We start from the raw sequence: 144,179 nt of genomic DNA on the forward strand, positions 1-144,179 counted from the left end.
TATATCCCTCTCCTACCTTTTGGTTTCAGATCTGGTTCGGTTTAGGTTCAAGATTGATCCTTGAAAATGCAGATTTTCTGGGTAAAATGCAGTTTTAACTCCTTAAAACAATCCTTGAAAATGCAGGTTCATCCCTTCGGTGGTATTAGAGCCATGGTGCAAATCTTGAACCGAAATAGACTAGATCTGAACCTGCGCAAATGGGCAGAAGGCGTTCTACCCGATTTGCGCAGATAATTGATTTTCTGGGAAATCGGTTCCCAGTTGAAGGGCGATTGATCTAAAATTAAATCCTTTTGAATCCGATATTTATTTAGAACTGCTCTTTATAATTATCTTGATTTTTGGGCTTTTCGTACAATGGAGATCAAATTCTTTAATGGCGCAGGAAATCTACGATTTTGCTATTTTATTAAATTTTGGTATGTAATTATTTTTTTTAATTTCTAGACTGAATGTATAGGAATTCGATCTGATGTAATATTAATAGAAAATTAGATTTTTTCTATTTTATTTTATTTCAAGATCGAAGCTGGATGCGCAGGAGAAGGAGATTTCGTAGATGGAGAAATCGTTATTTGCGATTTGTAGTTTGTGAAACTGCAAACTGTGATCGAACTTCTGTTTTGCAGGGTAGCTGATGTTCGAACAACCCTAGTACTGATTTTTGAATGTTTTTAATCAGTAATCTAAATTTTAGATCAATTATTAAATTAAATCTTAAATTAAAAATCAAACCCTAGACCCATTCAAACCAGATTGGACCAAACTGGTTTGACCAAATCTGTGGCTCGATGGAGGCTGATCTCAGGCCTAATTTCCCACTATTGGGTCAAGAGATTGATGTTTAATTATAAGACTTAATTTGGCCCACACCTGTAAGGCCCAATTTTAAGGAGTTAAAACTGCTAAAGCCCACTAATTGCAAAAAAACTATATGGGCTGAACTGCTTAAGCCTATTCAGCCCATATACCTAGATAATATTAATCAGTAATATTATGGATTAAAATGGGCTTTAATAATGGGCTTTACAGATATTAATTGATTGGATCAATTCTATCCTTACATGTGATGTATGGATGTGTGATGTGCAACGTTCATGGGCTATAAGCACTTGGCCCATGCTGATACGATAGTGGCTCTTGCGCACACCGTGGCTGAATGCACATCATTGCCATGGTGTCCCTAAAGATCATTAGATGGTTTCCCTTTGTGGTGGGCCCCACACCTCCTAAAGAGAAACCGTGCGGAACCCTAGCCGTTTAGGGCCCACAAAAATCTGGCTTTATGAAAGTCAGTGGGAGCCACTCTGGTTTGACCTAAATTAAACTAGGGCATAATAATTTTGTTCTCTCCTGAAATACGAGTGCATGTGATAGGGAGATTCATATGATGAACTCTCTAAAGGCCTTCCATTATTAGAATGAAGATGGGTCTTTCAGTAATGAGGAAACACACCATAAAATCGGGTTATCCATTTGCTGTTGTATCTGTTGGAATGTTTCATAAGATGATAGGGGTGTCATAGACCGATGTGGGAGGGTCTATTCTAAAATGGAAGACTCTCTCACGGTACCTTGGCGTTCACGAATATGATGGGTGAGCACTCACTGGACAGAAAGGTTTAACATAAAATGGCAATGAACCTTGTCTAATAGAGGCCAAAGGAAAAGCTCATACGATGAGTGGATATGATCCTTCATAGAAAGGTGGTGGGTTTATGCAACTGAAACAGTTGGCTCCATGCACCCTATGTGATGTCCCACATTTTCAGAGACATAAGTCACTGTCTCCGTCACTGAGATAGCAGGAAAATCTCAGAGATGAATAAATGGGAATGGAACATAGATTAAAAGCCATATCTATGTAGTTAACATGAATCAAATTAGGTTGTGGACTAATGTTTTCTTTTTATTAGAAATGGAAAACGAACAATTTGCAAAGTTGTTGCACGACAACAAACTTAAAGGACCAAACTATGCTAACTGGTATCGTAACCTTATGCTGGTCCTAACTTCTAAAAAGTTGGACAAGGTGGCTAAAAACCCTGCCCCGGAGCGTCCAGGAGATAAGGCTTCTGAGGCCCGAAGGAGGGACTACTAAGAATGGGAAGAGAAGAATTCCCTAGCCCGATGATACATCATTGCCCCCTTGGACAATCCAATACAAAGGCAGTTTGATCAGATTGAACTAGCCAAGGACATATTGGACAGTCTAAAGACAATGCATGAAGAGCAGAACCGCTCTACTCGCTAGAAGGTCTTGAAGCAGTTCATGACCGCACAAATGTCCAAGGGCCAGCCAGTTCATGACCATTGTCTTCGGATGATGGGTTACATCAATGAACTTGAGGCTCTTGGATCCGGGCTTGACCATGTCATGATGGTAGACGCCATCCTGAATTCTCTACCTCCGTCCTCCAATCCTTTCATCATGAATTACAACATGAACAAGCTGAATGTCAACATTCAGGAACTCAACAATATGTTGCAGAGGGCTGAAGAACTAATAAAGATGGATGAGCCTCTTGCTATGCTTGTTGAAGCTAGCAAGTCGGGCAAGAAAAAGAGGAAGGCTAAGAGAAAGCCCCAGAACAAAGCCGCCAAGCCCAAGAAGCAGAAGAAGGACAGAGCATCAGATGCTTGTCACTTTTGCAAATAGACCGACCGTTGGAAGAGGAACTGTCCTCAGTACCTGGTATCCAAGAAAGGTAATTTCGAATCTTGTGTCATAAAAACTCTTCCTCAGTACCTGGAAGAGGAACTGTCCTCAGTACCACTTTTGCAAATAGACCGACCGCTGGATAAGTAGAAGACTGAGTGACGGAGAAGTAATTCTTTACTTGGGGACTTCTGCAAGTGTTGCAGCTGTGGCAATAGGAACCATAGTGTTATTTTTCAGAGAATGATCAATTATACTGAAAGATAGTCTTTATGTACAAAATATGAGAAGAATTTTGATTTCTGTTTCAAAATTGTGTGTGGATGGATATTCTATTCTTTTTGGTAATGCGATTACTATTAAAAGAAATAATAAATTCATCGCATACATAGAACTTGAGAATGGTCTCTATGTTCTCCATCATTCTCTGGAAACTAACATAGCCGAAACTACGTCAGATAATATCCCCAAGAAAAGAACCTGTGATACAGTTAATCCCACGTGCCTGTGGCATTACCGACTTGGCCATATCAGCATTGATCGTATAACAAGGTTGGTAAAGGATGGTCCTTTGGATTTTCTAACTGTAAAAGATCGTCATACTTGTGAACCTTGCCTTCAGGGTAAGATGACGAAACGGCCATTTAACGGTAAGCCTGAAAGATCTACATGTTAGACAGTGTATGCCCTTAGCTCCAATCAGAATGATGTACATTATGACATTTATTGTAAATGAATAAAGTACATATTTGATTATCATGTTATTGTGGTGTCTTTCTCTGTAATACCCTTAAACTCGACACATATGAGACTCGTGTTAGTTTAGAATGTTCATAGCTGTTGGGTAGATATGGGGAGATTTATCCTACCAAGGCTGACACTAATGTACCGCCAAGTTGGTTGGGGTAGCTTGTCTCAGCCGGTAGGGTGAGACCCAAGATACATGTAGTGTAGGTTTACTTGAAACCCTAAACCGGACTAGATTTCCAGTATTGCCCTGGACCTTGGAAATTGATGGGCAAAACTATAATTTTACACCTGACCCCTAGACTCGATTATGATATTGCACTAGGTATCGGATTGGGTTGTCTTTGATATGCCAATCAGTGAGTTCCTTAGAGGGGATCAAAACCTGGGTATGTTGGGACAGTCTGAGAATTCATCTAAGTGGGTGATTATAGTGACAGGATCAGCCCCTTTGTCGGACAAAGGTAATGATTGGTGATGCACTCTCTCTAATGGAAACCAAAGTTGCTAGCAGCCAATTTCAATTGTTGAAATTTGTTTTGCAATAATATATATATATATATATATATATATTACGATTTCAAAATATTTGCAAAAGGTTTTAATTCCCGGGATCCATGTGAGTAGAAAGTGTAGTACTGTTCCTTGCAGCCGAAGGAGAGGTCCTCTCTTGTCGGACAGTGTTTGATCATTATGGGCTGAGAGGTTAAGTGTCAGACCGTTGAGGATAATACCTGATGGGCTAATCTTGCATCTGCCCATAGTCCCTGGGTTTTTAAAAGGTGGCTTGGCCTAGGGACTAGTGTAAGTGTTGGGCCCATTAAGAGCCCATGGTGATGGGCTCAGGGGTTCATTGTCCATAACAGTGTATACGGCTAGGGCTTATAACAGAGGTTAGGCTAAACCCATGTGGCTGATGTGTAGATCAATGTTTGGGTCCCACACCATACAAGGAAGCCCAACTGGGCAGCTGTTTGGAGGTCGAATGAGCACATGGGCTTATTGGGCCTAAACCCTAATTCAAACTGGTATGATTAGATTATTTAAAGAGGGGTGATTCTGGGATTTGGATCAGCAGATATGATAGGGAGTTTTCCCTATCCACTCAGAGAGTCTAGATCCAAATAGAGATTTGGATCTAGAAAGCTCCTAATAAGATTAGGAGGGCTGATCTAATCTACAAATATGATAAGGGCTTTCCTTATCTCTTAAAGAGAGTCTAGATCCAAATAAGGATTTGGATTAGGAAACTCCTAATGAGATTAGGATCTCTCTTTAAGCCTATAAAAGGAGGAGGAGGGTGAACCTCCAAACACATCAAAAATCAATCTAATCTCAAATCACAGAAAGAGAGAAGACAACAACAGTAAGACTACACCATCTTCTGCTCTTGCGCCCTCCTCCTCTTGCCGCCATTGCCAGTTTGGTCTCCACTATAGGAGCGATCAAGAAGGGTTCTTGATATCAATCTTTGGAGAAATACTGATCTAAAGTCGTGCTCACATAGCCTCCATCGAATTCTTGATGAAGGATTCGTTTCTTTAGAAGAACCACCTGTTGATTCTGCTCCACCCTACACTGTGTCATCTTTAGTGGGAGTAGTCTTTGGAGTTTTCCTTGGGCGTGAACACCTTCATTGGGAGTTACTACTACTCCATATTAGGTATATCCCTCTCCTACCTTTTGGTTTCAGATCTGGCTCGGTTTAGGTTCAAGATTGATCCTTGAAAATGCAAATTTTCTAAAACGGAGAATGTGATTCTCACATGGGAGAGAGAGAAATTTTTGAAATTTCGCCCAACCTACCTGTAGGGTTCGGCCATCCATATGATGGATCTCTCATACCTTCAAAAATAGTGAAGCCCTTCCCATTGATGAAAACCTTTGGCGACAAGGCATGCCTTGTACCGTTCAACTGAGCCATCGGGTCTATACTTGGTGTGAAAGGCCCATTTGTAACCAATAACATTCATGTCTGATCATTGCGGAGTTAAAACCCAGGTGACATTTCTAATAAGAGCATTGTACTCATAACACATGGCAGTCTGCCATTCAGGATAGTGTTTGGGCTTAAGAGAAACATGTGGGCTCTAGTGGACTAGCTAATCGATGCCTTGAGGTAGAAAATAATCATGGTTTTAGGGACCCTGTCTTGGAATTGGTTAGCATAGGATGGCGAGACTCAGGGGATGGTAAGTGTGGTAGAGCAGCATGTAAAACTATGGGTCCGGGTTCAATAGCTGGGTTAGGAGAGCTTGTTAGTAGACAAGGAGAAGAGTGGGTTGAGTTCTAGTCCAATTATAATGAGTCAGTGGAGTTGACTGGAAGTGTAATATGATCTGAAGCAATAGGTTCAGGTGAGGGAAGTGTTGGAGGTCCAATGATGAGAGGTTGTGAAATGGGCCTAGTAGAGCTTGTGGGAGGAGTCTAAAATGTGGACTTTGCAAAAGGATACACAGCTTTATCGAAGACTACATGTCGGGAAATGAAAAACCTCATAGTGGGTAGATGTAGACACTTGTACCCTTTATGGGATGGGTTGTAGCCCAAAAAATGCAAGATAGTGAGCGAATTCAATTTTTTAGAAGTGAAAGGTCAAAGAAAAGGGAAGCATTCACAACCAAAACATTTGAGAAATTTGTATTCAAGTTACTTGCCAGTGGCAACTTCCAATGGGATCTTGTTGTAGTGTTGGTGTTGGAAACCTATTCACCAAATAAGCCATAGTTTCAAAATGCATGGAACCAATATTCTTGTGGAACTGAATCATGTGCCATGAGACTAAGACTAGTGCTACAATGAGATGTTGACACCTCTCAGTTGAACCATTTTGTTCAGGTGTAGATGGACATGAATAACGATGAAGGATACCATGAGATTCCAAATAATTTAAGAAGGCCTGATATTCTCCTTCCATGTCAAACTGTAGAATCTTGATTTTCTTCTCAAAGAAATTCTCAGCATGTTTTTGAAATTTTAGAAATGAAACCAAAGCTTCAGATTTATGACACATTGGATAAAACCAGATAAATTTAGTAAATGCATCCACAAATATAATATAATAACAGAATCCTTCATTTGAAATAACGGGGGCTGGTCCCCATACACCTGAGAAAATAAGTTCCGACGATGAAGAAACAATAGAGCTACTAGAGCTAAAGGGGCAATCTGTGACTTTTGCCTAGTTGACAAGCTGAATAAGAAAAGATGTTTTCTTAGAAGCAATAGGTAAACAAGAAGAAGAAAGAATATGTATCATGACTTTAAGACTTGGATGGCCAAGCTTCGCATGCCAAGTGTCTAAGGATGCATTTTCCCCAATGTCATCAAAGAGAGGTGCTTTATATTAGATAGTTTTGTATGCCCTTATCTCCAATCAGTTTTGATGTACTTTTGACATTTAGTGTAAATGAATAAAGTGCATGTTTGATTCATGTTGTGTGGTATGTTTCTACGTAAGACCCTTAAACTGGACACTAAATGAGACTTGTGTTAGTTTAGAATGTTCACAGCCGTTGGATAAATCTGTGGAGATTTATCCTGCCAAGGCTGACATTGGTGTGCTTCCAAGTGTTGGGATGGCCTGTCTCAGTTGCTAGGTGAGACCCAAAGCACATGTAGTGTAAGATTAATTGAATCTTTGAACCGGACCAAATTTCCAGTATTGCACTAGACCTTGGTGATTAATAGGCAAGACTGGAAAATTACACCCGACCCCAAGACTCGATTATGATACTACACTAGGTGTCAAATTGGGCTGTCTTTGATATGCCAATTAGTGAGATCCTTAGCGGGGGTCAAAACCTAGGTATGTTGGGACAATCTGAGAATTCATCTGAGTGGGTGATCATAGTGACAGGATCAGCCCCTTTGTCGGACAATGGTAATGATCGGGAATGCACTCTCTTTGATGGAAACCAAACTGCCGGTAGTTGATTTCAATCGTTGGAATTTTGTTTTGCAAAATTAAGATATATATGTATATGTACGGTTTCAAAAGATTTATAAAAGGTTTTAATTCCCGGGATCCATGTGAGTAGAGAGTGCAGCACTGTTCCTTGCAGCCGAGAGAGAGGTCTTCTCTTGTCGGGCAGTGCTTAATCATTAAGGGCTGAGAGATTAAGTGTAAGTGTTGGGCCCATAGAGTCCATACGATGGGCTCAAGTGGTTCACTGGGCTCTCTAGTGAATTCGACTAGGCCTTGTAACAAAGGCTGGGCCGAACCCATGTAGCTGATGTGTAGATCAATGCTTGGGTCCCACGCCATACAAAGAAGCCCAACTGGGCAGCAGTTTGGAAGCCTACTGAGCACTTAATACTTATTGGGTCTAAAGCCCATTTCGAACGGGCAGATTTAATTACCCACTTAAAGGGGCGGATCTAAAATTCAAATAAAGATTTGAATCTGGTAATCTCCTGATATGATCAGGAGTGAGCTAACCTTATCTACAGATAGGATTAAGATAATTCCCTATCCAAATATAGATTTGGATTAGGATAACTCCTAATGGGATTAGGAGGTTTCTTAATCACTAAGAAAGATGAAGAAACCCTAAGGTTGAATTACTAGAATTCGAACCAAGGGTTTTAACACTCTCTCCTTCTGCAGTCTGAGATAGGATCTCAGAAACCCTAGAGAGAAGAAAAGCAAATACGCCAACTTCAGCTCTATAGTTCTCCTTCGGCCACCGCTGCAATTAACTGCCTAGTTCGATCTCTCTGAGAGGGAAAGATCAAGAAGGTGTTCTTGGTATCAGTCTTTCCTGAAAGGCTGATTGTGTATGGTGCTCTTCATTTCCATCGAACAGGGCTGTTCTCAGCCCTGATTACTCCCACTTTCAGGTCTGAAATTAATGTTTAATTGGAAGAACCAATTCGGCCCAAGTTGTAAAGCCCAGTTTTAAAGGGTTAAAACTGCAAAAGCCCACTTTTGCGCAAAAGCTATATGAGCCGAACTGCTAACTTCTATTCAGCCCATATACCTAGATAATGTTAATTGTTAATATTATGGATTGTAAATGGGCTTATTACTGGGCTTTACAACAAGTAATTGATTGGATCAATTCTTCCATTACATGCGATGTGTGGTTGTTTGATGTGCTGCGACCATGGGCCATAAGCACTTGGCCCATGATGATACGTTAGTGGCTCTTACGCACACCATGGCTGAATGCATATCATTGCCATGGTGTCTCTTATGGTCATTAGATGACCCCTTCCTTTCGTGGCGGGCCCCACAACCCTAAAAAGGGACATGTGAGGAAACCCTAGCTGAATTAGGCCACCAAAAATCTGACTTTATGAAAGTCAATGGGAACCACTTTGGTTTGACCTAAATTAACTAGGGTGTAATCTCTTGTTCCCTCCGATAATATGAGTGCATGTGATAGGGAGATCCATATGATGGACTCTCTAAAGGCCTTTCATCATTAACACGATGATGGGTCCTTCAGTAATGAGGAAATTCACCACAAAATTGGGTTATCCATTTGTTGTTGGGTTTGTCAGAGTGTTTCATAAGATAATAAGGGCATCATAGACCGATGTGGGAGGGGCTTCACCAGAAAATGGGAACTCTCTCACGGTACCTTGGCATAACCTGAATATGATGAGTGAACACTCACTGGATAGAAATGTTTACCCTAAAATGGCTATGAACCTTGTCTGACAGAGGCCAAAGGGAAACTTATACGATGAGTGGATATGATCTGTCACAGAAAGGTGATGGGGTTATGCATGTGAAACAGTTGGCTCCACGCAACCTATGTGATTTCCCACATTTCTAGAGACATCTCACCATCTCCGTCACAGAGATAGGAGGAAAATCTCAGAGATGAATAAATGGAAATGGAACATAGATTAAAAGCCATATCTATGTAGGTAACATGAATTAAACTAAGGTTGTGGACTAACGTTTTGCTGTTTTACCAAAAAATGGTAAATGGACAATTTGCTAAGTTGCTTGACGACAACAAACTTAAGGGCCCAAACTATGCCGACTAGTACAAAAACCTTATGCTGGTCCTAACTTCAGATAAATTAGATAGTGGCAAAGAATCCTGCATTGGATCGTCCGGGAGACTGGGCTTCAGAAGTTCGCAGGAGGGAATACCAAGAATGGGAGGAGAAAAACTCCCTAACCCACTGCTATTTCATAGCCTCTTTAGATAATTCGATATAGAGGCAGTTTGATCAAATCGAACTAGCCAAAGACATATTGGATAGTTTGAAAACTATGTATGAAGAGCAGAACCGTTCTACTCGCCAAAAGGTCCTGAAGCAGTTCATAACCACACAGATGACCAAGGGGCAGCAAGTTCATGACCATTGTCCCCGGATGATGGGTTACATAAATGAGCTGGAGGCCCTTGGATCTAGGCTAGATCTGGTTACATAGATAGACGCCATTCTTAACTCCTTGCCTCCATCATTCAATCCGTTCATAATTAATTACAATATGAACAAGTTGAACGTCAGCGTTCAAGAGCTCAACAATATGTTGCAACAAGTCGAGGAACTGATTAGAAAGGATGAGCCGATAGCCATGCTTGTTGAACATGGCAAATCTGGCAAGAAGAGGAGAGCAAAGAGGAAACCCCAGAAAAAGGCCACTAAATCTAAGAAACAAAAGAAAGACAAGGCATCCGATTCCTGTCACTTCCGCAAGTAGGCCGGCCACTAGAAGAGGAACTGTCCTACCTACCTGGAATCTAAGAAAGGTACTTTTGAAACTTGTGTCATGGAAACTAATCTGTTAGTTGCTTCTGTGTCCTAGTATATTGACTTTGGGGCTTCAACTCATGCGTGTAATTTACTGTAGGGGTTCAAAGTAAGCAGAAAGCTGAGTGAAGGAGAAGTGACACTTTACTTGGGGACTTCTGCAAGTGTTACAGCTACGGTGATAGGAACCTATAATTAGTATTTAGAGAAGGAATACTTATACTTAAGGATTGTCTTTATGTACAAAACTTAAGAAGAAATTTGATTTCTGTTTCTAAACTGTGTGTTGATGTATATACTATCTGTTTTAGTAATATGATTACTATTAAAAGGAACAATAAAATAATCACATGCGGGGAACTGGAGAACGGTCTCTATGTTCTACATCCTTCTCTAGAAACTAACTTAATCGAAACTACGTCAGTCGAAATCCCCAAGAAAAGGACCCATGATATAGTTAGTCCCACGTGCCTATGGAATTACCGACTTGGCCATATCGGTATTGACCGAATCACGACTGGTAAAGGATGGTCCTTTGGATTTTCTAATCATAGAAGATCTTCCCACTTGTGAGCCTTGCCTCTGAGGTAAGATGACAAAACGGCCATTTAACGGTAAGCCTGAAAGATGTACAGGCATGCTTGACCTTATACATACTGATGTATGCGGTCCCCTGAGTGTTAGGACTCGTAACCAACACGTGTATTTCATCACCTTCACCGATTGTTACTCACAATATGGTTACGTGTACCTAATGAGACAGAAGTCCGAATCCTTTGAAAAGTTCAAAGAGTGACAAGAAGTCGAGAAACTGTTATGGAGAGAAATTAAGGCCCTTCGATCAGATCGAGGTGGCGAGTATCTCTCTGACGAATTCGGGGACTACTTGAAGGCCAACGGGATAATATCACAGTTAGCTCCTCCTGCAACACCACAGCTTAACGGTGTTTCAAAGAGGAGGAATAGGACATTGTTAGACATGGTCCAATCACTTCTCACACGCTCAGAATTACTCACATCCTTTTGGGGATATGCATTAGAGATTGCAATCTACGTGCTGACTCGGATTCCAACCAAACCAGTTCCGAAAACTCCATACAAACTTTGGACCGAAAAGAAACCAAGAGTCAGACACTTGAGGATTTGGGGTTGTGCTGCTTATGTTAAAAGAATAAGTACGGACAAGTTGGAATCCAAGACCAGCCATTGCCTATTTGTAGGCTACCCAAAGGATTCAGTGGATTATCTATTCTATAACCCAAGTGAGCAGAAAGTGTTCTGTAGTCGAAACGCCTAGTTCTTAGAGACCAATTATATCTTGGACACCCATCGTTAGGAAATAGTTCTTAATGAGAAGAGCTCAGGAGCAGTGGGAGATGTCCCACAAGTTCTAGGTAGTGACCAACCTAGAAGATCCACCTGGGTATCCAGGCCACTAGTCTGTTATGGTTATGACCAGGATAGTTACTTAGTGGAAGCCTTGACTAGTGAGAAGGATCCCGTGACTTACGTGGAAGATATGTTGGACATAGATTCCCAGAAGTGGGTGGAGGCCATGAGAGCCGAGATGGACTCAATGGAGGCCAATGGAGTTTGGAATCTAGTAGATCCGCCGTTCGGGGTAAAAGCAATCCATTGCAAATGGATCTATAAGAGGAAGAAGGGCTCGATGGCAAGGTTGAGACCTTCAAAGCTCGTTTGGTGGCGAAAGGGTATATTCAGAAAGAAGGCATCGACTATGAGGAAATCCTTTCGCTCGTGGCCAAGCTTAAATCCATTAGGATCCTGCTAGCTGTAGCAGCATACCATGACTACGAGATTTGGCAAATGCATGTCAAAACCGTGTTCCTGAATGGAGATCTTAGTGAAGATATCTACATGTAGCAGCCGCAAGGCTTCATTGCTACTGGTCAGGAACACGTGGTATGTAAACTTAATAGATCCATATATGGACTTAAACAAGCTTCTAGGAGTTGGATCATCCGTTTTGACTCTGCAGTCAAATCATTTGACTTTGAGCAGAATCCTGATGAGCCCTGTGTTTATAGGAAGTCCAGTGGGGATAAGGTCACCTTCTTGGTGTTGTATGTGGACAATATCCTACTCATTGGGAATGATGTAGGAATGTTGACTTCGGCCAAAGTGTGGCTTTCACAGCAATTCTCCATGAAAGATCTTGGAGAAGCCTCCTATATACTAGGTCTTTGACTCTATAGAGATAGATCAAAGCGGATAATTGGATTATCTCAGGCTACTTACATTGACAAAATTGTCAAATGGTATAGCATGGAGAACTCCAAGAAAGAAAACGTTCCTTTCAGGCACAAAGTCACTCTCTCCAAGAAGATGTCTCCCAAGACTTCTGAGGAGATTGAGGGCTTGAAAGACATTCCCTATGCTTCAGCCATAAGGAGCATCATGTATGCCATGCTGTGCACTCGCCCTGACATCGCCCAGGCGATGAGTGTGGTAAGCAGGTTCCAGGCCAACCCAGGGCAGGAGCATTGGACTACTGTGAAGAACATACTCAAATTTCTTCAAAGGACAAAAGAGTTTTGTCTGGTATTCGATGGTAGTTCACTACAAATTCAGGGGTATACTGATGCCGATTTCCAGTTGGATCTAGATGATAGAAAGTCTACATCTGGGTATGTTTTCCCGATAGGATCGTGTGCTATTTGCTGGAAAAGCAACAAACAAGGGGTCCACGACATGCTCCACCACCGAAGCTGAGTACATTACCGCAAGTGAAGCTACCAAGGAAGCCGTGTGGATGAAAAAGTTTGTTCATGAATTAGGAGTGGTTCCGTCCAGCACATCGAGAGGAAGTACCATGTACTACGGGAGACTGTTGGTAGAAGGGACGTCCTCATTCAAAGGGTAGCATTAGCGGATAATGTGGCAGACCCATTGACTAAGCCACTTACACAGAAAGAGTTTGAGAAACACGTTGAAAGCATGGGACTCCGGCTTGTACCGGATTGGCCTTAAGTGCAAGTTGGAGCCGTTAGACAGTTTTGTATGCCCTTAGCTCCAATTAGTTTTGATGTACTTTTAACATTTACTGTAAATGAATAAAGTGCATGTTTGATTCATGTTGGGTGGTATGTTTCTGTGTAAGACCCTTAAACTGGACACTTAATGTGACTTGTGTTAGTTTAGAATATTCACAGCCATTGGATAAGTCTAGGGAGATTTATCCTGCTAAGGCTGACACTGGTGTGCTGCCAAGTGTTGGGATGGCCTGTCTCAGCTGCCAGGGTGAGACCCAAAGCACATGCAGTGTAAGATTAATTGAATCTTTAAACCAGACCAGATTTCCAATATTGCACTAGACCTTGGTGATTGATGGGCAAGACTGGAAAATTACACCCAACCCCTAGACTCGATTATGATACTACACTAGGTGTTAGATTGGACTGTCTTTGATATGCCAATCAGTGAGATCTTTAGCGGGGGTCAAAACCTAGGTATGTTGGGACAGTCTAAGAATTCATCTGAGTGGGTGATCATAGTGACAGGATCAGCCCCTTTGTCGAACAAAGGTAATGGTCGGGGATGCATTCTCTCTGATGGAAACAAAACTCCCGGCAGTTGATTTCAATCGTTGGAATTTTGTTTCGCAAAATTTATATATAAGATATATAAATATATACGGTATCAAAATGTTTGCAAATGGTTTTAATTCCCAGGATCTATATGAGCAAAGAGTGCAACACTGTTCCTTGCAGCCGAGAGAGAGGTCCTCTCTTGTCGGGTAGTGTTTGATCATTACGGGTTGAGAGGTTAAGTGTAAGGCCATTTAGGGTTACACCTGATGGGCTAATCTTGCATCTGCCCATAGTCCCTGGGTTTTTATAAGATGGCTTGGGTTAGGGACCACTTAGTGTAAGTGTTGGGCCCATAGAGTCCATGTGATGGGCTCAAGTGATTCACTCGGCTCTCTAGTGAATTCGACTAGGCCTTGTAACAAAGGCTGTGCCAAACCCATGTGGCTGATGTGTAGATCAATGTTTGGGTCCCATGCCATACAAAGAAGCCCAACTGGGCAGCAGTTTGAAAGCCTACTGAGCACTTAATACTTATTGGGCCTAAAGCCCGTTTCGAACGGGCAGATTTAATTACCCACTTAAAGGAGCAGATTTGAGATTCAAATAAAGATTTGAATCTGGTAATCTCCTAATAAGATCAGGAGTGGGCTGACCTTATGTACAGATAGGATTAAGATAATTCCCTATTCAAATACAGATTTGGATTAGGATAACTCCTAATGGGATTAGGAGGTTTCTTAATCACTAAGAAAGACGAATAAACCCTAAGCTTGAATTATTAGAATTCGAACCAAGGGTTTTAACACTCTCTCCTTCTGCAGTCTGAGATAGAATCTCAGAAACCCTAGAGAGAAGAAAAGCAAATATACCGACTTCAGCTCTAGAGTTCTCCTTCAGCCACTGCCGCAATTCACTACCTAGTTCGATCTCTCTAAGAGGGAAAGATCAAGAAGGTGTTCTTGATATCAGTCCTTGCTGAAAGGATGATTGTGAACGGTGCTCTTCGCTTCCATCAAATTCTTGTGAAGAATTTGGTTTGTAGGACGAACACTGCTGGTTCTGTTCCAATATCACTACGTCATCTTCAGTGGGAGCAGATCTTTGGAGTATTCTTTGGGCATGAACACTGATGTTGGGAGATATTGATTCTCCGTATCAGGTATAACCCTTCCCTTTCCCTTTGGTTCAGATCTGGTTCGGTTTTGGTTCGATTAGATCCTTAAATATTGTATTCAAAAATCAAGGAATATGATTCCCAGTTGGAAGGGAGGAGAGAAATTTTTGAAATTCGCCCACTCTATTCCACTACATTCTTAGCGTCCATACGATGGATATCTCCCTCCTTTCACTTTATTGCTGCTACTAGAGTGTTTATTCAATGAACCTGCCTCCAACTCATATAATCCATCTTTATTCACCCCTTGAAGTAGAACGGTCCCTGTACGCCGATCCTTGACAACAAAACGTGAAGCATGGAATTTGAAATAGACATTATTGTCAGTTGCAAATTGACTCATAGATAATAAGTTCTTAGTAATATTAGGAACATGTAAGACATTTTGGAGAACAAGAGGACAATGAGGAGCTTCTATAATAGAAGAACCAATATGGGAGATGGGCAAACCTTCTCCCATTTCCAACTCGAATTTGTTACAGGATCTTGTAACTCCTTCAAGAGACATTTTGGGAGATGGGCAGACATTTTGGAGAACAAGAGGACAATGAGGTTTAGTATATCTTGTAACTTCTTCAAGAGACAAATTCCATGAAGGTTCAACTTATTCCAACATTAGAGTTGTGGAGAGATAGTTTCAAGAGGAGATGTCTGTATAAGGGAGAGAGAGAGAGAGAGAGAGAGAGAGAGAGAGAGAGAATAAGGAAGAAGGAGAGGGCACATCCAGTGGACCCTTTAATCCATGACATTCATGTACTCTCCAATTAAACTCCACTTCATCTCAGCACTAACTTTCAAACTCAACAGGAGTCCGATAAATCTAAGTTGAGTGGACTCTAAAACAAAAATTCATTTTTATCTAAACTTTCAAGTCATCTCTCTCTCTCTCCTTCTTCTTCCTTATTCTCACTCTCCTCTCTTATTGAAACTATCCATCCGCAACTTCTATAATTGGCTGAAACTTCATGGATTTTGGCTCTTAAAGGAGTTCTAATGAAGAAAGAAGAATAGAGACAAGAATAATTAGGGAGAAACTTCTAGGATTCAATGACTTTTGACTGATTCTAGGTATCTATTTATAGAGATAGTAGTAGAAGTTGATTACATTTATGAGAGTACAAGATAATGAAACAATAGTAATTATCAGGATAAGATAGGACTCTAGATAGAGTGATTATCCTAGAGACTTATCCTGATATGATGAGAATTACATTAAGATAATCTAGGATCTATCCTAATCCAGATCTACTACTGTTAACATGCCCCTTCAAGCTAAATGTGGCAACGTGAAGCTTGGACTAAAGTAGATCAAAATGACTGGAGGCCAAGGGCTTCGTGAGGATGCCAACAATCTGATCAGATATAGAGATGTATCAAATGACAAGTTGCTACTTTGCTACTACATCCCACAGAAAATGATAGTCAACTTCTACATGTTTGGTTCTAGCATGAAATATCGGGTTGGAAGCTAGGTAAGTAGCTCCAATGTTGTCACACCAAGCAATAGGAATTGGTATAGAGTACCCCAAATCAATAAGAAGAGACCGGATCCATAGGACTTCAATAATGGAATTGGCTAAAGAACAAAATTCAAATTCTATCTGGAGTGAGCAATAGTGTATTGCTTCTTGGAGCTCCATGAAATAAGATTATTTTCAAGGTAGACTGAGTATCCACCGGTAAAGCGCCAATCATTAGGGAAGCTCGCCCAATCAGCATCAGAATAACTGGTGAGAACAATATCAAAGGATGACCAAAGTTGGATACCATAGTCAACTAAACCTTTCAGATACCAAAGTATCTGTTTCACTGCACTCTAGTGTTCATCAGTTGGGCAATGTAAGAACTGGCATACCTTGTTTATAGCAAAGGAAATATCCAGTCTTGTCAATATGGCATATTGCAAAGCTGCAATGACACTGTGATATTCTGTAGGATCTGAGAGGGGTGTGCTAGAAGACTTGGATAACTTAACTGAGGCTGCCACAGGAGTGATGGGCTTAATGTCATCTAGATGTGTTTGTTGAAGCAATTCAGAAATATACTTTTGTTGAGATAAATGCAATCTAGAAGAGTTGTATTGAGCTTCTATGCCAAGAAAATAGTGCAGGGTACCCAAGTCTTTTAGTGGAAAGATGTTGGAGAGAGAGCATAGGAAATCATCAATTGCAGTGGTGGAGTTCTTAGTGAGAATAATATCATCCACATAAATGAGAATAAATAAAGAGGGGCCAGTAGTTGATAGCTATAAATATATAACTCTAGCAAGTGTACTAGTTATCAAGTAGTATAATAATATCGTTCCCACGGGGATTTAACAAAATAAGTATTAGAATCATAGTTTTCCATAATTATTTGGAGAATCGAAATTTAGGATTTGAGCAAGAACTACTAAAATTAAAAACTGGAACAAAGAAAATAAAAACAAGGGTGATCACTAATCGAATATGCAAATGATGGAACCGCTAGGACTTTAGGTCCACCTAACCAATGTAATGAATATTGATGGGTCCAATTATCCAAGACTAATTGTTATTCCCATAATCTGAGATTTTCACAAATTTATTTAATATTCTCTCTCGAGATATACTAAACCTACGCCCATCAGGTAACCCTTCGATCTCTCGAGTAGAGCTCTCAAGATGGAAGTGCATTAAGTCCAAGAAAACCATTAAATTTAGATGAATCATGTTATATATATATATATATATATATATATATATATATACCATTCAATTCACACTATGAATTATTCTGTCAATTATGTGAATTCCTCTCTCAATTCATTCACATAACCCAAATCAATTAAGAGGTCGCCAAGCTCTTAATTGCATTAAGCACAATAATTCATAGACTATATGAAAATCACAATCTTGGATAAATCAAGAAGATAAAAATATATTCATTAACATGGTTAGGCTTTCCATAGCCCTAGCAAGAAACAAATCAGTTCATGATGGAAGAATTAAAACAAACAAAGGGGAAGAAAGAACTCTTGAATTCGCCCATGGTGTTGAGATCTCCTCTTCTTGAAGTTTCTTGAATTCTTGAACCTTTCTTGAACCCTTCTTGACTGATTGCTCCTTACTTCTTGATTCAGATCAGAAGTTGAATGATTGAATGACTCAGTGATCAAGTGATACCTCAAGCTGGTCCGCCCCCTCCTTATAGATTAAAGGGGAGAGGATGGTCTCCTACTTTCTCTTGAAGTTGATCTTTACAAGAAATAGAAAGTCCTATCCTAATTCTAATCCTATCTCTTTATCTCTTGAACTCAATCCCTTTTTCACTTTAAGATTACATCAAGAATTTAGATCTAGAAGGATTCTTCTTAGTTTCCTGTTCTTGGATTCGTAATAGACCTCCTCTGTGAATTGGGCTTCAGTTGCGGATTGGGCCTTCCTACAAAATTTCCCCGAATTCAAGCCCAGATTTGACTTTGATTCAAGCCGAATCTGTAAAAGCCCAAAACATGAAAGTTGTGGATTTTTCTCTTATCTTTCCAGTGGATCTTGAATCAGTTCATTCGGAGTTTGGAGACATGATTTAGGCCTAGATCACTGAACGATGTCGAAACTATGAAAAATCATCCGATTTGTCTTTCTTTGCTCTTGATGCCTTCTTTCATACCCTGTACCAAAATACAAGGGATATGAGTCCAATTAGATGCTAATTTAGTATAAAATACAGAATAATTGGGAATAAAAATATGATAAATTCTACTCTCATCAGTAGTAGAGTTCCGAAAACCCATATGCAGAAGGGTATGACTTAGTCATGAATACCATGCCCTCGGGGCCTGTTTGAGACCATACAAAGCCTTGCAAAGTTTGTATACATGAGTTGGGTGAGAAGGGTCTTCAAACCCTTTAGGCTGTCATACATAGATGTCTTCATCCAAAAGTCCATATAGGAAGGCATTGTTGACGTCTAGTTGATGCACTGGCCATTTGTGAGACACAACAAGAGCTAGTATGGTGCGAATAGTCATAGGTTTGAGAACTGGACTAAATGTGTCAAAATAGTCAAGACTCGAGATTTGATTGAATCCTTATTCTACAAATTGAGCTTTGTAGCAGTTGAGTGTGCCATCTAAATTTTGCTTCCTTTTAAACACCCACTTAGTGCCAATGACATTCATGGCTGAAGTGTATGGAACTACTCCCCATGTCCCATTACTAATCAGAGCATTGTACTCTTTTTGCATGGCATCACTCCAATGTGGTGATCGCATGGCTTTAGTATGAGATTGAGGTTCTCTCTCTCTCTTGAGAGGTGAGAAAAGAAATAATGGAGTTGGGGAGAGGATATCTCGATACCTGGTTAGAACGAACTGGTAATGTGCCATCCAAAGAATGAGTAACCATAGCATGTGTGCAAGCTAGAACTGGAATAGCTAGCACAGTATCCAGAATCTCCTGAATATTGTGATAGAAAACCAGAGGAGAAGAAGGTGTTGCAAATTGCTAAACTGTGAGCAAAGCAGAAGATGTAACAGGTTTAGGACTTGGGAGATCTACATCTGTTGAAGGAGAAGAAACCTCTATAGAAGGAGCCGAAACAATCATTCCAGTGGAAGGGACATCTAGAGTTGATGGCAATGGTGAACAACCCAGAAATAAAGATTCATAAAAAACAACATGCCTTGCAATAAATAATTTACCAGAAATAGGGTGAAGGCAACAGTACCCTTTGTGAGCATGATTGTACCCAAGAAAAATGCACTGATGTGATTGAAACATAAACTTGTGATTTTTATATGGCTGGAGAAATGGGTAGCAAGCACATCCAAAACATATGAGCATAGAATAATCCGATGGTTGCTAAAAGTGTACCTCATAAGGAGATCAACCACGAAGAGTAATAGAGGGAAGCTTGTTAATCAAGTAAACTATAGTTTCAATTCAATGATGTGCCGGTGTTTCCGTTCAACCATTCCATTTTGTTTATGAGTGTGAGGACAAGTGATACAATGGGTGGTACCCCCCTATGAGTCCAAGTACTTAGATAATTTTTTATACTCTACACCCCAGTTGAGTTGAAAGGATTGTATCTTCACATTAAACAATACTTCCACATGTCTCTTAAATTTTAGAAAAATGTCAAATACTTCTGACTTTTGAGTGATGGGATAAATCCAAGAAAATTTTGAGTAATCATCAAAAAGTAAAACACAATAATAATAACCATTATTCGACTTAACTAGGGCTGGTCCCCATACATCTAAAAAAATCAAATCTAAAGGACTCCTAAATTGAAAAGAAGAAGATTTTAATGGTAACCTATGGCTTTTACCCATCTGACATGATTCACAAGCTGTACTAAAAAGCTTGTCCGAACTATAAGGAAGACCAAACTGAGAGATAACTTGTCGTACAATTCGAAGAGCTGCATGTCTCAATCATAGGTGCCATCCTTGAATTGATGTTTGATCTCCAATGAAAGCCTGTGGACTAGACGACAAAATGGTAACAGTTGATGAAAAACAATATAGACCATCTCTATTGACCCCTCAAAGAAGAATTATCCACGTATAATCCTTCACAAAACAACAATCACAGTGAAACATAGAAAACACATCATTATCTCTGGTAAAATTACTGGTAGATAATAGACTTTTGCAAATAGCAAGAACATGACATATATCATTTAATCTAAAAGCAAACTAATTGAATTGAAGAAAAGAATTCACAGTATGAAGAATACGCAAACCTTGCCCATTACCAACTTTAGCTTGATCAGAACTGAATTCCCAATATGAAGAATACGCAAACCTTGCACATTACCAACTTTAGATTGACCAGAACCCATGTATCCCCACTTGTGGTAAATTTGCACAAAGTGAATTGGTGTTTGTATTTGAATACTCTATTTTAGAATTTAAACTACTAGGATTCAATTAGTACTATTGTAGGAGAAGTTGAGAATCCTTCTTAAGGCCCTTTTTTATGTTGTCATCTTGGTTGTTCTTGGCCATTTCTCATCTTTTGATTGGAACTAGAGCTATTCCACTTAGTCATGATTTGTGGAGCAATGGTTATTTCTCAAATATTGCAAAAATCCTAAATGGAGTTTGGCTGAGAACCTAGATCCAATGGGCTTATGCATTATCAAATATGGGAACGTTTGTGGTTGAGATAAGTAGTGATTCCTTCCAACTCCTAGGGATTGCTGAGCGTGGGATGCTTCTTGAGTTCTTTAGCAAGAGATTACATTATGGAACCCTTCTAGTTGGAATCTTGTTCATTGCCTTATAGGTGTGTTTTTACTATCATGCCTGAGTTTTGAAGATATTGTAGCTGTAGAGAACTTCCTATATTGTTTTGGAATGATTTTGGAGTTTACAAGAAGATGGAAAAGAACAACAAGGTTTATTCAAACATTTCGTTTTGAAACTTTAAAGAAGAATGATGACTAAACATTTTGTTTAGTCAATTGTCAGAAAATTTAGGGGTACTTTAAGACAATATGTAAACAGTAAGGGTAGAGTTAATCAATTTCCTAAAACTTAAGGGTACTTTAGGATATTTTCCCCATCAAAAACTGGTTAGTGAGTCTTTTGGCTGTGGTTGTTGGAACTCACATTCATTTATTTTCCTTTCATATCTATATATTCTCTCTCCATCAGTGATTGTTGTGAGAGAATAGAACCTTATTGCGGGTTATAGTTAACACCATTGGTCTGTTCTTCTTGCTGCTACTCGTTCTAGTTGTTGGAGCTCATGTTACTGCTTTGAAAACCAGACTAAACCGGATGGTTAGACCATTCCAATAGGAAACCAGTCATGGTTTTGGGTCTAATTATGCCTTAAACCATTATTTGCTAAAAAATGTTGAAAAAAAATAAAAAACCACTAACCTGAATGGTTGAACTCAATCAAGTTAGCAATTCATGGGTTAGATTTAAATTTAAAAGAAAAGTAATACACACACATTATATATATACTACTCAAAAAAGCATCCTCGAAATATTTTTGGAATTTTCTAAGGACAGTTTACCCTTGCATGCATAAATTTATTGATATAAAATTGAGCGAAAAAAGGTCATGTATGATTTCTTTAATTGAGAATAGAACCTTACTACGTGTTATAGTTAACACCATCAGTGTGTTCTTCTTGCTACTACTCGTTCTGGTTGTTGGAGCTCAAATTACTGTTTTGAAAACCAGACCAGACTGAATGGTCAAACCATTTGAACAAGAAACCAGCCATTGTTCTGTGTCTAATTATGCCTTAAACCGTTATTTGCTAAAAAAACGTTGAAAAAAAATAAAAAAAAAACACTAACCTGAATGGTTGAACCATTGAACCATTCAATCAGGTTAGCAGTTCATGGGTTACATTTAAATTTAAAAGAAACACACATACACACACACAACAATATATATATATATATATATATATATATATAAAGAAGGGAAGAAAACACATCCCAATAGAGCAAAAACAAAGTAGGGAGAGATAAGGTCTCCTTGTCTAAGGCCTTTCCCAGGCCACACCCTCCCACTTCGACAACCATTTACAAGAAACTAGTAGGAGATACTGGACACACAATTCATGATCCACGTAATCCATCTCTGGCCACAACCCAATTTTTCCTAACCTATTGGAGGAAACCCCATTCCACTCTATCATAAGCCTTCCTTATGTCTAGCTTAATAGCCATTACCCCTTTTCTTGCTTTAGTCCCTATAAGAGATTAGATAATCAACTCTTGATAACTGGTAACGTATTAATACAAATGAAGATGGTAATCTTGGACAAAATATGTAGTGATGATATCAAACAAAAAAAGACCTTGTTCCTCCAAAAAATATATTGTTAAATAAAGTGATGTACAAAATATGCCAGGGATATGTAAACCATTATGTTGGCCTCCTAGGATTAGTCAATTAATCCCAACTATCCAAATTATGTATAGAGATTTTAGATAATTTAGCCCATCCAAATGAGGTACAAAGTTAATGGTTCTAAATTAAGGATGGTAGTTCTCCCCATTTCCATGGTCCTTGTAGGGACCTGCCCCGATGATTTCCCCCATTGGAACAAGGTTGGGGAAATTTTCATTCCCATGGGGTAGGGAGTACTCCCCCCGTCCCTACTAACAGGAATGAAAATTTCTCCAACCTTGTTCTTGTGGGGGAAAATCATCTCCCTCCCTGCCCTAAATGGGGTGGGCCCCTGCAAGGACTATGGAAATGGGAAAAACTATCATCCCTAATTTAGAACAATTAACTTTATACCTCATTTGGATGGGTGAAATTATCTAAAACCTCTCTCTCTTTCTCACTCTCTATCTATCTATCTATCTATCTATCTATATGTGTGTGTGTGTATGTGTGCATGTGTGTGTGTGTGTGAATGTGTGTGTGTATCTTATATGTAAATAACTAAGTATCTATATTAATATTTTTAAAAATATGGTTTGAATATGTTTAAATATATTTGAATCTTTTTTTATAGGACTGCAAATTTTAATTATTTTATTTTTAATTTTTTAAATGAAATAAAAAACAAAAACTAAATGATTGACATCATAAAAAGTCACGGGGAGTGGTTCCCTGTCCCTGCCCCACCCCATCGTCATTCCTATTCTAAACCTTTAAAACAATCTCCGAACATCAATTTCTTGAACAAAAACAATGATACATCATTTGGATGGTTGGAATTAGCTGATTGGTCTTGAAATGCTATTTTGATGATCAAATTTCAAGTGTGATTTGATATATCACTTTATTTAGCTTAGATTATTTTTTAGAAAATTTGATGCTTGACTTAAACAACCAAGATGAGTTGAATACTTGGTACACTTTTTCGATTATCATTTTGATAGCCTAATTAAATTTTATAGTTTTATTCACTATATTGTTTGGATAGCTCAAATTAGTTTAAATTTGATACATCACTTGGATGGTTGAGATTATGGCCATTATTTGGTATATTGGTAAAATCCAAGATAGGCATGCATGAAAATGCATGTATGAGTTTGAGGGTGAACACTATGTGGAAAAGAAGCCCCAAATAGTTGTGACCAACATTAGGCCTGTAATGGTCCTTTTACTTGGATAGTTGAGATTAGATGGTTGGTGTTACTTGACTAATACTAGAATGCCAGTTTGATTGCCTAGATTTTAGGTGTTGTTTGCTTAGAATTCTTTATTTGGGCTTAGCTTAAAAAATAAATAAATGGTGATTTACTTGAACCAACTATTTTGAAAACCGAATTAGGCTGGATTGTCAGACCGTTTAAACTAGGAACTGGTCATGGTTCCTTGTCCAATTATGCCTTGAACCGCTATTTGCTAAAAAATGTTGAAAAAGTCAAAAAACTGTTGACCTAGACAACTAAACCATTCAATCATTCAACCATTCTTGAGTCACATTTAAATTTAAAAGAAAAGTAAAAAATATATATATAAAGGTGTTTATTCATTACACTTAATTGAGAGAGACATACTCACTTTTCAAAAAAAAAAAAAGGTAAAATACAAAAACCTGCCCTAAAGATTCTGACAATCATAAAAACCTCCCTTGGATTTTTAAATAAATTAACAAAAACCTCCCTTCCGCCAATAACCAAGACCAAAAACGTTACACCAAAGAACCAAATTTTTCCAAATTCCTATGTTACCCTTTAGAAAATTAGTTTGCATCTATTTTTACTAAAATACCCTATAAACCTCTTTACCCTCTTTTCCTATCCCATTTTATCCGGTTTGAAGAGGAGAAACCCTGGAGGAATGCAACAACAAGGGTTTTGGAAGAATGCAACACAAGCCTCTTTATCCTCCTTTCCATTTCCATTTTTTTCTTCGTTGAACGCAGGAGGAACGAAACACACACCTCTTTATCCTTCTTTGAATTTCCATTTTTTTTCTTTGCCAATTTCTTCTTCCGAAAAGTGTGTTTCAGCACAGTGATGAGGTCATTCAGAACATCCCATTGATAGCACAATGATGGATGGCAATGATTTAGACATAGAATTCAATCTCCCTTTCAATGACACTTACAATAAACCATTGGAAATACTTACTATATGACCAGATCTCCCAAGTAGCTAGTGATAAATTGCAGCTAGAACTCTTAATTTCTTTCAAATACTATTCATATGTTTTTGTTGGGATATGCTTGTATCATCTCCCAGTTGAATGTAATTTGGATTTCCAAGGTGATTGTTTATCTCTGTTCTACTTGAGGGAGGAAGCTACTATTCTTTGTTGTACTTAAACTTCGCAAGTTTCCAATAATGTGCATCAAGAAGGTGGTTTAGGATTGACCTAGTCCCTGCACCTTTCGCAATGGTAAACACTAAGCCCATGTTTGGTTCACTGCTCTAGGCCTCATTCTCTTAATTCTTGCTCATTCTAGGAAAGAATGAATAACATTAGTGTTTGGTTACAAAATTCTTTCCAAGGGCCACATTCTTTTTAGAATGAAAAATCAGCCCCATAGCACAAAAATTGATTAGCTTGTAGCATGAAAAATAATCATGTCCCATCTTGCTCATTTCATTCTTTGAGGAAATTATACCTATAAAACTGTTTCCATAGATGTTTACTTTTGCGAAAGAAATTTTACAAAAATACTTTTGCGAAAGTACTTTTATACGAATCAAGCCATGTTTGGTTCACTACTCTAGGCCTCATTCTCTTAATTCTTGCTCATTCTAGGCAAAAATGGGCAAAATGAATAACATTAGAGTGTTTGGTTACAAAATTCTTACCAAGGGCCACGTTCTTTTTAGAATGAAAAATCAGCCCCATAGCACAAAAATTGACTACCTTGCAACATGAAAAATAATCATGCCCCATCTTGCTCATTTCATTCTTTGAAGAAACTCTACCTATAAAACTGTTGCCATAGATGTTTACTTTTGCGAAAGTACTTTTATGAAAACACCTTTACAAAATTACTTTTACGAAAGAACTTTTATTAAAGTACTTTTATGAAAGCACTTTTACGAAAGTACTTTTATGGAAGTACTTTTATGAAAGTACCTTTACAAAAGTACTTTTATGAAAGCACTTTTACGAAAGTACAAAAAAACACTTATAAAAGAAGTTTTACCAAATTACTTTTATAAAAGCATTTTTGTGAAAGTACTATTATAAAAGCACTTTTACAAAACATCTATGCCAATAGGTAAACATTGTGAAGGAACGAAAAGATCCATCGTATGGACGCCCGGATAATGCGAAATAGAATGGGTGAATTTCAAAAATTTCTTTCCTTCCTACAACTGGGAATCACATTCCCTATTTTAGAAAACTAATTTTCAATGATCAATCTTGAATCAAGAACCGAACCAGATATGAATCAAAACAGTAGGAGAGGGAAATACCTGATATGGAGAATTAGTATCCCCCAACAAAGGTGTTCACGCCCAGAAAAGTCACCAAAGACTGCTCCCACTAAAGATGGCGCAGTGTAGGATGGAGCAGAATCAGTAACGTTCTTCACAAGAACTAGATCCTTCGTAAGAACCAACTGGACGGCAGGTGAGCACAACTTCTTTTCAATTCTTTCACAAAGAACTGAAATCAAGAACGCTTCTTGATGACTCCCATGTGAGTGGAGACGAATTGCTAATGGCGGTGGCAGCAGAGAGAAATTGGCACAATCTCACTTATGCTGACTTTTCTCTTCTGAGTTGTATATATATCTTGGATGAATGTGTTTTGAGGCTGCCGCCCCCTCCTCCTTTTATAATCCTAAAGGGATCAATCAGCTCCTAATCCCATTAAGTGATAAGGTAGAGTCCTTATCTAATCTATAGATCATGACCAGCCCTCCTAATCTGATTAGGAGTTTCCAGTTTTGAATCATATTCAAATCTGGACTCTTACTGAGTGGATAGGGACTTTCCCTTATCCTTTAAGGTTGGTTCACATCTCAGATCCGCCCCATTCAAGCTAATTTAATTAGACCAGCTCGTATTGGGCTTTCTCTGTATGGCGTGGGACCTAAACGTTGATCTACACATCAGCCACAAGGGTTTGGCCCAGTCTCTGTCACAAGACCTAGCCGAATTCACTAGAAAGCCTAGTTAACCCCTTGAGCATATGGACTCTATGGGCCCAACACTTGCACTAAGTGGTCCTTGGGCCAAGCCACCTTGTAACACCCAAGGACTGTGGGCAGATATAAGATTAGCCCATCAGGTTTAACCCTCAATGGACTTACACTTAACCTCTCAGCCCATAATAATCAAACACTGCCCGACATGGGAGGACCTCTCCCCCGACGGCAAGGTACAGTGCTGCACTCTCCTCTTATATGAACCCCGGGGATTAAAACCTTTTGCAAACAGTTTTGGAAACATATATATATATATATATATATATATATATATATATATATATATATATATATGTATCGTATATATATATTTTTCAAAACAAAATTTCAATGATTGAAATCAACTTCCGTCAGTTTTGGTTTCCATCAGAGAGAGTGCATTTCCCCGATCATTACCTTTGTTCGACAAAGGGGTTGATCCTGTCACTATGATTACCCACTCAGATGGGTTCATGAACCATCTCAACATACCCAGGTTTTGACCCCCTCTAAGGGTCTCACTGATTAGCATATCAAAGATGGCCCAATCCGCTACCTAGTGTGGTACCATAATCGAGTCTAGGGGTCAGGTGGAACATTCCAGTTTTGCCCACTAATCACCAAGGTCCAGAGCAATACTGGAATTCTGGTCCGGTTCATGGTCTCAAGCTGATCCCACACTGCATGTACCTCGGGTCTCACCCTGGTGGTAGAGACAAGTCACCCCAACCAACCTGGCGGCACATCAGTGTTAGCCTTATCAGGATAGGTCTCTCTAGACCAACCCATTGGCTGTGAACGTTCTAAACCAACACAAGTCACATAAGTGTCTGATTTTAAGGGTATTACACAGAAACACACCACATGACATGAATCAAATATGCACTTTATTCATTTACAATAAATGTCATAAGTACATCAAACTGATTGGAGATAAGGGCATACAAAACTGTCTAACAGCTCCCACATGCACTTAGGTCCAATCTGTAATAAGCCAGAGTCCCATACTTTCCACGTGTTTCTCAAACACTTTCTATGTCAGTGGCTTAGTTAATGGGTCTGCAACATTCTCCGCTGAAGCTACCTTCTAAATCAGGACGTCCCCTCTACCAACAATCTCCCGTAGTACGTGGTACTTTCTCTCGATGTGCTTGGACTTCGAGTGGGCTCGTGGCTCCTTAGCCTGAGCAATGGCCCCATTGTTGTCGCACAACAACAGGATGGGTGATGTGTTGGATGGAACTACTCCCAACTCTTGGATGAACTTCTTCATCCACACGGCTTCCTTGGCAGCCTCACTTGCAGCAATGTATTCGGCTTCGGTCGTGGAATCCGCCATGGACCCCTATTTGCCGCTTTTCCAGCAAACAACACACGATCCTATCATGAATACGTAACCAGATGTAGACTTTCTATCATCTAGGTCTGATTAGAAATTGGCATCAGTATACCCTTGGATCTGTAGTGATGTACCATCGAATACTAGACAAAACTCTTTTGTCCTTCGAAAGTACTTGAGTATGCATTTCGCAGCGGTCCAATGCCCCTGCCTTGGGTTGGCCTGAAATCTGCTGACTACACTCACCACTTGAGCAATATCGGGGTGAGTGCCTAGCATGGCATACATGATGCTCCCCACGGCTGAGGCATAGGGAACATTCTTCATGTCCTTGATCTCCTCGTTTGTCTTGGGAGACATCTTCTTGGAGAGTGTAATTTCGTGCCTGAAAGGAACATTTCCCTTCTTGGAGTTCTTCATGTTGTACCTTTTGATGATTTTGTTAATGTAAGCAGATTGGGATAATCCTATTATCCGCTTCGATCTATCTCTATAGAGTCGAAAACCCAGTATATAAGACGCTTCTCCAAGATCTTTCATGGAGAATTACTGTGAAAGCCATACTTTGACCGAGGTCAACATTCTCACTTCATTCCCAATGAATAGGATATCATCCACATACAAAACCAAGAATGTAACCTTATCCCCACTAGATTTCCTGTATACACAGGGCTCATCTTGGTTCTGCTCAAAATCAAACGTTTTGACGGTAGAGTCAAACTAGATGTTCCAACACCTAGAAGCTTGCTTAAGTCCATATATAGATCTATTAAGTTTACATACCATGTGTTCCTAACCAGCAACAATGAAGCCTTGCGGCTGCTGCATGTAGATATCTTCAATAAGATCTCCATTCAGGAACGCGATTTTGACATGCATTTGCCAAATCTCGTAGTCATGGTATGCTACTACATCTAGCAGGATCCTAATGGATTTAAGCATGGCCACAGGCGAAAAAGTTTCCTCATAATCGATGCCCTCTTTTTGAGTATACCCTTTTGCCACCAAGCGAGCCTTGTAGGTCTCAATATTGCCATTGGGGCCCTTCTTCCTCTTGTAGATCCATTTGCAACCAATTGCTTTTACCCCAGTGGGCGGATCTACTAGAGTCCAGACTCCATTAGCCTCCATTGAGTCCATCTCAGCTCTCATGGAATCTACCCACTTCTGGGAATCTATGTATAACATAGCTTCCTAAGTCACGGGATCCTCCTCACTAGTCAAGGCTTCCACCAGGTAACTATCCTGGTCATAACCATAACGGACTGGTGGACTAGATACCCAGGTAGATCTTCTAGGTTGGTCACTACCTGGAACATGTGGGACATCTCCCACTACTCCTAAGCTCTCCTCATCAAGAACAACTTCCTGACGATGATTGTTCAGGATGTAATCCTCCTCCAAGAAATGGGCATTCCGACTACAGAACACCTTCTGTTCTCCTGGGTCATAGAATAGATAGCCCATAGAGTTTTTGGGGTAGCCAACAAAAAGGCAACGGCTAGTTCAGGATTCCAATTTGTCCGAGCTCATTCTTTTAACGTGTGTCGGATAACCCCAAATCTTCAAGTGTCTGACACTTGATTTCTTTTCGCTCCAAAGTTCATATGGAGTGCTCGGAACCGATTTGGTCGGAACCCTATTCAGCACGTAAATCACTATCTCTAATGCATATCCCCAAAAGGATGTGGGTAACTTCGAGTGTGCGAGAAGTGACCGGACCATATCAAGTAAGGTCCTATTCCTCCTCTCTGAAACACTGTTAAGTTGTGGTATAGCAGGAGAATCTAACTGTGATACTATCCCATTGACCTTCAGGTAGTCCCTAAATTCGTCAAAGAGATACTCGCCACCTCGATCGAATTGAAGGGTTTTAATTTCTCTCCCTAACTGTTTCTCGACCTCTTGTCTAAACTCCTTGAACTTTTCAAAGGATTCAGACTTGTGTCTCATTAGGTACACGTAACCATACCGCGTATAATCATTGGTGAAGGTGATGAAGTATACGTGTTGGTTACGACTCCTAACATTCAGGGGCCCGCATACATCACTATGTATGAGGTCAAGCGTGCCGATACATCTTTCAGGCTTGCCGCCGAATCGCCATTTTGTCATCTTACCACGAAGGCAAGGCTCACAGGTGGGAAGATCTTCTACAGTTAGAAAATCCAAAAGACCATCCGTTACCAACCTTGCGATTCGGTCAATACCGATATGACCATGACGGTAATGCCATAGGCACGTGGGACTAACGTTATCACGAGTTCTCTTGGGAACGTTAACCGACGTAGTTACGACTATGTTGGTTTCTAGAGAAGGATGTAGAACATAGACCATTCTCCAATTCCCAATATGCGATGAATTTGTTATTTCTTTTAATAGTAATCATATTACTAAAGAAAATGGAATATCCATCAACACACAATTTTGAGACAGAAATCAAATTTCTCCTTAAATTTTGTACATAAAGACAATCTTTAAGTACAAGTGATCCTTCTCTAAAAAACAATTCTACGGTTCCGATGGCTGCAAGTGCAATGCTTGTAGGAAGTTCCCAAGAAGAGCGTCACCTCTCCCTCACTCAGTCTTCTACTTATTCTGAAACCCTGCAATGTGTTACATGCATGACTTGAAGCCCCAAAGTCAATACACCAGGAAGCAGAAGTAATCAACAAATTGGTTTCTATGACACAAGATTCGGGATTACCTTTCTTGGATTCCAAGTAGGCAGGACAGTTCCTTCTCCAGTGGCCGGTCTGGTGACAATGGTGACAGGCATCGGATGCCCTGTCCTTCTTATGTTTCTTGAATTTGTTGCCCTTTTATGGGTTTCTTCTTTGACCTCCTCTTCTTGCCACACTTGCCTGCTTCCATAAGCATGGCGACGGACTCATCCTTATGAATCAGTTCCTCAGCTCGTTGCAACATATTGCTGAGCTCTTGTAAGCTGATGTTTAGCTTATTCATGTTATAATTCATGATAAAGTGATTGTAGGATGGAGGTAAAGAATTCAGAATGGCATCTACCTTGGTGACGTGGTCTAGCCTGGATCCTAGGGCTTTCAGCTCGTTTATGTATCCCATCATCCAAAGACAATAGTCATGTACTTGCTGTCCCTTGGTCATTTGAGCGGTCATGAACTGCTTCAAGATCTTCTACCAAGTAGAACGATTTTGCTCTTCACACATAGTTTTTAGACTGTCCAATATGTCCTTGGCCAGTTCGATCTGATCGAACTGCCTCTATATTGGGTTGTCCAGAGAAGCTATGATATAGCAGCGGGCCAGGGAGTTCTTTTCCTCCCACTCACGGTAGTCCCTTCTACGGACCTCAAAACCCCGATCACCCAGACACTCCGTGACAGGGTTTTTGGCAACTTTATCCAATTTTTCAGAAGTTAGTACTAGCATTAGGTTACAGTACCAGTCAACGTAATTAGGTCCTTTAAGTTTGTTGTCATCGAGAAGCTTGGCGAATTGTCCGTTAGTCATTTTCTGGTAAAATAGCAAGACGTTAGTCCACAACCTAATTTGATTCATGCCATCTACATAGATAAGGCTTTTAATCTATGTCCCATTTCCATTTGTTCATCACTGGGATTTCCCTCCTTTCTCAGTGATGGAGACGGCAGCAATTATGTCTCTTGGAAATGTGGGAAACCACATAGGGTGCATGGAGCCAACTATTTCAGTTGCATAACCCCACCACCTTTCTGTGAATGATTGTATCCACTCATCACATGAGCTTTCCCTTTGGCCTCTATCAGACAAGGTTCATAGTCATTTACGGGTAAATCTTTCCGTCCAGTGAGTGCTCACCCATCATATTCGACCACGCCAAGGTACCGTGAGAGAGTTCCCATTTTCTGGTATAACCCCTCCCACATCAGTCTATGATGTCCCTATCATCATATGAAACAATCCAACAGATCCAACAGTAAATCGGTTGGCCCATTTTCTGGTGCTTCCCCTCATCACTTAAAGGACCCATCTTCATGCTAATGACGGAAGGCCTTTAGAGAGTCCATCATATGGATCTCCCTATCACATGCACTCATATTTCAGGAGCGAACAAGTTACACCCTAGATTTAGGTCAAACCTAAGTGGCTCCCACTGGCTTTCATAAAGCCAGATTTTTGGTGGCCCAATTCGGCTAGGGTTTCCGCATGTGTCCTTTTTAGGGGTGTGGGGCCCACCACAAAGGAAAGGTCTTCCAATGACCATAAGGGACACCATGGCAATGATGTGCATTCAGCCATGGTGTGCGCAAGAGCCACTATCGTATCTGCATGGGCCAAGTGCTTATGGCCCATGAACGCAGCACATCACACATCCATACATCACATGCAGGAAGAATTGATCCAATCAATTAAATATCTGTAAAGCCCATCTTAAAGCCCATTTAAAGTCCATAATATTAACATTTAATATTACCTAGGTATATGAGCTGAATAGCAGTTCGGCCCATATAGTTTTCATGCGAATGGTGGGATTTTGCAGTTTTAACAATTTAAAATTGGGCCTTACAGGTTGGGCCGAATTAATACTTGCAAATAAACATCACTCCCTGACCCAAAAGTGGGAGAAATCAGGACTGAATTCAGCCCCCATCGAACCCTAGGGTCCAACTGATTTGGTCCAAATCTGGTTCGAATTGGTCTAGGTTTGATTTTTAATTCAAGAATTAATTCAAGATTAATGATCTTAAATTAAATACTGATAAAGAAGAACATAAATCAATCAAGTAGGTTGTTCGTACACTCCTCCCTGCAAAACAGAGGTTAGTTCATAGTTTGCAGTTTCACAAACTACAAATCGCATATAGCAATTTCTCCTTCCAGTGCCACCAACTTCAATCCAAAAATAATACAGAAATAGAAAAACCTAATTTTCTATTAATTATTACATCAGATCGAATCCTATACATCCAATCTAAAAATAAAAAAAAATATTTACAGACCAAATGTAAAGAATAAACAAGAATCTGCAAATCGCAGATATCCACGTGCCAAGAATAAAAGATTTCGATCTCCATTGTATGAACAGCCCATAAATCAAGAAAATTATAAAGAACCATTCCAAATAAAAATTAGATTTATATAAAATTTAATTCCAGATCATTCACCCAAAATTATGGGAACAATTTCCCAAAAAACAAAATCTGCGCAAATAGGGTAGAACACCTTCTGCCCATTTGCGTAGGTTCAGATATAAATAATTTTGATTCAAGATTCGAACATTGGCTCTAATACCACTGAAGGAACGGAAAGATCCACCGTATGGACGCCTGGATAATGCAGTATAAAATGGGCGAATTTCAAAAATTTCTTTCCTTCCTACAATTGGGAATCGCATTCCCTATTTTAGAAAACTAATTTTCAATGACCAATCTTGAATCAAGAACCGAATCAGATCTGAATCAAAACAGTATGAGAGGGAAATACCTGATACGATGAATTAGTATCCCCCAACGAAGGTGTTCACGCCCAGAAAAGTCACCAAAGACTGCTCCCACTGAAGATGGCGCAGTGTAGGATGAAGCAGAATCAGCAACGTTCTTCACAAGAACTAGATCCTTCGCAAGAACAAACTGGATGGAAGGTGACACAGTTTCTTTTCAATTCTTTCACAAAGAACTGAAATCAAGAACGCTTCTTGATGACTCCCACGTGAGTGGAGACGAACTGCTAATGGCGGCGGCGGTAGGAAGGAAGCGGCAGAGAGAAATTGGCACAGTCTCACTTATGCTGACATCTCTCTTTTGAGTTGTATCTATATCTTGGATGAATGTGTTTTGAGGCTGCTGCCCCCTCCTCCTTTTATAATCCTAAAGGGATCAATCAGCTCCTAATCCCATTATGAGATGTTGATCCCCTTAAGTGATAAGGTAGAGTCCTTATCTAATCTGCAGATCATGATCAGCCCTTCTAATCTGATTAGGAGTTTCTAGTTATGAATCATATTCAAATCTGGACTCTTACTGAGTGGATAGGGACTTTCCCTTATCCTTTAAGGCTGGTTCACATCTCAGATCCGCCCCATTCAAGCTAATTTAATTAGTCCAACTCGTATTGGGCTTTTGGTCCATTAAATGTATGTGCTCACTGAAGCCTTCCAAATTGTTGCCTAGTTGGGCTTTCTCTGTATGGCGTGGGACCCAAACGTTGATCTACACATCAGCCACAAGGGTTCGGCCCAGTCTCTGTCAGAAGACCTAGCTGAATTCACTGGAAAGCCCAGTGAACCCCTTGAGCACATCATATGGATTCTATGGGCCCAACACTTACACTAAGTGGTCCTTGGGCCAAGCCTCCTTGTAACACCCAAGGATTGTGGGCAGATGCAAGATTATCCCAGTAGGTTTAACCCTCAATGGCCTTACACATAACCTCTCAGTCCATAATGATCAAATACTGCCCAACAAGGGAGGACCTCTCCCCCGACTATAAGGTATAGTGTTGCACTCTCCTCTTACATTGACCCTAGGGATTAAAACCTTTTGCAAACAGTTTTGAAAACCTATATATATATGTATGTATGTATCGTATAAATATATTTTGCAAAACAAAATTTCAACGATTGAAATCAACTGTCGGCAGTTTTGGTTTTCATCAGAGAGAGTGCATTTCCCCGATCATTACCTTTGTCTGACAAAAGGGTTGATCCTGTCTCTATGATTACCCACTCAGATAGGTTCATGAAACATCTCAACATACCCAGGTTTTGACCCCCTCTAAGGGTCTCACTGATTGGCATATCAAAGATGGCCTAATCCGCCACCTAGTGTGGTACCATAAGCGAGTCTAGGGGTCAGGTGTAACATTCTAGTTTTGCCCACCAATCGCCAAGGTGCAGGACAATACTGGAATTCTGGTCTGGTTCAAGGTCTCAAGCTGATCCCACATTGCATGTACCTCGGGTCTCACCCTAGTGGTAGAGACAACCCACCCCAACCGACTTGGCAGCACATCAGTGTCAGCCTTATCAGGATAGATCTCCCAAGACCGACCCACTGGCTGTGAACTTTCTAAGCCAACACAAGTCTCTTAAGTGTCCGGTTTTAAGGGTATTACACAGAAACACACCACATGACATGAATCACATATGCACTTTATTCATTTACAATAAATGCCATAAGTACATCAAACTGATTGGAGCTAAGGGCATACAAAACTGTCTAACACATTGACTATAAGAAACCTAGGCTGGCGGTTTTTGAATACCAGCACTTCTTTTTTTTTTTTGAAGAATGAAAATGAGCAACATAGGACACTTGTGAGTCTGAAAAGAATTCATTTTTAGGAAAAAAGTGTTTGGTTCATAGCAATATTTTCTCATTCTGCCTATTTTTACCCATTTTTTTCCATTTTAGAATTTCATCTTGGGCAAGAATGAGAAAGAATGAGAGCTTGGTCCTTTAAACAACTCGAATTTGCATTGCTTGTAAAAAAAAATGAAAACACAGTAAGAGAAACTATAAGAGTCAATTAATCAAATGATACAATCAACATAACAGGCATTGGGCATGAGTCATCACCACTTGCTTTATTTAGTTAGTATGCTCTTTTATACACATCCTATTTAGAGAGGTCAGTACTTTCAAGAGGGGCTGAACTCAGAAGTTTCTAAATCCCCTTCCCCCCAAAGTGTCTTTGGCCTGCTAACACATTTCCATTTAATGAAAATGAACTTAATTCCACTTGTATCATTCCAAAGTAATGTCCTTTAAATTTGATTTAGACAATTGGAAATGGATGCAAACATTGATAGAAGAAGCTATGGCAAAGTGGAATGCTTGTAATCACACTTTTTTTTTTTAATTAATGCTGATAATCACACTTCCGATCGACTAAGGAAGACTATTCTCTTTATGCTTTGATCCACGTCATGCATATATTGTTAAAACTGATGTTTAGAGCAGCAACTTCTATTAGGAGTTATGGTCATAACGTTTTGTTCTTTATTTTTTTATTGTTAATTGATGGTTTTGTTCACCACCTAGAAGGCCAGAATTTTAGAAGTTACTTGTTAAAGCCACCAATACTACAAACCCCCCGTCAAAGGGAGAACAAAAAAAGTAATGGTTCAAGGCCAAGCGTTGAAAAGTTGGAATTGCCTCTTCTCAAGTAATGACACGCTACAGGTTGAAATGAATTAATACAATAAACAAAAATATATCAAGTTCTTACAGTCTCACAAGAATTGAACAACTAGGTGAATTAAGGATAAAAAAGGAGCCTCATACTCATATAGAATCAACAAAAAACTCTACACACATAGCAGATAAAGTGGAAAGGAGTTCAAGAAAGAAGCATTCCAAGGTCCACAAGCACATTAGAAATGTGATTATCAGCATGACGGTTTGTGTTCCTGAGTGTCGATGGAGTTTCACAGATGGGAGGTTAAAAGAGGAAGAAGAAATTGGCAAAGAAAATATAGAAATGGATAAGAGGATAAAAAGGTGCGTGTTGCATTCCTCCTGGGTTCTGTAAAGAAAAAACAAAAATGGAAAGGAGGATAAAGAGGCTTGTGCTGTGTTGTTGCGTTCCTCGTGTTTTTTCTCTTCAGACTGGATAAAGTAGGAAAGGAAATAAGAAAAGAGGGTAAAGAGGTCAACAGGGGTATTTTAATAAAAAATAGATGCAAAATAATATGCAAAAGGGTAAAATAGGCATTTGAAAATTTTGATTCTTTGGTTTAGCATTCTTAGTCTTGGTGATTGACAGAAGGGAGATTTTTGTTAATTTATTTAAAAATTCACGGGAGGATTTTGTATTTTACCCAAAAAATTATTAGCAAAAGACACGTGGGTCACATCTAATCCTCATCTCAAGGATACAAGTATAGATTTCCCTATCTTTTCTTTCTTTTCCCTACCTTATCCTTCGAACCAAACATAGCGTATAAATTTGTCTTCCAAAGACAGACGAGGGTATTTCAGTAATATTACTATCAGTATTTGCGCGCATTTTGAATTGCTATTTATGACCCATCGATCTCACGGTTGGAATCCTCCATTTCAGCTCTCTACAGTTCTCTCTTCTTCCCGTTCTATCTGTCCAGTGCCCACGATTCTATATTTCAAAGCGATTTCGTTTCAGGTGAGTACGCATCGGCATCGACGACCTTATTGTCTCTCTCTCTCTCCCTCCCACTAAGCTTCCCTAATCTTTTAATTTCTTTTCTCTTTCTTTTGGTTTTTCGTGTTTCAGATTGGAGTGATCCTAGTTGTAAGTAAAACGTTGGAGCCTTGTTCCGTTTCTACGATCTGTTGTGATGTTTGTTCGCTCTAAGATGATCGTTTAGACTTGTTTCTTTGCATCGACATCCCTTCTTTTCTGTAGAGAGATCCATTTCGAAAGTTTTGCCTAGAAGTTGGTTCATCATTTCGTCAAAATTTCTTTCTTCATAACAAATTAACGTTAGTTTTGTTTATTTTGTTTCATTTTTTTTTCAGAACCTTAAGAATCAGGAATAGCAGTCTTATGGAGAAAAGCGAAGAGATCGAAGCTGCGAGGAAGCGCATGAAACCGGTCTCTCTCTCTCTCTCTCTCTCCCTCTCCTAGGTTTTCATTCATCGTCGTCGTCGTATCATAATTTTTCAGGAAGTTTCGTCAGTCGTTATTTTCATTGTTTTAGGTGGAGGAAAAAGACGGAGATGCAGCTGCAATAGAAGAAGAGACAACCACGAATTTGACGGGATCTGAAGAAATGGAGCTCAATATTGCTCGTCTTCTCGAAAGGATTGAACGCTTCACTGAACAGGTATAGCCGGATAGGTACGCGTAAGAAAATTCTGCTACGGCCGTTGGCGTAGCCTTGGGCTAAAGCTGTGAATGAATCACGGCCTTCGATGTATTGCTGTCGCTCCAATACATCCCTGTGGCCTGTCCATGATGTACGAGCCCGATCGGCTTTGGTTAAGCTTTGGGATCGTATTGTCCGCCTCTCAGTATCGATAACCACCAAATGGAGGCCGCATCGGGTCAGAGGGATTAGGGTGCTAAGCTAATCCGAATTCCATGAGCAAATTAAAAAGCATCACGCTACTCAACAGTCAACAATGTTTTAAAGACCGAGCCGGAACCGGAATAGCTTTGGCCACCGGTTTCCGGGTCAGCGGTTTAACAATGGGTGGCCCATTTTAATTTAAAAAAATAAAATATTAAAATAAAAAAAATGATAAAAAACCGTTGTCCATATTGAACGGGTTGATGATCTGATTGACCAGGTCAGTGAGTTGCTGAGCAAGTAAATGATTTTTTGCCAAAGAACGGTCAATTTATTTTTACTTAATTAATAATTAATAATTTGTGTAGGTTTCAGAGTTGCTGGAAGCGGGAAAGACGATGTTTAAGGAACTCAGTAATGAATTTGAAGAGCGGATGATCGCGTAAGTTTAAGGGTCACTTACAATTTCAACTGTTTCAGGAGTGAAGCGAGTAATAACATTTGGTTGCCGCCTTTGCTTCTCATCCTTTTTTTTCGGGAAATATATTTATAGAATTCACAGAGAACAAATTGAGAAATGGCAAGAGGAGATTAAGGATCTGAGGTTGGTGGATGCCTCAAACGAGGAGGTCATCACTCTTCTGAATAATGCTCGCTTTCTGCTTCAGAATTTCCATGCTGACCAATGAAGGTAAAATAAGATCCCAAGGAAAATTCGTCTTTGTAGCGGTGAACCAAATATTCAAGTTTACCTTGGTGCCCATCTCGTACATGTTAGATCAGTATCCGGGTGTACTGAACATTTGGATCAGCCAAATTTAATTCGTTAGTCACCATCTAAAACATGGGTTTAATCACGGAGTGATTCAGCATAATTTCTAAATTTGATCTTGACAAGCTTTCGTTTTTTCTTTGGAATGTGGGTGCAGCAGTGCAGGTTAATATTGTCAGTAATATAGAATATAGGCTGCGTTTGATGCAAATGGAGTCTAAATCCTGATTCAGAATAAATTTACACCCTGTTTCACTTTTTCATAGCAACATTACATTATGATTTCCTACAAAATCCATGATGGTCTGAAAGATGTATAAGTTTGATTCTTGTACGAACTGTTAGGTACGAATAAACCTCTGCTTTTATGCGTACCCTTCACGTCAACAGAATGCCCCTTTCCACTACGTTGGATTATTAGCTGAAACTGAAATGAAACATGATATGGAAATGTGACTAACATTTCATCTTTACAGCAAAGGATTTCAATTGTCAAAAGTTGATACAGATCTTTGATAATCCCAAAAATTGGTATCAGTGCTGATGGGCGGATTTAGACACCCCCACTCCTGGTGTATGGCAGATTCAACTTCTGTTTTTTCTTTTAAAACCAAGTAGGAAGAACAAGGCATTTGGGTATGCAACTTCTAGCTCATCAATTCATATGCTGATGGAACATCATGTAATGGATGACCCTTTCTATTTCTTTCTATTATCCTTCGTGCAAGGGATACCTGTTTCCCAACCACAAAAACAAATGCCTTTCCCTTCCCCCCAGCACCCCTAGCAGTTCTTCCGACACGACGTACATACTCACTTGGATCACGAGGGAAGTCAAAGAGCACAACATGATCCACACCAGAAAAGTCAATCCCCCTTGATGCTCTGCATATAAGTTACAAGATCTTCAACTTCCCATGGATAACTAATGCAAAATGAAAAAAATAACCACCCTGATTTTTTTCGGCAAGCTAGGAGCCCGTTTGGGAGGGCTTCTGCATTTGAGGTGCATCGTGTAAATTGAGCTGTGGTGGTTGAGCACCGATGTTCCAGAGAAGCTACTCAGGATAGCTTCATATTTAAGCAGTGATTCAGGTGTTCGGAAAGCCCATGTTAGCTTTCCAAATATTTACCGAACACAGCTTCTGGTGTTCCCATGTGACGTCCAGCTCGGAACTCCAGAAGCTGTGTCTCGAAAGCCCTCCCAATAGGTTCCAAAAATAATAATAGTGGGAAGTTGGGAACTCCACTGTATTACCTATCAGTGCAAATCAGGAACAGAGAATCTACTTCTGAAAAAGGATTGGAAAACTCTTTAATATTTGCAAGGCGTGCTTCTTGTGCCAAGGCTGCATGGAATGGCAATACTCTGATGCGAACTCCTTTCCTATCGAACCGTCTTAATACATTCTCAATTTTTCTGCACGTCTCAATCTACAAACAAAGGTCAAAAATTGAAAAAGAAAACCTTGGCAAGGAGAGATTGTGATACATAATAGAAAAACCAACCTTGTTACAGAAGACAATGGTTTTAGGAACTGGACTTTCCTCTGCAAGCTGCAGTAGAGCAGATTTCTTGTTGAGGAATGCTGTCTCTGGTGTTTTTTCTGTTCCATCATCTCCGCTGCAATCTACAAGAACCTGTACGTGTAGCAAGGCTCAATCAAAATTAGATATAGAAGGCTATAACGCTGCCAAGTTCTGTAAATCCTACAACTACAAGATGATTGTTGATTAGCCTTGCAAGATGAAAAGAAAAAAAAATCTGGTATAGGTCTATATTGCAATAAACACCGCATGATATTGGTATATATTTAATAATTAATAGAGGTCTGAAATGACACAAGTTCATATCTTGGTAGGGCATTGCAGTGCACAAGGCTCCTGCCAATGCAGGTTCTTGGAGGAACTGATATATGCAGCCTTACCTCTGGATAAACCCAGAGAAGCTGTTTCTAAGATTTGAATCCTGGTACACAGGTCACAGTGGAGCAACCCAACCATTGCACCAAGGCCCACCCTCTTCATGGTAGTTTGGCTAAAAGGTTTTTATAGCAGATTCAAAGTGTCAATCTGACATAAACCTCCTGTTTTATGTGGGCTTAGAACTGATTGTCCAAGACAAGCGTGCTTAGCTTGTCGTGCACTATCAGCATAAAAGTGATCAACAAAGCACTTACATAAACTAAATAGAAAATTCATGATCAATTGGACAATGCCTTTATTAGCACTCTTTGAAGAGACACTATTGTTCATTAGTGATAGTTGCCATATTTCTGCAAAAAATGATTAGATAACTAGGACTCTAACCTATTCTTTACCCAAATTACATTAGAGACATGATGCCTTGGTTGATAACATAAGTTATACATGAGGCTAAGCAAGGAGAGGCCACATACTAAAATAAGCTCCATTGTTAAAGAAGCAGTTTTCTACACCAGTAAGAAACCATGAGAAGTGATACATTTCAACCAACAAACCTCTTCAAGGCCAGAGCTTGTACGGTGCATGCCAGGTCCCATAATCACTTCACAATCAGGAAAAACTTCCACTAGCTTGTTATATATGTCCACTGGTAAAGTTGCAGTCACAAAAAGATATTGTGTTGTCAAAGGTGCAGAGTTGATTAAGCTTTGCTGTGCTTGTTCAAATTCTTCATCACTGAAGAGTATATCTACTTCATCTAGAATAGCACTAACAGTACAGAAAGGAGAGATGTCAGTAAAAAATTTATATGGCTGTGCCTAAATCTAGAAAAACAAGATCATGGTGTCAAGCAATGTAAGATGCCTGGGAACATTATAAAACTGAATTTTGATGGTAGTAGCTTAAGGAATCCAGGGTCTTCTAAGATTGTGGGAGTATTCAGGAATGAGGAAGGGATTATTACTGCTATGTTCTCAGGCCCAATTGGAGAAGGAGACTCTCTTAGGGCTGCGATCCTTGCAGTTCTGGAAGGAATTTAAAGATCAGGAGAACTGAATACAAGACATTTGGTCCTGGAAGGTGACTCGAAGGTGGTGATTAGTTGGCTAAAGGAAGAAGACAGTGGTTTGTGGAGCTATAACAATGAAAAGAAAAAATTCAAGTGGCTGTGTAGGGACATTGAGATGCAATACAGCTGGGTGAAGTGGACTGCTAACTCATTTGCAGATGGGCTGGCCAAGGGGTGAAATGGGAGTCTCTGTTTTGGGCTAATTTTTAACTTTCTTCCATTGTATCCTTTTGGTGGGGAGTTAAGACATTTTACTTCCCCCCTATTGTAACTAAAGTTTCACAAAACTTCACATCATTAATAAAGTTTTTGTTACTAATCAAAAAAAAAAAAAAGCAATGTAAGATGCCTGACCACTTAAGGTTTGTCAAATGCAAGAACCCTTCTTGAAGGAGGAAAATAAAACGGCCAGGTGTTGCTATAAGAACATCTAAATCTTGCTCTAGATTTTCCAACTGGGTTTTCTGTCGAAAACCACCAGTTGCAACCATGGACCGAAAGGGTACTCCACATTTTGACATTGATCGACAATTTCTCAACACCTGAAAAAGTTACAACTATGTTAGAAACTGACTGCATAAAACCATTAGCCATGATGCAGAACTCAGAAGTACACCAATGAGATGAAAATATCCATATGCATGAAAATGATTGAAGTTGTTATTTATGCATGCAGTTGGAATTTTGTAAAAAGAAAGTGTTCTTGTTTTAGGGGACTAAAGGGTTGGCTGACTGTTCATTATAAGTTGTTTATAGCCTATTTTGTTTAAGGGTATTCAACTAATGATAAAGTAAGCTTATGATGTTCATTATAATTTTTATTATAGCTTATTTTATTCAGAGTAGCATTTTTTTTGGCATTCGGTGCCATGCACCATTAATAACATCCCCTTGACCCCCTTCTTCCCCAAAATGCTGGTTACGGGATTCGATTCCGCGTCAACGCTGGAACAAACCAGCTAACACACCAATGAGCCAGCCCTTGGTTGGTGTGGAAGGAGGAATTATAGAGTAAGCTTATGATATTAGTCTATTTTTACCACTTGTGTCAAACTCTCTTTCAGTTGGTCTTATACAAGGATTAAAATGTCAATGTTTGTGGAAATGTCGGTTATCCACATATAGGAAAATAGGAAACATGTCAAAAATGTTGCGAACATCATACGGAAATATTTTAAAAATTACAGACATGGTGGAAACATTGTAAAATATGCAAAAATATAGAATGATATTTTATGAGATGATATTTTATGAGATGAATCAATAACAAAAGAAGCATAAGCTGGCCTTTTTTAAATTATAACCTTGTTCCAAATCATTAAACAAGGCTAAAAAACTAAGGTTAAAGACAAAATAATACATCGTGAAGTTGTCTTGTAAACCTTAAGATTAAAAACTACATTACAGAATGTGTTAAAGCAGAATTTAAACTCATAGAAAGTGCAAATGATTCTGTTAGATCAACTAAATAATCTATTACACAAACAAAACTAATATTTAAGTTCATGTTACATGAATATCAAGCTGGCTCAAAGTGGTAATCATGTACATTAGGCAGGAATAACATTGCTACTTCACATATCTACAATATTATCACCAACTTATGTTATAATACTATCTCTTGCATTCCACATAGTGCTGGTAGTGTTTTCTGGGGAATATTCAATTCTAATAAAATTTTCTGTCACTACCCATGGGAATGGAAATTTGTTGTGGAAATATTAGGAATTTTATGGACATTTTAAACCATGGTCTTATATTTCAACACCTCCAATGGGTCTTAACAACCTTTCATCCTACAAATTTCATCCCGAAAGTCCATTAAAAACCTAGTTTCTGCAATTTTGACAATTATTCTCACAATAAAAAATGTAGGCCTTTTGTGGAAAACTTGTGCTGCTGTAAAATTAAGGTTATGTTTGGATAGGCTTCATGCTTTGCACTTTCAAAAGTATGAAAGTGCAAAGCACACATTCTGCTTCAACTTTTGTACTTTTACTGTGAAATGCATTTTGCAAAATATTTTTTTCAAAAACATACTTCTCAAAGTACAAGTAGAACATGGCATTTGGGTTATTGGATATAATGTTAAGGGCCCACGAATAGGATCTCGTCACAGGTCGGTCAATGGGGAGAACCTCCTATTCCCCCTTGTTCCTTCCTTTTCTTGAGGTACCTATCTTGGCGCCTTAATGGTGATTGTCCAAGAGATCACCCACTCTCCTCTACTCTGTCTTGACTGAGAAATTCGATGCTTTATTGAATATGATTAGCTCCTTTAAATAGAAGATTACAAGAAGATAAGAATCCTGCTTTTTGGAGGACTCCTACTGATCTATACTACTGAATTTAGATAAGAACACATAACAGATGAGACTCCCTACTAATCCATAGACTCCTTACTGATCTATACTTTGAAAACAGATAAGATAGACACTGAATTAGATAAGAGCTAAAGTGGTACCATGTAACCGAAACAATTCCCTCCAGAAGGTACTAGTAAAAACGAGTCCCTGTCGCAAACAATCGATTCCGGTAACTCGTGTAAACGGAAAATGTGGGTGAAAAAGATGTGGGCGACAGAAATAGCACTTGAAAGAATGGTAGGATCCATCTAATGGACGCCATAAAGGTTGCGGAATGGGTGGGCGAATTTCAAAAATTTCCTACCTTCTCCCAACTGGGAATCATATTCCCTAAATTTAGAATACAATATTCAAGGATCCTACTTGAACCATAATCAAACCAGATCTATACCAAAAGACAAATGGGAGGAATATACCTGATCCGGAGAAGCACTATCTCCTAAAGTTGGTGTTCACGCCCAAAGAATGCTCCAAGATCAGTTCCTGCTGATGATGACACAGCTGTGGATGGAACAGAACCAGCAGAGTGCGTCCTACACACTGGATCCTTCACAAGAATCCTCTGGAAGTACTAAACACTGAATCTTTTTCAGTCTTTCTTGCAAGACTGATGTCAAGAACAGATTTCTTGACATTCTTTTTCTGCAAAGATCTAATCTTGCAAAAACAGATGGCGGCGGCAGGAGGAGAACTCCAAAAGTGAAAAAGTTGAACTGCTTCTTCTTTATTTTTTTGGAGTATGAGATCTGATCTCAATTCGCAGGAACCTTTCTTGCGATTTCTCTTGATTCGAAATCTGTTGTATTTCTCTCTTTCTTGGTTAGGGTTTCTCCTCCTTTCTTCTTGATTAAGAAACCTCCTAATTAGGAGTTATCCCAATCCAAATCAGTATTTGGATAGGGGATAATCTTAATCCTATCTGCAGATAAAGTTAGCTTACTCCTGATCTTATCAGGAGGTTACCAAATTCAAATCTAATTTGAATTTGGTCTCCAAGAGTGGATAAGGCTAAAGGCCCAATCCTTTTACTAACATTAATCTCAGATTCACCCCAAGGATGGGTGATCATATCAGCCCACCTCGAAATGGGCTTCTGGCCCATTAAGTGTTCAGTGTCTAATTACTTTCCAATCTGCTGCCCAGTTGGGCTTCTTTGTATGGCGTGGGACCCAAGCATTGATCTACACACCAGCCACATGGGTTCGGCCCAGCCTTTAATACAAGGCCCAGCCGAATTCACTGAAAAAACTCAATGAACCCCTTGAGTCCATCATATGGACCCTATGGGCCCAACACTTACATTAAGTGGTCCCTGGGCCAAGCCATCTTATAAAAACCCAGGGACTGTGGGCAGGTGCAAGATTAGCCCATCAGGTATTATCCTCAATGGTCTTACACTTAACCTCTCAGCCCTTAATGATCAAGCACTGCCCGACAAGAGAGGACCTCTCCCTCGGCTGCAAGGAACAGTGACGCACTCTCCTCTCACATGGATCCCGGGAATTAAAACCATTTGCAAACAATTTGAAACCGTACATATATATATAAATATATTAATTTTGCAAAACAAAATTCCAACGATTGAAATCAACTGTCGGCAGTTAGGTTTCCATCAGAGAGAGTGCATTCCCGATCATTACCCTTTGTCCGACAAGGTGGCTGATTCTGTCACTATGATCACCCACTCAGATGAATTCTCAAACTGCCCCAACATACCCAGGTTTTGATCCCCGCTAAGGATCTCACTGATTGGCATATCAAAGGCAGCCTAATCCAACACCTAGTGAAGTGTCATAATCGAGTCTAGGGGTCAGGTGTAACTTTCCAGTTTTGCCCATATCTCCAAGGTCCAGGGCAATACTGGAAATCTGGTCAAGGTTTCCACCAGGTAACTATCCTGGTCATAACCATATCGGACTGGTGGTCTGGATACCCGGGTGGTTCTTCTAGGTTGGTCATTACCTAGAATTTGTGGGACATCTCCCACTGTTCCTGAGCTCTCCTCATCAAGAACTATTTCCTGACGATGGGTGTCCAGGATGTAATCGGATTTTAAGAATTGGGCGTTTCGACTGCAGAACACTTTCTACTCACTCGGGTCATAGAATAGATAACCCACCGAATCCTTTGGGTAGCCTATAAACAGGCAACGACTGGTTTTAGATTCCAACTTGTCCACACTTGTTCTTTTAACGTGTGCAGGACAACCCCAAATCTTCAAGTGTCTTACACTTGGCTTCCTTCCGGTCCAAAGTTCATATGGAGTTTTCGGAACTGATTTGGTTGGAACCCGATTCAACACGTAGATAGCAGTCTCTAATGCGTATCCCCAAAAGGATGTGGGTAATTGTGAGCGTACGAAAAGCGACCGGACCATGTCCAACAAGGTCCTATTCCTCCTCTCTGAAACACCGTTGAGTTGAAGTGTAGCAGGAGGAGCTAGTTGTGACACTATCCCATTGTCCCTTAAGTAGTCCCTGAATTCGTCAGAGAGATACTCGCCACCTCGATCTGATCGAAGGGCCTTAATTTCTCTCCCTAACTGTTTCTCGACTTCCTGTCTGAACTCTTTGAACTTTTCAAATGATTCAAACTTATGTCTCATTAGGTACACGTAACCATATCATGAAAAATCATCTGTAAAGGTGATGAAGTACACATGTTGATTCCGTGTCCTAACACTCAGGGGACCGCATACATCAATATGTATCAGGTCAAGTGTGCCTTCAGATCTTTCAGGCTTACTGTCAAATGGCCGCTTAGACATCTTACCTTGAAAGCAAGGTTCACAAGTGGGAAGATTTTCTACGGTTAGAAAATCCAAAGGACCATCCTTTACCAGCCTTGTGATTCGGTCAATACCGATAATGGCCAAGTCGGTAATGCCAGAGGCACGTGGAACTTACTATATCACAATTCCTTTTCTTGGGATTTTCGACCGACGTAGTTTCGGTTAAGTTAGTTTCCAGAGAATGATGTAGAACATAGAGACCGTTCTCTAGTTCCCCGCATGCGATGAATTTATTATTCCGTTTAACAGTAATCATATTACTAAAATAAACAATATATCCATCAGCACACAGTTTTGAAACAGAAATTAAATTTCTTCTCAAGTTCTGTACATAAAGACAATCTTTAAGTACAAGTATTCCTTCTTTAAAAACTAATTCTACGGATCCTATTGCCGCCGATGCAACACTTGCAGTTGTTCCCAAGAATGGTGTCACTTCACCTTCACTCAACCTTCTGCTAACTTTGAACCCCTGCAGTGAGTTACACGCATGAGTTGAAGCCCCGGAGTCAACACACCAGGACACAGAAGTAACTAACATGTTAATTTCTATGACACAAGTTTCGATGTTACCTTTCTTAGATTCCAGGTAGGCAGGACAATTCCTCTTCCAGTGGCCGGTCTGCTTGCAGAAGTGACAGACATCAGATGCCTTGTTCTTCTTCTGCTTCATAGGTTTGGCACCCTTCTTCTGAGGCTTCTTTGCCTTTCTCTTTTTTTTTGCCCGATTTGTTAGCTTCAGCAAGCATAACCACAGGCTCATCCTTCATGAGTAGATCCTCGGCTCTCTGCAACATATTGCTGAGTTCCTGGACGCTGACATTCAGCTTATTCATATTGTAGTTCATTGTGAACGCATTGAAGGAAGAGGGCAAAGAATTGAGGATGGCATCCACTTGCGTGCCAAGATCTAGCCCGGATCCAAGAGCTTCAAGTTTGTTAATGTATCCCATCATCCGAAGACAATGGTCATGAACTTTCTGCCCTTTGGTCATCTGCGCGGTCATGAACAATTTCAGGACCTTCTGTTGAGTAGAACGGTTCTGCTTTTCATACATTGTTCTTAGACTGTCCAATATGTCCTTGGCTAGTTCGATCTGATCGAACTGCCTCTGTATTGAGTTGTCTAATGAGGCAATGACAAAGCAGCGGGCTAGGGAGTTCTTATCCTCCCACTCTTGGTAGTCCCTCCTACGGGCTTCAGAAGCCCTATCACCCGGACGTTCTGGGGAAGGATTTTTCACCACCTTGTCTAACTTTTCGGAAGTTAGGACCAGCATAAGATTTCTGTACCAGTCAGCATAGTTTGGGCCCTTAAGCTTGTTATCGTCTAGAAGCTTTGCAAATTGACCGTTTATCATTAGTCCACAACCTTAGTTTGATTCATGTTACTTACATAGATATGGCTTTTAATCTATGTTCCATTCCCATTTGTTCATCTCTGAGATTTCCCTCCTTTCTCAGTGACGGAGACGACGAAATGTCTCTGGAAATGTGGGAAATCACATGGGGTGCGTGAAGCCAACTGTTTCAGCTGCATAACCTCACCACCTTTCTGTGACGGATCATATCCACTCATCAAATGAGTTTCCCTTTGGCCTCTGTCAAACAAGGTTCAGAGCCGTTTTCAGGTAAACCTTTCTGTCCAGTGAGTGCTTACCCATCATATTCAGGTTACGCCAAGGTACCGTGAGAGAGTTCCCATTTTCTGGTGAAGCGCCTCCCACATCGGTCTATGACGCTCCTATCATCTTATGAAACACTCTAATAGATCCAACAGCAAATGGATAGCCCAATTTTATGGTGCGTTTCCTCATTACTGAAGGACCCATCATTGTGCTAATGACGGAAGGCCTTTAGAGAGTCCATCATATGGGTCTCCCTATCACATGCATTCATATTTGCTGGAGGGAACAAAATTACGCCCTAGTTTTAATTTAGGTCAAACTAGAGTGACTCCCACTGACTTTCATAAAGTCAGATTTCTGGTGGGCCTTAATCAGCTAGGGGTTCCGTACGCATCCCTTTTCAAGGTTGTGGGGCCCACCAAGCAAAGAGGGGTCATCCAATGACCTTGAAGGACACCATGGCAATGATGTGCATTCAGCCATGGTGTGCGCAAGAGCCACTAACGAGTCTTCATGGGCCAAGTACTTATGGCCCATGGTCGCAGCACATCAAACATCCAAACATCACATGTAAAGGAGGAATTGATCCAATCAATTAACTGCTGTAAAGCCCATTGAATAGCCCATTGAAATCTAAGTCATTAACAATTAATGACTACTAGGTGTATGGGCTGAATCGCAGATAGCAGTTCGGCCCATACAGCTTATCTCACAGTAATGGGCCTTTTGCAGTTTTAACCCTTTAAAACTGGGCTTTACAGGTGGGCCGAATTAGTCCCTGTAATTGAAAATCAGATTTGGAACAGCAAGTCTGAGAAATACAGACTGAAAAACAGTCCCTATCGAACCCCAGATTCGGTCCAAACAGTTTTGGTCCAATCCAGTCCGAGAGGATCCAAAACTGATTTTCAATTCAAGAATTAATTCATGAAAGATCTGAAATTAATAATTTTGATTTCAAACAATCACAAATCACACTATGGACTGTTCGCACCACCTGCAAAACAGAGGTTAATCACAAGGGTTGCAGTTTCACAAACTGCAAATTGCAGAAAGCGATTTCTCCAACTGCAAATCTCCAGCGCCGCCTTCTTCTTCCTTCTTCTTTAATCAAGAAAAATAACAGAAATCCTATTTCTATTAATTACATTCTTGATCAAATCTTATACATTCAGTCTAAAATTAAAAAAATTTACAAACCGAATTAAATGAAATAAATAAATAGAAAGAAAAAGGGTGCGCAGACTATCTGCGCCAAATCTGCACTGCGATCTTCAGGTTCGAACAGTCCATTAAATCAAAATAAATAAAGAACAATTCTAAATAAATTTTGGATTTAATAAAAATTAATTTCAGATCAATCGCCCTTAACAAGAAACAGTTTCTTGAAATAAAGAAAACAATCTGCGCAAATCTTGAAAGAACACCTTCTATCCATCTGTGCAGGGTCAGATCTGATTTTCTTTTGGTTCAAGATTCGAACCTGTGGCTCTGATACCACCGAAAGAATGGTAGGATCCATCTAATGGACGTCATAAATGTTGCGGAATGGGTGGGCGAATTTCAAAAATTTCCTACCTTCTCCCAACTGGGAATCATATTCCCTAAATTTAGAATACAATATTCAAGGATCCTACTTGAACCATAATCAAACCAGATCTGTACCAAAAGACAAATGGGAGGAATATACCTGATCCGGAGAAGCACTATCTCCTAAAGTTGGTGTTCACGCCCAAAGAATGCTCCAAGATCCGTTCCTGCTGATGATGACACAGCTGTGGATGGAACAGAACCAGCAGAGTGCGTCCTACACATTGGATCCTTCACAAGAATCCTCTGGAAGTACTAAACACTGAATCTTTTTCATACTTTCTTGCAAGACTGATGTCAAGAACAGATTTCTTGACTTTCTTTTTCTGCAAAGATCTAATCTTGCAAAAACAGATGGCGGCGGCAGGAGGAGAACTCCAAAAGCGAAAAAGTTGAACTGCTTCTTCTTTCCTTTTTTGGAGTATGAGATCTGATCTCAATTCGCAGGAACCTTTCTTGCGATTTCTCTTGATTTGAAATCTGTTGTATTTCTCTCTTTCTTGGTTAGGGTTTCTCCTCCTTTCTTCTTGATTAAGAAACCTCCTAATTAGGAGTTATCCCAATCCAAATCAGTATTTGGATAGGGGATAATCTTAATCCTATCTGCAGATAAAGTTAGCTTACTCCTGATCTTATCAGGAGGTTACCAGATTCAAATCTAATTTGAATTTGGTCTCCAAGAGTGGATAAGGCTAAAGGCCCAATCTTTTTACTAACATTAGTCTCAGATTCGCCCCAAGGATGGGTGATCATATCAGCCCACCTCGAAATGGGCTTCTGGCCCATTAAGTGTTCAGTGTCTAATTACTTTCCAATCTGCTGCCCAGTTGGGCTTCTTTGTATGGCGTGGGACCCAAGCATTGATCTACACACCAGCCACATGGGTTCGGCCCAGCCTTTAATACAAGGCCCAGCCGAATTCACTGAAAAAACTCAATGAACCCCTTGAGTCCATCATATGGACCCTATGGGCCCAACACTTACATTAAGTGGTCCCTGGGCCAAGCCATCTTATAAAAACCCAGGGACTGTGGGCAGGAGCAAGATTAGCCCATCAGGTATTATCCTCAATGGTCTTACACTTAACCTCTCAGCCCTTAATGATCAAGCACTGCCCGACAAGAGAGGACCTCTCCCTCGGCTGCAAGGAACAGTGACGCACTCTCCTCTCACATGGATCCTGGGAATTAAAACCATTTGCAAACAATTTGAAACCGTACATATATATATAAATATATTAATTTTGCAAAACAAAATTCCAACGATTGAAATCAATTGCCGGCAGTTTGGTTTCCATCAGAGAGAGTGCATTCCCGATCATTACCCTTTGTCCGACAAAGTGGCTGATTCTGTCACTATGATCACCCACTCAGATGAATTCTCAAACTGCCCCAACATACCCAGGTTTTGATCCCCGCTAAGGATCTCACTGATTGGCATATCAAAGGCAGTCTGATCCAACACCTAGTGAAGTGTCATAATCGAGTCTAGGGGTCAGGTGTAACTTTCCAGTTTTGCCCATCTATCTCCAAGGTCCAGGGCAATACTGGAAATCTGGTCCGGTTCAAGGATTCAAGTAATCCCATACTGCATGTGCCTCGGGTCTTACCCTGGTGGCTGAGACAGGCCATCCCAACACTTGGTTGCACACCAGTATCAGCCTTGGCAGGATAAATCTCCCCAGACTTATCCAACGGCTGTGAACATTTAAAATTAACACGAGTCTCTATAAATGTCCAGTTTTAGGGTTTTACACAAAATTAAACCAAACAACATGAATCAAACATGCACTTTATTTATTTCCACTAAATAACAAAAGTACATCAAATCAGATTGAAGCTAAGGGCATACAAAAACTGTCTAACAGCATTGTACAGATGTGATAGAGGAATGAAATGGGCATACTTAGAGAAGCGGTCCACCACCACGTAAAGAACCGATTTTCCCCTAACCTTGGGTAGTCCCTCTATGAAATCCATGGAGATATCGGCCCATATTGACAAGTAGAGCAGTTTTGGATAAAGTCCCTAATAGAAGCCTTCATACCTTGCCAATGGAAATCTGCTTGGACGCGATACAGTGTCTTCTGAATGTCTTCATGGGTGGAGTTATGAATACCGGAGATGATGGAGGGAATTGGAGGGGAATCAGCTAGAAGATGCACCCAACCTTTATACATCACAAGCCCGTCTTGAAGGGACCAATTGGGGTCGACAGTTCCATTCTGAATTTGCTGAACAAGGGTCGTCCACTCCGTTGATTGTGGTGCCCGCCTTCTTGATGTCGTCTAATAAGGTGACTCAGGGTCGCGAAATCCCACAAAGAAGCATAGTGTCCTCGTCATGCCTAGACAATGCATCTGCGGTGCGATTTAAGGATCCCGCCTTGTAATCGACCCAAAAATCAAACCCAAGCAGCTTGCTAATCCAATGTTGTTGGGGAGAAGTGCTAAGACACTGCTCCAACAAGTGCTTGAGGCTATAGTGATCAGTTTTGATGACGAATGGCCTTCCCCATAAGTACGGACGCTAGTGTTGGACTGCTCTAGCTAACCCGATCAATTTGCGCTCATAGGCTGGCAATTTTAAATGACGGTCAGCAAGTTAAAGGCTGAAAAAGGCAATCGGGTGCCCTTGTTGCTGTAGTACGGCACCAATTCCTATGCCGGATGCATCGCACTCCACTGTAAACTCGAGATCAAAGTTTGGTAATTGCAGAACTGGAGTGGTGGAGAGGGCATCCCTTAAACTTGCAAAAGCCGCAACGGCTGCGTCGTTCCAATGAAAGGCATTCTTCTTCAGTAGGTTAGTTAATGAGTCAGCCAACAAGCCATAATTCTGTATGAATTTGCGGTAATATCCCATAAAACTGAGGAAACTGCGGAGGGCCTTGGCAGATTTGAGCCTGGGCCATTCCTTGATTGCTTGAATTTTGGAATTGTCCACCGTTACACCTTGTTCATTAATGACATGACCCAAGTAAAGAACTTGGCGCTCCCCAAAGGAGCACTTGGACCGTTTAAGGAAGAGCTTGTGTTGGCACAGGAGCTCAAAAACAAGCCTTAGATGATGCACATGTTCTATCCAAGTTTTACTGTAAACTAAAATGTCGTCAAAGAACACTGAAACAAACTTGCTAAGGGGGCACTGAAATACCTCATTCATCAAGGATTGGAATGTGGATGGGGCGTTTGTGAGACCAAACGGCATAACTAAAAAACTCAAACTGGCCATGATGAGTTCTGAAGGCAATCTTCTCAATGTCTTCGGAAGCCATTTGGACCTGAAAGTATCCCGACCTTAGGTCTAGTTTGGAGAAATACCAGGCACCATGAAGTTCATCCAACAACTCGTCCACAATGGGAATAGGGAATTTATCCTTGACAGACTGGTTATTGAGTTCTCTGTAGTCAACACAAAATCTCCAAGTGCCATCCCGCTTTGCCACCAACAAGACTAGCGAGGAGAAAGGAGAACGGCTAAGGCGGATGATCCCTTGCTTCATCATTTCAGCACAATGCTTCTCAATCTCATCTTTCTGCAGATGTGGGTAGCGATAAGGTTGGAAGACAACTAGTTCAGAGCCCGTCACCAGAGAGATCCGATGATCGCAAGCTCAGGAAGGAGGAAGTCCCTTGGGTTCTTGGAACACATTTGAAAAATCGGTGAGGAGCCTTTCCATGGTTGCTACCTGCGTCATCTCACCTTGGAGCACATGTACCTAGGATTGGGCCCAGGGTGCTGAAATCCCATAGGATTGGGCCCAGGGTGATCAACCACTTTACTCCAAGAACTATATCAAATCCATCCAAGGATAGCACAAGCAAATCAGCAAAGAAAGGTTCAGAATTGACCTGTATTTGGATGTCCTTACAGATACCCGGGCTGTGTACTCTTTCATCGTTTGCTACGACTACCTGCAGTCGTGGTTTGACTTCTGTTGAGCAAGAGCAAGTGAAGAGAGGAGAGGAGAAGATAGAAGAGAGGTGAGTTGAGTGACTAAAAGCCCTCCAGAACATAGGGGGTGAAAGAATGATTTTATTATTTATACTAGTACAGCCGAACAATATAAACAGAGAAAAAATTACAACAGTACCCAGAGAAGAAATTACAACAGTATCCTTATGGTACTAAACCTGAATACATAAACAACTATCAACACTCCCCCTCAAGTTTGAGCATAGATATCAATCATGCCCAACTTGTCACAAAGATCATGATGTCTGGAAAGGTTTAAACCCTTTGTAAAGATGTCTGCAAGCTGGTTCTCAGAAGTGACATAGGGGGTACACACTTCGTCTGTGATAACTTTCTCTCTGATAAAATGCTTGTCAACTTCGATGTGCTTTGTTCTATCATGTACCACCAGATTGGCAGCAATGCTTATAGCTACTTTGTTATCACAAAATAGAGTTATAGGTTTGGTCACTGGGAAACCCAACTCCCCCAACAAATTCTTTATCCACATGCCTTCAGCAACCCCGGGGGCCATAGCACGATATTTAGCTTCAGCACTGGATCTAGCTACCACATTTTGCTTTTTACTCCATGTAACAAGGTTCCCTCCTATAAAGGTGCAGTAGCCACTGGTAGACTTTCTATCACTTTGGGATCCAGCCCAATCTGCATCTGTATAAACTTCAACTTTCAAATGTCCGTGCTTTTAAAATAACAAACCAGTACCCGGATACTTCTTTAGATTTCGGAGGATTCTCTCTGCTGCTTCAAGATGAGAAGACCTAGGAGCATGCATGAACTGACTGAGGACACCAACAGCATATGCAATGTTTGGGCGATTCATAGAAAGGTATAACAATCAACCTACAAGCCTCTGAAACTGTTTCACATCCTTGAGCGATTCACCACAGTTGTCACCTAATTTAAGGTTGGGGTCAATGGGAGAATCAACTGGCTTCACCCCCCATCTTTCCAGTGTCCTAAAGTAAATCTAGGGCATTTCCTTTGAGAAATGAAGATATCCTTCTTGAAGGGTTGAGAGATCCATCACATGGACGCCCAAAGATTGCGGAATAAGGGGCGAATTTCAAAAATTTTTCTCTCCCTTCAACTGGGAATCACATTCCCTATTTAGAAAATCATATTTTCAAGGATAAATCTTGAACCTTAAACTGAACCAGATCTGAACCAACGAAGGTGTTCACGCCCAAGGAAGGATCCAAAGACTGCTCCCACTGAAGATGGCGCAGTGCAGGATGGAGCAGAATCAGCAGTGTTCTTCCCCAAGAACTCTGTCCTTCGCAAGAAACAGCAGGATGGATCGTGAGCACAGCTCCCTTTTCAATCATTTCTCAAAGAATTGATGTCAAGATCCAATCTTGACTTCTCCCACAGCTGGAGATCGAACTGGAAAACAGGGCGGCAAAAGAGTATTCGCAGGGTGCAGAATTCTCTCTTCTTGATTTCAGCACTAAAGAGGATCTGATGTGTTTCTTGGTCTCTCTCAAAGCTGCTGCCCCCTCCTTCCTTTTGTTAACTTGAAAAGATCAGCACCTAATCCCATTAGGAGGTGCTTATCCAAATCATATTTGGATCAGCTTTCTCTTCTAATGATAAGGTTAAACCCTTATCTTATCTGCAGATTAGATTAGCTTTATCCTAATCTTATTAGGAGGTTTCTAGATCTGAATTTATCTTATCTGCAGATTAGATTAGCTTTATCCTAATCTTATTAGGAGGTTTCTAGATCTGAATCACATTCAGATCTGGACTCTCTGAGTGGATAGGATTAAGACCCTATCCTAACTGCTAATCCATCTCAGAATTCGTCCCTTTAATTAACTAAATTAATAGCCCAGTTCGAAATGGGCTTTAGGCCCATTAAGCTTATGTGCTCACTTAACCTTCCTAACTGCTGCCCAGTTGGGCTTCCTTGTATGGCATGGGACCCAAGCATTGATCTACACATCAGCCACATGGGTTCGGCCCAGCCTTTGTTACAAGGCCTGGTCGAATACACTGTTAAAGACAGTGCACCCCCTGAAACCCATCAAATGGGCTCTATGGGCCCAACACTTACCCTAAGTGGTCCCTGGGCCAAACCACCTTGTAACACCCGGGGACTGGGCATATGCAAGATTAGCCCATCAGGCATTATCCTCAATGGTCTTACACTTAACCTCTCAGCCCATAATGATCATACACTGCCCGACAAGAGAGGACCTCTCCCTCGGCTACAAGGAACAGTGTTGCACTCTCCACTTATATGGATCCCGGGAATTAAAACCCTTTTGCAAACATTTTAGAAACCATAATATATATACTTTTATATCTCATATAAAATATATTTTGCAAAACAAATTTCAACGGTTGAAATCGGCTGCCGGCAGTCTTGGTTTCCAATAGTGAGAGTGCATCCCCGATCATTACCTTTGTCCGACAAAGGGGCTGATCCTGTCACTATGATCACCCACTCAGATGAATTCTCGGATTGTCCCAACATACCCAGGTTTTGACCCCCGCTAAGGATCTCACTAATTGGTACATCAAAGACAGCCCGATCCGACACCTAGTGCAGTATCATAATCGAGTCTAGGGGTCGGGTGTAACTTTCCAGTTTTGCCCATCAATCTCCAAGGTCCAGGGCAATACTGGAAATCTGGTCCAGTTCAAAGATTCAATTAATCCCACACTGTATGTGCCTAGAGTCTCACCCCGGTAGCTGAGACAAGCCACCCCAACCGACTTGGTGGCACCACAGTGTCAGCCTTGTCAGGATAGGTATCCCAGACCGACCCACTGGCTGTGAACATTCAAAACTAACACGAGTCTCAATAAGTGTCCAATTTAAGGGTAATACACAGAAACATACCAAGGGAACATGAATCAAATATGTACTTTTAATCATTTACAATAAACTCATAAAGTACATCAATTTTGATTGAAGCTAAGGGCATACAAAACTGTCTAACACTTCTTTGATCGGGCAACTTCAATTCCAAGGAAGTATCTGGCAGGTCCTAGATCCTTCACTTCAAACTGAGTGGCAAGAAAAAGTTTCAATTTCTGAATTTCATCCTCCCAATCACCAGTAACAATTATGTCATCCACATATACAATTAGAGCAGCAATTTTACCTTCTCCTTTTTTCACAAATAGTGTGTATAAGGACTTCTTCAACTTGCACACTTTCTGTTCATTGCCTTGGGCTAGAAAACCAAGAGGTTGAATCATGTACACTTCCTCTTCAAGGTCACCATTCAAGAATGCATTCTTGATGTCTAGCTTGTGTAAAACCCAATCCAGATTAGCCGCAAGAAAGAAAAGGACTCTAATGGAATTCATCATGGCAATGGGGGCAAAAGTTTCTGCATAATCAACTACATACACTTGAGTAAATCCCTTTGCCACTAAGCGAGCTTTATACCTTTCCACTGTTCCATCAGCCTTATGCTTAACTGTGAACACCCATTTACATCCAACTGGAACCTTTCCCTTAGGAAGATCAACAAGTTCCCATGTGCCATTTCTATGAAGGCATTAATTTCTTCCCTCATGGCATTTGTCCATTTAGGAACTGAAAGAGCTTCTGCCACATTCTTAGGGATAGGGACACTGTCAATAGAGGTAAGGAAGGCACAGAATGAGGATGAAATGTTCTCATAGGAGACAAAATTGGAAATGGGATGTTTAGTGGTAAACAATCTAACACCCTTCCTGTGAGCAATAGGACGATCAAGGTCATTAGCAGTAGAGGAATCATTTTCAATAGATTCAAGGACATCATTGGGAGCCAAAATACCTGAGTGAGTATGATCCTCCCCCGAGGAGTCTGGTGGCACTGGAGGTACAGCTTCCGGATTCTCTACATCTCTTGAATTTGGTTGGCCTTTGCGACAACGAGAAAAAACACAAGTGGAGGGTCAGGGAGAGAGGGAAGATGAACCAGTTTCTCCTCATGCCTATACTCCCCGTGAGGAGAAACATGATAGAAAGGCTCATCTTCAACTAAAGAAACATCCATAGAGACATAGAATTTACGAAACCCAGGATCAAAACAACGGTATCCCTTTTGAGTGAAGGAGTAACCAAGAAATATGCAAGGGATAGCACAAGAATCCAGTTTCCCACGAGTGGGAGACAGATTTTGGACAAAACACCAGCAACCAAAGACACGAGAAGGAATAGAAAGAAGAGGAGCCTTAGGAAAGAGAAGTTGATGTGGGGCTTTGTACTCTAACCGACGAAAGGGCATAAGTTTATGAGGTAAGTGGAACAAAGAACAGCTTCAAGCCAAAACCATTTGGGAACATTCATATGAAGTAGTAAACCTCGAGCCACTTCAAGGAGATATCGGTTCTTCCATTCGGCCACACCATTTTGTTGTGGTGTGCGGGCACAAGAGCTACGGTGAAGGGAAACCATGCGAAGCAAAAAATTCCGTGAGGTCACTATGAAAAAATTCTTTTGCATTGTCTGATTGGAAAATTTGGATTTCAGTTTGAAATTGAGTGAAGACCATCCGCTGGAAATCTTGAATGATTTTTGGTACTTCTTCCTTGGTTCGCATCGGGTATACCCAAGTATATCTAGAATAATCATCAATGAGGGTAATGAAATACTTGTAGCCACTCTCAGATGGTAAAGTAATAAGGCCCCACACGTCATTTTCTTTGAAGAAAATGAGTTCTACAATGCTTACTCAACTGACACGTTTGACAAGAAAAATAAAAAACAGACATTGACTTAAACAGTTCTGGGAATACAACTTTCAAAGACTCAAAAGACAAATGACCAAGACGACAATGCCATAAATAGACTTTTTTCTTACAAGACTCTCATAGACTGACTCATAGACTCTACAACATGAAGACCAGCCTTATTCTCCAGCATGTAAAGTCCATCAGCCAGACGACCCCTACCAATCGTCCTCCCCGAGGCCAAATCCTAAATCACACAATGAGAAGGGAAAAAATTCACTGAGCAATTCAAGGAATTAGTAACACTACTAACAGAGAACAAATTAATGGGAAAATTTGGAACATGAAGAACATCAGAAAGGGTAAGGCCAAGAGGAAGAGAGAGAGAGTTCCTTGACTAGCTATGGAAGAGTATGATCCATCGACTAGTCTCACCTTGTCTCTTCCAGAAAGAGGGTGATAGGTTTGAAAGTAAGAGGACGTACCAGTCATATGTTTTGATGCTCCAGAATCAATGATCCATGGAGAGTCAGGGGTGTGAGAAGCGACATGGAAAGTAGTGGCAGGGTTACCTGACGTATATGCAAATGAGGTTGAGGGAGGAGTATCCATTTGACGAATTGCTCTACCATAGAGCTCTAAATGATCACGGAAGGAATTCATAATGTCCTCCCTCGGGTCAGGTCCAATGAGATGTGTTTGAGCCACAGTAGAAATGGGGGGCTGATTCTCCCGAGTAGCCATGTTGGCCATGTGATGTTTCTTTGTACTTTGCTGCCTGTACTTCTTATTCACCTTTGAACCTTGCTTCTTAGTCAGATCTTGAGCCCATTTTGGTTTCCCATGAAGATCCCAACAAGTATCTTTGGTGTGTCAGGGTTTCTGGCAATGAGTGCACCACAATTTTTCCTTATCTTCAGTTTTTTTCAGGAGATCTCCTTTCCGGGAAGAAGATCCCACACCAGTAGATACACCCCCTTTTGCAACTAACACAACAGCATCCCCATCAAGGCTGTTCATCAAATTTCTCTTGCTTTCTTCAGATTGTACAAGAGCATAGACTTCTGAACAGAAGGGAGATCCTTAGAGCTGAGAATCTGAACCCTGATAGATTCACACATAGGATTCAGACCATGTAAGAATGCAAACACCCTTTGCTGGGAGACAATCTGTTTGTACTTCTTAGCATCCTCATCACACTTCCAATCCACACTCTAGTAGTGATCCAACTCCTTCCAAACAGATGTTAAGTCAGAGTAATAGACCGATAAACACCTCTCCCCCTGTCTACAAGTAGAAGATGCTACCTGCAGTTGATAAATTTTGGCATAGTGTCACAATTCTGAATATGTAGACTTTGCTTGTTCCCAGATATCATTCGTAGTTTCAGCCCACATGAAATTCTTCCTGATTTGAGGTTGCATGGAAACCAAGAGCCAGGACATAACAATACTGTTCTCCTGATTCCATCTATCATATTCAGCACTCCCGGAGGATGGTTCTTTTATCCTCCCATTAATATAGCCCATCTTCCCCCTTGTAGTGATGTATAATTTGATCCCTCTTGACCACTCCAGGTAATTTAAACCATCAAGAGGGACAACAGCCATAGGAAAGGATAGGTCACCCCCACCCATTCCATTCAGCATTGAGGAAACTCCAAATGTGGCTGAATCTTCACTGCCCATGATATCTGAATAAAAAGTTGAAACAGCAACCAAAAAGGTACAGCCGTACAAGACTATTTCAGAGATAGGTCCTTCTGACCACCGGTTTCACTGAGAACAAAAGAAAGAGCACTGCTGTTGCAGTACAAGAATAGGTCCTTCTGACCTACAGTTTCACTAAGAACAAATAACAAATTGAGCACTGCTGTTGCAGTACAAGAACAGGTCCTTCTGACCTACAGTTTCACTAAGAACAAACAACAAACTGAACACTGCTGTTGCAGTACTGAAGCAGGTCCTTCTGACCTATGGTTTCACTGAAACAAGTCTGCACACTGCTGTTGCAGTACAAGAACAGGTCTTAATGACCTACTTAGTAGGGCTGATAGCTAACCAGTCATGGAGATCAATAGGGTAGCCGAACAGTCAATTAACAAGATTAATGTTGAGCAAACAATTAGTCGGCTAAAACAGACCATCAACAGTCCACAATACCAACAAAAAAGGTTTGAATACAGTTACTGTGTTAAGGAATACAGTCGCTTAACAGTAGGGCAGCCGAACAGTTCATCAGTCGAACAGACAACAGTAGGGTAGCCGAACAGTCATCAAACAGTTCAGCAAACAATAGGCATCCGAACAGACAAGGATGATAGTACCTCTTTTAGTTTCAGATGATAGTCTCCCTTATGGTAAATCAGAACTCCTTGACTGTAAACCAGAGCTCCTTCTACGAATCCTCAAACAATAAGCAGTCGAACAAAAGATGAGCAATACTTCTTTTAGTTTCAGATGCTAGCCTTTCTGAAGACAGAACACCCTCTACGAACTGCAAACAATAGTTTCTCTACAGTCGAGCAGACAGGAGGAGCAATTTCTAGGCTGGAAGATGAAAAGACTCTATAACTTCTGGGTCGAACTGACTTCACCAGATTAGGAGCTCGATTGGAGACAGCACTGGATGCAACAGTAGTTAGCTTGACACCACCCTTCAGGCCTGGACGACTTGCTCTCATACCATGTTGAGCAAGAGCAAGTGAAGAGAGGAGAGGAGAAGAGAGAAGAGAGGTGAGTCGAGTGACTAAAAGCCCTCCAAAACATAGGGGGCGAAAGAATGATTTTATTATTTATACTAGTACAATCGAACAATATAAACAGAGAAGAAATTACAACAGTACCGTTATGGTACTAAACTTGAATACATAAACAACTGTCAACAACTTCCATTGGCAGCTTCAGCTGGAGGGCAGCTTGCTTGCTTACAAAATTGTGTGTGCTTCCTGAATCAACGAGGATCAGTACTAGTTTTCCCACTACCCGTGCTTGCAACTACATAGTTAGAGAGGTTTTTATTCCTGTGATCGCGTGGAGAGAAATCTCGGGTTCTAACAAAGAGGGTACATCCTCATCCTCCTCTTGCTCATCCACCAGGAGGCAGAAGAGTCTCTTGCACCTGTGTCCCACCGAATAGAGATCGTCACAGTTGAAAAACTATCCCCTTGCCCGGCGTTCTACCATCTCAGCCCTAGACAAGCGCTTAATGAGGGGTGCCACCACGCTGCTTCCCACACTGGCCGATCTGAAAACGTTGCTCGTATGTGACTTCTGTTCTCGGCTGGCTGCAGAAGATGGGGTTGTACCAAGTGTTTTTGGGGATACCCATGTTGTCGGAGGCCGCCCCATACTAAAGGTTCCGCGGCTGAGTTGCAACTTGCGCTCAAAAGCATGAGCCAGATTCATAGTCATAACCAGGTTGGGGGGATTTTGCATCTCCACATCCACCCTCAAGGTTTTGGCTAACCCTACGGTGAACATGTCAACCTGTTGGTCTGGTCGTACCGATGATGCTCTTGCAAGGAGGGTCTGAAACTGGCACTGGTATTCAGCCATCGTTCCCGTCTGTTTGAGGTTGATTAATTCGCCTAATGGGTTGCTTGTTAAAGGGGCCCAAATCTGAGTAGGCAATAGGATTTGAATTGGGTCCAACTGAGCTCGGGTTCCTCCTACTCTAATCTATAAAACCAGAGCTGCGATGCGGCCAAGCTTACCTTGTCTCTGTCCTCTGTCCATTGGTTGCGGAAGAACTACTCACATCTGTACAGCCATCCCAACGGATCTCTAGCACCGTTATAGGAAGGGAACTCCAGCCTGCTGTATTTGGGAACGATCGCGCCTCCCTGGGCCGTGTTTGGTCGGCGGCCGTGTGTGGTTGCAACACCTTCTGGATTCCTCTCCTTGCTAGAAAAATAGAGCTCCATCATGGGCCTTAATTCTCGGACGTCTTCCTTGTTCTCGCACACCTCCGTGCTGTTTCCCACGAGCTTGTGCTCCAGTTCATGAACCCTAGTTGTCAACTGCTCAAGGTCACCCATGACGCCTTGCTCTGATACCAAATTGTTAAGGGCCCACGAATAGGATCTCGTCACAGGTCGGTCAACGGGGAGAAACTCCTATTCCCCTTGTTCCTCCCTTTTCTTGAGGTACCTATCTTGGCGCCTTAATGGTGATTGTCCAAGAGATCACCCACTCTCCTCTACTCTGTCTTGACTGAGAAATTCGATGCTTTATTGAATATCATTAGCTCCTTTAAATAGGAGATTACAAGAAGATAAGAATCCTACTTTTTGGAGGACTCCTACTGATCTATACTACTGAATTTAGATAAGAACACATAACAGATAAGACTCCCTACTAATCCATAGACTCCCTACTGATCTATACTACTGAAAACAGATAAGATAGACACTGAATTAGATAAGATGAGAACATTGAGATAAGATGAGACTGAATTAGATAAGATGAGAACACCCTTTACTGCTGCTGTCGGCGGTGATACTACTTCCCAATAAAGGCGTCCATAACAATATATGGATGTCATGTGGCAGTTTTGTTATATCCAAATGCAATGTGGCATTTATAAACTGCCACAACACCCATATATGCTGCCATGTGGGACAAACACATCGCTAAATACATTCAAATGCCATGTGTCATCTTATATATGTTGCCACATGGCACAAATGTGTCATTGAATACATTTAAATGCCATGTGTCATCTATATATACTGCATAATTGCACGTGTCATTGATGCCATGTGGCGTCCACGTATGTTGCCACTTGGCATAGGCATGTTATTGAATACGTTTAAATGCCACATATCATCCATATATACCACCAACATGCCACACACACCATTGATGTCATGTGGTACACAATGTCACTAAATACATTCAAAATTATCTTGAACAATAGGAGGTGAGCAAGAGGAAACAACTATAGCACTCCAACCTCTAACAAAGTCAACATAAGAGAAGTCCTTGAAAAGATTCAAAGCTTTCAACCAATGACTGATCTTGATGGTTATGCCCTCAACATGTGCTTCCTTGGATTTTTCTTGCCCTTGAAAGATCTTGTGGTTTCTTTCTTCCCAAATCGACCACAAGATAGATGCTCTTGTTCTCCACATCACCCTACCTCTTCTTTGGTTGTTGGAAGAAGCTAGAGTCAAAAAGGTTCACCACACTCAAGGGAGGAGGAACCCACCTACAACCATAGATTTCAAGGTGCCAAGGCGAGGCTAGGCGACAGGGGGGCACCTGGTCGCCTAGGCGATGGATTTTTTTATGTAGAAAGCATAGATCCTAGGGTAGTTCTCTAGGTACCATAACCATATTTCCTTAATAATTTTCATAAGAAATACCAATCCGTGAGTATTTTACTAACACCTTTTGCCACAAGTTGTCCTGCTATAAGGGAAATCTCCATAACCACTTTCCTAACAAGTCTAAGTTTCTTAACCTAATATTGCCAATGCCTAAGCCCCCATGTTCCCTTCTTCTAGAAACTACTTCCCACTTTACTAAGTGATCCTTTTATGAGTCTCTTGGTTCCCAAAGAAAATCTCTCAAACTTTTTAATCCAATTTAAAACCTTAACAGGTAATTTGAAGGTGGGTAAGAAATACTTCCCACTTTACTAAGTGATCCTTAATAGGTAGTTTGAAGGTGGGTAAGAAATACACTAGTACATTGGCCAAAGTAGACTATATTGAAGTAATTCTACCCCCTAGTGAGATGTAATTTCTCTTCCACCCAGCAAACCTCTTTGTGAATCTTTCCAAAACTGGGTACCAGAAGCTTTCTGACCTAGGATTTCTCCCCAAAGGAGGCAAACCCAAGTAAACCAAAGGCCAACCACTTACCTCACGGCCTAAAGATCTAGCCATAGAAAGCACCTCTTCTTCCTACCTATTTACTCCCACGACATAGCACTTCAAATTGATTTTCAAATTCAAGGCCCTCTCAAAGTGTGTCACTAAATATCCAATTATCCATTTCCTTTAGATCCCTTTCATAAAAAAGTACTAAATCTAATCACCTGCAAATTGTGAGTAACAATTATTTCTTGCCTCCCAACTCTCCAACCTCTAATTAAAATCCTTGAATCAACCCTGGAAATTAAGACACTTAAAGACAACCCAAAATTAATTGTAAGTAACAATTACTTCAGCAAATTGTGAGTAACAATTACTTCTTGTCTCCTTGTCTAAGGCCCCTCTTAGTAGGAAACAAATCCCTAACTACACCACTTACCAAGATGGTGTGTAGTGACACATAGTGATACATTCCTTAATCCATATACACCATCTCTCTCCAAAACCTCTATTCCTCAAGACTTCTAGCAATAAATCTCATTCCACCAAATCATAAGCCTTTTATAGATCAAGTTTACAAATCAGACCCATCTCTTCTTTTCTTTTCCTGTATCACACACACTCATTGTTGGTCGCAATGATTCAGCATCATCTATATGGATTTATAAACCAAGAAGCAAGATGGATACCCCAAATACCTTTCAGTTTTTCCTTTGTAATGACTATTTATTTCACTTGTTTATTTCTTCCTGATACCTCTCTAAAGGTTTTTTTTTTTTTATTTGGGAGTAAACAAACTATCACTTCTCATTAGGGGGTCATATTGGTCAGGCTTAACACCTATAGTAAGTGCTAATGCTTGGGCCTAGGGCATCCAGGCCTATAATTTTAACCATATATGTTGCAAAGATATGATACCAAAACAACTTTGACCAATCAAAACACCCCCAGTTAATTTTGATGAATACCAGCTGATTGGTTACCGGTTGATTGGTTATAAGTTTTTTAGTTATCATGCCTTTCCGGTATCATAGTCGGACTACATACATACATATAAAATGTATATGTATTATATATGTGTCATATCATAATATTTATATAATATAAAATATAGTTCTAAATAACACACATATGATCACCCCTACTTCTCATATGCAAAAGGTTAACAAAAAGAAAATAAAAATGCACAAGAAATGATAGATAGAATTGGGACAAGAAGGAAAGAAAATAGGTTATAGGTGGCACAAGAACTGACCTGAGAAGCCAACTCAGCGGTTGGTACCAATATTACTACTCGAGGACTTCTTGATGAGGGATTACCAAGTCCTTGTAGCTCTTCCTGCCTAAGACGCTGTACCACTGGTGCAAGATATGCTAATGTCTTTCCTGATCCACTTTGATCAGCAATAATGCAACTCTTTCCTTCAATAACAGGAGCAAATGCCATGCCCTGCAGTATGTCAACATGCAATCAGTAAGTCCCAACTCCCAAGAAAGGGAAAATAAGTCTTAACAAAAGAGTGGATATGTGCTTTTGATCAATGGAAAACTGCTGCAGTCCTCCAAGCATGAATTGTAACACTCTGGTACATTAATCCTGTAGAGGATATGGTTGCATGAAGTTCCCCTTCAGTGATGATGGAGGATATAATGGTGTTTCTGTAAAACAGGTTAGACATTTAGGGTTATTTTTTCACTCTAGGTTTATATGGGGCCATTCTTTAATTTTAGGTTGTTATGTATTAGAGGCTTATTAGTTATTATATAAGTCAGTGTATTCTTTCATTCTTTGATAGTGGCTTCATCTATCCCTTTCCATGGATGTAGGCTTTCAAGAGAAACCATATAAATCTTATGTGTATTTGCTCCCTTGCTTTCTATCAGAGTTTGATTTGGTCAAAGGATTAAAGTGGGAGTTGAACTCTTTCTTATATCTAAAGTTTCCTGACTCAAACTTTGCTCATCTGAACTATTAGGATCTTATGTACTTTGAGAAGAGTGGTGGACGGTAGAAATTGGAAACCTTCCCCTTTTGGTGTGTTCACTTGCTCTTCCTTTTTTGATATCCTCATTCAATCATCAAACCCTGTAAGGAGCTTTCCTTCAAAGGAGATTTGGTGTCAGCCTGTACCCCCAAAAGTTCAGACTTTTTGTTGGGAGGTGGTTATCCAAAAAATCAATACTCTAGATTTGTTGCAAAGAAAAAGGCCAAATGTTTGCCTATCACCCCATGTTTGTAGCCTCTACTTGCGATCTGGTGAGACGATTACACACCTATTGATTTCTTGTCCATTTGTGTGCTTTATTTGGACTTGGTTCTCTTCTATCTTTGGTTGTAGGTGGACACCTCCCCCAGATGTGGCAAGCCTTTTTGACCCAAGCTTTTTCAGGCAACAGAAGAGGCATGGAAGATTAATGTGGAGAGCCACAAGAGCAGTTATCTTATCGTCAGTTTGGGAAGAAAGGAATAATAGAATCTTTAAAGGTGTGGAGAAGTCCAAGGAGGCAATTGTAGAAAGGATAATTATTATGACTATTCATTGGTTGAAAACTTTGGATTTGTTTAAAGACTTCTCAGCTGAAGACATTTACAGGAATTGGGAAGTGGTGGCTTCTACAACTTCCATGAAACCTATTGTGCAGGAATTGTGGTCCCCACCAACACAACAAAGAGTGAAATTGAATTTTATGGGAGTTTTCAGAGATGAAAATGGCAGAATTGTGGCTTTGTTTTCAAGACCAATAGGAGTGGGGGACTTATTGAGAGTGGAGGTAATGGCCTTGCTTCAAGGTGTAAGATATGCAAAACAGTTGGGGTTACACCAAATTGAGATTGAGTGAAACTTAAATTGTTGATCGAGTGGGCTGCAATCTGGTAAGTTGGGAGCCTGGATTTATAGACAGCCCATAAGGGAAATCCGCAATACAACAAGGGAGATCGGTGCATGCTTCAAATGGAAAAGAAGATCAGCTAATGGTTTAGCTGACACGTTGGCTAAACAAGGGACTGTGAGGGAGAGTATGTTCTGGGCAGTTTTGTAAGAAAGATAACTGGGGCTCAACACCTACTTGGGGGTTGACAGCTGTACTTAAATCTGGAAAGTTAATTTATAGTTATTTAATGAAGTTACCATTTCCAATCAAAAAAATAAAAAGAAGAGTGAGTAGGAGTTAGAACCAGACATTTGAATATCACTTGGACTCTTGGTTTTCTCATACAGTTTAGTCAAATGACTTATCCTAAGAGTCTAGATAATTGATCAGAACATTTGGGCAAATTTTAAGGACTATTTTTGGTCACTTGGGAGATTTCTGGCTTGCTGAAATTATCAAAAGTTGGCAGCAGATTCCATAGTTCATCTTCAACCTTGGCATCTGTTTGCTTTTGGGTCCCAGAGATTTATTTATTTTTATCAGAAACACAGAAAATTATTCATTAAATACTTGGGTCCCTGAGATTTTCTGTTGCCTTGGTGCCTGTAATCACTAGATAAAACCTGATTTGAAATTCAGTATCTTAGGCTTCAAAAAAATAGGCTTCAATTGAGCCTATTTTGGAATGCTTACAAATCTATTTGGTGGTATTTCAGTCTATTTCTTAAACACTATCAAATCCTTGGCTCAAGAGGATTAAGAAAAGCATTTCTCAGGAACTTAAGTGTCTTTGATCAAACTTCTGTTGGAGATTTTATGATCAGTACATTTTATAAGAAGCAACTTGAATATTCGGAAGAGGTATTGAAGAAAGGAATTTAAGGTCAGGGTTTTGATTGTTTTGGTGTGTGGCATTATTGATTTGTATATTCTTGTTCATTTATTCTCTTTTTTATGGATTTTCCTTCCAGTCATGCTCTGGTTGTCAAATTGGATTTCTGTTCTTTAGATTAGTGGCTTTTTCCCATCAAGAAGTGAGTTAACCATTCATAAGAACTGGAAAATATTCTAAAGATATCTCTGGTAGCCCCCAGCATGTAAAGCAGTATCTCATTGACAGACCATCCTCATAACATTTACAAAATAGGTAGCTTAGACTTCCTAGTCAAATAACATGAATCATTTTGCACATCTGTTCAAATGACTATTTATTCACATAAAATCAAAAGAAACATTACATAAATGTAGTAAAGTACCTGAATATGTGAAGGGCGAAGAAATGACTGAGCTCTTAGAGATTCAATCATATAGTCACTGTACCCCAGATCTTTGAATGATTTCCGACTAAAAAAACCACCGTCAGTGGACAATTTGCGCTGCTTCTTTAAAAGGTTCAGTGAACCAAATCTCGAGTTCTGCATGGGTTCACCATTACCCCATTTTCTTAAGTAGGCAGTGGGAGCTCCTGAGACTGAATGGAATGGTTCAGCATCTTCATTATCATGCTCGTGAGCTTCCGATGATGTTGTTTGGTTTCTAAAAGGATGTTCTTGAGTTACTTCAGAACTCCTTGTGCCTGGTGGTACCTTAGTACCTTGGAACATATCTTTGATTTTTTCTGACTGGGAAGCTCTTGATATTCTCACAATATGTCTGAGATGACCTGTACTTTTATTTTTCTTGGCGAATTCAATTTCTGGATCTGAAATATCAGATAAATTGGAATGCAAGTTTTCTGCGCCTGACTCCCTATGAATGGATCCTCCAGTTTCATGCTTAGTCCTAGAAGATTTTCTGATCATAGCTCTTACTTGTGGGGCTTTTAGTCTGCCAAAACTTCCAGGCAAGCTCCGGGTATGTGAGGTGGACTCATCACCATTCACAGCGGTTGCAGCAGGATCTATTCCTGTGGTATCAAAGGAAAGGGGAATGAATGTAAACAAAAGAGGAGGAGGAGGAGGAGGAGAGAGAGAGAGAGAGAGAAATAACTTGAAATTGCTGTATTCTGTTGGGAAGTCTACTACAGGAAAATCAATACCTTGGAAAACTTGCAGGAAAAGAAACCCTCTCTATGTCTCTCCCCGAATTGGTGTTTCTTGTGCAAGGCCCAGTATGAGGACTGTTTCCATTTGCTGATTTCCTGCTCCCTTGCTACAGACTTATAGAGTTGGAGCCTTAATTTATTCGGAGGGAGGTGGTCTCTGCCAATTGATTTGAGTATGTTATTTAACCCTTCTTTTTTTGTTTGGCACACTAGAAGAGGCATGTTCATGTGGAAATGTGTCAAGGCAGCAACCTTATGGACACTATGGGAGGAAAGGAATGCAAGAGTTTTCTTAGAGAAGGAAAGAAGATTAGAAGAAGTGAAGGACTGCATTCTAACAAGAGCAATACATTGGCTTTCACCTTGGAGATATTTGATGATTTGTGGAGGAATTGGTTAGTAATAGCTAATCCTTCTACAAAGAAGAACAAATGCTTATCAGAATGGGATCTGCCATCAGAAGGTATCATCAAGTTGAATTTTGATGGAAGCAGCCAAGGTCACCCTGGGCCATCAGGTATTGGGGGTGTCCTGAGGAACAAGGACAGCAACATCATCTCCAAATTCTCAGGACCGGTGGGAGTGGGGGACTCTACGAGGGCGGAAATACTAGCTGCAGTACAAGGAATTCAGATTACTAAGCAGCTTGGGGTGGAGCATCTCCTAGTTGAAGGGGACTCTCAGGTGGTAACAAGGTAGCTGCTTAACCCGGATGCTACCATTTGGGGCTACAAAGAACTCATCAAAAAAGTAAAGTGGTTAACTAGGAACATGAGATTTGAGGTAAAATGGGTAAGTAGATCAGCTAATACTATGGCTGATTCTCTGGCTAAACAGGGGGTATCCAGGGAGGTCCTTTTTTGTGCTCTTTGTAAGTTGTTATAATATAGTGGAAGCTATACTTAACTAACCAGGAGAGGTTGCATCTCGTGCCTCTCCTTGTGACATTGTACTATTCTCCTCTGCTGATTAATAAATCTCATTCATTTATCAAAAAAAAAAAATAGATGATAAGAATAAGATGCTCTCCCTGGATTACAAATCTACATTGTGTGTCAGATTAGATGTTAATGTTATCAAGTATTACCCATACAACTTAGTATTAAGAACTTTCACATGTTCTTAAAGAAAGCCACTTGATTAACAGCACTCTGGGTTTTTTCAAATCATCTAGAGCCTTCCCCTATTTATTTGTTATTAGCAAATGTGCACATTCTTTGCATGTGGAAATTTTAGATGATGATGATGATACTAATAATATGTGAAAATTTTTATATTTTTTATATTTCTATGTGTATATCCCACTAATTTTTGTTTAATATGATGAATATATAATGTTATAGATGTGTGCAAATGTTTTCTACACATTTTACATAATGTTTTGTGTTCTTTATCATTTTGTAACTTTTACTGTTTATTTATAACATCAAGGTTTGACCCATTTGACCTGGATAGTTGAATTGCTTACCCACCACCTAAACAGAATAATAGTTCATTTTAGGGTCAGTTTAAAAAAAGCATCAGTTCTATATTGTTAAAAGTATTGGACATAGATCTAATTAAAAGAATTTATTGGTGAGAAAAAAATACCTTAAATATGGATTTTCATGAGAGAGAATAGGAGTTAATACCTTATATATGAGACTTAATGATGGGAAATTGAAAGAAGTGAAAAATAGTAGTTCAAATTATATTTTCTGCCCTCACAATTAGAGAGGGACTAAATTCAAAAAATAGGGGTATTTGAGTCAAAAAGAAGTTCCACAAACTCATTCATACTTTTAATAGTAGTATACAACTATACATATATAGATATGGATGTATTCAAAACTTCTGCAATTTTTTATATTTCTATGATGTAAAAATAATTCTTTACCACACTTATTTTTGTTCAATATTATGAATATACAATATTAGAGATGTGCTCAGATGTTTTCTACAAACTTTATGTATCTTTTCCTTTTTGTATTTTTATCTTTTTTAAACTTTTATTATTTAATTGTGAATCAAAGGTTAATGCATTTGACTTAAAAGTTGAATTACGGACCTGCCACCAAATAGGAAAACAATTTTGGGTTTTAACTCTTCCAATTAAAATTTTGGCTTGCTTATGTAACTGGAATTTCATTTCCTAAATTTATTTATCTACGAAAGCAAGAGATGGAAAGTGTTCTAAATTCATCCTTATTCCATGAGAACCTTGCAATCTTCTCTCTATCAAGGGTGTTTCCCTTTCACCCTTTTTGAAGTTGAGAGTGCAGGTCTTATAAGTTGTAGCTCTATCAAAAGGATATAACAGATATGAAACCTTAGCTTCGCCGACTTTCTTAGATATAACCTTTGCCATGACATCGATGGCTTAGCTCTATGTGCTTCTTGCATGAATGAGCATATAACGAAATGTTGGCTCTAGAATCAACATGTGGAATGTGGACTTAATGATTCTTGCTTATTGATGAGAGTAGAATTTATCATATTTTTATCTTTCATACTGCATTAGTACTTAATTGGACTCATATTTGTTGTATTTCGGTTAGAAGCAAAGAAAGGCAAATCGGATGATGTTTCACAGTTTCGGCATCGTTCAGTAATTTGGGCCTAACTCACGTACCCGAACTCCGATGGGCTGATTCAAGACCCACTGGAAAGATAAGAGAAAAAGCCACAACTTTCATGTTTTGGGCTTTCACAGATTTGGCTTGCATCAAAGTCAAATCTGGGCCCGAAGTCAGGGCAAATTCACAGGAAGGCCTAATCCGCAGCTAAAGCCCAACTTGCAGAAAAGCCTGGCAGTAGCCCAATTCACAGAGGAGGTCTAATACGAATCCAAGAACAAGAAACTGAGAAGAGTCCTTCCATATCTAAATTCTTGATGTAATCTTAGAAAGATAAAGGGATTGAGTTCACTAGATAAAGAGATAAGAGTAGGATTAGACTAGGACTTTCTATTCTTGCAAGATAAACTTCAAGAGGAAGTAGGAAACCACCCCCTCCCCTTTAAGCTATATAAAGGGGGGGGGACCAGCTTTAGGCATCACTCAATCTCTAGGTTGAATTAAGAAGCAAATGAACAATCAATCAAGAAAGGAGAAAACAAATCAAGAAACTTGGGGAAGGTGATTAAGAATTCAAGAAACCTCAAGAAGAAGGTGGCGATAAGAAGAGGAGATCTCAGCACCATGGGCGAATTCAAGAGTTCTTTCTTTCCCTTTGTTTGCTTTAATTCTTTTATCATGAACTGATTTGTTTCTTGCTAGGGCTGTGGAAAGCCTAACCAGGTTAATGAATATATTTTTATCTTTATGATTTATCCAAGATTGTGATTTCCATATAGTCTATGAATTATTGTGCTTAATGCAATTAAGAGCTTGGCCACCTCTTAATTGATTTGGGTTATGTGAATGAATCGAGAGAGAAATTCACATAATCAACTGAATAGTTCATAGTGTGAATTGAATGGTATAGAGAGATATAAATACATGATTCATCTGAATTTAATGGTTTTCCTTGGATTTAATGCACTTCCATCTTGAGAGCTCTACTCGAGAGATCGAAGGGTTACCTGATGGCCGTAGTTTTAGTATATCTTGAGAGAGAATATTAAATAAAATTGGAAAGACCTCAGCGTATGGGAATGACAAGCAATCTTGGTTAATCGAATTCATTAATATTCATTACAATGGTTAGGTGGACCAAAAGCCCTAACGATTTCATCCATTGCATATTCGGTTAGTGATCACCTTTGCTTCTATTTTCTTTTTCTAGTTTTTATTTTCAGTAGTTCTTACTCTTAAAAATCTGAATTTCGATTGTCCAAATAATTAGGGAAGACTGTGGTTCTAATACTTATTTTGTTAAATCCCCGTGGGAACGATATTTTTTATACTACTTGATAAGTAGTGCACTTGCTAGGGTTATATTTATAACTATCAAGTTTTTGGCGCCATTGCCGGGGATTTAATCCTAAAATAATATTAGAACTTGTTAACATTGATTAATTTGGACTTTTTATTTCTGTTTTTATTATTTTGTTATTATTCTCTTGTTATTATTTTATTTTACTTGTTCGAATTCTTGCTGGTTCAGATTTACTAGTGCATGACACGCACTAGAACAGAGGGTCTAGCTGAATTCGATCCAAAAATTGAGAGGACCCTTTGCTTATTGCAAAGGGCCAACAAAGGTAAAGCAAGAGAGGAGGTTGATATTGGTGAACCAGCAATTGAAATTGGGGAAGAAATGGCAGAAGCAAATTGCACCCTCCTGGACTATGCTTGTCCAACCATTGATGGGGCGACTTCCAGCATTTGCAAGCCCACCATTCATGCCAACAATTTCGAAATCATGCCTGCAATAATTCAGATGATCCAGACAAGTATTCAGTTTAGTGGGTTACCAAGTGCTTACCCTAATGCACACATTGTTAACTTCTTAGAAATATGTGATACAATTAAACATAATGGAATTAGTAATGATGCTATTAGGCTTAGATTATTTCCTTTTTCATTGCGTGATAGAGCTAAAGATTGGCTTAAATCACTCCCTACAGGAAGTATCACCACTTGGAATGATCTAACCCAAAAATTTTTGGCTAAATATTTTCCACCCTCTAAAACAGCAAAGCTAATTAATGATATTACTACTTGTGCACAATTTGAGAGAGAATCCTTGTATGAAGCATGGGAACGATTCAAGGAGATGCTTAGGAAGTGTCCTCACCATGGGATACCAACTTGGCGTCAAATTCAGACTTTTTATAATGGTATTACCCCCTCTAATCGATCCATTATTGATGCAGCCGTAGGTGGCATAATCATGAGAAAAACACCAAAGGAAGCTTATGACCTAGTAGAGGAGATGGTGTCGAACAGCTACCAGTGGAGCAATGACCGAACCAACCAGAGGGGAGTACACCACATCGATTCCCTTGCAGCCCTGTCTGCGCAAATTGCTAATCTGAATAAGAAGCTTGATACTTTTAATATTTCAGCCATTAATGCATCATCTAGCATCTCATGCGATTTATATGGACAAATAGGACATACTAATCCTGATTGTCAATTAAATAGTCATTTTAATTCCCATGAGAATGCTAATTTTATCTCTCATGCTGGCAGGTCAAACTTCAACCCATACTCAAATACATACAACCCAGGGTGGAGGAATCATCCAAACTTTTCATTGAGCAACAATCAGCAAAAGGCACCAATGGGATTCCAACCACAGTCGCCCCCACAAAAAAAAAGAGTAATTTGGAGGAGATGATTTCTAAGTTCATCAACATTGCTGAAGCAAAATTCCAAAGCCATGAAACATCGATTAAGAACTTAGAAGTTCAAGTGGGGCAGATTGTAAGCATACTATCGGAAAGAAAAGAGGGACGGCTATCCAGCAACACAAAAAAGAATCCCAAAGAGCATGTGAATGCCATAGCCTTAAAAAGTGGGAAGACAATCTGCGCAAGAAGACGACAACGAAACTGAATTGGCCAATCTGCAAAAGGAGATTGAAGGGAGTACACCTAAACTGAATTTAGATGCTATTAAACTCCCTATCCCCTACCCTGGAAGAATTTTGAAAGCTAACTTGGACAGACACTTTGAGAAGTTTTTAGAAGTATTTAGAAAAATACATATTATCCTCCCCCATCTTGATGTATTGTCACAGATGCCAAAATATGCCAAATTCCTGAAGGAGGTGATGTCGAACAAAAGGAAATGGGAGAAAGGTGAGATGGTGAAGTTAAACGAAGAGTGCTCAACCATTCTTCAAAAGAAATTGCCCCAAAAGCTTAAGGATCCAGGGAGTTTTTCTATACCTTGCACCATAGGGAATACTGAATTTGAAAAAGCCTTATGTGATTTAGGTGCCAGTATAAATTTAATGCCTTATTCTATTTTTGAAAAACTTGGACTGCATGAACTAACATCTACGACTATTATCATGCAATTAGTTGATCGAAGCATTAAATATCCTAGGGGAATAGTAGAAGATGTTTTAGTCAAAGTGGGTAATTTCATCATTCATGTTGATTTCATTGTGTTGGATATGGAGGAAGATAGGACAATGCCATTGATTCTAGGGAGACCCTTTCTTGCTACGGGTAATGCTTTAATTGACGTGAAAGAATGACTACTTACTCTTAGAATCAATGGTGAAGAAGTGGTGTTTAATGTATTTAAAACCATGAAATGTCCCAACACAATTGAGCATGAAATATATGCAATTAATTGCATTGATGTTTGGGAAACTGAAGTAGATAAATCTAAATCAGAAGACACACTAAAAGTTGCACTTAAAAAAAGTCCTAATCAATTGCAATAAGCAGAGCAGAAGTTTGTATTGAAATCAGAACTGCGAAATTTGACTTCTGAGCTAGACTCTTTTGAAATTACAACTCATAATGCATCTTTTATTAGTTTACCTCCATCTCACACAAAACTCCTCCCATATATTGTGCAGGCCCCTATTCCAGGTTTAAACCCACCCATGAAGGATGAGAGGGGGAAACATTGGAAGTTGAAAACCAGGTGGAGCGGACCCTTTGAAGTGGCTAGGGTATTTCCTCATGGACCAATTGAACTGCATAATAATGATGGGAGTACATTCAAGGTAAATGGACAGCGGTTGAAGCATTATATTGAAGGAGAGCAACCCATCCACCATGGGTTCATTCTCTCCTTGAAACCACCATGAAAGAATGTTGAAAGTCAAGCTCACGACTTAAAAAGAGCGCTTGTGAGAGGCAACCCATTAAGTTTAGTTATTTGTTTTGTTCAGTTTTTTTTTCTCTCTTATGAGTGTGTTTTTTTCATATTTCACATCTACAGGATCTCAACGAGGCATTCAGGGAAGTCCTCTTAAATCTTTCTCTCCTTGTTCTTGTTATGCATATTTCATACATTGAGGACAATGTATATCTTAAGTATGGGGGAGGATTAAGGAGTTGATATTTTTTTTTCAGACTCTAGCATGCTTCGACTATAACTCGCTAACCTTTCCTTTTGAAATTTCTGCTCCTTAGAGACTTGTTTTTGAATGATTGAAAACCACCTTGAATCATGTGCTTAGGTGGGATAGACAAGAAAGAATGCAAGCAAATCTAGCTGAAATTTTTTGCTATGGAAGGTACCAAAGTAGTGGGAATGATCAACGGGCAAGATGCAATACAGATTTGACCCTTGTGAGCATTTGGTTTTTGACAGACAAGCATGGTTTGATTATTTTAGAACTTGTCTTATTAGGCATTTTGAGACCACGATAATGAGTTCATGGATTGGAACGTGATTTATCCAAAAAAAAATTTCTTTTATTTCCTGAATAAGTGTGAGATTGAGCATAAAATGCACTCACACTAAAAGCAATAAAAAGAAAAAAGGGTGAGATGGAGCATAAAATGCACTCATTCCTAGATCACAAACCCTAATTCACCTTTTGATGCATTGAACTCATGATAAGTGGTGGAGATGTGAGCAAACTTATGGTAATAACATTCCTAATTTCGTCCCAAAAAATCGTGAGAGGGTATTTTTGAATCTTGCTGCATGTGATTGTGAAAACAAAGAGGGCTTACTCTAGTCCTAAATTATTCATGTGAAGAGATGTTTGTTTCCCTTGATTGTCGATTTCACTTGAGGACATGAGGATTGGCGATTTAAGATTATTCTTTGACAAGTTAAAGAGGAAAAGAAGTGGACGAATGGAAGGACCATTAATACTGGATCAAGGCATGCGGGAGAACAAATACCCTGTCGAGAAAACTCCAAAACAATCTTTTAGTTAGTTGGTTCCTGTTTTAGTTTTGTTTTTAGTTGTCTTGCCCGAGAACGGGCAAAGTTTAAGTGTGGGGGGATTTGATGAGAATAGAATTTATCATATTTTTATCTCCAAATATTTTGTCTTTCATACTGAATTAGTACTTAATTGGACTCATATTTGTTGTATTTCGGTTCAGGGCATGAAAAAAGGCACCAGAAGCAAAGAAAGGCAAATCAGATGATTTTTCACATTTTTGGCATCGTTTAGTAATTTGGGCCTAACTCGCGTACCCGAACTCCGATTGGGCTGATTCAAGACCCACTGGAAAGATAAGAGAAAAAGCCACAACTTTCGTGTTTTGGGCTTTCGCAGATTTGACTTGCATCAAAGTCAAATCCGGGCCCGAAGTAGGGGCAAATTCGTAGGAAGGCCCAATCTGCAATTGAATCCCAACTTGCAGAAAAGCCTGGCAACAGCCCAATTCGCAGAGGAGGTCTAATACGAATCCAAGAACAAGAAACTGAGAAGAGTCCTTCCATATCTAAATTCTTGATGTAATCTTAGAAAGATAAAGGGATTGAGTTCACTAGATAAAGAGATAAGAGTAGGATTAGACTAGGACTTTCTATTCTTGTAAGATAAACTTCAAGAGGAAGTATGAAACCACCCCCTCCCCTTTAAGCTATATAAAGGGGGGGGGACCAGCTTTAGGCATCACTCAATCTCTGGATTGAATTAAGAAGCAAAGGAACAATCAATCAAGAAAGGAGAAAACAAATCAAGAAACTTGGGGAAGGTGATCAAGAATTCAAGAAACCTCAAGAAGAAGGTGGCGGCAAGAAGAGGAGATCTCAGCACCATGGGCGAATTCAAGAGTTTTTTCTTTCCCTTTGTTTGCTTTAATTCTTTTATCATGAACTGAATTGTTTCTTGCTAGGGTTGTGGAAAGCCTAACCAGGTTAACGAATATATTTTTATCTTTATGATTTATCTAAGATTGTGATTTCCATATAGTCTATGAATTATTGTGCTTAATGCAATTAAGAGCTTGGCCACCTCTTAATTGATTTGGGTTAATGTGAATGAATCGAGAGAGGAATTCACATAATCGACTGAATAGTTCATATAGTGAATTGAATGGTATAGAGAGATAAATACATGATTCATCTGAATTTAATAGTTTTCCTTGGATTTAATGCACTTCCATCTTGAGAGCTCTACTCGAGAGATCGAAGGGTTACCTGATGGCCGTAGTTTTAGTATATCTCGAGAGAGAATATTAAATAAAATTGGAAAGACCTCAGCTTATGGGAATGACAAGCAATCTTGGTTAATCAAATCCATTAATATTCATTACATTGGTTAGGTGGACCAAAAGCCCTAGCGATTTCATCCATTACATATTCGGTTAATGATCACTCTTGCTTCTATTTTCTTTTTCTAGTTTTTATTTTCAGTAATTCTTACTCTTAAAAATCTGAATTTCGATTGTCCAAATAATTAGAGAAGACTGTGGTTCTAATACTTATTTTGTTAAATCCCCGTCGGAACGATATTTTTTATACTACTTGATAAGTAGTGCACTTGCTAGAGTTATATTTATAACTATCACTTATTACACTTATTTTTCTTTAATATGATTAATATAAAATATTTGAGATGTGCCCGACTTTTCTAAATATTTTTATTTTTAATTTTTTTGTATTTATTCTATTTATTATTTAACTATGACATCATGGGTTGACCCATTTGACCTAGATAGGTGAATTGCTTACCCACCACTTGGATAGAAGAATAATTTCATTTTTTGGGTCAGTCAAAAAAATCATGGGTTTTATATTATTAAAGGTATTGGATATAGATCTAATTACTAGAATTCATTAGTGTAAAATACCTTAAATATACAATTTAAATGAGGTGAAAAGTAGTAATTCAAATTAGACTTTCAATCCTCACAATTAGAAATGGACTAAATTCAAAAATAGGGATATTTTAGTCCAAGGAAAGTTCTACACTCCCATCCATACTTTCTATGGTAGTATAGATATGGGTTAGATTACATAATGTGTCAATGGCATTAAATACCTCATTGACCAAAAATTAAGAATCCCTAAGTGAGCATAACAGCTAGGTCACTTTCCATATGTAGACATCATGATGTTCACAGCTATGATGCAACTCAGGACAAGAATAGGTTATCAACTCAAAGCGAAATCAATTGTCTAAGAATACAAGGCCATATATCCCATTTGGGAGCAGAATATTAAAGGAATTAGAAGAAATGCTTCAGCCTGATTATAGAGAAAATAAACAAAAGACATCATGATGTTCACAGCTATGATGCAACTCAGGACAAGAAGAGGTTATCAACTCAAAGCGAAATCAATTGTCTAAGAATACAAGGCCATATATCCCATTTGGGAGCAGAATATTAAAGGAATTAGAAGAAATGCTTCAGCCTGATTATAGAGAAAATAAACAAAAGACCTGATGGTCGGAATGCTAAATCCTATTGGCAGATGGTAAATACACACTCATCAAGGATGTCTGTCAAAAATTCATATTCCTGTACTGTTTGACTATCTTGATTCTGAAAAGTAGGTTTCAACATTGTTAAACAACATAAAATAGCTCTAGTACCATGTCAACCAACATAAAATAGAATAACAACTCAAGGAAGAAGAAAGAAGAAGAAATAGAGAAACACCAAGGTTTAATGTGGTCCGGCTTGGTAGCCTACATCCACGGGAAGAGAGGAAACATATCCACTATGAGAACAAGAGATACATCTCTCTCTCTCTCTCTCTCTCTCTCTCTCACACACACACACACACACACTCTTCCTCACTCCCTAATCTCACACAACCACTTGTTTAAATAAGCAGAAGACCGAAATACATCAAAATTACACATAAGCCCCTTTTTCTAATAAATACATTTAGGTCCCCATAACTTATCAATATTACAAATACAACCAAATACAATACATCTCTCAACAAACAAATTGAATCTTGGATTCTTGTAAAATTCTTTTTAATGGGAAATCAACAAGGACGGACAGAATTTGAGATAAAACAATATGATTTGCTTCCCCCTTGAGATGGGAATGGGATTCAAAGCTTGAAGTTGCTGAATGTCTTAGAATGAAAATTTGTTGGTCCTTTCTAGAAAGAAAAATATTTTCTTTCTTGATGCAGGTATCACTTACTGTATGGATTGGAAACTGAATGCTCATGGCAAATCATGAAAGACCATTTTGATATGCTAGAAATGGCGATATTCTTTTTCTTTCCTTTTCCCCTATATGGTATATGGTGGAGGTGATGACCTTTTGTCTAGTTAATTGATAGCTGAGGGGAAAATAAAATTGTCAATCGAACATGCAACAAACAAAAACAGAAGTTAGAAGACTTGCAATCTTCCAAGATATTCTTCAGCAGTTCCACCAGAAGGATGACTATCTTGTTCATTTATCAAAAAAAAAAAAAGGATGACTATCTTGTTTGGAAATAATCTTCAAGAGAAAAATCTCATGTCAGACAAGCTTGGCATGGGATTATGCAGGTGAATCCTATAGAAACCTCAATTAGGAATGTTTGATTTTGTATATAAAAAATTCACCAAAAACCATTTCTGCAGGAAGGTAGTCCAGGAAAAAAATCTGGATCATCTTCTTAATCAAGGCAGCCACACTAATGAGATGTAACCTGAAAGAATAGTAGGATCCATCTAATGGACGCCATAAAGGTTGCGGAATGGGTGGGCGAATTTCAAAAAAAATTTCCTACCTTCTCCCAACTGGGAATCATATTCCCTAAATTTAGAATACAATATTCAAGGATCCTACTTGAACCATAATCAAACCAGATCTGTACCAAAAGATAAATGGGAGGAATATACCTGATCCGGAGAAGCAGTATCTCCCAAAGTTGGTGTTCACGCCCAAAGAATGCTCCAAGATCCGTTCCTGCTGAAGATGACACAGCTGTGGATGGAACAGAACCAGCAGGGTGCGTCCTACACACTGGATCCTTCACAAGAATCCTCTGGAAGTACTAAACACTGAATCCTTTCAGTCTTTCTTGCAAGACTGATGTCAAGAACAAATTTCTTGACTTTCTTCTCTGCAAAGATCTAATCTTGCAATGGCAGATGGCGGCGGTAGGAGGAGATCTCAAAAACAAAAAGGCTGAACTGCTTTTTCTGTTTTTCTGGAGAGTATGAAACCAGATCAGATCTGAATTCGCAGGAGGTATCCTATACCTCTTCAAGGTGGTTCGAAATCTCCTCCTTTCTTCTTGATTAAGAAACCTCCTTTTTAGGAGTTATCCCAATCCAAATCAGTATTTGGATAGGGGATAATCTTAATCCTTTCTGCAGATAGAATTAGCTTACTCCTGATCTTATCAGGAGGTTACCAGATTCAAATCTAATTTGAATTTGGTCTCTTAGAGTGGATAAGGTTAAAAGGCCCAATCCTTTTACTAACTTTAATCTCAAATTCGCCCCATGGATGGGTGATCATATCAGCCCACCTCGAAATGGGCTTTTGGCCCATTAAGTGTTCAGTGTCTAATTACTTTCCAATCTGCTGCCCAGTTGGGCTTCTTTGTATGGCGTGGGACCCAAGCATTGATCTACACACCAGCCACATGGGTTCGGCCCAGCCTTTAATACAAGGCCCAGCCGAATTCACTGAAAAACTCAATGAACCCCTTGAGTCCATCATATGGACCCTATGGGCCCAACACTTACATTAAGTGGTCCCTGGGCCAAGCCATCTTATAAAAACCCAGGGACTGTGGGCAGGTGCAAGATTAGCCCATCAGGTATTATCCTCAATGGTCTTACACTTAACCTCTCAGCCCTTAATGATCAAGCACTGCCCGACAAGAGAGGACCTCTCCCTCGGCTGCAAGGAACAGTGCCGCACTCTCCTCTCACATGGATCCCGGGAATTAAAACCATTTGCAAACAATTCGAAACCGTAAATATATATATAAATATATTAATTTTGCAAAACAAAATTCCAACGATTGAAATCAACTGCCGGCAGTTTGGTTTCCATCAGAGAGAGTGCATTCCCGATCATTACCCTTTGTCCGACAAAGTGGCTGATTCTGTCACTATGATCACCCACTCAGATGAATTCTCAAACTGCCCCAACATACCCAGGTTTTGATCCCCGCTAAGGATCTCACTGATTGGCATATCAAAGGCAGCCTGATCCAACACCTAGTGAAATGTCATAATCGAGTCTAGGGGTCAGGTGTAACTTTCCAGTTTTGCCCATCTATCTCCAAGGTCCAGGGCAATACTGGAAATCTGGTCCAGTTCAAGGATTCAAGTAATCCCATACTGCATGTGCCTCGGGTCTTACCCTGATGGCTGAGACAGGCCATCCCAACACTTGGTGGCACACCAGTATCAGCCTTGGCAGGATAAATCTCCCCAGACTTATCCAACGGCTGTGAACATTTAAAACTAACATGAGTCTCTATAAATGTCCAGTTTTAGGGTTTCACACAGAATTAAACCAAACAACATGAATCAAACATGCACTTTATTTATTTCCACTAAATAACAAAAGTACATCAAATCAGATTGAAGCTAAGGGCATACAAAACTGTCTAACAGCTCCCACTTGCACTTAGGTCCAATCTAGTACAAGCCGGAGTCCCATACTTTCCACGTGTTTCTCAAACACCTTCTGTGTCAGTGGCTTAGTCAATGGGTCTGCCACATTATCCGCTGATGCTACCTTCTGAATCAGGACGTCCCCTCTACCAACGATCTCCCGCAGTACATGGTACTTTCTCTCGATGTGCTTCGACTTCGAGTGAGCCCGAGGCTCTTTAGCCTGGGCGGTCGCTCCATTGTTGTCACACAACAACGGGATGGGAGATGTGCTGGATGGAATCGCAACCAATTCGTGTATGAACTTTTTCATCCACACGGCTTCCTTGGCAGCTTCACTTGCGGCAATGTACTCGGCCTCGGTTGTGGAGTCTGCAGTGGACCCCTGTTTGCTGCTTTTCCAGCAAACAGCACACGATCCTATCGTGAAAACATACCCAGATGTAGACTTTCTATCATCTGGATCCGACTGGAAATCGGCATCGGTATACCCTAGAACTTGCAGTGAACAACCATCGAATACCAGACAAAACTCTTTTGTCCTTCGAAGGTATTTGAGTATGTTCTTCACAGCAGTCCAATGCTCCTGCCCTGGGTTTGCCTGGAATCTGCTTACCACACTCACCGCCTGAGCAATGTCAGGGCGAGTGCACAGCATGGCATACATGATGCTCCCTACGGCTGAGGCATAGGGAACGTCTCTCATGCTCTCAATCTCCTCAGAAGTCTTGGAAGACATCTTCTTGGAGAGAGTGACTCCGTGCCTGAAAGAAACGTTTCCTTTCTTGGAGTTCTCCATGCTGTACCTCTTGACAATTTTGTCAATGTAAGCAGCCTGGGATAATCCAATTATCCGCTTCGATCTATCTCTATAGAGTCGAAGACCCAGTATGTATGAAGCTTCTCCAAGATCTTTCATGGAGAACTGCTGTGATAGCCATACCTTGACCGAAGTCAACATTCCTACATCATTCCCAATGAGTAAGATATCGTCCACGTACAACACCAAAAAGGTGATCTTATCCCCACTGGACTTCCTATAAACACAGGGCTCATCCGGATTCTGCTCAAAGTCAAACGTTTTGACTGCAGAATCAAAACGGATGTTCCAACTCCTAAAAGCCTGCTTAAGTCCATATATGGATCTATTAAGTTTACATACCATGTGTTCCTGACCAGCAGCAATGAAGCCTTGCGGCTGCTGCATGTAAATATCTTCACTAAGATCTCCATTCAGGAACGCGGTTTTGACATCCATTTGCCAAATCTCATAGTCATGGTAGGCTGCTACAGCTAGCAGGATCCTAATGGATTTAAGCATGGCCACGGGCGAAAAGGTTTCTTCATAGTCGATGCCTTCTTTCTGAGTATACCCTTTCGCCACCAAACGAGCTTTAAAGGTCTCAATCCTGCCATCGGGGCCCTTCTTCCTCTTGTAGATCCATTTGCAACCAATTGCTTTTACCCCGGGGGGCGGATCCACTAGAGTCCAGACTCCATTGGTCTCCATTGATTCCATTTCAGCTCTCATGGCCTCCACCCACTTCTGGGAGTCTATGTCTAACATAGCTTCCGCGTAAGTCACGGGATCCTCTTCACTAGTCAAGGTTTCCACCAGGTAACTATCCTGGTCATAACCATATCGGACTGGTGGTCTGGATACCCGGGTGGTTCTTCTAGGTTGGTCATTACCTGGAATTTGTGGGACATCTCCCACTGCTCCTGAGCTTTCCTCATCAAGAACTATTTCCTGACGATGGGTGTCCAGGATGTAATCGGATTCTAAGAACTGCGCGTTTCGACTGCATAACACTTTCTGCTCACTCGGGTCATAGAATAGATAACCCACCGAATCCTTTGGGTAGCCTATAAACAGGCAACGACTGGTTTAGATTCCAACTTGTCCGCACTTGTTCTTTTAACGTGTGCAGGACAACCCCAAATCTTCAAGTGTCTTACACTTGGCTTCCTTCCGGTCCAAAGTTCATATGGAGTTTTAGGAACTGATTTGGTTGGAACCCGATTCAGCACGTAGATAGCAGTCTCTAATGCGTATCCCCAAAATGATGTGGGTAATTGTGAGCGTACGAGAAGTGACCGGACCATGTCCAACAAGGTCCTATTCCTCCTCTCTGAAACACCGTTGAGTTGAGGTGTAGCAGAAGGAGCTAATTGTGACACTATCCCATTGGCCTTTAAGTAGTCCCTGAATTCGTCAGAGAGATACTCGCCACCTCGATCTGATCGAAGGGCCTTAATTTCTCTCCCTAACTGCTTCTCGACTTCCTGTCTGAACTCTTTGAACTTTTCAAATGATTCAAACTTATGTCTCATTAGGTACACGTAACCATATCGTGAAAAATCATCTGTAAAGGTGATGAAGTACACGTGTTGATTCCGTGTCCTAACACTCAGGGGACCACATACATCAGTATGTATTAGGTCAAGTGTGCCTTCAGATCTTTCAGGCTTACCGTCAAATGGCCGCTTAGACATCTTACCTTGAAGGCAAGGTTCACAAGTGGGAAGATTTTCTACAGTTAGAAAATCCAAAGGACCATCCTTTACCAACCTTGTGATTCGGTCAATACCGATATGGCCAAGTCGGTAATGCCAGAGGCACGTGGGACTTACTGTATCACGATTCCTTTTCTTGGGATTTTCGACCGACGTAGTTTCGGTTAAGTTAGTTTCCAGAGAAGGTTGTAGAACATAGAGACCGTTCTCTTGTTCCCCGCATGCGATTAATTTATTATTCCGTTTAACAGTAATCACATTACTAAAATAAACAGTATATCCATCAGCACACAGTTTTGAAACGGAAATTAAATTTCTTCTCAAGTTCTGTACATAAAGACAATCTTTAAGTACAAGTATTCCTTCTTTAAAAACTAATTCTACGGTTCCTATTGCCGCTGCTGCAACACTTGCAGTTGTTCCCAAGAATAATGTCACTTCACCTTCACTCAACCTTCTGCTAACTTTGAACCCCTGCAGTGAGTTACACGCATGAGTTGAAGCCCCGGAGTCAACACACCAGGACACAGAAGTAACTAACATGTTAGTTTCTATGACACAAGTTTCGATGTTACCTTTCTTAGATTCCAGGTAGGCAGGACAATTCCTCTTCCAGTGGCCGGTCTGCTTGCAGAAGTGACAGACATCAGATGCCTTGTTCTTCTTCTGCTTCTTAGGATTGGTAGCCTTCTTCTGAGGCTTCTTTGCCTTTCTCTTTTTCTTGCCCGATTTGTTAGCTTCAGCAAGCATAACCACAGGCTCATCCTTCTTGAGTAGATCCTCGGCTCTCTGCAACATATTGCTGAGTTCCTGGACGCTGACATTCAGCTTATTCATATTGTAGTTCATTGTGAACGCATTGAAGGAAGAGGGCAAAGAATTGAGGATGGCATCCACTTGCGTGCCAAGATCTAACCCGGATCAAAGAGCTTCAAGTTCGTTAATGTAACCCATCATCCGAAGACAATGGTCATGAACTTTCTGCCATTTGGTCATCTGCGCGGTCATGAACAATTTCAGGACCTTCTGTCGAGTAGAACGGTTCTGCTCTTCATACATTGTTCTTAGACTGTCCAATATGTCCTTGGCAAGTTCGATCTGATCAAACTGCCTCTGTATTGAGTTGTCTAATGAGGCAACGACAAAGCAGCGGGCTAGGGAGTTCTTATCCTCCCACTCTTGGTAGTCCCTCCTACGGGCCTCAGAAGCCCTATCACCCGGACGTTCCGGTGCAGGATTTTTCACCACCTTGTCTAACTTTTTGGAAGTTAGGACCAGCATAAGATTTTTGTACCAGTCGGCATAGTTTGGGCCCTTTAGCTTGTTATCGTCTATATCTTTGCAAATTGACCGTTTGCCATTTTCTGATAAAATAGCAAAATCATTAGTCCACAACCTTAGTTTGATTCATGTTACCTACATAGATATGGCTTTCAATCTATGTTCCATTCCCATTTGTTCATCTCTGAGATTTCCCTCCTTTCTCGGTGACGGAGACGACGAAATGTCTCTGGAAATGTGGGAAATTACATGGGGTGCGTGAAGCCAACTGTTTCAGCTGCATAACCTCACCACCTTTCTATGACGGATCATATCCACTCATCAAATGAGTTTCCTTTTGGCCTCTGTCAGACAAGGTTCAGAGCCGTTTTCAGGTAAACCTTTCTGTCCAGTGAGTGCTTACCCATCATATTCAGGTTACGCCAAGGTACCGTGAGAGAGTTCCCATTTTCTGGTGAAGCCCCTCCCACATCGGTCTATGACGCCCCTATCATCTTATGAAACACTCTAATAGATCCAACAGCAAATGGATAGCCCAATTTCATGGTGCGTTTCCTCATTACTGAAGGACCCATCATTGTGCTAATGACGGAAGGCCTTTAGAGAGTCCATCATATGGGTCTCCCTATCACATGCATTCATATTTGCTGGAGGGAACAAAAACGCCCTAGTTTTAATTTAGGTCAAACCAGAGTGGCTCCCACTGACTTTCATAAAGTCAGATTTCTGGTGGGCCTTAATCGGCTAGGGGTTCTGTACGCATCCCTTTTCAGGGTTGTGGGGCCCACCAAGCAAAGAGGGGTCATCCAATGACCTTGAAGGACACCATGGCAATGATGTGCATTCAGCCATGGTGTGCGCAAGAGCCACTAACGAGTCTTCATGGGCCAAGTACTTATGGCCCATGGTCGCAGCACATCAAACATCCAAACATCACATGTAAAGGAGGAATTGATCCAATCAATTAACTGCTGTAAAGCCCATTGAATAGCCCATTTAAAAACTAAGTCATTAACAATTAATGACTACTAGGTGTATGGGCTGAATCGCAGATAGCAGTTTGGCCCATACAGCTTATCTCACAGTAATGGGCCTTTTGCAGTTTTAACCCTTTAAAACTGGGCTTTACAGGTGGGCCGAATTAATCCTTGTAATTGAACATCAGATTTGGAACAGCAAGTGAGAGAAATACAGACTGAAAAACAGTCCCTATCGAACCCCAGATTCGGTCCAAACAGTTTTGGTCCAATCTAGTCCGAGAGAATCCAAAACTGATTTTCAATTCAAAAATTAATTCATGAAAGATCTGAAATTAATAATTTTGATTTCAAACAATCACAAATCAAACTATGGACTGTTCGCACCACCTGCAAAACAGAGGTTAATCACAAGGGTTGCAGTTTCACAAACTGCAAATCGCAGAAAGCGATTTCTCCAACTGCAAATCTCCAGCGCCGCCTTCTTCTTCCTTCTTCTTTAATCAAGAAAAATAACAGAAATCCTATTTCTATTAATTACATTCTTGATCAAATCCTATACATTCAGTCTAAAATAAAAAAAATTATTTACAAACCGAATATAAATAAAAGGAAAGTAAAAGGGTGCGCAGACTATCTGCGCCAAATCTGCACTGTGTTCTCCAGGTTCGAACAGTCCATTAAATCAAAAATAAATAAAGAACAATTCTAAATAAATTTTGAATTTAATAAAATTAATTTCAGATCAATCGCCCTTAACAAGAAACAGTTTCTTGAAATAAAGAAAACAATCTGCGCAAATCCTGAAAGAACACCTTCTATCCATCTGCGCAGGGTCAGATCTGATTTTCTTTTGGTTCAAGATTCGAACCTGTGGCTCTGATACCACTGAAAAAATGGTAGGATCCATCTAATGGACGCCATAAAGGTTGCGGAATGGGTGGGCGAATTTCAAAAAAAATTTCCTACCTTCTCCCAACTGGGAATCATATTCCCTAAATTTAGAATACAATATTCAAGGATCCTACTTGAACCATAATCAAACCAGATCTGTACCAAAAGATAAATGGGAGGAATATACCTGATCCGGAGAAGCAGTATCTCCCAAAGTTGGTGTTCACGCCCAAAGAATGCTCCAAGATCCGTTCCTGCTGAAGATGGCACAGCTGTGGATGGAACAGAACCAGCAGGGTGCGTCCTACACACTGGATCCTTCACAAGAATCCTCTGGAAGTACTAAACACTGAATCCTTTCAGTCTTTCTTGCAAGACTGATGTCAAGAACAAATTTCTTGACTTTCTTCTCTGCAAAGATCTAATCTTGCAATGGCAGATGGCGGCGGTAGGAGGAGATCTCAAAAACAAAAAGGCTGAACTGCTTTTTCTGTTTTTTTGGAGAGTATGAAACCAGATCAGATCTGAATTCGCAGGAGGTATCCTATACCTCTTCAAGGTGGTTCGAAATCTCCTCCTTTCTTCTTGATTAAGAAACCTCCTTTTTAGGAGTTATCCCAATCCAAATCAGTATTTGGATAGGGGATAATCTTAATCCTTTCTGCAGATAGAATTAGCTTACTCCTGATCTTATCAGGAGGTTACCAGATTCAAATCTAATTTGAATTTGGTCTCTTAGAGTGGATAAGGTTAAAAGGCCCAATCCTTTTACTAACTTTAATCTCAAATTCGCCCCATGGATGGGTATTCATATCAGCCCACCTCGAAATGGGCTTTTGGCCCATTAAGTGTTCAGTGTCTAATTACTTTCCAATCTGCTGCCCAGTTGGGCTTCTTTGTATGGCGTGGGACCCAAGCATTGATCTACACACCAGCCACATGGATTCGGCCCAGCCTTTAATACAAGGCTCAGCCGAATTCACTGAAAAACTCAATGAACCCCTTGAGTCCATCATATGGACCCTATGGGCCCAACACTTACATTAAGTGGTCCCTGGGCCAAGCCATCTTATAAAAACCCAGGGACTGTGGGCAGGTGCAAGATTAGCCCATCAGGTATTATCCTCAATGGTCTTACACTTAACCTCTCAGCCCTTAATGATCAAGCACTGCCCGACAAGAGAGGACCTCTCCCTCGGCTGCAAGGAACAGTGCCGCACTCTCCTCTCACATGGATCCCGGGAATTAAAACCATTTGCAAACAATTCGAAACCGTACATATATATATAAATATATTAATTTTGCAAAACAAAATTCCAACGATTGAAATCAACTGCCGGCAGTTTGGTTTCCATCAGAGAGAGTGCACTCCCGATCTTACCCTTTGTCCGACAAAGTGGCTGATTCTGTCACTATGATCACCCACTCAGATGAATTCTCAAACTGCCCCAACATACCCAGGTTTTGATCCCCGCTAAGGATCTCACTGATTGGCATATCAAAGGCAGTCTGATCCAACACCTAGTGAAATGTCATAATCGAGTCTAGGGGTCAGGTGTAACTTTCCAGTTTTGCCCATCTATCTCCAAGGTCCAGGGCAATACTGGAAATCTGATCCGGTTCAAGGATTCAAGTAATCCCATACTGCATGTGCCTCGGGTCTTACCCTGATGGCTGAGACAGGCCATCCCAACACTTGGTGGCACACCAGTATCAGCCTTGGCAGGATAAATCTCCCCAGACTTATCCAACGGCTGTGAACATTTAAAACTAACATGAGTCTCTATAAATGTCCAGTTTTAGGGTTTCACACAGAATTAAACCAAACAACATGAATCAAACATGCACTTTATTTATTTCCACTAAATAACAAAAGTACATCAAATCAGATTGAAGCTAAGGGCATACAAAACTGTCTAACATAACCATCATTCTAGAGTGTGGAGGACCATCATCTGTCTAAGGTGGGGAAGTTCAGAAAAAAATAAACTGGTGCAAGTTTCACAATGCTTGTCCAACCTTATCCAGCTTGAAACAATCTAATGCAGTTGAAGCCTTCAGGATCTACCAGCATCAGCCTGGAGAAGCTAGTCCTTAGGTATAGATGTGCTTGTATTTTTGGGAGTAATATGATGTGGGCGCCGGCAGCAGCAGCAATAATTTAGTGTTCTCAGAAGCAACAATTTAGTGTTCTCATCCTATCTTATCTATTCAGTATTCTTACCTTATTTGCTTTCAGTAGCAGGGATTAGTAGGAGTCTTATCTATTCAGTTATCTTATCTGATCAGTTCAGTAGGATAGATTAAGGGAGTCTTATCTAATTACAGTTCTTATCTTATCTTATCTTACCAGTTCAGTAGGATAGATTTATCTTTTCAGTTCAGTCTTATCTTATCAGTTTAATAGGATAGAGTAGTAGATTAGCAAGGAGTCTTCCTAAAAGTAGGATTCTACCTCTTGTAATCTCCTATTTAAGGAGCTGAGATTATTCAATAAACATATCGAAAATTTCAGTCAAGAAAGAGAGCAAGGAGAGTTAGGTGATCTCTTGGACAAATCACCATTAGGGCGCCAAGATAGGTTCATCAAGAGCAGGGAGGAACAAGGGAAAACAGGAGGTTTTCCCCGTGGACCGAACCGTGACGAGATCCTATTCGCGGGCCCATAACATAATATGGTGTTATCATTGATAGGGGCAGAATTGCCATATGATCCCTTTCTTAAAATTTATTTAGTAGAGCAAAGTAATAGGAAAATTTATTGAAGGTTAGTGTAGTCAGGAAGTTTTGTTTTTAAAAAATTCAACCATAGGGAATCTCTTTCAGTTTTGGGTGAAAGCATATTGGAGCATCTTCCAAAAAACCATTTCCTAGGGTTTCTTGTTCTCATTTGTACTGCAGCTAGTTGCTATTGGAGGTTTTATATTATTGTTTTCCTCTGATTTCTAGTGTTGTTCTCGATGGTTTATTGACACTTTCAAACAAGATCTGTTAACCAAATTTTCATCCTGGGCAGTTTACAGAAGACTAAGCTTCTAAACTGTGGTGTTTAGAGTGTAAATACATAGCTATTTTGTTTCAATTTCAGTTTTGCATGGACACACAAGGGAATCTAGGGGTGCAATTTGGGTTGGGAGTTAGTTAAATTTTCAATGGGTCTAAAGCCTAACTCTTTTTTTGAAGATATAATAAAAATTTATTAAAATAAAAAAGAAATTACAAGAAAGATGACTAAAGGTCACCTGAGAGAAAAAAGACAGCAAAACATCCTCCAACACCTCAACAACACCCTTCATCAACCACGGCCAACATATACCTCTCCACAACACAGCCCCAGACAAGTTTTACAAACATAACAAAATCAACCAAAACCCAATATACTCCACAAAAGAAAACAAAGACACCAAACACTACACTCCTCTTCACATATTAACCACCACTTTACTCTAACTTACAGCTTCACCAGTGACATGAATAAGAACCCCTTTCTTTCTCTTCAAAACTGTGTTTGTTTTCTTCACCCTCTTGATCAGCCCTACTCCAAATAAACTTCCTTTCAGTCTTGAAAAAACTTTAGAGACTGGAACAATTCGAACATCTCTCTGATTTTTGAAGCGTCTTATTGCATTAGAAAACTCTTTCAGGTCTTTTGGACCCTTTAAACTATCATTGATCTTCTCAAGCACCAAGACTGCATTCTTCTTAAAAGTCCAGATTGCAACCACCTCACCCCCCCCCCCTCTTTGTCACCAGTCCCTTTCTCTCCTACTGGCATCTTTCTATCAAGATTATATTCAACCCTAACATTAAACTCCACCTCTTCCGAAACCACCTTACTCTCCTCCTGACCCTTTTCTGCCAATTCTTTAAAATCCTTCCTTGCAAAAACTCCACCCAAGAAAAATAAACCCAATGTTTTACTAACCTCGACTGTATTAACTACCTCATTTTCTTGGGCATTTCCTTCACCTATTTCATCATACCCCTTTCTCCACCTTCAATCTCCCTTACTTCTCTTCCCACCTCAGCAACCCCCTCCCCTTCAAGCCCTATTTGTTTAGAGAAATGCTTCATCTTCCCTACAGTCTCTTCCCTCCTGATTCCTGCCAATTTGCATCCTCCTGCCTTCCCCCTTGCACTTGAAAGCCTTCTGTCCTCACCTCTACTCCCCTTCTTTCAGCCTCTTCACCGACCAGCCCTCCTTCAAATCCACCAACCTCTCTCTCACAATAGGTAGGCGCTTCACAACCGCTCTCACTTCCTCCTCCCTTCTGCAGTATTGTCATTGAAACATAAACACGCATCCCTTGAAACTTCTGCCGCACCCACATCTACTTTGGAAATGTTCTCTTTGCATACCTTTGGCAAAAGCTTCTCCCTTGAATCTGCTCTGTCACCAGAAAATTTAGCCAAAGTCAATCCCTTGCTGAAACACTCACCTCCAATCATAGTACTAACACCATTCAAGATAGTCCCACCATTGTTTCTTTTCGTTACAAACTCCCTTTGGTCTTCTGCTGATATAAATTAAAAAAAAAAAAAAACTCCCTTCGGTCTTCTCTGTCGCCAGAAATCTTAGCTGAATACTAACTTGAGCCCAATGTAACTGAAATTCTTCAAATTGGGCAACCCAACTTGCAGCCTTGCAGGAATCAGAATCCAATGCTGCCTGGTATCACTATTTACGACCATTATGAACTGAGTCATATTGTCTGATGCTGTAGTGTTGCGAAATATTTAAGTCTTAGATTAACACAATTTGTTAGCATCAACTTCCTACTACTATCATCCCTCAACTACTCATCAAATGAAACACAAGTAGAGACATTTCAAAAACTGATTCATTCTCATCTAAGTTATAGGCACGCGGTTAGTTTTCAGCCATGCAAGTTGGGAGAAAGTCTTCGTTTTACTTCAATGGTTTTTGTTTCTTTCTTTTAAAGGAAAAGAACGAACAATTCCCTCAATTTCAGCAGAGTAACCGAGTTCGGTTAAGATACATAGAGATTCACCTCAAAAATCTAAATCTACCCACGTGGGAAAAAATCAAAAATAGAAAAAACCATATAAGAAATCCCATAAAAAAATAAAGAAAAGGCAGAAATTCAAACTTACTTCCTTTGTTGTCATCGCTGCTGGGTTTCCAGGAGAGAACTTCTTTGGAAGGAATTGGCGAGTCATCGTCACCCCAAACAATGAATCTTTCTCCCGTGTCATCGTCGATAAGCTGATACGCTCCTGGAGCCCCCATTGGCTTCCTAGCATATCCCGCTCTAACACAAAACCTGACGGATTTACATGTCGTTTTGCTCCAACTGAAACTGCAGCATCGACGACTGTGTCTAACCGAAACAGCATTGAAGAGCTCGAAAAGTGCAGGGGTTTGGGCGGGTTTGGCTCTAAACTTGAGGAATTTTGGGAGGTCTGGAGGAGCTTGGGCAAGCATCGTTCAGGTTTGCAGTGATTTTCTCCTTTTACAGAACTGAAGCGAAGCAGGAGGAGGATAAGATTTTTCAGCTTCGCGGGAGTTTTTGTCAGGAAGACAGGGCGATAAATAACGGAAGCGGCACGTACGAGCACATTCGGTTAGGTAAAAAGACTTAAAAGCTCCCCTTAGGTTACCGATAAATACTAGAACCTCCTTTGCCCTTAAATGTTCTTTAAATTTTGGAGAAACATTTTTACCGTTAACATCGTGGAACAAATTAAAAGACAAAAATGTCCTTGATTATTCTTCAAATTTTCAAATTAAGGCATCTTACCGGAGTTGCATTGTTCTGCCATGAGTTGCTTTCTGATAAGGAATCTTACGGGAGCAACAAGAGAAGAGCGTCGAATTGATGAGCATTGGTCGGCTTCTCGAGGCAGTTTTTGTATGCAGAGAAACCATTAGAATCAAGTCTTCATATCAGAAAGTTCATCACCGTTTAGCAACTTTGCATGTATCTAAGGTACGTAAATTAATTGCAAGCAGCTTCCCTACTATCGCCATTCTGAAAACTTGTGCCCATCAACCATTTGATGGTCTTGTTGCTGCTAACAAACTCCAAATCCATTCCTAGCCTCATCGTCAATGTCTTCAAAACCATCAACAGATGGTTTTTGTTTTTAAGAGAGATCTATTTGACACCAATTGGTAAAAGCTATAAATCTACTTAAATTGTAAAACAGTAACATTTGCAAGGTAATTTTGTAAGGTTTTTGTTTAGTTATATATATTTGCATATTTGCAGTGGATATTGTATTTGACCACTGGCAAAAGTTGACTAGGTCGTTTGAGTATCTTCCCCTGCAACTTCCAGAGACAAAGGTAAAGATGGGCCTGAAACTCAACCGCCTCCACTCTTTCTTCTCAAAAGTGAATGTCTGAAACCTCCGCCGTGGATAAACAAACTTGTAAACCTTGAATTAACATACTTGCAGTTTTGCTCCTTTGGAGTTCAAATTGCCCATCTTTCTTTATGCTTTGGAAGGAGTACAAATACAAATATGTACAATACAAATATATACAATATAATACAAAATACAAGGTTTTGCACACTACATATTTGTATTTGTACTCCTTCCAAACTGAGCCTTATCCGAAAATAATCCTCTATATCTGATTCCCTCATCTTAAGTTTTGCAGCCATCAAACATACCAGCTCAACTGCTCTGAGTTCTTCACAACCGGTGGAATAGATCTCTGGATCTCCAGATCTTCCTAAAACCTACCGCAAAACCCCGACTCATCGGAAATATGTTAAAGATTAGGCCATTCTAATCAAGAATGAACCCATGAAGAAGGAAATGTAGTGGTCGCTTCACAAATGTTAAATCCCCCTTTCTTTTGTATTATTTGTGTTTTTAGCCATTTCCATCATCAATAAGATATATAAGACGATTTTTTTTTTAATCAGAAAAATGAAAATTTTATTCAAGTAAGAGAATTACATACAGAATTACAGCAATTAAAAAGCAGACATTGCACCAGAAATTGTTATAATAAAGCCCAAAATATCTGCTGCCTTTGAAGTTTGAACTCCCTGTTTGGCTAGAGAATCAACCATTCCATTTGCAGTTCTCCTGATCTATGTGAACGAGGCATTAAATTCCCTTGCTATGCTTACTATCTCCCTTAACAGATGTCTATAGATCGAAGGAACATTACTACTTGAATTGGTTCAAGATATCACTATTTTTGAGTCCCCTTCTATCTCCAAGTTCTTAAGATCTGCTTGCTTAGCAAGTTTTAACCCTTGTAGCAGAGCTAATAGTTTAGCTTTTAACGAATCACCTTCCCCTAAAGGTCTTGGGTACATAGCCAAAACTTTGCTTGAGGAATCTCTGATCACACCACCAATTCCTGCCATACCCGGGTTTCCTATAGAGCTCCCATCAAAGCTCAGCTTAATTTTGTTGGGACCTGGGGGCTTCCACTCCCATCACCTTTCTTTCTTCTCAGCAGAGTGTGTCATTCCATTCCATGCTCTCACTATCTCAGTAATTGAGAAATTTTGTTTTTTTTTTTTTTTTGATCAGTACCAGTAATTGAGAAATTTTGAAAGAGATTGAGTGATTTCACCCAGTGTGCAACTTTTATCTTTATGGCCTCCACTAGATCTTTGAGAAGAGAGCAACAGATATTGTAGGTTTATCATCAAGTCACCAAGCAAAAGGCTTTTCAAGTATTATAAGGTCAGACCCAATGAACCTCATTAATAAGAGGGTTGGTTTTGGGGTCAGACCACAAAGCTCCTCTTGTCAGACTAGCCCATTAGGAATTTGCTGAATATGAAGTGTTCAAATTACTAATCCAGGAATTCATAAAGTAATCTAGTTCATATATAAAATGCTTAAAATACCATTCTTTCATTACTAGATCAAAGGCTCTTGTGTATGAAGATCAGGTTCACTTGCACTGGATGCAAGTATGGCAGCTAAAATAAAGATGAATGATCAATGTAGAGATGGTGCATTTCAAGATAATGATTTAGTTATTAACAAAAGAGAGTTGTGTTTGGGTAACCATTTAGATTCTAGTATAACAGCATCAATTCCACCAGATGCTAGTATGGCAGCTAAAATAAAGATGAATGATCAATGTAGAGATGGTGCATTCCAAGTTTTTGATTTAGTTATTAACAAAAGAGAGTTGTGTTTGGGTAACCGATTAGATTCTAGTACAACAGCATTGATTCCACATGTTGGTCTCTGGCGGAAAAACAGGAATATCTGCTCTTCCCTATAATGAATACAAGAAGAGAATAGAACATGTGAAACAACTCTTCTTGCTACACTGCAGAGATCCTTACATCTAACTAGGCAAAATTACTTATTCATCACTCATGGCCAACTCCAGTGCATAATCATCCCTTTCCTGCAACATCACAGATTGAAGAAAGAGAAATGGTAAAAGTTAGGCTGTTCATTCAAATCAAGAACATTTCTTTATTGTCAGGTAAAATATTGCAGGTCTTACAATTGTACTTCGAGCAAAATATCTTCCAAATTGAAGCCAATATACCTGTAGAAAATAGGAATTCAATGTTGTATTACTCCAAATAACAAGAGATGGGTCAATACAAATAAAAATGTCAAATAATCTTGTTAATGTTTTCTTTGAAAAGAGTTGTTCCTTTATTTGGATGTTACCTCATCCTCATCTTGGGTTTCAACTTCAACATCAGAAGATGGGAAGCCCACGCAGAGCAGTGCATAACCCTGCAGTACAAAAGATTTACACATAACTAAATTCTATTAATCCTGAAGATGGAAAGGAAATGAAGATAGATTGGTGGAAGTGCAGGTTAACCATTTGAGACCAACCATCATAAGAAGCCTATACAATCCAATTCAGGTTCAAAATACAAAAGAAATTTCCTACAGAATCTGGAACTTGGACATGGATTGGAGAAACAGGGATTAGATTCTAGATTTCTTTTAGAAAAGGTTACTAATATATCCAAAAGATAGAGAGCAGAAACAAGAAAAAAGAGAGGATATACAAAGGGGGGGGGGGGGGGGGGGGGGGGGGGCACTGGGCAGGGATTTGATACAAAAAGCCAAAAGCCCACTCAAGAAAAATTTAACCTGTTAACACTACACAAAAAAGTTTCTCTCCTGACCATTATTAGCTAAATGGTCAGCTACTTCATTCAGAGTTCTTGGAATCTATCTAAAGCAGCAGCCAAGGGAAGTTGAAATATCATGAATCTCATGAAGGAAACGAGCCAACCTCCAAGGACCTGTCTCAAAATTTGTTGCCCAACCAATCACTATTCTACAATCCCTTTCCACAAGCAGCAAACCAGAGAGCAGATGTTTAGCAAATCTGATACCCTCAAGGAGGGCTTGCACTTCAGCTTCAGAAACATCCCTAGCAGTGACAGCACTACTAAAAATCCAAACCAGAAATCCATCAGCACTCAAGATAACTCCCCCAATTCCAGCCTTAGCTTCACCACAGTTTCTCAGTGTTCCACCAAACTGCAAGATGAAAGCAGTGGGAGGTCTAGGGGGTAAGGAGAGAAAGGGCTGAAGAATTAGGGGGAAGGGCTTAAAGATTTTTGTTCAGATCACTTTAGCTGATTCCAGATAACATTTTAGCTGAAAACATACAAGAGTTTAACAAAGGATATGTCTTTTCAGATCATCCAAGGATGTACTTTTACTTTCAAAAATTCTTCTATTGGATTCTTCCCATATGCCCCAACATCACTGCATGAATTGCCTTCCAGTAGAACCCTCCCCTCAATCCCAGCTCCCCTCCTATCAACTGATTAGATTCTAAGTTTCCTAACATGGACATGGGTACAGGTATCCTGTTTGAATGTTATACAGTGCTTTTATATCTGGTTTTTGAAGCTAAGTTCATTTTTCAATTCGTATATCTTTCCAGGTCATATTTGTATAGTATAATTTAAAAAAATACAATACACACCTTCTAGTTCAAGTGAATAATTTGATTGATTTTATGTTATTTTTAATTGTAACCTTGCAAAGAATGAAATCATGGTTGTGTTCAACCAGGAAAGCATGTCGAAATTAAAGACTTGATTCAAGCAACATGAATAACAATTTAAGAATAATCAAATATAGGGAAAATAGTTGGGGCAAGGGAGGGTAACTTAGATGACGATGATAATGATCATGATAATGAGTAGAGGGTTCATTTTAAGTCTATAAGTACCAATATGCTAGAAAAAGTCCTTCTATTTTTCTGCATCGTCTCTGCACAGCAGTATCAATCACTGAAGAAAAGAGGAATTGTCAAGAGAGAAAGGTTTTCTTTCCTTTATCTTCTTCCTTTCATTTCCTCTGCAGTCTTCACCCTTAATTTTCTAAGAAAGCAATGGAAGACCTCCACCAGAAAAGGGAAAAAGGAAAGGGAAAGATGGACACCAAGAGTAATGAGAACATCACAAAAGCCAAGTCACTTCTGTAAGCAATGCAACAGCTTTACTCAAGAAGGCTTATTTATGGTCTGTCTTCTGCAACATTGAGATTGCACTAATCATCTTATCCTGCTCTGGCTGTCTCAACTAAAGCCTTTGTAGATTCCTCCAATTCATATTTTGTTCAGAAGCCAATGCCCAATTCTAACAGCAAGAAGCCAACCAACACTGCCAGAATATAGGCATTTGATGGGAAGGGTTCCTAGTACAATGACCATTAACGAACTCAAGCAACTAGAGAATAGACAGAAGAAAGACAGTAGAAGATTTTGGTCGGAAAAGATTTCTTTTTTTTCTTTTTGCCAAAATAGAATATATGCATAAAAGGGACATTGACTTCAAAACAATAACATGTATATTTGTGCCAATACAGTTAAGAACAAGAGAGCACAATATGAAATGAGCATGATGCCGACATCCTATTATGTTATCATGCTGCCTCAATTATTTTGACATTCAAAATTTCCTCCAAGAAAATGTACTGGAACCCAACCATCACCATTGCCAACACCAAGAGCAAATAGCATTTCCAAATTCCAACTAGGTTAGTATGAAAATTATAGGCAAACTATCAGTACTGCAATCTTAAAAATATATATACATAGAATACCAAATATATATATATACATATATATATATATATATAAACAAGTAAAATAACAAATGGAACAGGAAATACTCTAGAGTTCCATTCATCTTGAGAAAACCCACAAGTAGAACTAAGAGGTAACATGTAAGAATATTATCCTTTTATAGTTAAGAAACACATAAATGTAAAATACTGTCAAAAGTCAAGACAGGAAAAAGGTACAAAAGTAATCAGTGGACAAGAAAAATGCCAGAGTGGTAATTCTTGTTAAATGTAAAAATATTATCCTTTTATTGTTAAGAAACACACAAATGTAAAATACTGTCAAAAGTCAATATGGGAAAAAGGTACAAAAGTAATCAGTGGACAAGAAAAATGCCAGAGTGGTAATTCTTGTTAAATGTCAAGTTTAGACCTCTATATATGATGCATAAAAAGGAAAAAAATCAAACAGCTCATTGCAAAATGCAATGTGAATATCAAGAACTATATCCAGCACTGAAGCCTCCAGCTCCTTGAATTTAAGTATACACCCAGGTCTCATAAACATCAAGACAAGGTGAACTGTAAAAACCTTTGATTTTAGCTCAGCAGATATTCCAAGGGCCTCAGGCTGTTTTATTTGTCCAGATTTTATTCGAACAGCACAGCTGGTACAACAACCTGTTAAATGATATTTTTTGTTAGTAATTATTTAACTGATCAAATTGGCAAGGCCATTTTATCATCCAAGACAAGCAGACTCACACTGCATTAGTATCCCGATCAGAAACAAAACAGAAAAAAAAAAGGTGAAGGAATAAATAGAAGCAAGTATAAAAATTTCATATCCGAAGACAACTCATATGACAAATATCCAAAAATCCTGAGTCAAACTCAACTCTAACTTACAGATCTTGGAACAACTTAGACTGCTACTTGACTTGAAAAAAACTTGCAAAAAAGAACTAAAATAAAATTCCTAAGCCAATGAGAGTTTTTAATTAGAGTTAAGATTGACTTAGGAAAGTAAATAAAAGAGTCTATATGTATTCAGTCTTTATTATGTCTAGATTAGGATTGTTTTCACTTTCTGAATAAGTTTAATCTTAGAAGTTATTATTATTATTTTTTCATTGAAAGAGAAGTTATTAAATTGGTTTAGGAAGTTTTAGAGTTGTATTATGATTTGAAGTCCAATAAGGCTCACTCTTACCTCAAATTTTGCTTGTTCTTGGATTTATGCTAATGCACTTGACTATCTTGATGGTCTTGAGTCCCTCAAGAAGCTAACAGGTGCTGACACTTAGAGACACCTAGGTGCTGATTCCAGATTATTTATCTTTGTCTTCTTATTATATCTCCTTTCTCATCTTCATTATTAATAAAGCATTCGTCTTTTATCAATTAAAAATAATAAATAATACAGGTTTGTTCAGATATGGTCTATCTATTTTGAATCTGATTTATGTTTCAGGTAAAAGTTCTGGGCCAACATCATTGGGTTGATCTAGATCATTTACATACCACAACACTGAAATAGTAAGACAACTTTTTAACTTTTCTATTTTTATCTTTACATAAAATGGGATTCCATAGACTCAACACTATCACATAAGAAAATCATGCTGTAATTTGCCACTTCGTATGAACTAAAGTTGTACATCACAAGAAAAGGATCATTTCCCAGAAAAAAAAAAAAAAGACTTTTCCTTCTTTATTCAAATTGGGTCCTGTTCAACAAATGATGGTAAAACAATTATCTTCAGTGTTAAGTTCCATACATGGGCTTAGAAGCAAGGTCATGGACATGAAAAGAAAAGTGAATATAAAGTTACGTCAAAGATAAAAGGCTACACATGGTTCTTTAAAGTCAAGAGCTAATCTATATTCTCTGGTGAGAACTGCTCACCACAGGGGCTGCTTCGAGGGAGCCCTGCCTCCTAGAAACGAGAGAGAGAGAGAGAGAGAGAGAGTTTTGAGAAACTGAATCTGCTCATTCCATTATTCAGTCTTATATTTAAAAGGCACTTACATTGAAGGCACATGGGGGAAAATCAGGTGTAATCATTAATACCGTAACTAACCGATCTGTCGTGACCTCCTAATGTAGACATGCTTGAGAGGTGGCTTTGGGCTTTGGACCACCATTGGCTTGGGGCTAGTGAAGTGGCGCACCTGGGTCTCCTGGGCTGGCTGGGCCTTATCAATTCCCCCCTCCTCAGAAATAACCTTGTCCTCAAGGTTTATGTTGGGGAACTGCTGCCCAAGAGTGGTGTAGATCTACCAAGTGGCTTCCTCCGCTGGTAAATGGGTCCACTGCACTAACACTTCTCTGATCAAGGTGTTGCCTGAACGTACCCAACACTGATCAAGTATTTTGTGGGGCTCAACCAGAGGTGAGCCTTCCTCGGTGAATTCAGGGAGAGCTGGGATTGATGTAATTACCAGTGGAATGCCCTTTTTTAACAGTGAAATGTGGAAAACAGGGTGTAAAACAGGGTGTACAGCTCCTATCTTCTCAATAATGCAAAAAGGGCAGAAATACCTGGGGGAGAACTTTCTCCAAGCCCTTCTTGCTAAGGAATTCTGGCGATAAGGTTGTTTATCATAATGGGTTTTCATCAATATCTGGGATCTTAGGAGATGATCTTTGAGAGATTTAAGGACCTCATCCTGCTGGGTCTGTTGGGCATCCACTTCAGCCACCAACGTGGATCCCTTTTTCTAAGGCAAAATGGAAGGGGTTCTCTTCCATAGAGAGCAAGAGAGCACGGAATGGGGACATGCTTGTGGAAGCATGGTAAGAGGAGTTACACCAAAATTCAGCCCAGGGAAGCCAACGGGCCCACTATTTGGGCTTTTCCGCTACAAAGCACCACTGATAAGTTTCTAGACACTGGTTTATTAGTTCCGTCTGGCCGTCAGTTTAAGTGTGCTAACTGGTGGAGTGTAACAGCTTGGTACCTTGGACCTTGAAGTATTCTGTCCAGAACCCACTCATAAATGTAGGGTCCTGGTCTGATAATATGGACTTTGGTGTTCCATGTAGGCATGTAACCTCTCGTATGAAGACCCATGCTAGTTGGGCAGCAGTAAAGGGGTGGGAGAGGGCCAAAAAGTGGCTGTATTTGGTAAGTTGGTCCACCATCACCATGATGACAGACTTGCCAGCAGATGTAGGTAGTCCCATTATGAAATCCATGCTAACTTTATCCCAAACCTTGTCTGGAATGGGTAAGGGCTGGAAAAGTCACGCCAGGGATTGATTATCATACTTATACTGTTGGTAAATAGTGCAATGGGCAACCCAGTCTTGGACCATCTTCTTCATTCCAGTCCAATAGTAGTGTGAGGCCAGGCGCTTGTAGGTCCGTAAAATTCCAGAATGACCACCTAAAGCAGATTCATGAAAAAGTTGAATGAGTTGAGTAAGGGAGATGAGGAACGTAATACCAGTCGTCCTTTGTAGAAAAGATCAGAGTTCTAAAGGGGGAAACCCAATTTAGCAATCAAATCTTTCGCCAACTGAGCTCTGATACGGGCCAGACTTTCATCTTGTTGTGCTGCCTCCTTGAGTTGGGCCCAGAGGGCATAGACAAGCCTTGATTCTGTCAGAGCTCATGGGACTGGGATAGCCCATCTGTACTTTATTTGAAGCACATGGTTTATATTCAACACGATAATCAAAGCCCAAGAGCTTGTAAAACCATTTCTGCTGTGTAGGCCCATGAACTGGCTGCTCTAACATGTATTTCAGACTTTGGTGATCAGTTTTCATAATGAATGGGTGGCCCAGCAAATACGGATGCCATTTTTGTACAGATAAGACCAACGCCATTATCTCCTTTTCATAAGTAGATTTAGATTGGGCCTGTGAAGATAAAGCCTTGCTGTACTTTATTTGAAGCACATGGTTTATATTCAACACGATAATCAAAGCCCAAGAGCTTGTAAAACCATTTCTGCAGTGTAGGCCCATGAACTGGCTGCTCTAACATGTATTTCAGACTTTGGTGATCAGTTTTCATAATGAATGGGTGGCCCAGCAAATACGGATGCCATTTTTGTACAGATAAGACCAACGCCATTATCTCCTTTTCATAAGTAGATTTAGATTGGGCCTGTGAAGATAAAGCCTTGCTGAAGAAAGCAATGGGGTGTCCGTTTTATGCAAGCGCTCCATTGCCAACCCTAGATGTGTCACATTCAATAGTGAACTCTTGGAAGAAATCCGGCAAGGCAAGAGTGGGAGGATTGGCCACGACCTGTTTTAGGGCCCCAAAAGTCCATTCAGCACTGTCATCCCAAGAGAAAGCCCCCTTCTTCAAGAGTTGTGTCAGTGGAGATGCAATGGACCTGTAGCCCTTGATGGAACATCGGTAATAACCGGTTTGTTAGTGAAGGGGTATTTCAGTCTTTGTACCTGTTGAGAGCGCTGATGTGTACTATTATGTTAGTTCGAATGCCTCTTACTTAAATAAGGGCACTTATATCTTTTCCAATTACATTAATAATATAATAACAGGTCTGGCCGAAACTAGGGTTGACTTTTTCCTATTTTCGAATCAGACCTTTTCTCTTCTCCTTCCTCTTTCTTCCTTCTTCTTTCCTCTCTTCCTTCTTGCTGTTTACTTTACTTTTCAGCTAACAAACAAAACAGACTTCTAGGGCAGGCCGAACTTTAACATGGTATCAGAGCAACATTAAGCAAATCAGACCTGCTAGAATTCTGTTTTTTGTGCATTCAAACTAGGGTTTCTCTTGGATTTCTTAGTCGTTGGTTGGAGACTGGGAAAAGGGCTGAAAAGGAGTGATCGCCCTCTTCCCTTGGAGGTTTCTATGCTTCCGGTGGTATCGTTGGTGATTGGTTGTTGTGGTTTCTAAGCCCTCCCCTAATTCATGTAGGTCTGGTGCGTGTGGTGCAGTGGTGTTTCATTCCTTCATGTGGTCGGCCTTCAGGCGATGAGGTAAGGAGTTTTTTTTATGCATATTTTCTGTTATGGAACACATGAGAGGTGTGGTACAGATCGTATGATGGGTTTTCAGATTGCAGTATGCTAGGGTTAATGCTGGTTTGTGTGTGATTCGAAGGGAAGTAGTGTTTACTTAATGGTGAAACTTCCGATAGCTGTAGCGTAGGATTTGTGGTGTTACAAGTACGGCTTTCAGCCTTTGTTATTGCTGAAATCAGTGTGCAGATTTCGGTGAAGTGTCTGTGTGCAGTGTGCAGTGTGTAGTGCTCAAGATTCAGTGATAAGGGAATTCGGCAATGGCAGATAACAGTGATAGTAAACCTAGTGTGATGATATCTACTGACTACCTGAATGTCCAAATGACCTCCATTAAACTGAATGGAGAGAATTATATCCCTTGGGCCAAGTCTGTAGAGGTTTTTCTGAAGGCGAAGAAAAAGGTAAAGCACATAAGAGAGGAGAAACCCCCCACTAGTTCTCAGGAGTATGAAGACTAGGAACCCAGAATCAATATGAACTTCATGTTTCTTGACACAGCCAAAGAGGTGTGGGATCATGCTAAGAAATTGTATTCTGGTCAGGATAATACAACTAGGGTATATCAACTGTATCAGGAATACTTCAATCTGCAACAGGGAAAACAGAGCCTTGAGGGGTATTATGCCAGTATGAGAAATATCCGTAATGAGATAAATGTCTATCACCCTCTCACTTCTGATGTCAAGGTTCAACAGCAACAGAGAGAGCAGCTTGATGTGACTCGGTTTCTGGTGGGACTAAAGTCTGAGTATGAACCAGTACGAGCCCAGATACTAGGAGGATTTGCCCTTCCATCTTTAGAGGAGGTGTTTGCTCGTCTTCGGAGGACTTTCATTGGATCTATGGAAAACTCTAATATCTCAGATAAATCAGCATTTGCAGTGTCGCGAGGACGAGGTGGCAGAAGTGGGGCTCGAGGAGCCTAGCCTGGCTGTGGTGGCAGTAGTGGTCCAGTGTATGGCCGGAGTGGTAGTGGTGGATCTACACATCCATGGTGGTGGTGGTCGTACTGGAGGCAAAGATTCAAGGGGAGCTCGTGGTAGAGGACGTGGCTCGGGTCCACGGAGGTGTACTCATTGTGGCTTGGATGGACATACTATTAACTACTGCTATGACTTACATGGTCCACCCTCGACGTGGGCCAACCATGCCATGACTATTGACACCAGTTCCAGCTTTAGACAGGAGAACCGGTCAGCTGACCAGATGCCTTCTACCTCTCTAGATGGTCCAAGCAAGGAGATGATGAGTGTTCCTCGTGATGAGTATGAAAGGTTTGTTCAATCCACGTCACAACAGAACACAACTACCTTTGCACACTCAGGTATGGCTTGTTTGGCATCCACACCAAACCCCTGGATTATTGACTATGGAGCCTCCGATCACATGACGGGAACTCCAAGTGTGTTTTCATCTCTCACTCATTGCTCAACATCACAATCTGTTACCCTTGCTAATGGCTCCACATCATCTATTCGTGGTGTTGGTAATGTTGACCTAGACCCTGTGTCCCTATCCTCTGTTTTATATGTACCTAAGCTTCCATTTAATCTTATGTCTGTTAGTAAGCTGACCACGTCCCTTAATTGCACCGTTACATTTTACCCCTCTATGTGTGTTTTCTAGGATCTCAAGACGGGGATGAAGATTGGTGGAGGGCATGAAGCCAATGGACTGTAGTGGAAGAACGTCAACGGCCCTTCAGTTCTCTATTTCTCATCTCCAGTGGCATTGTAGATTTGGTCATCCTTCGCTGAAAGTGCTTAAGTCCTTGGTCCCATCGTGTTCCTTTTAGTTCTAGGGTTGATAACCGTGTGTCGAGTCCTTTTTCTTTAATTCATTCAGATGTTTGGGGTCCTTATAAAGTGATGTCATATAATGGACACAGATATTTTGTTATTTTTGTTGATGACTTTTCAAGAATGACGTGGCTCTATTTAATGAAAGAAAGAAGTGAATTATTTGCCATATTCCATAAATTTTATGCTGAGATCCGCAATCAATTTGGCGTTCACATCAAAATTTTCCGTTCTAATAATGGCCGTAAATACTTATCTTCATCTTTTCAAGAATACTTGGCCCAACATGGCATTATACACCAAACTTCATGTACCTACACCCCGCAACAAAATGGGGTTGCTGAGAGAAAGAACCGACATCTTGTAGAAACGGCACGCTCACTCATGTACCACATGAATGTTCCCAAACCCTTTTAGAGTGATGCAATGCTCACCTCTTGTTTCTTAATTAATCGGATGCCCACGTCTATTCTTGATGGTCGTTTTCCTTTTAGTGTCTTGTTCCCCCACACATCTCTATTTTCGCTTCCTCCTCGGGTATTTGGGTGTGTCTGTTTCGTCCATAATCTGGGTCCCGGGAATGACAAGTTAGATGCACGATCCCTTAAGTGTGTCTTCCTTGGCTATTCCTGGACTCAGAAAGGGTACAAGTGTTACCATCCCAATTCTCGTTGTTCTTTGGTATGTGCTGATGTTACTTTCTTCGAGTCTACTCCATTCTTCGTGGGGTCTGGTGATGCTGCTTCCTCCACATCACCTCCTCCTCTTCCCCTTCCTGTGGCTAATCCTCCTCCTCTGGTTCCAACCATGCCTACGTCCTTGCCTCCGGTGCCACCGTCCGTTGATTGTCCACCCATCCGTCACGTGTATACACATCGCCCACGTGTACCGGTTGCGCCTCCTCTGGCTTCATCACCGTCGACAGACCCGGCTCCAGATCCGACACCAGCCTCCAACTTTGATCTTCCTATTGCCTTACGGAAAGGCAAACGCACCTGCATCCTTCACCCTATTTCCAATTTTGTTTCCCTTACTCACCTCTCCGCCTCCCATCGCCAGTTCATCTCCTTGTTATCCTCAGTGGTTGTTCCTAAGGATGTCCAGGAAGCCCTTACCTCTCCAAAGTGGTGTCATGCTATGGAAGAAGAGCTCTCTGCCCTCCATCATAACCACACTTGGGACCTCACCGCTCTTCCTCCTAGGAAGCAGGCTGTCGGTTGTAAGCGGGTGTATACCGTTAAGTACTTGCCAGATGGTCGTGTTAAGCGCCTGAAGGCGCGGCTGGTTGCAAAAGGGTAGTCCCAAACCTATGGCATTGACTACACAGAGACATCCTCCCCGGTTGCTAAGATAGGGTCAGTTCGTGTTGTCATCTCCCTTGCAGCTATGTATGATTGGCCTCTACATCAACTAGATATCAAAAATGCCTTTTTGCATGGTGATTTGCTCGAGGAGGTCTACATGGAGCAACCACCAGGGTTAGTTGCTTAGGGGGAGGATGGTAAGGTATGCAAACTTAAGAAGGCTATATATGGACTTAAACAGTCCCCTCGAGCATGGTTTGGTAGGTTCAGTGAGGTGGTCAAGAAGTTTGGTATGAAGCAGTGCCAAGTTGATCACTCTGTCTTCAGTCATGACTCTCCGGCAGGTAAAATACTATTGGTGGTGTATGTAGATGTTATCACTGTGACTGGGAATGATAAAATGGGCATTGACTGATTGAAGGCATTCCTACAAGAACACTTTCAGACAAAGGACTTGGAAAATTGAAATACTTTTTGGGCATAGAGGTAGCAAAATCTAAGCATGGCATTAATTTGTGTCGGAGGAAATATGTGCTTGATTTACTGGAAGAAACAGGTTTGTTGGGTACTAAACCGACTAAGACACCTATGGAAACAAATACGAGGCTGAGCAGTGATATAGGTGAAGTATTTGAAGACCCTGGCAGATACCGACGTCTTGTGGGCAAACTAAACTACCTAACCATTATTCGGCCAGATATTTCATTTGCGGTTAGTGTGGTGAGTTAATTCATGCAGAAACCTTTGGTCCCACATTGGAATGCAATGCTAAGGATTGTGAGGTACTTGAAAGGAGCTCCTAGTCGTGGTTTGCTGTACAAAAGTGGCGGAAAACTGGAAGTAGAAAGATACACCGATACTAATTGGGTAGGTTCTATGTCTGATAGACGGTCTACCACAAGCTATTGCACCTTCCTGGGGGGTAACCTGGTAACGTGGAAAAGTAAGAAGCAAACAGTTGTGGCAAGAAGCAGTGCAGAAGCAGAATATAGGGCCATGGCACATACTGCTTGTGAATTAGTGTGGCTAAGGAACCTTCTACAGGAGATAGGATATGACATCAGTATTCCAATGAAGCTCTATTGTGACAATCAGGCAGCGGTTCATATCTCTTCCAATCCGGTGTTTCATGAAAGAACCAAACACATTGAAGTTGACTGTCATTTTGTGAAAGAGAAGGTGTTGAATGGATTGATAGAGACTACATATGTTAATACAGGAAATTAGTGGGTAGACTTGTTTACAAAAGGTTTGAGTCGGGGGAGAGTGGACTACATATGTAACAAGTTGGGATTATATGATATATACTCACCAGCTTGAGGGGGAGTGTTAGTGAAAGGGCATTTCAGTCTTTGTGCCTGTTGAGAGTGCTGATGTGTACTATTATGTTAGTTTGAGTGCCTCTTACTTAAATAAGGGCACTTATGTCTTTTCTAATTACATTAATAATATAATAACAGGTCTATCCGAAACTAGGATTGACTTTTTCCTATTTTCGAACCAGACCTTTTCTCTTCTCCTTCCTCTTTCTTCCTTCTTCTTTCCTCTCTTCCTTCTTGTTGTTTACTTTACTTTTCAGCTAACAAACAAAACAGATTTCTAGGGCAGGCTGAACTTTAACACGGTTAAAGCAAGAAAATCATGAAGCCCCCAAACAGAATTGGGCTTGGGCCAGTTGAGCATATCTTGGGTTTTGGTTGGGATGCCTGTCACTGTGCCTGCCCTTACTAGGTGGTCTAGGTCATGGACTTCAGGCTGTCCAAATGTGCATTTTGAGGATTTGGCATACAGCTTATGGCCACGTAGAGTTTCAAAGGTGGCACATAGATGGGAGAGATGTGAAGCCCAATCCTTGCTGTAAATTAATATATTATCAAAGAACACTAACAAGAATCGCCTTAGATATGGCCGGAACACCTCATTCATCATAGCTTGGAAGGTTGAAGGTGCATTGGTCAAGCCAAAGGGCATAACCAGAAACTCATGCTAACCGTCATGTGTTCTGAAAGCGGCCTTAGCGATATCCTTGGTGTGCACCCTGATCTGATGATACCCAAATCGTAGTCAAGTTTTGAGAACACTTCAGCTCCCCACAATTCATCAATCACCAGAATGGGGAAGCGGTCTTTAATAATACAGTTGAGAGCCCTGTAGTCAACACAAAATCTCTAGGTTCCATCTTTCTTAACAAGGAGGGCGGGAGCAGAATACGAGCTTGGACCGGGCTGAATCCACCCTTCTTCTAGGAGTTCTTGTATATATAGCATGTCCAATCTCTATCTTTTGAAAATGAGGGTATCTGTAGGGGCATACATTTGTTGGGGTGCTCCCAGTACAATGGGGTGCCCCTGGTATATTTGTAGTGGGGAAGGGTCATAGACTCTTCAAAATGTCATGATACTCCTCGAAGAGCCGTTTGAGGTCCCCTTCTAATTGGGAGCTAGGCAGTTGAGTCTCGGATCCAAGAAGCACAACCCCCTCCCAATATGGGCCCATATACATCAGCACCGGCAGGCCCATGTATTGACAGTATTTCATGCTAGACTAGTTTAACTCATGTTTTGGGGGAGTTGGGTGACCCACACAACATATCTGCCCATTTTGAGTGAAGTGCGTGGATAACCTAGCCCAATCATGGATGACCGATCCCAAATTACTCAGCCACTATATACCGAGAACTATGCCGGTTCCCCAAAATTCTAAAGGATGGAGATCCACCTTAAGCTAATTCCCTTGTATCATAAGGTCAACCCCATTGCAAATCCCATTACAGCTCAAGTAATTCCCATTGGCCACATGCACCAGAAATGGCACAATGGGCTGAACCAGAAGCCCCAATTGCCGAGCCAACAATTTGATAATGAAATTCAAAGTACTACCACTATCTATTAGAATGGAAATAGAGCGGCTCTTGAGCTTACCTTCCACCCTCACTGTTCTTGGTGTTAGCCAGCCTATTAAAGCATGAAGGGATATTTCCGGAGCTTCATCCTGTTCCTCTATCTCAACATATTCCGACGGCTCTTGATCTGAATCCTCATCATTGTCCTCCATCCAAAGTAAGAATAGTTGCTGCTTCTTGCATCTGTGACCCAAGGAAAATTTCAAGTCACAGTTATAGCAGAGGCCTCATTCTCTACAAGATTGCAGCTCTGTCCAACTAAGCTTCTTCAAGGGCAGCGGAGGGCAAGGCGGAGATGTTTTGATGATAGAGTTTGGGTTTCGATGCATCCTCTTCATCCTATTCAACCATTCCTCATGGAGGCATGCCAAGCTAGCTGCAACAATAACAGTCGTCGGTTGAAGAGCTTTCACTTTGATCCAGATGTCTTCCTGGAGACCTCCAACAAAGCATCCTACCAATGCCTTCTCAAGCCACCCAAAAACTCGAGAAGCCAGATTCTCGAACTTGTTCTAGTACTCCTGAACAGAGCCAGTCTGTCTAAGCTTCGAAAGGGCTTCATCAAAATCATCATAGCTCGATGGCCCAAATCAGGCACATAGGGCTTCGGAAAAATCGGACCAAGTGAGATGAGTATCACTTCCCCCTCCATATGAACTGAAGCCACTGCAACCCTCTGTTGGCCCAGAATCCCATTATATGCAAAGAATCGTTCTACTCTGAAAATCTATGAGGTTGGATCATCACCAGAGAAGAGGGGAAATCCGGCTTAGTCTTGCAATATGGATTTCCCACCTGCTTCCGACTACTCCCTTGGCTTGAGCCTTCATCTGGATCTCGAGTTGCTGTAGAATTCAGTCTTTCACACTGGCTAGCCGTTGCAGTATGTGCCATGGCCCTTATTCTGCTTCCTAAAAAATATCATTATCATCATCCAAACCTTATTCCAACTATATGGGGTCAGCTACATAAATCTTGTTTTGCCAATCTGTTATATTTAATGCCATATCCATTGTTAAATTACTGGTGCTTAAATCATTTCTTAGTACTTCTACCCATGTCTTTTTTGGTCTACCCCTTGCCCTTCTAGCCCCTACAACTTGTAAGAAATCACTTCTTATGGGTGTTGTTGATGGTCTTCTCCACACATGACCAAACCATCTTAATCTTCTTTCTTTATCACCTATTGGAGCTACTCCTGAGTTCCTACAAATGAATTTATTTCTACTCCTATCCCTTCTAGTTTTTCCACTCATCCATATAAGCATATGCATTTCTTCCAGACTCATTTTCTGGACATGTTGTTTCTTGACTGCCCAACACTTTGCTCCATACAATATAGTAGCCTTACAACTGATTTATAGAATTTTCCTTTTAATCAAAGTGGTATTTGCTCATCACATAAGATTCTAGATGTATCCCTCCATTTTGCCCATCCTATTCTAATTCTATAGGCGAAATTCTCCTCAATCTCTCCCCTGTTATGAATTATTGAACCAAGGTACCAAAAAAGGCCATATTGAGTTATCTCTTGATCTCCAATTCCAAGTGTTCGCTTCTCAGTTTCAGCCAAAATAACAAAGCAAGAGAAAGAGCCCTAGGCCATCCATTCCCTTCCAAACATTTCGATGAAATGATTCCTCATCCTGCTGAGAACTCATTATGTAGAAGATGTGAGACTAAGTCTAGCAGAACTTCACAAGTGCACATCAGTGTTGTCAACAACATGAGGCAATGACTAGTTGTTGGTGACGCAATGAACAAAAAGGCATTCTAAATTTAAGATATTGATGTAATCTTAAATATTGGTGAATATAAACTTCAAATATGCAATAAAAGAATGACAAAAATCATATGATGTCCACTCTTCGCTTTGCAAAAGTAAGAAGGAAGGCTGGGTAGGCTGAGACTGGAAGTGGTAATCTTCATTTTTCAAAGAATGAGTGCAACCTTGATGTACAGAAACTCACTGGATCATGCATGTTTATTTTGTTTTGTTCTTCAGTTAATACAATATATGACCTTTCTCAAAAAAAAAGAAAAATGAGTGCAACCTTGACTATTTCATATGGTTTCTTTGTTTGTGGCAACTCCATACCAGCACAAAATAATTGGAAGAAGGCAATTAGAAGGAATCCTCCACTATTCTTTTATTTTATGCCTTGTTCCTATTTCATATACCACCACCTGACTACATGCTACACAAATGTTTAGCATGCATACATGAAAATAAAGGAATAAATATTATATATGATAGATTTTAAATAATTATAAATAAAACAAACAATTAAAAACTAAAATAAGTGTTTGATTGACTAGGTTGACTAATTATATTGATTGGTCATTAGTCAACTTGATTCATGCTTGGTTGTCCTAGGAAACCACATCATGGATATCAACCAACTGTTATTGATTGATGTAGTTAGTAAGGACCTCAGTGACTAGTTGGTTCCACTAGTTTGCGCTTCGATGGCAATTGTGCACATAAATTTCTTACATCCCACCTCTCAATATAAGATGATCAGATGCTAAATTTGTTCAGGAGAGACACACATATAAAGTACACCTAGGAGGAATTTACAATACCTAGATATGGATATCAACACAGACATGGATACAAGAAATGGGTATTTTATAACTGATGTAGCTGAGGGGCTTTTTGATAACAACTGATGTAGCTGAGGGGCTTTTTGATAACAACTGATGTAGCTGAACTGAATGACTTATTGCTTGGCACTCCTTGGTGGTTGAATCTGAAATTTGGTCGATTCCCAGGGTGTGATAAGAAATCATCTAGGTGAAGTTGTGGCACTCTTCTCAGGACCAATAGGTATTGGTGACTCAATACAGGATGAATCTCTGGCTCTACTTCAAGGCTTAAAGATGGCTGAGTAGATTGGAACAACAGAATTAGAAATAGAAGGAGACTCACTACTGGTCATCTCTTGGGCTAAACACATCACATCAGCACCTTGGAAGCTCAAATTTATCTACAGAGAAATTGACACAATTGCAAGGAGGTTTAACTCTCACTTTGCTTGGGTTAGAAGGACTGCAAATGGGTTGGCGGATACCCTAGCTAAACAGGGGGCAAATAGACCTACCTTGTACTGGGCTGAACTATAACTGTTTTGTATGTGTCTGTAGACAGGGTTATAGATTGGGTTAAAGCATTATTGCAACCTATATCTATTGTAATTCAATAGTTCTCTGTTATTAATAAAAGTCTTTTGCTGATTAAAAAAAAAAGTATTCTATTACTTCATTATTTTATCAACTAAAAGACAAATCAATAAATCATTCAGTTCAGCTACTTCATTTTTCAAAACTTAAGCCTTGCCAAATTTAACTAAATTTCAAACATATAAAGATATTTTATATTATGATTTTAAAACACCATTTATATTTTTAAAGTCGCAATGCTATTGAGTATATGTAGAAGAATCCATGCAGTATCCAGTGTCATATGTATTTAGTGTATTCAAAAACAGTGTTCTAGGGATGGACAGGTATCCAGGTATCATAGGGAAAAATATGTGCAGACAAAATCCAACACCATGGAACATTATTCACATTATCCCCATCCAGCAGAGAGGAGTAATTATACCTCAATTAAAAAAAAAAAAAAAAAAAAGCTATTCAAATCTGGGTTCCATTTTCTAAACTTCCCACTCAAAAAGGAAACTACACTGTTAAATCTATGCAGCCTTTAACCATTAAGTCTGTTTTCCAATCATTGCCATTTGTCTGAATTCTGAAATAAGGACCCCATGCTACCTCATTGGAAAGCATCTTGTAGCAAATTTTAACTGATGCTCCTTTATCAAAAATCAACAGATCTAGAAGCAAATGCTTCACTAATAGTTTTTCAACCATGCCACTTGGCCTCACAAAACTGTACTTGGTTCCTGAACCCAATTGAAATGAGGATATCTTTTTTTGGAAGCCCAAAGAATGCTCAAGCGTTGCAGAACAAATAGTAGAACATTAATGTTTTGGTCTTTCTTCCCAGTCATGTCCAAGAGTCCTATGTGCACCTCGTTCCTAAAACAGCATAACCATTTTCTGAGTATGCTTTATTCATTGACCAAATTGAACTCAAAGAAAAACCCCAAACCACCTCTCTCTTTGGCATGGAAATCTTACTCACTCCACAAAAGCGATACATTTTTTCATCATCGGGTCTATTCAATATGATCTCTTCCTTTTTTCTCCAACATTTCAGTCACTGTCACTGGAACAGAAAAAGGGTAAGGTATTAAGTTAATAATTTGATACATTGCAAACCACACCAGAATACTGATAACCACACAAACTTCTAGAGTGAAATGGGTTTTGATTTAAAATTTGTAACGAGATGATAAGATTTTAATTTCTTCTTAAAAAGTGGTTCCACTTCAACAAATTAAAGAAAAGAAAAAAAGAACATGAAAGAGGATTACCAAAATATTCTAACAGCTTCTAGAGTGTAGTAACTAGTTGGTTTTTGAATTAGAACTCAATATGAGATGCTGAAATTATAGCTAGGGTTCTTGAATGTGATTTTCTTTTAAGTAATCAAGACCAAAAAAAAAAACAAAAGATTGATGAGAGGAGTATCAAAATAATCTAACAAATTTTAATAGAGATGCCTCAATTGTAACAATTGTTGTGTAATGTGCTTCCCTTCTAACTAATAAAAATAAACAAAAAAGAAAGAAGAATGTGAACAGAAGATAATGGACATTTTGAGGAATATGGGACAATACCGTGCCTGCAAGCAAATGGCAGAGTTATGTTCTGAGCTTCAGCTGTATGCAATATATACTGGTCCTGCGAAATTGGATCAAGCAGTCCACATAATTTAATTACTTTATGTACTGGATACAATATGTAAACACTATGCATTAAGATGAACCCGTTAAAAAATGGTCATGAGAGAACAAAACCCAGACAAGAAAATGAACCAGAAAATTCTCCAGCTGTGATAACGGTAAGACCGTGTTTCTTTATAAGTGAAGAAACGAGGGGGCTCGTGGTACCTCAGGAACGAGGAACTCGTGAGAGACTCCTCGCTGTCTGTCGTGTACTGTTACTTTGTGGACTGGAACCGACGACGGCGAAGTGTAACCGCCCGGAAGGTCAGAGACTTCGGCGGGAGTTTGAAGTTCAGCTTTCGTGGAGACTCGATGGCTTTTGGTCGGACTAATACGGCAAAACTGACGGAAACCATGGGGTTTCCGGCACGTTGAAATGCAGAAGGGGTGCCGGTTGGTGGCGATTCGGAGATCCATAATAGGTACAGAACAGGAAAACTGAAGTTGGTTTTGGTCTTTACATGGCAAGGCTATGGCTATGGCACACAGAGGATAGGGGATATCTGCAACTGGATAACGGAAATAGTGGCATTTGGACATGCGGACTGATGCAATAGGGCCCTTCGGATTCGAGATGGGCGGCTCCTGACTATCTGTCGATTCTGTCACCTTGTTTGGGCCAGCGGCTGGGATATAGCAATTCATAGGGCCTCGTTGCGTGTGAACCTGAGCCATGGGCTGGCCTATAAGAAGGTTAGGCGAAATTTATGGTAAATTTGAAGATTGAGAGATTCATGATGGCCGAACCCTATAAAATGGTTAGATGAAATTTCAAAAATTTACTCTCTCCTTATATGGGAATCGCATTCTCTGTTTTAAAAAATCTACATTTTCAATGATCAATTTTGAACCCTAAATCGAATCAGATCTTAAACCAGAAGCAGGGGAGGGATATACCTAATACGGAGAAATAGTATCTCCCAATAAAGGTATTCACGCCCAAAAAAAACTCCAAAGACTGCTCCCACTGAAGATGACACAGTGAATGTTGGAGTAGAATCAACAGTATTCATCCAACGAACCGAATCCTTTGCAAGAATTCGCTAGAGACTGTGAGCACAACTTCAAATCAACTTTTACCAAAGGTTGATATCAAGATATAATCTTGATCGCTCCTGCTTGAAGAAGAGATCGAACTGGCAGTTATGGCGGCGACAGGGAGGAGGCGGCAAGGAGAAAATAGCATAGTCTTACTGTATGCTATGTTCTCCCTTCTGTAACTCTTGCTCTGAAATTGAGAATGTGATCTTCTAATAGGCTGTCGCCCCTCCTCCTTTTATAACCTTAAAGGGATCAGCTCCTAATCCCATTAAGAGTTGCTGATCCAAATCATATTTGGATCTGAATTCCCTATAAGTGATAAGGACAGACCCTTATCTTATCTGCAGATTATATCAACCATCTACTAATCTTATTAGGAGGTTTCCAGATCTGAATCTGTACTCAGATTTGGACTCTCTGAGTGGATAGGGTAAGACCCTATCCTATCTGCTAATCTAATCTCAAATCCGCCCCTTTATTTAACTGATCAAATCAGCCCAATTCGAAATGGGCTTTAGGCCCATGAAGTCTTACTGCTCAGTATGCTTCCAAACTGTTGCCCAGTTGGGCTTCTTTGTATGATGTGGGACCCAAACATTGATCTACACATCAGCCAAATAGGTTCAGCCCAACCTCTATTACAAGGCCTGGCCGAATACACTGTTATGGATAGTGCACCCCTTGAGCCCATCACATGGACTCCTAATGGGCCCAACACTTACACCAAATGGCCTTACACTTAACCTCTCAGCCCATAATGATCATACACTGCCCGACAAGAGAGGACCTCTTCCAAGCCTGCAAGGAACAATGATGCACTCTCTACTCACATGGATCCCGGGAATTAAAACCTCTTGCAAATATTTTGAAACCATAATATATTTATATTCGTATATAAACTATATTTTGCAAAACAAATTTCAACGATTGAAATCGTCTTGGTTTCCATCAAAGAAAGTGCATCCTCGATCATTACCTCTGTCTGACAAAGGGGTTGATCCTATCACTATGATCACCCACTCAGATGAATTATCGAACTATCCCAACATACCTAGGTTTTGACCCCCGCTAAGGATCTCACTGATTGCCATATCAAAGACAGCCCAATCTGACACCTAGTATAGTATCATAATCAAGTCTAGGGGTCAGGTGTAGCTTTCCAGTTTTGCCCACTAATCACCAAGGTCCAGGGAATTACTGGAAATTTGGTCCGGTTCAGGGTTTCAAGTAAACCTACACTGCATGTACCTTGGGTCTCACCCTAGCGGTTGAGACAGGCCACCCCAACACTTAGTGGTACACTAGTGTCAGCCTTAACAGGATAAATCTCCCCAGACTTATCCAACGACTGTGAATATTCTAAACTAACACAAATCTCATTATGTGTCCAGTTTAAGGGTATTACACAGAAACACACCACAATAACATAAATCAAATATGTATTTTATTCATTTACAATAAATGTCATAATGTACATCAATCTTATTGGAGCTAAGGGCATACACTATTTAACAAAATTACAGGGTACTACCCTGTACTTTTGGCATATGATGCTTAGACCCGGAATTTTCATTTGAGGCAAAACCAAAACTTTTTGACTTCAACACTTTGTTCCCATAGATGGACCGGTGAAAAAGTTAATTTACTAAAACACCATTTTAGAATTTATATGGACAAAAAGACAATATTTCGAAATGAGAAAAATGGATAGGGCAAATCACCTCATTCCTTTATCTCCCACTTTGGATGATGAGGGGTAATTTCGCTCTCCAATTATAGACAGCCACGTGGTAGGCATGAAATGTTTTTTGACACCTCAATGTTATACGTGGTTAGACTTTGACTTCGTCCGAATAGATCGGCTTATGCTACTTTCCTTGAACCCGACCTGCTTCGGTAGATCGGTAGAATGCTTAACAACGGCCTGGAGTACACCACCTCAGGAGTACGAGCCAAAGACTCTGACGACCGACTTGCCATTCTGACTTGGGTAACTGTCAACCTGATGAACGTTGGGGACACTGACCTATGTGGCACGTCTTACCTTTTCCTGCCAAGGCTGATACTGATGTGCCACCAAGTGTTGGGATGGCTTGTTTCGGCCATCAGGGTAAGACCCAAGGCACATGCAGTATGGGATTGTTTGAACCCTTGAACCGGACCAGATTTCCAGTATTGCCCTAGACCTTGGAGACAGATGGGCAAAACTGGAAAGTTACACCTGACCCCTAGACTCGATTATGACACATCACTAGGTGTCGGATCAGGCTGTCTTTGATATGCCAATCAGTGAGATCCTTAGTGGGGGTCAAAACCTGGACATGTTGGGGCCGTCTAAGAATTCATCTGAGTGAGTGATCATAGTGACAGGATCAGCCCCTTTGTCGGACAATGGTAATGATCGGGAATGCATTCTCTCTGATGGAAACCAAACTGCCGGCAGTTGATTTCAATCGTTGGTAATTTGTTTTGCAAAATTAATATATATATATATATATATATATATATATGTGTGTGTGTGTGTGTGTGTGTGTGTGTGTGTGTGTGTGTGTGTATATGTACGGTTTTAAAAAATTTGCAAAAGGTTTTAATTCCTGGGATCCATGTGAGTAGAGAGTGCGGCACTGTTCATTGCAGCCGAGGGAGAGGTCTTCTCTTGTCGGGCAGTGCTTGATCATTAAGGGCTGAGAGGTTAAGTGTATGACCATTTATAAAAATACCTGATGGGCTAATCTTGCACCTACCCACAATCCTTGGGTTTTTATAAGATGGCTTGGCCTAGGGACCACTTAATGTAAGTGTTGGGCCCATAGGGTCCATGTGATGGGCTCAAGGGGGTCATTGAGTTTTTCAGTGAATTCGGCTGGGTCTTATAATAAAGGTTGGGGCGAACCCATGTGGCTGGTGTGTAGATCAATGCCTGGGTCCCACGCCATACAAAGAAGCCCAATTGGGCAATAGGTTGGAAACTAGTTAAACACTGAATACTTAATGGGTCCAAAAGCCCATTTCGAACTAGGTTGATATGATCACCAATTCATGGGGCGAATATGAGATTAATGTTAGTAAAAGGATTGGGCCTTTAACCTTATCCACTTTAGGAGACCAAATTCAAATTAGATTTGAATCTGGTAACCTCCTAATAAGATCAGGAGGAAACTAACTTAATTTGTAGATAGGATTAAGATGATCCCCTATCCAGATACTGATTTGGATTGGGATAACTCCCAATTATGAGGTTTCTTAATCAAGAAGAAAGAGGAGAAACCCTAAGAGAGATATCAGATTTCGAACCAGGGTTGGTATGCAAGATATACCTCTTGCGAATTGAGATTTGATCACACACAGACTCCAGAGAGAAGAGAAACAGTTCAGCCCTCTTCATCCCTAGAGTTCTCCTCCTGCCGCTACCATTCCCTCTTACAAGATTGGATCTTTGCAGCAATAGGAAGTCGAGAAATCAGTTCTTGACATCAGTGTGTAGGACGCACCCTGCTAGTTTCGTTCCATCCACAGCTGTGTCATCTTCATCAGGAGCGGATCTTGGTTTCTTCTTTGGGTGTGAACACCAATTTTGGGAGATACTGCTTCTCCGGATCAGGTAAATTCCTCCCTTTTGCTTTTGGTTCAGATCTAGTTCGGTTATGGTTCAAGTAGAATCTTTGAATATTGTATTCTAAATTTAGGGAATATGATTCCTAGTTCGGAGAAGGTAGGAAAATTCTTGAAATTCGCCCACCCATTCCGCACCCTTCACGGCATCCGTTAGATGAATCCTACCATTCTTTCAAAGGTTACGGTACCAGTCAGCATAATTAGGGCCCTTAAGCTTGTTGTCATCCAATAATTTAGCGAATTATCCGTTTGCCATTTCTGATATAGGGCAAAGCAAACATTAGTCCATAACCTAATTTGATTCATGTTATCTATATAGATATGACTTTTATCTATGTTCTATTTCCATTTGTTCATCTCCGAGATTTCCCTCCTATCTCAGTGACAGAGATTGCGAATTGTCTATGGAAATGTGGGAAGTCACATAGGGTGCATGGAGTCAACTGTTTCAATTGCATAACCCCACCACCTTTTTGTGAATGATCAAATCCACTCATCATATGATCTTTCCCTTTGGCCTCTGTCAAACAAGGTTCATTGCCATTTTAGGTTAAACCTTTCTGTCTAGTGAGTGCTTATCTGTCATATTCGTGAACGTCAAGGTACATTGAGAGAGTATTCCATTTTAGGATAGAACCCTCTCACATCGGTCTATGACGCCCCTATCATCTTATGAAACATTCCAATAGGTCCAGCAACAAAATGATAGCCTAATTTTATGGTGTGTTTCCCCATTACTTGAATGACCCATCTTCATGCTAATGATGGAAGGCCTTTAGAGAGTTCATCATATGAATCTCCCTATCGCATGCACTCATATTTCAATGGAGGGCATGAAATATTATGCACTAATTTAATTTAGGTCAAACCAGAGTGACTCCCACTGGCTTTCATAAAGCCATATTTACATGGGCCCTAAACGGCTAGGGATCCGCATGATTCCTCTTGGGGAGGAAGCTGGTGTGGGGCCAACATGAAGGGAGATCATCCAATGATCTTAAGGACACCATGGCAATGATGTGCATTCAGCCATGGTGTGCGCAAGTGAAGGGATAGGGTATCCATCACATGGATGCCCCAAGATTACGGAATAAGGGGGCGAATTTCAAAAAAAAAATTCTCTCCCTTCAACTATGAATCAAATTCCCTATTTAGAAAATCATATTTTCAATGATCATTCTTGAACCACAAACTGAACCAGATCTGAACCAAAAGTAGTAGGGAAGGATCTACCATGTTTTCCTGACCTGCAACAATGAAGCCTTGTAGTTGTTGCATATAAATATCTTCAATAAAATCTCCATTCAGGATTGTAGTTTTGACATCCATCTAGCAAATCTCATAATCATGGTATGCTGCTACAGCTAGCAGGATCTTAATGGATTTAAGCATGGCCACAGGCAAAAAGGTTTCCTCATAATCGATGCCCTTTTTTTGAGTGTTCTCTTTCGCCACCAGACGAGCTTTGAAGGTCTCAACCCTACCATCGAGTCTCTTTTTCCTCTTGTAAATCTATTTGCAACCGATTGCTTTTACCCCGGAGGGTGGATCTACTAGAGTTCAGACTCTATTGGTCTCCATTGAGTTGATCTCTACTCTCATGGCCTCCACCCACTTCTGGGAATCTATGTCCAACATAGCTTCCATGTAAGTCATGGGATCCTCCTCACTACTCAAGGTTTCCACCAGGTAACTATCCTGGTCATAACCATAACGGATTGGTGGCCTGGATACCTGAGTGGATCTTCTAGGGTGGTCACTACCTGGAACTTGTGGGGCATCTTCCACTACTCCTGAGCTCTCCTCATCAAGAACATTTTCCTGACGATGGGTGTCCAGGATGTAATCGGTTTCCAAGAATTGTGCATTTCGACTGCAAAACACTTTCTACTCACTTGGGTCACTTTTTAGGAGTTAGAACATCCATTTTGACTTTGTCATCAAATCGTTTGACTTTGAGTAGAATCCAGATGAACTTTGTATTTATAGAAAGTCCAGTGGGGATAAGGTCATCTTCTTGTTGTTGTATGTGGATGATATCATACTCATTGGGAATGAAGTAGGAATGTTGATTTCGGTCAATGTGTAGCTTTCGCAACAGTTCTCCATGAAAGATCTTGGAGATGCTTCCTGTATACTGGGTTTTTGACTCTATAGAGATAGGTCAAAGCAGATAATTGGATTAACCCAGGCTACTAACATTAACAAAATCGTCAAAAGGTACAACATGGAGAACTCCAAAAAGGAAACGTTCCTTTCTGGCACGGAGTCACTCTTTCCAAGAAGATGTCTCCCAAGACTTCTGAGGAGATTGAGGGCATGAAAGACGTTCCCTATGCCCCAGCTGTAGGGAGCATCTTGTATGCCATGTTTTGCACTCGCCTTGACATTGCTCAGGCGGTGAGTGTCGTAAGTAGGTTCCAGGCCAACCCAGGGCAGGAGCATTGGACTACTGTGAAGAACATACTCAAATACCTTCGAAGGACAAAAGAGTTTTGTCTGGTATTTGATGGTGGTTCACTACAAATTCTAGGGTATACTTATGTTGATTTCTATTCAGATCCAGATGATAGAAAGTCTACATCGGGGTATGTTTTCACAATAGGATCGTGTGCTGTTTGCTGGAAAAGCAGCAAACAGGGGTCCACATCAGACTCCACAACCGAAGCCGAGTACTTTGCTGCAAGTGAAGCTGCTAAGGAAGACATGTGGATTAAGAAGTTCATTCACGAATTAGGAGTGGTTCCGTCCAGCCCATCACCCATCCCGTTGTTGTGTGACAACAATGGTGAGATCGCCCAGGCTAAGGAGCCTCGGGCCCACTCGAGGTCAAAGTACATCGAGAGAAAGTACCATGTACTGCGGGAGATCGTTGGTAGAGGGGACGTCCTGATTCAAAATGTAGCATCAACAGATATTGTGGCAGACCCATTAACTAAGCCACTCTCATAGAAGGTGTTTGAGAAACACATGGAAAGTATGGGACTCCGACTTGTACCAGATTGGACCAAAGTGCAAGTGGGAGATGTTGGACAGTTTTTTTATGTCCTTAGCTTTAATAAATTCTGATATACTTTTGATATTTAATGTAAATAAATAAAGTAAATGTTTGATTCATGTTGTGTGGTATGCTTCTGTGTAAGACCCTGAAACTGGACACTTAATGAGAATTGTGTTAGTTTTAAATGTTCACAGTCGTTGGATAAGTCTGGGGAGATTTATCCTGCCAAGGTTAACACTGGTGTGTTGCCAACTGTTGGGGTGGCTTGTCTTAGCCGCCAGGGTGAGACCCAAAGCACACGTAGTGTACGATTATTTGAACCCTTGAACCGGACCAGACTTCTAGTATTGCCCTGAACCTTAGAGATTGATGTGAAAAACTAGAAAGTTACACCTGACCCCTAGACCTGATAATGGTACTGCACTAGGTGTCAGATCGGGCTGTCTTTGATATGCCAATCAGTGAGATCCTTAGCGGGGGTCAAAACCTAGGTATGTTGGGACAGTCTGAGAATTCATCTGAGTGGGTGATCATAGTGACGGAATCAGCCCCTTTGTCGGACAAAGGTAATGATCGGGCATGCACTCTCTCTGATGGAAACCAAACTACCGATAGTTGATTTCAATTGTTGGAATTTTATTTTGCAAAATTTATATATATGATACATTGATATGCATGGTTTCAAAATGTTTGCAAATGGTTTTAATTCTCAAGATCCATGTAAGTAGAGTGCAACACTGTTCCTTGCAGCCGAGGGAGAAGTCCTCTTTTGTCGGGCAATGCTTGATCATTATGAGCTGAGATGTTAAGTGTAAGGCCACTTGGGATAATACCTGATGGGATAATCTTGCATCTGCCCATAGTCCTTGGGCTTTTATAAGATGGCTTGGCTCAAGGACCACTTAGTGTAAGTGTTGGGCCCATAGGGTCCATGTGATGGGCTCAAGGGGTTCACTGGGCTTTCTAGTGAATTTGGCTAGGCCTTGTAATAGAGGTTGGGCCGAACCCATTTGGCTGGTGTGTAGATCAATGTTTGGGTCCCATACCATACAAAGAAGCCCAACTGGGCATCAGTTTGGAAGACTATTGAGCACTTGATTCATATTGGGCCGAAAGTCTATTTCGATATAGGCTGATTTGATCAGTCACTTGAGGAGGCGGATCTGAGATTAGGTTAAGCCCGAAGCTGATCTAATCTATAGATAAGATTAAGAAGAGTCCTAATCCAAATACATATTTGGATAAGGCCAACTCCTGATATGATTAGGAGGTTTTCTTAATCATTAAGAAAGAGGAGGAAAACCCTAATTCGAATGACAAGAATTCAAACCCAAGGGATTTCGTAGAGAACACACCTGCATTCTGAAGATTAGATCTTAGAAACCCTAGAGGAGAAATGCAGTTTGCCACTTTCTTCTCTAGTTTTTCTCCTCCATCAACTACCACCAACTACCACCAGTTCGATTTCTCTAAGGGGGAAAGATCAAGAAAGAGTTCTTAGTATCAGTCTTTGCTGGAAGGCTGATTTAGTTCAGTGCTCATTGTTTTCAAAGGATTCTTGTGAATGATTCATGCGTAGGATGCATTCTACTGGTTCTGTTCCACAGTTACTGTGTCATCTTCAGCAGGAGCAGATCTTGGACCTTTCTTTGGGTGTGAACACTGACGTTGGGAGATACTGATTCTCCATATCTGGTATAACCCTTCCCTTGTTTTAGGTTCAAATCTGGTTTGGTTCTGGTTCAAGCAGGATCCTTGAATTTTGATTCTAAAGTCAGGGAATACGATTCCCAATTGGAAGGAAGGTAGGAAATTTTTGAAATTCGCCCACCCATTCCCCAACAGTTATGGCGTCCACATGATGGATCCTATCATCCCTTTCAGAAGCTAGATCGGAAAGATTTTGTCCCAACCAATGTGCCTTTGGTTGGTTTTAGTGGGGACATAGTGTGCCCCATTGGGAAAATAAACCTGTTTGTTTCAGCAAGGACCATGCCGAATAGGAAGAGGCTCAACTATGATTTTCTTGTTGTTGACTCTCCATCACCATACAATGCCATTTTGGGCCGCTCAATCTCGCATGCCCTCTAAGCTATGGTGTCGACCTACAATCTTGCTATGAAGTTTCCAACTGAGCAAGGAGTTTGGGCCATTCAGGAGGACCAACTTGAGTCCAGAAAGTGTTACATGGCTGTCCTAAAGGGAAAATACAAGTAGTCACTGGCTATCAACCTCAACCTTAAATTGCTACTAGAGCTTGGTGAAGAACAAGGATAGCCTGTTGAGAATGCTATATTAGTTCCTCTTTCAGAGATTAAGCGCTAGAAGATAATGTAGATCGGGTCTCTCCTCAAAGAGACTTTACGCACTGAACTGGTATATCTTTTACAATTATATTCAAATGTTTTTGCTTGGTCAACTAGCGGTATGCATGGCATAGACCTATAAAACAAAGGAAAAGGAAATTCGACCCAAATCGGTGGAAGACCATTGGTGAGGAGGTTGGGAAGCTCCTTGATGTTGACTTCATTAGAGAAGTAGAGTACCTGATCTAGATAGTCAATGTTGTGCTCATCAAAAAGGCAAATGGAATGTGGTGCATGTATCTTGATTACACTGACCTGAACAAAGCTTACCCAAAGGACAACTTCCCACTCCCTAGATCTAGATGGATCTAGCTATTGAGCTTCATTATGTTTGCCTACTCAAGATATAATCAGATCCAGATGGATACCTGAGACCAAGATAAACAACTTTTGTAACCGAGATAGGTCTGTATTGTTATAAGGTCATGCCCTTCGGCCTCAAGAATGCCAAGACGACCTACTAATAACTTGTAAATAATTTTTTTCTAATTTAATTGAAAATAAAACTGAGGTTTATATTGATGATATGGTATTATGGTATCCAAAAGCAAGTTTTCTAGTTCGCTTATTGTTGATTTAACCAATGTTTTCCATGTTTTAAGAAAATAAAACTTAAAGCTTAACCTGGACAAGTTCATATTCAGTGTCACACCAAATAAGTTCCTCTTCTATATGGTTACCTGACATGGCATCAAAACCAACCCAATAAAGATCCAGGCAATTCTAGATATGCCACCTTCGAGATTTGTCAAAGAAGTCCAAAGGCCCTTCAGCCGAGTCACCGCCATCAACCAATTTATGTCACCGAGAACCAACAACGCCATTGTCCTTTTCAAAAGGTAATAGGGGAAGTCTTTTTGGATTTCGATGAATCTATTCTTGTTGTGAGGAGGCAAGCGGAGTGCCTTAATGGAGAGGTCTATTGCAATCTTCTGGAGGGGGGAGTGCACCGCCATTCTACTGCAATGCGTGTGAGGAAGAAGATGAATAGTGTTCGAGCGGATCATAGAGAGATGGGTAAAATAGATATTTTGAAAAAAATGATAATCTCTTTAACGTTTTCCTTCTTGGTCATTGATGTAAGGGAGGTATTTGTTGATTTTTTTCAAAAATATAGAGGTTAAGTTAAAATGAAACTGTAGAGGAGGTTTTTATGATTGCCAAAAACTTCAGGGGAGATTTTTATATTTTACCCAATTTAAAAAGTGAAAGAATGTTTTAATATTTAAGAGAAACATTGGAAGAGTTTTAATTCTTTTACCCTGCGTTTTGAAATGAAAGATATTAATGATGTGGCAAAATATGATTGGATGGTCCAATAAATTTCTTTTACTAAGGGTTAGAGGATATGAGCCTATAGAACTCAGGATCAGTTTGGACCGATCTCGTCTATACCTAATTTGTAATGACTAGCATGGTATCACCCCTTAACCTAGTTATTGGTTAGCTTGTTTCTATAATTCCTCTTATTCGAAGAAAAAGCTCCTTTTGACGATAGATAAAAAAAGCCTATTTCACTATTTCATAGAATCTCAAACATTTACGTGATAAAATGTTAAGCTCCATTTGGTTTGTGGGATGGCAAGGGGAATTATGAAATATTTTGGAAAATTCCTCTCTTCCCATGTTTAGCTTGTGGGATGTCATGAGGTGGGATTTTTGGTATGTGGAGTCCCACCATTTTTTTTGGGGGGGGGGAGGGGGGGGGGACAAGTGGGAATGTAGGATTAATTTAGGAGAAGAAAAACACCTTTCTTGTAGTATTTGAAAGAGTTAATACTAGAACCATGACCCATAAATTAATTATTAATTATTTAATTTAATTAAAATAGATAATTTTTCAATAAAAAATAATTTCATGTTTTAAAATTACCAATTAAATCATGGGTATTAATAAAATGTAATATTAATAACAACTTATAAACTAATAAAATGTAACATGTTAATTCATTAACTAATAATGGATTTTAAACAATTAACATCTATAAAATACTAAATGATTAAAAAAGTATTATTAACTAATACTTAATTAATTCTTAATTAATAATTGGGTAAAATATAAAAACATATCCTGAAGTTTTTTGACAATCATAAAAACCTCCCTGGGGTTTCACTTTAATAAAATCCTTCCCTGAACATTTGGAAAACCAAACACATGCCTCCCTTTTGTCACTCACCAGATGGAAAATTGTCAAGTTACAAAATTACCCCTAACTAATTATGAGGAGGACATAAGCATTATATTTTTAAAATGTCAAAAATTTCCTTCACTTGATTCACTCAACTTTAGATAAACATTTGTTACACTAATCACAATTGATGATAAAGGAAAGAAATAGAGCATCAAATATAGTTGGCGATAAGGATTGAGTAATGAGAAAGAACAACTAAGCCAGAGCCTAGGAGACATAATGGACCGAGGAGTGTCAAATCGCATTCAACGAGATCAAGCAATATCTCCAGCTCACCACCATTATTAACAAGGCCTAAGCTAGAGCCTAGGAGACATACTCCTCTTGGTCTAGATAGTCAACAAAGTGTAGTGAGTTGTTTACTATGTAAGCAAGGTATTACTTGCAGCTAAGACCAAATATTCAAACATCAAGAAGCTCACCTTTGCACTAATAATATCAGCCAAAAGTTACAACCTTACTTTCAAGCCCACATGATCATAGTCCTTACTAATCGACCTCTCTGCAAAAGTTGTAGAAGCCTAAGGTGTCAAGGAGATTGATCAATTAGGCTATCGAGCTCAATGAGTATAACATCTGATTTGAGTGGTGACCAACAATTAAAGTATAGGTCCTACCCAACTTTGTCATAGAGTGCACGTTCAACACACTGACCTTGAAACCTGATGAACCAACAGTGAGCTTGAAGCCATTCACCAATGTGGAACCTTCACCTAGACAGAAATAAGAGCCTTGGATCCTCTATGTTGATGGCTCGTCTAATTAGAAGGGGAGTGGGGCTGGACTCATCCTGTTGAGACCTGATGAGGTGAAGCTGGAGTATGCACTCAGGTTAGGATTTCAAGCGTCGAACAATGAAGCTGATTACAAAGCCTTGATCACTAGTCTATCCCTTGCTAAGGAGATCGACACAAGGAACACTGAAGCATGTAGTGATTCTTAGCTCGTCGCCAACCAAGTCAATGGACACTACGAAGCTTAAGAGCCGACGATGATCAAATACCTAGCAAAAGTGTGTGAACTCATTTGACAATTTGATTCATTCTCTATCCACCAGACCCTGAGGTTTGAGAATGCCCAGGCCAACGTGCTTTCAATGATGGATGAATTTTCTGACAACACACAAAAAACAAAGCTCGAGAGATTGATTTCTTCTCCATCTACTTGTGCCACAAGATGTTACTTGCAGATTAGGGGACGAATAAGGTCTACCACGTCTAAACATGTTGGATACGCTATGACCGGACTCCGCAATCTATATAAGGGTGACTCCTCGCCCTCTGATTGTACACGCACACTATTACTCTCTAGCTCTCTGTTCTAAATTTCTTTCCTTCTAGTTCTCATTCTTCTCATAGTTTTATACTAACTTGACTATTAGAGTCCCCCTGCCTAGTCATCCTCCTAGGCTCTCTAACATGTTCTCTTCTTGCAAAACCACTCCGCTAACCTCACTAACAATCATTCAAGCTATCGTAGCCAATAGGGACTTAGTTAGTTCAAGCATCATCAAATGAGAACAAAGAGAAAAGAAATATAACCAGGGCTTTATACAAATATGTCAAAGAAAGAACAAAATGACTCAATGAATTAAGAAAAGAGTAGTTTGGACTTTGGATTTAAAAATGTTTAACAAGCATATTACAATCAAATAAGAACCTGTTTTGAAGATAACTAATAGAAAGCGTAAAGTGTTGGAATCGTAAATTTAGAGGATTCTGTTGCAAATGAAAGTTCTAGGAGTTAAGTATCACTATCGCAAAGTAAAGTACAGAGTGGTAATTTGTAATTTATCTTAAAATTTATTGTTTGTCCTTACCAAGGAATATTAAACATAAATTTCTGATGGACTAGTTTTCGTTCTACAAAATAGAATCACGCATATTGGAAACTTCACCAAATCACTAAATCTTCTGTTAAAAAATTGCCAAAATTAAGAGAAATAAGGAGACCATCTATATCTCAAATTTCTCTTAACGAGGCAAAACATTGGGTATTTGTAAATTATAACCAAGAGCAGATGGAGCTTCATATGAAGACAAAGTCTTTTCTGTCTAGCAAGAAAAAACCATGGCTTGTGTAGTGTAGGTCTCACCTTTGCATGAAGAGGGATAACTCCAAGAATCTCCTCCTTTCGATGCCTAATGATGCTTGTACTTGTTTATCTTCCATGGTTCTTAATTTAGGTAGTGATAATAATCTTTTTAAACATGCTTTAGTCTTTGTTTTCCAATCAATCCTTTCGTTGCCATGCTATTCATTAATTTAACCCAACCAAAGATCTTTAAAGAACCCAATAGTGAACTTAGTTTTGTACCACTTGGACAAACCACCCTGGCTTCAAATAGTAGAATCGGTTAAGATGGTTTGGTCATTTACAAACAAGACCACCTCCAACACCAATTAGAATGGGCTAGAAGTGGTTGGGGCAAACCTAATTCATGGATTAATTGTATTGAAAAATGATTAAGGTCATATAGTTTAATAATGAATTAACAAAATGGTGTGGTCAATTAGTAGAACTGAATTAAAAACTGAATCTCTCCCTCGTACTGTTAGGTAGGTCTCTCTCTTGCTATTGAGCAAGTTTCCCTAAACCTCCTATGCTCTTTGAATATCATTGTTTCATGGTGGATGAAAAATTCTTGAATGAAATATCAAAGCTTCTTTTATCGCATCCTAATACACCTATAGAAGCAAAAGAAGATTCCTCTGATGGGAATGCATGGCAATGCAGTTTGGTTTCAAGGTTTTCATGGACAAACCAGTAAAGATTGTTGGTCTGAAAGAAATGATGACAAAGTCTTGGAAAGTTGCAAATTCTGTGATTATGTTTTTCACAAAGGATTCATATCTCATCAAGTTCCCAAATTCCTTCGAGAGAGATCAAATACTTAAGAAGGGGCCATGGCTTTCTAAGGATGATCTTTTTGTTTTACAAAAAGTTGATCCTAACAAACAACTGACCTCCTACAGTTTCACTCATGTTGATCTCTGGGTGAAATTACTTGATCTCCCGGTGGTGTACCTGAATGCAAATGTCACTTGTAATGTGGGATCGGTGTTGGGGAAACCATTTAAGGTGTCATTGAAGGACATGGAGAAATGAGGTCAATTTGCTTGGCTTAAAATTTAGATGGATATTACAGAATCTCTACCTCAATCAATTCCTTACAAATTATTAAATGGAGAGGTCATTCAAGTGCATGTTTAGTATGAAAGGCTACCCAGGTTTTGCTCATTCTGCACTTGAATTGGCCATGAAGTGCAAGGATGTAGACTTCAACACCGTTACCAGATAGCAATTGATGCTTGTTCTAATGAAACAATTAAGGGGAAACTTAAAGCTTTAGATACCACATGAGCTACAGATAGTCTTCGTAGTCCTTTATCTTCGAAGTCTATCCAATCAAAGAAGAATGGGGATGGGGATGGCAAGGCCAAGGAGATACCGTTGAATCAATCGGCGACGAACTCTGAACAAGATGGTTACGGGAGTAGGAAGTCAAAAAGATCGAATGGCTGTTTGATGGAAGGCGGATTTTGGTGTGTCCGGAAGCGTGTCATTAATCACTTCGGAATACCAGTTTAATTATTTATAAAATTCTTCCATTCTCAAACAATTAGTAATGCAGTAAAGGGGTGAGAATGGGTCATATCCATAGAGAAGCAAGGGAAAAATTAATATAAACTCCAATCCGGACAATAGAACACAAGGGGGAAGTGTAGAAATATAAAAATTAATTAATTAACCTAAGAAAAATATGGATTTCAAACAATACTGAAAATTAAAAGTGCATAAACAAAAATAATACAGAAATAAATGAACAAAAGAAAGGGAATAAAAATCTTTAATTCGATCAAAGGTAGCAGTCTCCGGATCTCTCCATTGACCCTCGAACTTCTTGAGCTAGGCCTTCCATCTTACCTGGCAGAAAGCAAAACGAATATCAAATGGAAGGAAAATAAATTGAATGAAGTAAATAACGAACCTGGAATTTAAAATAACATAAATTAAATCTAAAGTAAAGCATAAATGGTTGGGATCCGATTCCAGAGGTGGCAATAGTGGTGTTGGCGAACAGCAAGTAGGAACCCCTCCTCTTGCCTGGGTGTCCTCCTTTTCCTCTACCCTTGAAATTCTCAAGATCAACCTTCTGTCTTACCTGGGAGCAGCATCCATCCCTTTCTCAGGAGCCTTTAGGTCCTTTTTATAGAGAAGGGTTGATACAATTGGGATTAGAGAGAAAGAGGGGGGTGGCAGCTGGGTTTTAGCAAAGATATGGGTGCCCTAAGATTTCTAATGAAGGGTTACAATGGTTCTAGGTTGATCCTAAGGCCGAGAAGAGAATCAGAGGGCACCCAATATTATGTAAGGCTAAAATTTAATGATTAAAGGATGAATGGTGAAGATTAGAAGTTAGATGGCTTCTAGGGTTAGAATTCTAAAAAGAGAGTGCCCTAGAGTTGATGGTGGAGATTAGAAGGGATGGAATGTGGGGATTTAGTAGTTAGGGGTGGCTAGGGTTTGTTATGAGTGAAAAGAATGGGTTAAAAGGTGCCTTAGGGTTTGCTAAGGCGTGGGGAACATGCTAATACAGTAGAAGGGGCGCCAAACTGAGTTTAGCAGTTAGGAGGCGCCCTCTTGCTTTCATTTTTCCACAAAAACAACCCCTCTCTCAGTTGGACTTCACACCAGCTTCCCAAAATTTGCATTTCAGCTATGAAAATTTCCCAGTTTTCCTCAGAATTTGCACAGAGACTCTTAGAGGCCACAACATTGCATTTAACTAGGAAAAGTGCACATCTTGACTATTCTAAGGCCAAAAATACCCTTGAATTGATGCCTTTAAGGCATTAAAATGTAGAGTTATCACTCCCCCCAACTTAAACATTGCTAGTCCCTTAGCAATGCAACCTTAAAATTACACTGATCATAGAAATCTTTCCCATCTCAAGATCCTCCCTGATAGAATTAGTCAAGCATCCTGATTCCAACATTCTCAATCTCTATATAGACCAGTATTGGGTTTTAGGGGTAAAACCGTATTGTTTTGAATATTATAGAAACTTGGCTTAAAAATCTTATTTACCCTTCCATTTGCAGAATGTCTTGATAAGTTGAGATTGATTTTTAAAATCAGACATGTATTCTTCTTATCATTTCTGATAGTGGATTTCTACCCCTGATCTTGATTTGCACACTTTTTTTTTATTGCTACCTTCCACTATTTGACGCGAATCTTGATACTTGCCTTAGATGAAGTGACCTAGTTACTAAATGTTAGGTGAGTGTCTTTGCCATTCCCTTTTCTGTTTGATGCGAATCTCAGCACTTGACTTAGGTGAAGAGATCCGGTTACTAAGTCTAGGGTGTCCATTGACCTTTTATTCTCTTTCTATTTTTTTTTTACTTTTTTTGGTAGAAGCACAGTTCAGGGTAGTCCACTGTCTCTAACAATTTTGAAGATTTTTTTTTTGTTTAATTTCTCAATCTCTCTCTTCTTATCTTGGTAGGGGCAAACTTAGGAGTATTTTCAAATTTCTAAACGGTTTTAACAATATTCAAATATGACCAATTTTTGACTCCTATCACTTGCTACCAATTTCTATAGAATTCAATATTATTTCATCAATTTCCTCAATATTTTCTGTTTGGGAATCTCTTTTAATGGGTTTTTTTGTTTTTTAATTTTCAGTGAAATTTTAATTCTACATATTTAAAGGCTTAGCTTTTTTTTCAATATATATATATTTTAATGGCATGACTAGAATGATGCAAAGAAGATTTGGGCCAAAGGGAACAACAGATAGGGTTTTCTTGAGGGGTTCAAGGTATGCCACCGGGTCTTGAATCAAGAAAAGGAAAATAAATCCTGAAGGCAAAAAACTAAAAATTATGTTGGGTTACCTCCCAACCAGCGCTAAGTTTAACGTCTTCAGTCGAACGCAATTATTCATCTCTCCCATCCAAACTCTCATACTCACTTTCGTTTTTAAACTAACCAGGACCAAATTGGGCTAACCAAGGGGTAGATAGGTCATTCAGGAGATTGTCCATTATGTCCACACTGCCTTCATCTTCCCCTAGGTTTGGATACATAGAGGCATTAAAAACATTCAATTGTACTTTATGCTCCCCAAATGAGATGTCTATGTCCCCCGATTTATAGTTGATATTTGCATTAGCCATTGCTAAAAACAGTCGTCCTAAGATTAACGGGTTGTAGTTCAATTCTTCGGTTGGAGTCATGTCTAGGACAATAAAATCTATAGGGAAATAATAGTTTTCTATCCTAACAATGACATCATCGATGACACTTCAAGGAGTCTTGACCGACAGATCAGCAAGTTGTAGAATTACTGGGGTAGGTTTCAACTTGCCGACCCTGAACCTTTCATAAATAATGGATGAAAGCAAATTCACACGATCCCCTAGATCCAATAGAGCCTTATCAAAGGTGATTCCAGAGATTATACAACTAATAAGAGGAGCACTCGGGTCTTTCATTTTTTGGGGAAGTTGGTTCATGAGGATCGCACTCACATCTACTGAGAGCATCACTTTTTGTGGGGCCGATATAAATGCCATAGTACGAGAGTTTTATTTGGTAGAATCTTGCGGAGACAACTTTGTAGTTTGCAAGATATACTTGGGATGTGCGCTTGATGAGGTGGACAATTTTGAAGTCTTCAAGTTTGATTTCTGTAAATTGGTTTGGACAGTGGTGGAAAGCCTTGGAGGTTGAACCTTCTTGCTGGGAGGATGCAAGGATTGTTCAATATCAATATCATCTGCAACTACAACTGCAATAGGGATCAAGGCAGATTGTATTTACTTCTTTCAATACAATGATAGGAGTTTGTATGCTTTTGATATGGTTGATGGAAGCATCTCAGTTGTTCTTCCTTGCCCTAATGTAGTTCGCCAATGGATCCCACCTTATTGGATATACCCTTAGCTTCTCTTTCTTTTAGTAAGATTGTATTTACTCCTTGCCCTAATGCTTTTGATTAGTTTCTCTAATGGCTGTATAATTTTTTTTAGTAAGGCTGATCTATTACTAATAAAGGCCTTTAAATAAATACTTCACAACTTTGAAAAGATATTAGGACAAAAATCAATTATGGAAATCTAGCTTGATGTTTAGAAGAAATGTGCTTCGTCACCATCAAAAGTTCTCCAAAATTCTCATTGAGAGCAAATCCATCTAAGGCACAAAATGGTTAGGTTCTATAGTGGAAATAATGTCAAAAACCAACTTTCTAATAAACAATTGATGGACCATATATATACACTCTAAAATTAATTCATGGAGTTTAAAGCAACATTCTCAAGTAGAAAGAATCACATTGGTGAAGCTAATCATTAAATCTATTCCAAATTACTCAATGACATTTATGGTTCATCCAAATAAGTTTTACGGAGAATTACGGACAGGCCAATGCAGATTTATAAGCATTCACAATGTCAATTACCCACACTTTATGTACCAATCTCACTTATGAATTGGCATTAAATTCGAACTGACACCTACCCCAATAGTACTTTGGGCCTACAAATTCTGACCCTGGGCTGAACCATCATTCTCCCTAAGTTTTATGCCCAATATGACAACCTTACAATGGATTTATGGTGGCAAGTGTTAGACAGTCTTGTATGCCCTTAGCTTTAATCGGATTTGATGTACTTTTATTATTTAATGGAAATAAATTAAAGTGCATGTTTAATTCATGTTGTTTAGTATAATTCTGTGAAAGACCCTAAAACTGGACACTTATAGAAACTTGTGTTAGTTTTAAATGTTCACAGCCATTGGATAAGTCTGGGAAGATTTATCCTGCCAAGGCTGATACTGGTGTGCCACCAAATGTTGGGATGGCTTGTTTCGGCCATCAGGGTAAGACCCAAGGCACATGCAGTATGGGATTGCTTGAACCCTTGAACCGGACCAGATTTCCAGTATTGCCCTAGACCTTGGAGACAGATGGGCAAAACTGGAAAGTTACACCTGACCCCTAGACTCGATTATGACACATCACTAGGTGTCGGATCGGGCTCCTTTGATGTGTCAATCAGTGAGATCCTTAGTGGGGGTCAAAACCTGGACATGTTGGGGCAGTCTGAGAATTCATCTGAGTGAGTGATCATAGTGACAGGATCAGCCCCTTTGTCGGACAATGGTAATGATCGGTAATGCACTCTCTCTGATGGAAACCAAACTACCGGCAGTTGATTTCAATCATTGGAATTTTGTTTTGCAAAATAAGATATATATATATATATATATATATATATACGGTTTCAAAAGATTTGCAAAAGGTTTTAATTCCTGGGATCCATGTGAGTAGAGAGTGCGGCACTGTTTCTTGTAGCCGAGAGAGAGGTCTTCTCTTGTCGGGCAGTGCTTGATCATTAAGGCTGAGAGGTTAAGTGTAAGACCATTTAAGATAATACCTGATGGGCTAGTATTGCACCTGCCCACAGTCCCTGGGTTTTTATAAGATGGCTTGGCCTAGGGACCACATAATGTAAGTGTTGGGCCCATAGGGTCCATGTGATGGGCTCAAGGGGGTCACTAAGTCTTTCAGTGAATTCGGCTGGGCCTTGTAATAAAGGTTGGGCCGAAGCCATGTGGCTGGTGTGTAGATCAATGCTTGGGTCCCACGCCATACAAAGAAGCCCAACTGGGCAGCAGGTTGGAAACTAGTTAAACACTGAATACTTAATGGGCCAAAAGCCCATTTCGAACTGGGCTGATATGATCACCAGTTCATAGGGTGAATCTGAGATTAGTGTTAGTAAAAAGATTGGGTCTTTGACCTTATCCACTCTAAGAGAGCAAATTCAAATTAGATTTGAATCTGGTAACCTCCTGATAAGATCAGGAGTTAACTAACTTAATCTGTAGATATGATTGAAATTAACCTCTATCCAAATACTGATTTGGATTGGGATAATTCCCAAAATATTGGGAGGTTTCTTAATCAAGAAGAAAGAGGAGAAAACCCTAGCTGAAATATCAGATTTTGAACTAGGGGGTTTGAGTAAGCAAGAAACACATCCTGCAATATGAGATTTGATCTCTCACAGACTCCAGAGAGAAGAGACAATTCTTGACAATAGTCTTGCAAGAAACACATCCTGCAATCTTCGTCCCTGGGCTTCTCCTCTTTCAGCCGCCGCCACTACCTATTGGAAGATTAGATCTTTGCTGCAACAGGAAGTCAAGAAATCAGTTCTTGACAATAGTCTTGCAAGAAAGACAAAAGGATTCGGTGTTCAAGGTTTCCAGAGGGTTCTTGTGACGAATCCAGTGTGTAGGACGCACCCTGCTGGTTTCGTTCCATCCACAGCTGTGTCATCTTCAGCAAGCGCGGATCTTGGTTACTTCTTTGGGTGTGAACACCAACTTTGGGAGATATTATTTCTTCAGATCAGGTATAATAACCTTCCTGTTTCCCAGTTGGAAGAAGGTAGGAAATTTTTTTTTGAAATTCGCCCCCCATTCCGCACCTTTCTTGGCATCCATTAGATGGATCCTACCATTCTTTCAGCAAGCTGAATCACAACGTATTGAACACAATATCTCATGGCAAAATTATGACTTCCTAAAACAATCGAGGAATTAAGATTTAGGAAGAATTTACTAAAACAATGCATGTTAGAAAATAGATATTTATTGCTCCAATTTGCGTTTGTCTGAATTTTATCCCAGTGGGAAAGGGTTGTTCCCCACAAATATTGCCTTAGTCAATTCATCTTGACATTCAGAATTTCAAATGGGGGTATGGGACATGGAACAAAAGAAATAATAATGGTTTAAATCAAGATCTAAATTGGAGGGAGGGGGGAGATTAAATTAAAAAGCAACAAAAGATTAAATCATTGGGATTTTCTAAAAAAAAAGATTGGAATCCATGGAGAGTCCAAATAAATTAAATAAAGTTCTAGTGAATAAGGCGGGGTCTAGGACTAATAGTAATTACTGCCCAACATTCGTATCCCAACCCACTGGACCAGCGCAACAACGTGTGATCCTATTCCTATCCAACACGGCCCAAGACCCAACCCAAAATGTACCTCCATTCCAAATCTAAATCCAAAATTCCAGTTATTAAACAACTAGGAAATCCTTATTTTTTCCGGTATTTAACAACTAGGAAACCTCAAACCTGTGTAGGTCGGTAAGGAAAACCAAATCATTAACTTTCACAAGAACATCCTCAACTACACCCTTAGGATAGGAATTAGATCTATCAGCCAATTGAATCACAACAATTTTATTCAAAGGTCCAAGTTTCTAAAAAACATATATAGCATATGGCATGACATTGATATAAGCTCCTAAGTCTAACATGGCCTTCTCAATTCTAATGTTACCTATCATGCAAGGGATAGTGAACATACCTAAATCTTTACACTTTGCAGGGAGTTTTATTTGAATAACTGTAGAAACATTCTCCCCTACTCTCACCTTCTCACATCCTTTTAGTTTCTGTTTCATCTTATGTACACAGTTCTTTCAGGAATTTAGCATAACAAGGTACTTGTTTAATAGCATCTAAAAGGGGAATATTTACCTCGCATCTACGAAATGTTTCATAAAAATCATTAAACTTCTCATCTTTTCTAGATTCTGCCAAAGCACCCCCGTGGGTTTCATACTCGTGCAAACCACATGAAGCTCCTTCAAATGCTTGTGAGGATCCTCACCTGCAAGATCAAGGAAAGTGGGCAAGAGATGTATCAGTCCAGATTTTAATTCCAAAGTAGCATCAGCATCTAAAGCAGGAAATGTTATGCATAAGGGTTGTTGATTCAAATCAGGGGCGGTAAGCTCTTTCAGAATTCGATTTCTAGCCATGAATTCCTCCTCTCTCAAATCAAAACCGCTAATAGAGAGGGACTCAAAAGCTGGACCGTTCTCTTCAGAATGACTCTGAGCTTCCCTCCTTAACCTATGCAAAGTTCCCTCCATTTCTGGGTCGTACCGCAAATCACATCGCTTAGAAAATCGAGTTACAGGCATAAATCAAGGAAACCCTAATAAACCATGAACGACATAATATAAAAAAAATCTAGAGTGATGAGAATAAATAAATAAATAAAATAGAAAAATTTTATGCTAAAACACAAACAATCAGAGTGATCTCTCTCTCTCTCTATATTTTTTTGAAAATTTCTAAAACGAAATAATGATCACAAGAAGCACAAAGATGGAAGGGGGAGGGTTGAGTAGTGTGAGTAAGGATTGTTCCCACAGAGAGTATCTAACCTAGTTTTTGTGCCGTGTGAACAAAGATGGAAGGGGGGGTTTGAGTGTAACGAAAACTAGATTTAAAAAGAAAGAAAATCAAATGAGAAGCAAAAGAAAATCAAAAGAATGAGTCTTGGTCTAAGTCAACATCCACCATCAGAATTTAGCTACTGATCATCGATGCAAAGATATATCAATTCAAACTTTGAATATTCACCATAGGAATTATTTTCCTTTATCTCTCTTTTTTGCAGTTAATTAGAAAACAAGTGATCTACTTAAACCTTACTACTAAACAACCTAAAACATGCATTCAAGATTTAATCCAGTAGCAGCCTTAAGAATTGGAGATCGATGAAGCTACAAAACAAGCACAAGCGGTTGTATTTAATTCAATCGAGTGTTCTTCCTAAGATCTAACAATTTCTGACGTAGCAAATCCTTAAACCCTAATTGCTTCGTAGATTAGAGGGATCAAAAAATTACGGATCTGATATCCAACGTAGCAGTAAATTGCAACGAATAATAAACTAGTAGGCCTCCTAGCAATCACCGGAATTGTAAAAATTAAATTATATCTCACAGTTTTGCTGATTCTGAGGCTTCTGTCTCCTTTGACCAAGTATCAGAAATTAGCCATGCATGGTAATTGTAAAAACTCAAGAAAAATCATAGAAGAGAGAAGAGAGGTCAGCAGCCTAGGTCTAATATTCTCTTTTTTGTTTTTCCTCCTCTTTTCTTTCTCTCTACTTCCCCCAAGATAAACCTACAAAATCTCCTAAAATTTCTCTAGATAACAGTCTCCAAGTCTGACTTATGAAGAAAAAAATTCAAAAATAAGATTAAACAAAGTTTTCATGTAAGTGGGAGAGTGGTGATTTTGCATATGAAAACTTGTAGGCCAAGGAATGTTTCCAACACGTCAGTAGTGCAGTTGCAGCTATTTCGGGCCCGATTTTGACCTCTATGCAGTGAGTATCTATCAAATCTCAAAACATGAAAGTTTGAGAGAGCTTTTCCTTATCGTTCCAACGCATCTTGAATCATCTCAATCGGAGTTCGGATGAGAGAGTTATGCCCAAATTACGATGCAATGCCGAAATTGTCTAGAATTACCCGATTAGCTTTGTTTTTCACTTAAAACCTCTATTTTTTCCCTAAATCAAAATATAAGAGTAATGAGTCCATTTAGGCATTACATAAGTATAAAAGACTAAACATTAAGGGAGAAAAGAGTCTAGATCTAAATAAAGATTTGGATAAAGAAACTCCTAATTAAATTTGGAGGGTTGATCTTTATCTGCAGATAAGATAAGTGATTATCTTTATCTCTTAAAAAGAGTCTAGATCCAAATACAAGATTTGAATTAAGAAACTCCTAATGGGATTAGGAGAATTTCTCTTTAAGGATATAAATAGAGGAGGTAGGCAAACCTCCAATTCATCCTTCAGTTTACTAATTCAAGAGAGAAGATAACATACAGTTGGACTACCTCTATCTTCTGCTCTTGTTTTCTCATGCTATTGCCGCCATAACCAGTTCGATCTCCACCCTGGTAGTGACCAAGATAAGTTCTTGATATCATCTTTTGGTAGAAAAGGTGACCTGAAGTTGAGCTCACTCGCCCACCATCAGATTCTTGCTGAAGAATAAGGTTCTTGTTGAAGGACCATCCTGTTGATTCTGCTCCACCCTACTGAAGGGATAGAATATCCATCACATGGATGCCCAAACATTGCGGAATAAGGGGCAAATTTAAAAAATTTTTTCTCTCCCTTCAACTGGGAATCACATTCCCTATTTAGAAAATCATATTTTGAAGGATCATTCTTGAACCATAAACTGAATCAGATCCGAACCAAAAGGAGTAGGAAGGGATTGTACCTGATACGGAGAAACAGTATCTCCCAATGGAGGTGTTCACGCCCAAGGAAGGATCCAAAATCTACTCCCACTGAAGATGGTGTTAGACAATTTTGTATGCCCTTAACTTCAATCAAAATGATGTATTTTATGAGGTTATTGTAAATGAATAAAAGTGCATATTTGATTCATGTTCCCTTGGTATGTTTTTGTGAAATACCCTTAAACTGATCACTTAATGAGACTCATGTTAGTTTAGAATGTTCACAGCTAGTGGGTCGGTCTGGGGAGACCTATCCTGACAAGGCTGACACTGTGGTGCCACCAAGTCGGTCAGGGTGGCTTATCTCAGCTACCGGGGTGAGACCGTAGGCACATACAGTGTGGGATAAATTGAATCTTTGAAGTGGACCAGATTTCCAGTATTGCCTTGGACCTTGGAAATTGATGGGCAAAATTGGAAAGTTACACCCGACCCCTAGACTCGATTATAATACTACACTAGGTGTCGGACTGGGCTGTCTTTGATGTACCAATCAGTGAGATCCTTAGCGGGGGTCAAAACCAGGGTATGTTGGGACAGTCTGAAAATTCATCTGAGTGGGTGATCATAGTGACAGGATCAGCCCCTTTGTCGGGCAAAGGTAATGATCGGGGATGCACTCTCACTGATGGAAATCAAGACTACCGGTAGCCGATTTCAATCGTTGAGATTTGTTTTGCAAAATATATTTTATATGAGATATAAAAGTATATACATTATGGTTTCAAAATGATTTGAAAAAGGTTTTAATTCCTAGGATCCATATAAGAGAGAGTGCAACACTGTTCCTTGTAGCTGAGGGAGAGGTCCTCTCTTGTCGGGCAGTGTATGATCATTATGGGCTGAGAGGTTATGTGTAAGACCATTGAGGATAATACCTGATGGGCTAATCTTGCATATGCCCATAGTGCCTGGGTGTTACAAGGTGGTTTGGCCCAGGAACCACTTAGGGTAAGTGTTGGGCCCATAGAGCCCATCTGATGGGTTTCAGGGGGTGCACTGTCCATAATAGTGTATTCGGCCAGGCCTTGTAACAAAGGCTGGGCTGAACCCATGTGGCTGATGTGTAGATCAATGTTTGGGTCCCACGCCATACAAGGAAGCCCAACTGGGTAGCAGTTTGGAAGGCTAAATGAATACATAACCCTAAATGGGCCTTAAGCCCATTTTGAACTGGGTTAATCTGATTAGCCATTAAGGGGTGAATTCTGAGATAAGATCAACTGATATGATTGGGCCCACACCCTATCCACTAAGAGAGTCCAAGATCTAAATGAGATTTAGATCTAGAAACTTCCTAATTAGATTAGGAGATGGCTGATCTAATCTATAGATAAGATAAGGGTTATCTCTCATCTTAAAGGGACTTTAATCCATATATGATTTGGGTTAGCAACTCCTAATGGGATTAGGAGCTGATCCCTTTAAGTCTATAAAAGGAAGAGGGGGCGGCAGCCTTTAGACACAATCACAAGCAAGCAATTCATAGTCTTGTCTTCAGAGCTGAAATCACAGAAGAGAGAATCTGCACCCTGCAAATACTCTCTTGCCGCCTCCTTCCTGCAGCCGCCGCCTACAGTCGTTCGATCTCCATTCCTTGGGAGAAATCAAGATTGGATCTTGATTCCAATCTTTTAGAGAAAAGATTGGTGGGAGTTGTATTTACAAGCCGTCCAGATGATTCTTGAGAAGGATCAAGTTCTTTTGGAAGAACACTACTGATTCTGCTCAACCCTACACTACGCAATCTTCAGTGGGAGCAGATTTTGGATCCTTCCTTGGGCGTGAACACCTCCATTGGGAGATATTTCTTCTCTGTATCAGGTATCAATTCTCCCTACTCCTTTTGGTTCAGATCTAGTTCAGTTTATGGTTCAAGAATGGTCCTTGAAAATATGATTTTCTAAATGGGGAATTCGATTCCCAGTTGAAGGGAGAGAAAAATTTTTGAAATTCGCCCCTTATTCCGCAATCTTTGAGCGTCCATGTGATGGATTTCATATCCCTTCAGATGGCGCAATGCGGGATGGAGTAGAATCAGCAGTGTTCTACCAAAAGAACTTGACCCTTCGCAAGAATCAATAGGATGGCTTGTGATACAGCTCCAATCAATCTTTTTTCCAAAATATTGGTATCAAGATCAAATCTTGATTACTCCTGTAGAGAGTAGGAGATCGAACTACTGGAGGCGGCAGCTGCAGGAAGGAGGCGGCAAGAGAGTATTCATAGGGTGTAGAATTCTCTTTTCCTGTGATTTCAGTTCTAAAGACAAGAATGTGTTGGTAGCATGTCAAAAGGCTGCTACCCCCTCCTCCTTTTATAGACTTAAAGGGATCAGCTCCCAATCCCATTAGGAGTTACTGATCCAAATCATATTTGGATTAGAAGTCCCTTTAAGTGATAAGGGATAACCCTTATCTTATCTACAAATTAGATCAGCCATCTCCTAATCTAATTAGGAGGCTTCCAGATCTAAATCTTATTTAGATCTTGGACTCTTTAAGTGGACAGGGTCTGGGCCCAATCTTATCAGCTGATCCATCTCAGAATTCACCCCTTTTTAATTGACTGATCAAATCAGCCCAGTTCGAATTGGGCTTAAGGCCCATTTAAGGTTATGTATTCACTTAGCCTTCCAAACTTTTCCCGGTTGGGCTTCCTTGTACTAATTTTGAGGGTTTCGACAAACCCGTCAAACATACCAAGGGAACATGAATCAAATATGCACTTTTATTCATTTACAATAAACTCATAAAGTACATCATCTTGATTGAAGCTAAGGGCATACAAAACTGTCTAACAACTCCCATTTGCACTTAGGTTCAATTTGGTATAAGCCGAAGTCCCATACTTTTCACGTGTTTCATAAACACTTTCTATGACAGTGGCTTAGTCAATGGGTCTACCACATTCTCCGCTGATGCTACATCTTAATATCATCCTCCCGTAGGTTCAGTGTTGTCATACAACAGTGGAATGGGTGATGTGCTGAATTCCAAATTCAGGAATGAATACCTTCATTCATAAGGTAGCCTCACTTACGGCAATGCACTCAGCTTGGGTTGTGGACTATTAATTTGCTACTCAGGACCCCTGTTTGCTGACATTCAGGA

The 144,179-nt window shown here is 40.0% G+C and overlaps 3 protein-coding genes and 1 non-coding gene across 4 annotated transcripts; 1 reads left to right on the plus strand and 3 right to left on the minus strand.

The window, feature by feature from the left end:
- Positions 1-36,605: 36,605 nt before the first annotated feature.
- On the plus strand, positions 36,606-39,243 carry LOC148860880 (knotted 1-binding protein). The gene is made up of 6 exons (XM_088984982.1): positions 36,606-36,712; positions 37,275-37,352; positions 37,709-37,784; positions 37,891-38,016; positions 38,571-38,644; positions 38,756-39,243. Exons 1-6 carry the CDS (start codon positions 36,606-36,608, stop codon positions 38,889-38,891), a joined length of 597 nt encoding a protein of 198 aa, XP_088841108.1. The 3' UTR covers positions 38,892-39,243.
- Positions 39,244-39,419: 176 nt separating this feature from the next.
- Positions 39,420-94,879, minus strand: LOC148860881 (DEA(D/H)-box RNA helicase family protein). The gene is made up of 8 exons (XM_088983321.1): positions 93,919-94,879; positions 68,952-69,601; positions 66,077-66,271; positions 42,324-42,511; positions 41,455-41,668; positions 40,484-40,615; positions 40,233-40,408; positions 39,420-39,859 (listed from the first exon to the last, which is right to left on the minus strand). The coding sequence occupies exons 1-8, from the start codon at positions 94,247-94,249 to the stop codon at positions 39,622-39,624; spliced, it is 2,124 nt and encodes a 707-aa protein (XP_088839447.1). The 5' UTR covers positions 94,250-94,879; the 3' UTR covers positions 39,420-39,621.
- LOC148860882 (small nucleolar RNA R71) lies at positions 74,360-74,466 on the minus strand. Its single transcript, XR_016095164.1, has one exon. It is a non-coding gene; the product is annotated as a small nucleolar RNA R71 (small nucleolar RNA).
- Positions 94,880-96,894: 2,015 nt separating the features above from the next.
- Positions 96,895-116,371, minus strand: FDC2 (2Fe-2S ferredoxin-like superfamily protein). The gene is made up of 6 exons (XM_088983322.1): positions 115,849-116,371; positions 115,576-115,639; positions 100,403-100,491; positions 97,438-97,506; positions 97,265-97,309; positions 96,895-97,162 (listed from the first exon to the last, which is right to left on the minus strand). The coding sequence occupies exons 1-6, from the start codon at positions 116,356-116,358 to the stop codon at positions 97,118-97,120; spliced, it is 822 nt and encodes a 273-aa protein (XP_088839448.1). The 5' UTR covers positions 116,359-116,371; the 3' UTR covers positions 96,895-97,117.
- Positions 116,372-144,179: the final 27,808 nt, after the last annotated feature.

The sequence above is a fragment of the Nelumbo lutea genome, chromosome 4, assembly GCF_056320005.1.
Source record: "Nelumbo lutea isolate HS-2025 chromosome 4, American lotus-T2T, whole genome shotgun sequence".
Classification (NCBI taxonomy): Eukaryota; Viridiplantae; Streptophyta; class Magnoliopsida; order Proteales; family Nelumbonaceae; genus Nelumbo; species Nelumbo lutea.

Coding starts and splice junctions, on each gene's coding strand:
- LOC148860881 (XM_088983321.1), bottom strand. CDS start 94,249: ATGCTTGCCCAAGCTCCTCCAGACCTCCCAAAATTCCTCAAGTTTAGA. Junction 41,669..42,323: donor CATTTGACAAACCTTAAGTG/GTCAGGCATCTT, acceptor CTGTACTGTTAG/TGCTATTCTAGATGAAGTAG. Junction 40,616..41,454: donor CAAGCTCTGGCCTTGAAGAG/GTTTGTTGGTTG, acceptor CTACACGTACAG/GTTCTTGTAGATTGCAGCGG.
- FDC2 (XM_088983322.1), bottom strand. CDS start 116,358: ATGGCTCAGGTTCACACGCAACGAGGCCCTATGAATTGCTATATCCCA. Junction 100,492..115,575: donor GCCATTTGCTTGCAGGCACG/GTATTGTCCCAT, acceptor ATCATTTAACAG/GTTGTTGTACCAGCTGTGCT. Junction 97,163..97,264: donor ATTTTGCTCGAAGTACAATT/GTAAGACCTGCA, acceptor GTGATGTTGCAG/GAAAGGGATGATTATGCACT.
- LOC148860880 (XM_088984982.1), top strand. CDS start 36,606: ATGACGGTTTGTGTTCCTGAGTGTCGATGGAGTTTCACAGATGGGAGG. Junction 37,785..37,890: donor CGAGGAAGCGCATGAAACCG/GTCTCTCTCTCT, acceptor TCATTGTTTTAG/GTGGAGGAAAAAGACGGAGA. Junction 38,017..38,570: donor TTGAACGCTTCACTGAACAG/GTATAGCCGGAT, acceptor TAATTTGTGTAG/GTTTCAGAGTTGCTGGAAGC.